Source organism: Notechis scutatus, chromosome 3, assembly GCF_049901735.1.
Source record: "Notechis scutatus isolate UNSWTSFEM ecotype Mainland chromosome 3, rNotScu1.2, whole genome shotgun sequence".
Classification (NCBI taxonomy): Eukaryota; Metazoa; Chordata; class Lepidosauria; order Squamata; family Elapidae; genus Notechis; species Notechis scutatus.
The window spans coordinates 11,831,435-11,975,613 of record NC_142011.1 but is presented as its reverse complement, the minus strand read 5'-3'; the positions used below and the strand labels follow the sequence as shown (position 1 = coordinate 11,975,613).

Sequence of the window (144,179 nt, the reverse complement as noted above, 5' to 3'; positions counted from 1 at the left end):
TTATTTAATCTTGGTTTTCATTATTATGCAGGATCCAATCTGGGTCGGTCACCGGGACCAGAGAGTTTTGTCTCCTGAGCATTTGGACTCATGCTGGATCCCATCTTCAGGAAACTCCTCTCTGGCAGAGTGTGTGCTTTGGGCTGTTCTGTGTCTGGTGCCTGTTGTATGTGGCTTTTTAGATACTGATTGGGCTGCCGAGGGCTGGCTATTAAGTCATTGGCTGTTTGCTTGTGCTGCCCAGCCCTCACCTCCTAAATCTATATATATATAGATTTATATATAAGTGAAATACCACTCACGGATCATCACAAAATCTCCAGAAACATAAAGCCTACAACCTTGAAATTTGGCACGTATGTTCCTCTTGGCTTCTAGGTGCTCACTAAAAAAGGATTAGTATTTCGTATATTATTATTATTAACACGCTCTGATGCTAAGGAGTTCTACTCCCCCTCCCCACCTGAAAAGAAAGCTGTTCCAAACGCAAAACACAAGCAGAGGAGAGAAGTTTCAGTTTCAGTTTTAGTTTCACAGGCACCAAGCAGCTTTAGTACAGAACACTTGAGCTAAGCCACACCTAGGCTCCTTGCTGTCTCCTTCTTGCTCACGCAGCATATACTGTTTCATTTTCCAAGCAGCCCTCAACTCTCTCACGCACTGACAGGACGCTACCCAGATGAATACCAATGGATGCTGGTAGGCAGAGGCGGAAATTGTTTTCCTTATTTTCCTCCCCAAAAACTAAGCCCGACCAAATCAGCCCTCCTGTTGACTGATGAGGGGCCTGTTTCCCAGGCTCCAAATACTTCCCTGGCAGTTTTTGTGCCTGCTCGTCCAACAATCTTCGTAACAAAGATCAGGGAAGACAGGGAAAAAAAACTGGTTCCATACAGTTGTATTACATAATCATGGTGATGATGCATTGCCGCCCAACCCTAAATCCCATGTACCCCTTCCCAAAAAATTAAAGGAAGCTATCAAATCACTATCTGCTTCTGCTAGAAAACATCGATATTAGACTAATTTAGTTTGTTTTATGGTGTATCTCATAATCTCTTGGCATCACCCCTGATAGTTTCCCCTATTTGTGCATTTCCAGGATTCTGTTGTGGTTCGCTGGCAGCAGTTTGGACGGCTGAGGTCTTGAAGAGCGAGGATTCAGATGAGGGGCCTGCGTGTGATGCAGGGATGGGGCCAGGACCATCAGGGAATGGAATGCTGCCTTCGGAGATTGTGGAGGTTGGCAGCAGTGATGAAGAGGTCCCCGAGGAGCCTGTGCCCGGTGCGCATGCGTGCAGGGCTGCTTGAAGGAAAGAGCAGCTGCAGCAGCACGGGTGACTCGGGAGTAAGGCTGCAAAGTAATGGCCCTCCCTTAAGAGATAAAAGCCAGCTGAGAAACTGGAGTTCTTTGCAGGAAGCAAAGAAGTTTTTGCACTCAGGCCTTGTGGACATTCGGAGTATCTTGGTGGTGTTTGGAGACTCTTTGTGTTTGAAATATTTCTTAGTAACTTGATCTAGTATTCTTGGCAGCCTTGCACCACCTTGGCAAGGCTCATTCTTATCAGAGACAATTAGTTTGAAACAGCCTCTTAACCATGAAGGAACGGGATTCGTAAAGAATCATTAAAAGGTTTTGCTGTTACCTCTGTTTTGTGTTTGCTTCCTTGGAACAAGGTTTGGGTTAAACAGATTCTCTATTCTATGCAGCACCTCAAAGATCAAGATATAAATTAAAGTAGATGCTCTTCCACAACTGAAGTACATTTTTAGAGAAGACCGTTCTTATTATTGTCTCATGTCACATTCCTGTAGAATGCTTCACCCATAATTTCTAGGTAAACTTCAAATTATAGGATAGGATCATAATGAACTCACTTGAAATGTCCCATTGACCTAAAAATATTGGCACTAAATCTGTTCCAATCCTTCCTATTTAAACACACTGCAATATCTTTGGCCTTCCATAAATTTGATGCAGGAGCCAGACATGGTGGTACATTGCACATTTTTCAAGCTAGGAGAAGCAGAGAAATTTCCCCTGCCCATATTCAGTCATTCAGCCCAACATCTTACTTTAAATTGGGCTGCTTTATGCAGCCAGTAGCAAGTCCAATTTCTCCTTGAAAATGAGCTCCACATTCTGCTGTGAAATCCAGAGAAGAGATGAAACAAAAACATCTGTCTTGTTGGGATTGCCAGGCCAGATCTGACATTATGGATAGGAATCAGAGCTAACACTTAGAAACAATTTCTTCTACTGACAGGCAGCCTAGGCCAGTGAGGGTGGACCTTTTCGGCATTGAGTGCCCAAACCGAAATGTGTGTGCATGCCCACGCATCTGCGCATGCCAGAGCGCCAGAAAACCGAAAACCAGCTGGTCATTGCGTGCATGCCTGTTTGGGGGGCATTTCTGGGACCTTTTTAGGCCATTTTTCGGTATGTTTTCAGGCCATTTCAGAAATGGCCTGAAAACACCTCAGAAAATGCCCGAAAAACGGCTTGAAAAATGGCCCGGAAAATGGCCTCTTTTTGGAGACCATCTGGCCAGCGTGCCTGTGCATGTCAGAAACCAGAAGAGCAGCTGGCAACAGCGCACATGCCCACTGAGAGCCATAGGTTCACCATTGTTAGGGATAACATGGTTACCTAACTTAATTTGGGTAATAATAATATATATAAACTATGTTAGTGAGTTTAAGTGTATGTATCACTTTAAACTGTAAACCAAGTATTTTGGGTGCGGTTGTAAAATCACCATAAGAGGGAGCAAGAGAGCTCACTGTTTGCCTGGCTTATACTGGAATGCTGACAATGATGGATTGATGGTGATAACTGCGTGTTTGCTGAGAGAAGAAAAGGGGTTTGATTTTTCTTCATATCTCTGACTGCAAAAGAGATATATCACTGGACTGATTGATTGTAAGTTTAATTGAACTCTTTTTCGACACTGGACTTTGCAAACTGATTAACCCCCGGACTGACTGAACTTAGTGTATGACATATGGACTGTTTGACTATGCTATAACTCTTGCTGGAATAAAAACTATTTAACTTGCACAGTGTATCTGTCTTACTGAGTGTAAGCTGCTACAAAGTTTTGTCTCACATATCTGCCTGCCTGCTAGACTGCCGTTGCACGTTCTGCTAGGGTGTATATCCCTAACAACCATCACGGGCCTAGGCTAACCAAAAAGAGAGAGCCAGTTTGGTCTAGTGCAGGCGTGTCAAACTCAATGTCGTTGAGGGCTGCATCAGAGTTTTCTTTGACCTTGGGGGGGCCATAGTGGGCGTGGCCATGGTGGGCCTGCTCCACATCACTCATGTTGGGGATGCCTGTGGTGGCCCGAGCGCTCTGCCTGGCATAACAGGCTCCCAAGTTCTGTTTTTGGCTGCGACAGCCTTCTGCAATCCGCTGCCAGCAAAAACAGAACTCGGGAGGTCCTCATGCTGAGGGCCAAGTTCTGTTTTTGCTGGCAGAGGCACCGCAGGCTGGTCCTTCGGTGTTTCCAGGATGGTCCTATGGGCCAGATCTAAGCACCCCTCGGGCCAGATGTGACACTTGAGTTTGACACCCCTGGTCTAGTGGTTAAGTCTAGAAACTGGGAGAAAGCCAGGAGTTCAAATCCAGCCTTAGCCATGAAAGCCAGCTGCGTGAATTTGAGCCAATCACCAGGAGACTGGGAGTTCTAGTCCCACCTTAGGCATGAAAGCTGACTGGATGACTTTGGGCCAATTACTAGGAGACTATGAGTTCTAGTTCCGCCTTAGTCTTGAAAGCCAGCTGGTCCAATCAGGAGGAGATTGTGTTCTAGTCCTTCCTTAGGCATGAAAGCTGGCTGGGTAACCTGGGGCCAGTTCCCCTCTCTCAGCCCAACCCAACTCACAGAACTGCCACTGTGGAGAAAATAGGAGGAAGATGTATTATAGTTGTTGGTTTATAAAAATAATAAATGTGGGATATGAATTAATTAAATTAATTAGATGGTGATGATGATTAAAGCACATAACCAGGAAGGACTAGGGGTGACATGATAGCAGTGTCCCATTTTCAAAGGGGTTGACACAAAGACGAGAGGGTCAAGCTATTCTCCAAAGCCCCTGAGGGCAGGACAAGAAGAAACGGGTGGAAACTAATCAAGGAGAGAAGCAACTTAGAACTAAGGAGGAATTTCCTGACAGTTAGAACAATTAATCAGTGGAACAACTTGCCTCCAGAAGTTTTAAATGCTCCAACACTGGAAGTTTTTAAGAAGAGATTGGACAACCATTTGTCCTTCTTGAGCAGGGGGTTGGACCAGAAGACCTCCAAGGACCCTTCCAATTCTGTTATTCTGTTAAATCCACATTAAAAACACATTTCCATCTATAAACAGTCTGGTATACAGCATCTCCCTTCATGACATTAAGGAAACAGCCAGCCTCATTTCAACTGGGATCCTGCCATTCCAAAGAATGAGTTTAGCACACACACCCCACCTCACTCCACAGAAGTGGAATACTGTAAGCAGTTTCTTTTATACGTTGGCTGGATCAATTCCCAATGACATCTTAATTGTGATGCCCTGGTTCATGCAACATGCTAAGATCCTGGCTGGATTCCCACAACATACTGAATAAGGAACTGCTCGGCCTTATTTTTAGGCCAGGAGACATAAGAAAGTCAAAGCTATGGAAGGTTTTTCGATTTAGAAGTTATACTATGTTGTATCATAGCAACAGAACTTCCATCTGCAAATAGATCTATCAAGCAAAATTTGCATTCAGCCAATAACCTCTGCTGGATATATACCGAAACATGTTTACATCTGCTGGCTACTCATGCCCTCTTCTTGATTTCTTTCCTTTTAGTCAGCTGCTGTTTCCTTCAGTCCTCACTAACATAGTCTAGTCAGTAAATACTGCAGAATGCACAAGAGGTATTATCGCTTTAGAATGTCCAGCTGTCCTTTTACTTGGCACCAGCCAAATCTAATTCAGGAGATAATGTCCATGAAATAGGGCCTTATCAAGGGCTCATGATATCTCCTGCTGTCCTATAAATGCAGAAGTGCTTATTTTCAAGAGCAGGAGAAATTGATCTTGTGACATTTCTCTCTCCCAGATGCAATTCTTGTCCAATGCCTTGCAGATGACACACAGCTCTGTCACTTGCCAAATGATCAAAGGAGAAGGCTACTGTTTTGGCTGGCAACTGTTGACAATTGTCAAACTCAGGATGCAAATTATAATCTACCTGTCCATATCCACATGTACCCAGCTGATACCTCCAGAAGTGTTACACTTCCAACGGTTCAGAATTCCCAGTCAACACTAAATTGGAATTCTGAATGCTGTCATCAGAAAGGCATCAAACTGTGGGGGAAATAATAGTATGTAACAATAACAATGTTACTTCCTTGAATACACAGATAAACAAAACAGTGCCATCTGTTCATCAGGAGAAAGCTTTAGGATTGTGGTGCTCCAACTTAATAGAAGCGTTTTGTAGAAAGACAGAAGGGAAATATTAAGATTGTAGTCACAATGTACAAGTCTTACATTTCTTGAAAAGCACAGGTAGTTGCCACTTACGGCAGTTTGCTTAATGACCGTTACAATGGCACTGAAAAAAGTTACCATCCTTTTTCACACGCTGGTTGCAGCATCTCCCTTGTCACCCGATCAAAATTCAGATGCTTGACAACTGGCATTTTTTGTGATGATTGCAGTGCCCAGGGATCATATGATCACTCCTGGTGATCCTTGTGGCCTTCTGACATGCAAAGCCAGTGGGGAAAGCCAGATTCACTTAACAACCGTGTTACTAACTTAACAACTGCAGTGATTCACTTCACAATTGTGACAAGAAATGTCCTAAAATGGATGCAAAACTCACTCAACAACTGTCCTCTCTTACCAACAGAAATTTTGGGGTCAACTGTGGTCGTAAGTCAAAGACGACCCATAGCTTCTTTCCAAAAGATGGATCTCATCCAAAGTTGTCAAAGATCAAGAAATTGAAATGAGATGTGACATTTTCTTTTCGGGGTACAATTCACCATTCTCCTTTTTTCCTTCTAAATTCCTTCAGGGTTTACATACGGTATGTTTTGTCATTCCCTACATTATTTTTTAAGAGTTAACCTTGAAAAGATTTATAATATTTAAAAAAAAATCTTGATGGATCCAAAATATCAAAGTATTCTCCTTTCAACAAGATTTTTTCTAGCAATCAGAAGCAGACGAAGAAAAAATTGGCCTGTGTTTGTGCATAGGAAGATGTGTTGTGCTGCAAGATAGCAATAGCATTTAGACTTATGTATCACTTTATAGTGCTTTACAGCCCTCTCTAAGCGGTTTACAGAGTCAGCATATTGCCCCCAACAATTTGATCCTCATTTTACCCACCTCAGAAGGATGGAAGGCTGAGTCAACCTTGAGCCTGTTGGGATTTGAACTGCCAAATTGTAGACAGCTGGCTGCAGAAGTAGTTTGCAGTACTGCATTCTAACCACGGTGCCACAGAGGCTCATCAATGCTATCAATTCAATTAGAATAGTATTTTCTGGGCAAATGTGAGCTTGGGAATTGTGTGGCTTCAATCTCAATATATCAGAAAGTAACTCTTCAATGAATACTTTGCTATACTATATATAGGCTAGTTAGCATGACAGTTAATTGGATCCATAGCTGGCTTGCAAATTGTACTCAAATAATGTTCAATAGATCCTCATCAAATTGTAAACATCCAGTTTACAATTGCCACAGCAATCGATTCTGAGTCCTTTCCTCTTCAATATTTTCATTAAGGATCAGATGGAGGGAAAGCTCTTCATCTCTGTAACTGATACAAAATTGGGCAGAAATGCTAACACTCTAGAAAATATAAATAAAATTCAAAACAATGTTGATAGATTAGAGTCAAGGACTTAACGTAACAAAATGAAATTATTAAAAATGAAGGCAAAGCTTTCGCTTAGAAGACCAAAAAAATAATAATGCCTGGGAATAGAACAAAGAACACCTGAGTTAGTAAAGCTATTAATAATGGGAGAAGTAATGGTTGCAAACCGACAATGAGCCAATAGTATGCAGAGGTTGCAAAATAAGACAATGTGTGTTTAGGTCACATGTACAGAAGTATAGTTTCTAAATTATGGTAAGAAACCATTCTACTTTATTCTGCTTTGGTCAAACTGCACCTTGAGTGTCTAATCATATCTAGTCTGGCCAGTGGTGGGATTCAATTTTTTTTACTACCGGATCTGTGGGCATGGCTTGGTGGGCATGGCAGGGGAAGGATACCGTAAAATCTCCAGTCAGAGGTGGTATTTTCTGGTTCTCTGAACTACTCAAAATTTCCGCTACCAGTTCTCCAGAATTGGTCAGAACCTGCTGAATACCACCTCTGAGTCTGGCATTAAATTATACCGTAAAATAAAGGTAAAGGAATCCCTGTGTTTTTTACTCCAGTTGTCATTGTCAACTTTAGGGGGCAGTGCTCAACTCCACTTCGAGGCCACTGAGTCAGCACTGTCCAAAGACATTTCCATGGCCATGTGGTCAGCATAATGTCACAGAGCACTGTTACCTTCCCACCAAAGTGATACCTATTTATCTACTTGCATTTGCATTTTTTCCAGCTCACCCCGTCTTGTGGGACTCAGGTCTTGAACTCAGGCTGCCAGCTTTCCAGCTGACAAGCCCAGTGTCTTAATCGTTGAGCCATTGTGCCGCCCCATCACACTATAGAAGGGCTCGGAGAAATTGGTCCAGAGAACAATGGAGATTATTGGAAGACTAGAAACTAAGAAAGTGACAAAGCTGCAATTGTTAGTATCTGGAGAAAAATAACAAGTTAAAAGGGAATATGACAGTATTCTTCAGTTACATGAATGGTTGTCATACAGAAGAAGTTTATATCTGGTTTTTTTGTTTGTTTCTTTGTTTCACAATTCAGGAGCAGGAATGATGCATTTAAGTCACAGAAAAGATATGATGAGCCTGAAAGTCAGAAAGAAAAGAAAATACCTTCCTAAGAATAAGATAAAGTTTGCAGTGGAACCAATGACCCAGAATGGTGGTTAATTTCCTTCCATTGGATGTTGTGAAATTTAGTATTTAGTATTTATTTGATTTGTCAATCGCTTGCAAGATACAGGTATAAGAATGAACATAATTTTGAATACATGAGATAGATACTTATAAGAAAAATAAAAAGAAACAATAGGACAGAAAGTTTCCGTAATTCTATTAACTGGGCTGGCTATTCATGACCACCAGCTGTATACGAGTTGAGTCTTATATTTCATCATAGATTATTTATCTCAATGAGGGAACCACATGGGACTTATTCCAAACTATTCTCCTGATATTATTTCCCCTGTAATTTCCTTAGAACAGACTAGCTATTCTAATGATTTAAACCAACTTTGGCTTGTGGTACTGGATGTATGAGGGTGTCACTTAGCGAAATCTTGCTAAGGGAAATTGCACATTTGGTATGGCAAAGGTGATTAAGAACTTTCCACAAAATTGATATTTGAAGTTTTACATTTATCAAATCAACGACACAGTAGACTATCTGCTAACAGACAGTCAGCTTGGTCTAGTGCAGTAATGACCAACCTTTTCGTCGTTGCATGCCAAAAGTGTGTGTGTACACACGCAAGCATGCCTGCATCCATAATGCAATGCATGCATGACCCCCCCACCCCCCGTGCATGCACACACAGGCCCCTGCATACAGCATACTTCTACACATGCACGTGCAAACCCCCCTGTGCATGCCCCATGGCTGTGCACATGCACCTGCATCTCCTATGCACATACCGCCCCCCCCTGCGCATGCATGGCAGATACCTGACAATCAGCTGGCTGGCAGGAGATGCACATGCATGCACAGTGGACCTGATTTGGGGCAATGGCTCGCATGCCAGCAGAGATGGATGCCACTTCCGGCACACATGCCATAGATTCGCCATCACGGGTCTAGTGGCTACGGCACCAGGCTACACACTGGGATGTCAGCCTTGGAAGGCATATTATATTTGGAAGCTTCAAGGCTGCCACATTTAATGCCTGGGAATTTGGGAGGGGGGATTTCTTAGTGAGCAGAAGATTAGACTCAACTATATTCTTTCTCAGAGAGTCAAGGACATGTTGCCCTGCACCTGAAGGGGAGTGACTGGAGGGATGTCTTCAGTTGGGACAAAGATTTGATTGGACCACGTGATGGACTGATGGGTACAGGGGGTGGGTCTTTGAATTTCTTTTGGGGAAGGGAAAACCTGGAACTCTCAGATTCGGGTTTTTCAGATGTGCCAATATGACAACTCTACTAAAATGTAACTTTGAGGAAATGCCTTTCTTGGAGTTTATTGAATTGGAGTTTGTTAGTTGGAACGCTGACACTGGGAGATGGTGAGTTCTAGTTCTAACTTAGGCATGAAAGCCAGCTGAGTGACTTTGCCCAATCACTGTAAGTTCTAGTTCTACCTTAGGTGTGAAAACTGATTGGTTGACTTTGGGTCAATCATCAGGAGATTGTGATTTCCAGTTTCTTAGGCATGAAAGCCTAGCCAACTGACAAGAGAGAAACAGTTTGGTCAACTAGTTAAGGCTAGAAACTGGGAGTCCAGGAGTTCAAGTCTGGTCTTAGCCATGAAAGCCAACTGGGTGACTTTGGGCCAGTTTCCAGGAGACTGAGAGTTCTAATCCTGTCTTAGGCACGAAAGCCAGCTGACTGAGCTTGGGCAGTCCTTCTCTCCCAGCCCAATCCACCTCATAGAATTGTTGTTGTGAGTAGATAAGAGGAAAAAGAAATATTTGCTACATTGGTTGCCTTGAGTTATGTATAAAGATAATAAAGGTAGGATACAAGTAAATAAATAAGCCAAGTAAGCAAGTAAGTAAGCAAGCAAGCAATTAATTAAGTCAGTCAGTCAGTAAGTAAAGATTAAAAAAAGAGAGAACTCTACTCTCCCATTGCTTGAGGGCTGATGATATGGGAAATAATTCTAGTAAAGAAATAAATCCACTTCAAATATGCAGGCCTAGAACAAAGCAGGTTGAACTCCAGCCTGTTTGCAAAAGTTAGTTATTCCATTGAGCTGTCACGAATTCAGCTGATGGCTCTACCCATTGCAAACGTTGACATGATAATGAGTTGCGTTGTTTCACTGGCATGTTGATGTAGCGCTGAGGAGCTTAGCGTGGCACCAAAGCTATCCCACAGTGCACCACAGGAGAGACTGACAGTCAGAAAGAGACTGGTGTGCATGGAAAACATTGCCAGCACATCCTCGGATTCCAGACACTAATTCCCAGCAGGCCTCCTGGTGAGAAAAATATATCCTCTGCCAGGCTGAATCTCAGAATTGTTGAGAAGTTTCTTCTGCCAGGTCTTAAGGCATCTAATGTCACTACAAGAAACTTCTTTTTCTTTTTAAAAAAAATATTTTATTGAACATTTTCCTTTATTATACATCGTATTTCCAGTTTGCAACGTCAGTGTACTGGCTATATCAAGTCCTCTTTTAGATATACATCATATTATACACCCTGATTATAACCATCATTCTCATAGTCATAGTGTAGTCTCTTTTAAGCACATAACATTGTATGTCATAATTATAACTATTGTTTTCATAGTTGTACATAACACTTTATACGTTTATCACTCTATATGTTTTAATCTATGGTCATGTACAGTCCGATAGTGATATTGCTTACAGTATATATTCTTGCATATATCTATATATCTGAATTTACTTCTATTTTGTTAACCTTTTGTTATAAGGTTGCTAACCTCTGCATCTGTTATTTAACCATTTGTACAATATGTCCCATGTTGAGGAATATTCTCAACAGTCACCACTCTTGGTCACCACATTATAAAAAAGATGTTGAGACTCTAGAAAAACTGCAGAGAAGAGCAACCAAGATGATTAGGGGACTGGAGACTAAAACCTATGAAGAATGGTTACAGGAACTGGGCATGGCTAGTCTAGTGAAGAGAAGGGCCATGGGGGAGACAGGATAGCAGTCTTCCAATATTTGAGAGGCTGCCACAGAGAGGAGGAAGGGGTCAAGCTATTTTCTAAAGCACTTGTAGGCCAGACAAGGAATAATGGATGGAAACTGAACAAGGAGAGATTCAACCTGGAAATAAGGAGAACCTTTCTGACAGTGAGAACAATCAACCAATGGAATAACTTGCCATTGGAAGTTGTGGAAGCTTCATTACTTGAGACTTTCAAGAAGAGATTGAACTGCCATTTGTCAGAAATTGTGTAGGGTCTCCAGCTTGGGCAGGGGGTTGGACTAGATGACCTATAAGGTCCCTTCCAACTCTGATTATCTGTTATCTGTTAAAAATCTAAAACAGTGTTCTGTATTCAGCTCAATGGCCCAAAATGATCACTGAAATCAAAAATGAGGGGTGAAAAGTGGGGGGGAGAGGATGGGGAATGAGTGGGAGGTTAAAAAAAATCATCATCTCTGTCTGTTGCTTCTTGAATCTTCTAGCGCTTTGGTTGTGGTAGAAGAAAGATAACGGGAAGTCTAATCAGCACATTTTTATGATCCTGTTGAACAGCTCTGACAAGTTGCTTGTGAGATATTTTTTTTGCCACAGTAACTTCAAACTCCATCGCAAAGCTGAGACATCTGTTGAAGCAAAGGCACCAAAGGGAAAAACAAAAAAAAGAAAATGGGGCCATTGCAACCAGAATCGAGAAAGAACAGGTCCAATTTTATGTGGCACTTTCCAGGAAGTGGAGAGTTGAAGAAGAGTCCACATCTCTGTTGGGAAGGGGTCGGAAAAGAGAAACCAAAAAGCAAATGTAGTGAGCTTTTTTAAAGCTTTCCTATTCCAGGGGCATCAGAAATGGATAAAAGTTACTCCAGTTGATCTTTTTTCTTCCTGTGATGCAGCTCAAACTTAATTTTGCCCAGTTTCTGTCCTTTTGCACTTCAATGTAATTTTAAGTTTAATGATGAGCACTGTTTTTGTGTACCCATTTTGAGATGGAAAAATATTTTAACTTACTGCATCTCTGTATCAGGGGTGGGATTGTACCAGTTCGCACCTATTTGGTATGACTGGTTGTTAACATTCTAAGCAGTTTGGAGAACCGGTTCTTAGAAGAAATTACTGGCCTAATCCTGTAAGGAAGGCAGGAAGGAAACATTCTGGTGTTGCTTACAGAAACTGCCTCTCTGTTAACCCTTATTACTTTCTTGGCAGGACTAGACTTCCTGTCTCAGGAACTTTGCTGGTACTTTGCTTGTGTGGAGTGACCATTCAAAGTTACAACGGCACTGAAAAAAGTGACTTATGATCATTTTTCACACTTACGACTGTTGCAGCATCCCCACAGTCATGAGAGGCCAGGCGAGGAGATGCGTGCCTCGATGTCAGTGATATTGAATTGGCCATGCCCAGCCAATAACATGACCATCAAGTCATACCCACCCAGTCACATGACCACCAAGCCACGCCCACCACCTAAGCCACGCCCACAGAACCGATTGTTAAAAATTTTGAATCCCACCCCTGCTATATGGTTTGCCAATAGCACAGTGGCAGTTAGGAGAGCGCTCCAGAGGGTTAACGTCATTGCCCAGAAGATCATTGGTTGCCCTCTCCCCTCTTTGGAAGAGCTTTATAGCTCCTGCTGCCTTAAGAAAGTTCAAAACATTCTCAAAGATCCATCTCATCCTGGGAACCCTTTTTTTGGAACTATTACCATCTGGCAGATGGTACAGGATAATAAAAACAAGGACAAATAGGCTGAAAAACAGCTTCTATCCCAGGGCAGTAGCTCTTTTGAATTCTGCTGTATAGTGTAATACTAATGCAGTATCAGGAGTTTTCAATTCAATGTGTGGAGTGTGAAGGATGTGTGTTTGTGTTTATTTTCATGGTCATAATGTGCACTGAAGATGGTGTTTGATTTTGTTGTACGTGGTGCAATGACAATAAAGTAAACTAAACTAAACTTTACAGTGCTTTACAGCCCTCTCTAAGCAGTTTACAGAGTCAGCAGGGGGTTGGATTAGAAGACTTCCAAGGTCCCTTCCAACTTTGTTATTCTACTCTATTTTATTCTACTAACTGCAGATTCCACTAAATCTGCAAAAGATTGGACCATGTTCTTGATAGAGTGTTTGAACTCTACAATTTTATGATTCTATGATTAGAAGCAAACGGTTAATGCATTGATGCCTTACAGAAAGCCCTCTGTTCTTTCCAGATATTTCTGAATTACCAGACCAGTTTCTTTTTCATTAGTCAGGCTGGCTGAAGAGACCAAGAATGATGCTTTTTAGCAACAGTTGGAGCCTAAGATCTACCATAAATCTTTGAGGGCCTGGATTAGCTAAGTGATTACAAAAAGGGAGACGTTATATATCTTCCTTATACATTCTTCTCTTGTCAAGGCAATGGGAGAAGAGACTCCAAATCTATCATAGCTAAATCTCTGCCCCTACCAATTATCCAGGTGGGTCTCTTTCCCAATAGACATTCCAACTCATTTTCCTTCAACACAATGTATATATTTCTCCTGCTTCTCAATTCTTATGCTCTGCATAGCTAATGCATTTTTCTTGCTGGGAAAAAACTAATCCAGGAAGGAATCCTATGTAATAAACTTAGTGAAAAGAGGATTCTGAATTTTTTTTTTAAAGCATGGCCCTATCTGAAAAATATTTCCATGGGATCCCAAAGGTGATTTTTTTTTTCAAAAAGGAACTGGACTTCCTGGTTTTTCTTTGAAGACGTTTCACTTCTCATTCAAGAATCTTCTTCAGCTCTGACTTCAGCTCTGAATGGAGGATGGGGAGAGCTGAAGAAGCTTATTGGATGAGAAGTGAAACGTCTTCAAAGAAAAACCAGAAAGTCCAGTTGTCACTTGAAAAAAAGCACCTTTGGGACAACCCTGACCTGGATGACTGAGAATCTCCATAGACATTTCTATGGGATCTTCTGGTAATGAGCATACCTGAAGGACCTTTCTATCCAACGGCATTCTTGGGTCAACCGTGCAATAGAAGATTCCAGCCAATGGAAGATTGACCTTTTTATTGCACACCATTGCCTAGTCAAAAGCAAGTCATTGCTCCATGGGTATACCATGACAATGATATTTGCATTTTCTTTTTTCCTTCTGGGCTAAAAGCACAATTGTAATATAGGAGCACCATAATTAAAATCCAAATCACCATGGGATGATAGCACAAAGTCTATCTTTGAGTTTCTTGTCTCACTTTGCTACCCTTGACTCCTTTTCACTCATGAGAAAACCACAAGACTTGCATTCTGTGGTCTCCTCAGGAGGAACCGTAGTCCAGAGTGCAGGTAGGCAATCTCTCAGTCTCTCCTTTATCCAGAAAGATTTCACCACCAGAAATCACTGCTGGCCACAATTCACTATCACCGTGCTATCTTGCTTCTTTGGAGAGGTCTAGTTTGTCATAGAACAAGGGTCTTCAAACTTGGCAAGTATAAGATTTGTGGACTTCAACTCCCAGAATTCCTGAGCTAACATGACTGAAAGAGGAATTCTTGGAGTTGAAGTCCACAAGTCTTAAAGCTGTCAAGTTTGAAGACCCCTGTGACATAGAACTTCACCCAGAATAGCTCCCATGGGTCTTTTTAAAGATTGGTGTCACCATGATTGACACAGGGGAATTCAGAGATGCTATTGAAAAGTTCACTCTCTGAGAGCAATTTGGGGGGGAAAATTGTCCAATTACACCACCTGTAAATTTGCTGAACAGTTTGAAATACTACCTGTGGTCAACTCTAATTAAAATGTTTAAGAAACAAGCTACTTTGATTTAAATTTAATCAAGGCTTACCCAATTTGACTCAAAAGACCAAGTCAGATTTGGACATCCAAAGCTTTGCACTCCCACTAATCAACATTGAGTTCCTTTCCTTTCTTGTCTTTTCCTCTTTCCTTTCCTTCCTTTCCTTTCCTTTTATTTGATTTCCTTCTCTCTTTCCTCATTCCTTTCCTCTTTCTTTTCCTTTCTTTCCTCCTTTCCTTTCTCCTTTCCTTTCCTTTCCTTTCCTTTCCTTCCCTCTTTCATTTCCTCTTTCCTTTTCTTTCTCCTTTCCTGTTCTTTCCTTTCCTTCCTTTCATTTCATTTCTTTTCCATTTGTTTCCTTCCCTCTTTAATGTCCTCTTTCCTTTTTCTTCCCTACTTTCTTCCCTTCCTTTCCTTCTTCTTTATTTCCTTCCCTTCCCCTCTTCTTTCTGTCCTCTCCTCTCCTTTCCTATACCATACCATACAACACCTTACCACCTATGGTCAACTCTAATTCAAATATTTAAGGAACACACTGCTTTGATTTAAATTTAATCAAGGCTTATCCAATTAGACTCAAAAGACTGAGACAGATTTGGACATCAAAAGCTTTGAGCTCCTACTAATCAACATTGAGTTCATTTCCTTTATCCTTTCTTTTCCTTTCCTTTCCTTCCCTCTTTCCTCATTCTTTTCCTCTTTCTTTTCCTTTCCTTTCTCCTTTCCTTTTTCTTTCTTTTCTTTTCCTCTTTCCTTTCTTTTCTCCTTAACTTTCCTTTCCTTTTGCTTCCTTCCCTTCTTTCTCTCCCTCTTTCCTTTCCTTTCCCCTTTCCTTTCCTCTTTTTTACCTTTCCTTTTTCTTCCCTATTTCCTTCCCTCCCTTTTCCTTCCTTTCCTTCTTCTTTATTACTTTTCCTTCCCCTCTTTTTTCTATCCTCTCCTCTCCTCTACCAAACCACACCACACCGCACCATACCATACTATGACAGATAGTAAAGTCTGCCCTGCCTGAAAAAAAAAAAAAAAAACAGGTATAGAAGTCTTTTGAATTAGCATCCTTTAACTTATTTTAAAGAAAAGAAAGAAATGTCTATACCAGTTTTATTTTGTTTCATTTTTTTTAGATCACATTTACCCTGAGGTGAGGAAGTCCCTTGATTCGTTTTAAAAATAACAGAAGATGCTGTGCGCAATGGAAGCATTTAAAGATTTGGGAGGAGACAACGGAGAATTGTTAAACCTTTGTATTAAGCCTTGCTATTTGGGATTATGAAAACAGCAGAAATCTTAGATGCTTGCCTTTGTAAGAGACCTGCCTTATTACCAATGAATATGTGTAGGCTTTTTTTAAAAAAGTGGAAGTGTGTTTTTTTAAGGGAAAAATGCCTCTTAGGGGTGTTCAATGGCTAGTTGAAAGCCCAGGAATGTTAAGATTACTCTCCCAAACCACTGTGATCAGATGGACTATAATGAACTGCTTCCCACAATTAGATATTTGACCTGTCAATCACTTTCCGCATCGTTTCTTCTTTCTAGCCACACTCTATTAATTTCCTGTAAAATGGAAATGGAAATGTAGCAGTTGTTACAGATATTGGATCTGTCTTTCTGCCGTAAAGCCTTATGACAGCTCGGATTCAGTCGGAAGAACTGAAGGCATGCAATTTCCTGTGATGAAGCCCTAGAAATGGCCTAAACAACCTGTTTGGTTCAGGGATTTAACTGGATCTGATCACACACACACACACACACACACACAGAGGGGTGGGTTTTTACCGGTTCTGTCCACCTCTGTAGAACTGGTAGCTCTGAAGAGCAGCAGACATAGAACCGGTTCTATGTGTGCTGATGTTTTTGCCCACCCGGGCTCTTACCTGATCTTTATTTCCTGATTTTTCAACATCAGCTGCTGAACGAGGCACAGCTGCAGTTAAAAAAACAAGAAAAGAGGGCTGTTTCAAAGGCTGCTTCTGGGCAGCAGTGTGCTAATGACGATTGATAGGCGTGGGACTCACAGCGGGCAGGGAAGCTCGTAAATCCCGAACTGGTAGTTAACCCTGTCGTATCCCACCCCCGCACGCACGCACGCACACACACACACACTATTCAGCAGTCGGGTTGCAGTTCTATGCAGGGGTGGGATTCTACCAGTTTGGCCCGGTTTGGCCGAACTGGTAGCTCTGACGATCATCTGATAGAGAACCAGTTTGCTCCAACGATCAGCTGCTGGGCTCACCTGCCTGCCCGGGCTCCATACTGACCTTTATTTCCTGGTTTTCAACCTCAGCTGCATCGCACGGCGCAGCAGATTGCCCTGTGTCAGCTGTTGAAGACCCAGGGAGAGTGCAGGAGTGCAGGAGAAGGTCAGTAGGAGAGCCTCTGCATGCGTGCAAAGGGTGTGTTTGCCACGCATGTGTGCAAGGCGCGTATGTGCACGCAAAGCATGCCCCCCCCCCAAGCCATGCCCACCAAACCGGTGGTAGAACAATTTGAATCCCACCACTGGTTCTATGCCTGTTCACTTGAGTATAAATCTCACCAAACTATCGGCCTTGTGAGGTGGTCGAGACAAGAAATACTACCTCTAAATTTATTGTAAGTTTACATTCAGGCTGGAAGTCTGAAAATATTAAGCTGTTCAAAGATTCGTGCTTGACTTTGCCATCAAAAGCTCTAAGTTGGAAAGATGAGGTTCTATCCTGAAGTCATTTTCTGTAAACCAGAATACAGGCACTCCTCAACTTGCAACAGTTCATAAAGTGACCCTTCACACGTTACAATGGAATTGAAAAAATAATTTATGACCATTTTTCACACGACCGTTGCAGCATCCCCACGGCCACGTGATTTACATGCAGCTGTTTGACAACTGACTTGCATTTATGATGGTTGCAGTGTCTGGTGATCCTGTGGTCGTCTTTTGCGACCTTCTGACAAGCAAAGTCAGTGGGGAAACCAGATTCATTGTGAGTAATTTAACAACTGCTGTGATTCACTTCACAAACGTGGCCAGAAAAATCATAAAATGGAGCAAAATTGAGTTAACAAATTTCTCAAACATAAATTTTGGGCTCGGTTGTAGTTTTAAGTTGAGGCCTACCTACATTTGCCAGTATTATGATTTCTGGTCAGATACCTGTGAATAAAATAAAATGTTCTTTTTTTTCCCCATGGAGCAAATGGTTTAATACCTGATTTCATCAGTGTCCTTATTACACAATAGTAAGGTCTGATGGTTAGGGGTAGTGACAATTTAAATATGCATGAATCATATTCTCATCCTTTGTCTGCTAGCTTCCCCATGTACTTAGAGGGGAAAGCAGAAAATAATTGGCACCTGTTTCATTCATGTATTATTCAACATTTCCACCCCATGTGTATTTTGTTCCCAAGTAGGAGCTCCAGAGGATAGAAAATTGTGAGCGAAGCCAACCTTTGGTCAGGCAGGGCTGTAGAAATATATTCAGGAGTTGTCGATGGGAAAAGTTGAACAATAACCCTTGTCTTTGAATCAAATGATGTTCTGATGTTTGACTGCATCAAATAGTCAGTTCACGGGATTGGCCAAGTGTTCTTCTCGCTGAAACTCAGGTAGAGGTAGAAAACATGTCAACATTTCCCTCTAGAGCAGTAGCTGTTTTTGAGACAAGACATGCTTCCTTGTGGTGCTCCAATCCATAATATGCAAGCACCAATTGGGCTAAATATTTACAGCTATGAAGAGATGACCAGGCATAGGGCCAAGGGTAGTCCAGAAGTTTGTGTGTTCAGGTGGCAATTCAAGTTGCGAAACATTTGAAGAACATGAGCACAAAGCTGTATCTGTATCAATGCATTTCTTGGAACAAAAGAACAACATATTTTCTACTTCTTCTCTTCTCAGCTTGGTCAATTGCTGTGTTGTTCTTTATGCATTTTTGCCCTTAGGTCATTAGTAAGATCTATAATACAGAGCATTTTTGCAAAGATTATATAAATCTGCAGTAAACTTACTGATGCATCAAGCTTTGCCCTCGAGTCTTCTGTTAAGTATGGATGTATCTGCATTCCAGAGAGAGTCAGATTGCTACTGTCTGGAAGCTTCTAATGGAGACATTGTAAGCAGGGGTGGGATTCAAATTTCTTAACAACTGGTTCTGTGGGCATGGCCTAATTTATGGGTCTGGCTTAGTAGTCATGTGACTGGCTGGGTGTGGTTTGTATGTAAATATTCGAAATATTTATGTAAATATTGATTTTTTTATTTAAAAAAGAGCAACTTTTACCCAAAATCAGGCAAAGCAGGGAGGCAGATTGAGTTGCTCACAGAATCACAGATTCACTTAGAGATCTATGATTCTGCAATCTGCTACCTAAGTCTGCACTGAAAAATAGAAGCTTCAGTCCTAAGGAAGGTTCAGCTCTGCTTTCAGATTAGCTAGAAAGCAAGAAATCCAACGATTTCCTGCTTTCTAGCTAATCTAAGTCTCCTGGCCCAGCAGAACAGATGATGGTCGGTGGGAAAAAAAGGAACAATAGCAACTTACCAAATGCAGGCAAGTTTGATGTCCTGCATGCCAGGTAAAGAGTGAGTGGGTGGGAAGGAGAGGGGCCAGCCAGTGGTGCAATTTGCCGGTTCTCCAAACTGGGCAGAATCATAACAACCGGTTCTATAGAACTGGATGGACCAGGTAGAATCCCACCCCTGATTGTAAGCTACATCAGGAAGGTCTCCTCTCAATTCACGCCATGTCTTCTCCTATAGTTGCTCTATTACTGGGAAATGTGATGGGCAGTTAAGCTGATGACCATCCATCAAAATTCACTTTTCCTTCTCCATCACACTAAAGAGGAAACATATGGTTCAGAGGATTGGGGGAGGCCCACAGAGAGCAAATGATGAAAGCCGTGTTGCGTCATCGCAATCCAGGCTTCATTCCATTTGCATGAGCATGATGATGTCACATGGACATATGAAAGAGGCAGAGCTTGTCACCACACAGTGCTGTTTTCCTAATTCTGATGAACTAGAAGAAGTCCTGGAGTTGCTTCAAAGGCGAGAGGGTCAATCCATTTTCCAAAGTACCTGAAGGCAGGATAAGAAGCAATGGATGGAAAGTAATCAAGACAAGAACCAGGCTAGAGATAAGGAGAAATTTCATGACAGTGAGGACAATGAATCAGTGGAATGACTTGCCTCCAAAAGTTGTGGGTGCTGGAGGTTTTTAAGAAGAGATTGGAAGACCTCCAGGTTCGCTTCCAAGTCTGTTATTCTTTTATTCTTGGACACCTCTAGATATGGCCTCCCCAAACAGGCCTCTAGGAAGACACTTGATTTAAACAAGGCATAAAGGTGCTCCAGTACTCTGCCATTTCTTATTTATTTTCTTCTTATGCTCTTTGCTCACCCTTTAATCAAAACTGCAGTAGAACTTTATCGGTTTTCTTCTGCTTAACCCTGACTAAAGCTCTTTCATATACCACCATACAGATCTAGAAGACAATGCACCTTTGGCAATAAGGGTTTAGAAATAACAAAGCAATGGATAATGGAGGAATTCTGACTACCGCCTAGTGATACTTTACAGTGGTTTGTAAGTACAGAGGGCACTGGCATCTGCTAATTTGAAGAGAACTCGCAGTTTCTGGCATTTAGACTCTCGTCATTGTGATAAAAGTCTATTTATGTTCTGATGGTTTTCTGGGTCACAAAGCGTTGCCAGAGGGAAACATCTAACCAAGAGTTTTTGGCAACGAGATACTCGTTCTGCTGGTTAACGTGGGGGCCAAAACCAGCTCTCTTAGTAGCGTTTTGCTGAGTGGTGACCTTAATTAGACTGTCAAATGAGGAGTGTTAATAATAGGAAACATGACACGTCCAGAGATGGTGATGAATATCGGGTATTGATTCTGCAAACACAGATAGAAAGTTAGTCTGTGTTCAAAAGTGGCTGGTGGATAAATTTAGCTCTGTGCTACAGAGACGTTCTCCAAGTTTCTCGACAATTTTCTGGCATTCGTGCAGCCTAGCACAATGTATGAGCTACCATGCCTGATCCAATCCCAATGCAGTGACTTAGAATTCAGAAGATCCTGTTGGGAGCCCAGCCTCTTAATATCTCATTTCTACAACATCTACAGCAGTTGTAAAGTCTGCTTAACCTGGTTAGTCTGTGTTTTGAATGGTCAGTACAACGTATCAACTCGGAAAACTAATTAATTTGGTAAATAAGTGAAGCATAAGAACACGGCCCATGTCAAACAGTAATAAACAAAGAAGGACTGAGCTCCTGGTGGATGTATGGACACACAATTATGCAGTTTTGTTGGAAATGTCTTATTGTATTGATTACATTGTATACCTCCCAGAGTCCATCTGAGAGGGAGATGGGCAGTGAAAAAGTTTATGATAGATAGATGGATGGATGGATGGATGGATGGATGATAAGTAGATGTAGATGATGGATGTAGATAGATGTAGATGAGAGAGAATGACAGATGATAGAAGATAGGTAGATAGATAGACAGATAGACAGACAGACAGACAGACAGACAGACAGACAGACAGACAGACAGACAGACAGATGTAGATGATAGATATAGATAGATGTAGATGAGAGAGAATGATAGATGATAGAAGATAGGTAGATAGATAGACAGATAGATAGACAGACAGACAGACAGACAGACAGACAGACAAATGTAGATGATAGATATAGATAGATGTAGATGAGAGAGAATGACAGATGATAGATAGATAGATAGATAGATAGACAGAGAGACAGACAGACAGACAGACAGACAGACAGATGTAGATGATAGATATAGATAGATGTAGATGAGAGAGAATGACAGATGATAGAAGATAGGTAGATAGATAGACAGATAGATAGACAGACAGACAGACAGACAGACAGACAGACAGACAGACAGACAGACAGACAGATGTAGATGATAGATATAGATAGATGTAGATGAGAGAGAATGACAGATGATAGAAGATAGGTAGATAGATAGACAGATAGATAGACAGACAGACAGACAGACAGACAGACAGATGTAGATGATAGATATAGATAGATGTAGATGAGAGAGAATGATAGATGATAGAGGATAGATAGATAGATAGATAGATAGATAGATAGATAGACCAAAAGACAGAAAGATAGATAGGTGATAGATAGATAGATAGATAGATAGATAGATAGATAGATAGATAGATAGACAGACAGACAGACAGATAGATAGATATAGATGATAGAAAGAGAGGGAGAGGGAGAAGGAGAGAGGGATGATAGATTAGATAATGGATGGATGGTTAGATAGATAAATAGACAGACAGACAGTTGATATATAGATGGATGATAAATAGGGAGAGGGAGAGGGAGAGGGAAAGAGAGAGAGAAAGAATTGATTTAAGTCCTTTTTCAGTAGAGTCAAGACCTTTGTTCCAATGCTCTTGAATTATGGGTTAGTTATTTCTTATTCCTATTTCTTATTCACCAACTAGCTAGAAAGTCTTGCAAGTCTCTGTCACAGTAACTTTTTTAAAAAGTATAAAACCTGGTCGTTTTGAAGAGGGCTGGAACACCAGAGGGAAAGAGGTACATAAACACACACTTGAAACAATGCAGAAGAAGTACTCAGCTCAGAAATTCATCAGTGTGCCAAAGCGCACGGAGATTTGGGTCAGCGGGATGACTGTCAAACTGCACTAAGAAGCCCCACTTGAATTTCTAACAGACGGTTTGTGGTTTGGGTAGCCAGACTGCTTCTTCAGAGAAGTGATCCCAAAGCTGTGCCAAGCAGCCTAGCACTTAATATCCATCTTCCAAAGAGCCACGGGATGCTTGCTTCTCTCCCCTTCTCTTGCTAGCTCTTCTAACTGCGTCAAGCCAGCCAATTCTGCTTGTGTTGACAAGTGTACTGAAAATCGCTCCTGCCCCTAGAAATCACTGGAGGGGCTTGAAAAGAAACAACTCCCGTGTATATATATATATATATATATCTGGGAAAGAATCCTTGTTTGGATCCAGAGATGGTGGGAGCTGCACCAGAAAGCAAAATAACAGAGCTGGAAGGGATCTTGGAGGTCTTCTAGTCCAACCCCCTGGTCAAGCAGGAAATTCTGCTTGAGGGGTGTCAAACACAATTTCATTGAGGGTCACATCAGGGTTGTGTCTGACCTCAGAGGGCCAGAGTGGGGGGAGGCATGTATGGGTATGGCCATGGTGGTCATGGCCAACTCAACATCACTCGTGTCAGGGGGCACCTGTTGTGCCAAGTGCTAAGGTAACACTTCCCTGAGACCCTCCCTCCCTCTCATTATAATCCTCTTCCTTCCTTCCTTCCTTCCTTCCTTCCTTCCTTCCTTCCTTCCTTCCTTCCCTCCCTCCCTCCCTCCCTCCCTCCCTCCCTCCCTTCTTCTTCTTTTTCCTTCCCTCTTCATTCTCTTCTTCTTTCTTCCTTCCCCTCTTTCCTTCTTTCTCCTTCCTTGCTCTCTTCCCATCCTCCCTTCTTTTTCTATCCTCTTTCCCTTTCTCCTTTCCTGTCCGTTCTTGCATCCTCAAATGTAAAAGGGGAAACATTTCTCCCTTGGTTTTGTTTTTAGTTTGTTTTGATAGCCCTTGGCCAGTGAAAATGGAGCGGGGGGGGGCACGTGCAGCCTCCCTGCACCCTGTCTTCAGCTACGACAGCCTCCTGTAGTCCTCTGCCAGTGAAATGGAGCTTGGGGGGGACCGCTCCCGGGCCCCAGAGCTCCATTTTTGCTGACAGAGGCACCATGGGCCCAATCCTTTGCTCTTTTCAGGCCGACCCTACAGGGAAGATCTAAGCATCCCGTGGGCCAGTTTTGGCCCATAGGCCTTGAGTTTGACACCCCTGCCCTGTACCACTTTAGACAAATGGTTCTCCAATCTCTTATTAAAAACCTCCAGTGTTGGAGCACACACAACTTCTGGAGGCAAGTTGTTCCACTGATGAATTGTTGTTCTCACTGTCAGGAAATTTTTTCTTCTTCTTAGCTCTAAATTCCACCCATGCGTTGGCAAAATGAAACAGATTCGAAATCCAATCCTCATTCTGGCTTTGTATAAAATCTGATTCTTGAAAGAAGGCAAAGGTTCCTTATAACAAGGATGGGCCCGTGGTTCTGTTTTTATTATCTCGTTTATTGTCTCGTTTTCATCCCCAAAATGATCATGAAGCCTGATTTCGTATAAAAAATGATAAATGTTCCCTCTTCCCAATCACTTCTCTGCCTTTTTAGTGATTATCATTTGGGAGAAGTTGGAAGTCTCTGGAGAGAGAGAGAGAGAGAGAGAAAAAAATGTGAAGGATGATCCTTCCATATACTTCTTATGACGAGCAAGTTTTATGATTATAATGAGGCAATAATAAAATAACATTTGCCAGATGTAGCTGCCTTGTTAATTGAGATTCTTTCTTTCAGAGACCCCCCTGTCCCTTACATATTGGAGTTTGTTTTTTTTATCATGTGTGTATCTTACTTTGAATGTAATAAACAAAGAAATGCAATATATTGCATTATGGTGAGGTATGCTGGCTTGACAGCCATGGATAGAAAGACACTACAGAGGGTGATGAGCACAGCACAAAATATTGTGGCCTGTTCGCTGATACCACTAGGTGACCTCGCTGGGGCTCGCTGTCTTAGAAGAGTGTGAGGAAATTTCTCAGGTACAACTCACACCCCGGTCAGCACTTCTTCACTCTCCTATCATTGGGTAGGAGATATAAAGGCATAGCCAGCCGCACCAACAGGCTGAAGAACAGTTTCTACCGTGGGCTGTCATACTCCTGAATGGAAAATAACTTGATGTCAACATAGTATGACAGACTTGAGTGGCCAGTGCATTGTGCAACAAGGTCACATAGTGTAATAAGATTGGTTCATTGCAGGAAGAAATTATTAAGAAAATATTGGAATGTGCTGAAATGAGTAGATTGACATTTGAAATAAGAGAACAAGAGGATAAACAATTCTATAAAATTTGGGACCTTTTCTATCAATGGTTCTATCAATTTTATCAATGATAAAATACAATAATAGAATATTTAGAATTTTAGATAATAATGAATATATAAAGAGATATTTTTTTCTTTCTTTTTTATTTGATATCATATTTATAAAATGTCTTCAGGATAGATTTGGTATGATTATATGATTTGTTATAAAGTAAACTAAGTAAATTATAGTTATCTCGCAAAGTATGAATGAATAAAATCATAGTCAAATGATTGTTTAATAGTGATACTAGGGTATATAATTTCTGATTGATAATATGAGTTATTATGTAATGTAACTGTAATTGAGACTACGAAATGGATGCACAAAAATTGGTAAACCAACCGACACACTATTTGTATATTTATGGAAGAACCTGGATGTTTTTATGTTTTGTTTGTTTTGTTTGTCTCTAAAAATTAATAAAATTGTTTTCAAAAAAAAAAAAAAAGATTGGGACTGGGTTAGGGACTTCTGTCCTCACTATGAGTTGTGTTGGGGGGTGCACGAAGGGAGGCTCAGCCAATCTCAATGTACACATGTTGTACTCTGACAATAAAGGTAATAATAATAAATTCTTTCTAATTTATTGGTGGAAAGGCAGACGTTGGGGACAAAATGTGATTTATTCCTATGTCCTATTTTAGCAAAGTTTTCGTTTATGCTTGAAGGTGGGAATAAGGAACTTATGGCCATTATTTTGTTTAAAGCTCCCTTCGCCCTAAGAGGCTCACTCCATCTTTTCTTCGGCAAAACGAGAAAACCAGCGGGAGAAATTAATATGCTGCAGGCTACAGGGTCCAAACCAATAATTGACCTCCCTTAACACCATCATATCTGCATATCAGATTATTAGAGAGCCTTTTTTTAAAAAAAAAAATTATCCCTCCCGCCCACCTTTCCCGTGGTTGCGCTAAAGAAGGCGGCCTGCTGTTAACAGCATTTATGAGAATCAACACAAGATCTCCCTGTAACGTCTAGCAGGCTTCAGTTCTCATCCCACAGACTCTGCAAACTGCTAATTAACTCTCCATTATGAGTTTCTCCTCTCTCTCCCACCCTCCCTTATCAAAGCAAAGCAAGATGACATGATTCCATTAAAATGACAAGAAGAAAGGGTTGGAGGACAGCCATTTCATCCGAGGCTTTTGGTCTCCTTTTTTTTTAAGTCTTTCTCCTAGATGCAATAAATGAAGTACCTGCCTCCAGGTTTGCAGTGACAGAGAAATATAAAACACTAATCACCACTGCCGTTCCACCAACATCGCTTTTTCGCTCTGGTTCTGGGTTTTAGATCATATCCTTCCAAAACAGTGGTGGGATTAAAAACATTTTTACTACCGGTTCTGTGGGCGTGGCTTGGTGGGCATAGTGTGGCTTGGTGGGCATAGTGTGGCTTGGTGGTCGTGGCAGGGGAAGGATACTGCAAAATCCCCATTCCCTCCCCACCCCACTAACCTGATTTCCAGCTCCATTCTCCTGTTCAGGGCAACAAAAGAAGACCCAGCCAATCAGATGGGACTCAGGAGGCAGAGAATAGATGGGGTTGGTGGGGCCAGTCAGAGGTGGGATTTGCTGGTTCTCCGAACTACTCAAAATTTCCACTACCAGAACTGGTCAGAACTTGCTGAATACCACCTCTGTTCCCAAAAACCTTTAATTTCTCCCTGAGGAGAACTTTGGTATTAAAACAACTCATTCTCTATGTCACCCAGGGCAAAGATGCAAGACTAGAAGATAGAAAGGAAGAATGTTAAGGGACAAGGTGAAAAGAGCAGAGGGAGACGGAAAGCCGAACGTGTTCCACCTCATATCATGATTTCTTGTTTTCTCATGAAGGAAAAAAAAAACCAAGTGGATTCCAAGGCCTGTTTTTCCTGAATGGTTCTCGTGATTAGATTTGTATCGTCTTGTTTTCAACCTTCCCCAAATCCAAGGATGTAATTTGAACATTAGGGACAAGCAATTTAATTTTCTCCACTAAGAGTTCATCATGGTGTTATTTTGTTCTAATCTCGTTTTTTTTTTCTTGGAAGACTTCCAGGGGATTATACTGGAAGGGAGCTGTTACCTTATGTAATTGCCACAATTTTCTGAATTACCGTATTTGCCGGCGTATAAGACGACTTTTTTGCCCTGAAAAACATGCCTCAATTGGGGGTCGTCTTATACGCCGGGTCATCTTATACACGCCCGGCAAATAGTAATTGGGAAGCATGCTGTGCACTTTTGCGCACCGTGGAAGCGAATCCCGTGAAGCCGAAAGGAGCAGCCAGCCTTCTCCCAGCTCCCAAGGAAAGCGAGGCTCACACCGCCCGAGCTCCGCTGAGGTATCCGGCTGGGGCTATCAGGAGTTGTTACCGCTGGCGCGGCTCCGCGCAGCTCCAGTCCCGCATTGCCTCGGGAAGGGAAAGGCAAAACCAGGAGCCGCTGCTGCCATTGCAAAGCGCCGCCGCGGCTCTTCCTTTTGCCTTTCCCTTCCCGAGGCAACGCGGGACTGGAGCCACGCAGAGCTGCGCCAGCGGTAACAACTCCTGACAGCCCCAGCCGGATACCTCAGCGGAGCTCGGGCGGTGCGAGCCTCGCTTCCTTGGGAGCTGGGAGAAGGCTGGCTGCTCCTTCGGCTTCACGGGATTCGCTTCCACGGTGCACAAAAGTGCCTCAAAAAAAAAAAGTGCAAAAGTTGAAGGCGTGCGGAAGAGGGGGAGTATATAACAAACTATATTTTGAGTGGAAATGTTGGGGGTCATCTTATACGCCAGGTCGCCTTATACGCCGGCATATACGGTAGGTTAGGCTGAATGAACTGACTAGATCAGGGGCATCCAACCTTGGCAATTTTAAGACACGTGGACTTCAACTCCCAGAATTCCCCAGCCAGACATGCTAGCTGGGGAATTCTGGGAGTTGAAGGCCACATGTCTTAAAGTTGCCAAGGCTCGACACCCTTGAACTAGACTCACACCCTAAGTGAACTGAAAAAGCTGAACAAGCATTTCTCCTAAATTTAAGCCCAGCTCACTATGCCATTAAGTCACACTGTGTTTCTTTTTAAGGCTGAACCATTGGGGGTTATCTTAGTGATGTGATCCAGTTCAGGCAGATTTTTGTTGTTGTCATTGTTATATCTCATCATTTCCTTTTTTCCCCTCGCTGTAAGAACAGAATCAAACAGATCAAACACACTCAGATAATTAGGGAATAAGGAAGGAAGAAAAGGCAATGAATGGAAAGATTGAACTTTCACACATTCAATACTTGGCTGGAGATAGGAACTGGAGAAACTTGTGTGTCTGGAAGTAGGTTTTGGAGCATGGGAGAGTAGGAAGAAATACCTCAGGAATATATATATATATATACTGCCTGGTATTCATCCAAGTAAACCCATTCTGTTTTGTTGGTAAACGCCAGATCTGACCACTGGTCTTTCTATAACCTAGTCTTTTTTTATGCTGTTTTGAGAAAGAAGAAGAAAAAAGAAAGGAAGCATTCAAGGTTGAACCAACCTCTACAATGTCAGGAGAAGCCAAATGAGAAACCAGTTGTGAAAACCTTGCTAAGAAAACTATAGGGACTTGTTTATGCATTTGCGAGGAGTCAACAATGATTGAAGGCACAAATACCAAAAAAAAAAAAAAAAAACCACGCCAAAACCACAAGAGCCCGAGGGCTCACCCACATGTTGTCCTTGCTCTGGTGTGAAGATGTCCACCATTTTCTGAAGACCATCTCAAGATATTCAAGTAGGGAAGTAGGGTTTCCACGTATAACAGAATATCACAGTTGGACGGGACCTTGGAGGTCTTCTGATGCAATCATCTGCTCTAGTAGGAGACCTTATATCATTCCAGACAAGTGGTTGTCCAGTCTCTTCTTAAAAGCCTCCATTGATGGAGCAGCCACAACTTCTGAGGTATCATGGTAAACCATCTCTCACCCGAACAATCCAAGGAGAAGGAAAAGGAGCTTCTGGAGATTAGTGATCTGCTGGGCTCCAGCTGGACCACCAGGTCTTCTATGGGGTCATCTCTCTCATCCAGCTGCTAGACTCTATGGATCAATGACCATTTGTTATGGGACCATAGATATCTTAGGCGTGTCTCCTGCACAGTGTTTCCTCTTTTTAATCTCTGTGTCAGGGTTGCAAGTAATAGATCCATATCAAGCAAAACTCCAAGGAAATATCATATTAGCACATATCTGATGAAAGCCAACTCTGAAAACTCCCACAGTTTTCATCTAATTAAAAGTAAAAGATTTTCTTCTTTCTCAAAACAATCAGTCACATGGTCCAATCACGGTGCAGTCTGGCAACCGGGTAACATCACTCCGCCTTCCTCCGACCAAGTGTGAGAATGTCCTTGGTTTCCAGGAGAAAATATTTTGTTTTGGCTACAGAATCCCCTCTATCTCAAATCCCCTCTCCCTATCCCACAGCTCCAGTGTGGCAATACTGAAGCAGTCAAAAAATGGCTTCGATCAGATCAACTTCAGGATTGACACAAAGTTGACATTCTTCAGTTTTGGTCACCACACTATAAAAAAGATGTTGAGGCTCTAGAAAAAGTACAGAGAAGAACAACCAAGATGATTAGGGGACTGAAGACTAAAACATATGAAGAACGGTTACAGGAACTGGGCTTGGCTAGTCTAGTAAAGAGAAGGACCAAGGGAGACATGATAGCAGGGTTCCAATATTTGAGGGGCTGCCACAGAGAGGAGGAGGGAGTCAAGCTATTCTCCAAAGCACCTGAAGGCCAGACAAGGAATAATGGATGGAAACTGACCAAGGAGAGATTTAACCTGGAAATAAGGAGAAACTTTCTGACAGTGAGAACAATCAACCCATGGAACAGAAGTTGCCCTCAGAACTTGTGGGAGCTTCATCACTTGAGACTTTCAAGAAGAGATTGGACTCCCATCTGTCAGAAATGGTGTAGGGTCTCCTGCTTGGGCAGGGGATTGGACTAGATGACCTACAAGGTCCCTGTTATCTGTTATGGTTTAAGATGGAAATGACAACCTCATATAAAAGAAATATACTCTAAAGCTGATACTCTACCCTGAAGCTGATATTCATATTTGGTAATTTTGTTTTCCTGCTCTTCCTGCTTCAATTATTGATCTGGAAAGTCATCCACTGATCCTTGAGTCAGGGGAGAATTATCCCAGGATGAAATTTCTTGCACATTACTGATTTCTACCCTGCATCTACTGCCTTTTTTCTCTGCTATTTGCCAGGAAACAAAAAGTGGTAATAAACTCTGCAGCCTTATCGCTGATCTTGAACTCTGTCAGAATATAGCCAATGAGTAAAGATCGCTTTAACACCAGTATAGCTAAGGATGACCTTACTGATGAGCTGGGGCTGAAATGAAAGCTGCATCATGAGGATCAAGCAGAAAAACACAGGTTGTGCCAGGTTGCAAATGTGTGCCATGGCAGGTGAAGAAAATTCTTAGTGTCTGCTGGAACTCCATAACTCTTTCTTAAATTCTACTAGCAGTATTTCAGCAATAACGAACTAGAACTGTTACAATCTGAGGAATTTTACTGAAGAAAAGGACAACAGAATACAATGTGTACCATTCAGATTTATTGTATTAGGCTAACAAACAGCTCTACGTATAAATACTTTGCGGAATGGGACCCCAAGTATTTCAGGGAGTAAAGGAGCACTGGGATCCATTAAGTAAGATAACCATTTTATAAGGAATATAAACCTTTGAGCTTCAAAACAGAATCCAGGCTCTAACTGTTGAGGTCAAGAGAAAACATCTCCCTTGGGCACATTAGCATGTAATTGTTTTTTTCCAGAATGTTACACTTCCCTTCCGAAGGAGCAAATGGACAAGCCTTTGTGGGGGGAAAAGATCCTACTACCAACTTACACTCAGACTGACCCTTGTGAAAACATCCAGCATGAACTAGATTTGGTCGAAATGGGATGAGAAGTAAGAGGCAGATGATGGGAGGGGGAGTAGAACTTAGTGATTTTGGCGCACGAATCTCCATTCTGGCTTTGCATTACTGGAATACACTTGATCTCTAATAAAACTATATCTTTCCCAACAAATGGAACCAAGGATCGGTTTTACTCAGAGGTTTTTGCTGTGGCAGATCTGACAGAGCAGAGGTGGTATTCAGCAGGTTCTGACCAGTTCTGGAGAACCGGTAGCAGAAATTTTGAACAGTTTGGAGAACCAGCAAATACCACCTCTGACTGGCCCCACCCCCATCTATTCTCTGTCTCCCAAGTCCCAGCTGATCAGCTCGATCTTCTTTTGTTGCCCTGCACAGGAGAACGGAGCTGGAAAGCAGGTTAGTGGAATGGGGAGGGAAGGGGATTTTGCAGTAATTTTCCCCCAGGAGTGGGGAAAGAATGGAGATTTTGCAGTATCCTCCCCCTTCCATGCCCACCATGCCACTCCCACAGAATCGGTAGTAAAAAAATTTGAATCCCACCACTGTGACAGAGACATTCAACCTGGAACTAACAAGAAACTTCCTGACAGTGAGAACAATTAATCAACACAAAAGTTGCCTCCTGGAATTGTGGGTGCTCCATTGCTAGAGGTTTTCAAGAAAAGATTGGACAACCATTTGTCCAGATGATATAAAGTCATCTGCCTTGGACAGGAGGTTAGACTAGAAGTCCTCCAAGAAGTCCTTCCAGCCCTATTATTCTATGATTCTACTTCACATTTAGGCTTTGCAAGATCTTTAATGTCTATGCATGCCTCCCACGCACCCACCCATAATGATTCCATAATGGCGTCTCTCAAATTGGAAAAGGGAAGGGGAAAGTAATAGGGGTAAATATTCAACAAAGGCCAACTTTTCTTCCAACTTCTCACCGCTCATTTATTCTCCCTGCAAAAATAAAATCAAATGCCGCTGGAGGCTTTTCTGGAAGGAAGCGGTGCTCAGCACTTCAGTTACAAGCTGCTGCTTTCTTTGTCTCCTTGTCACTTCCCGACTTGTAGGACAAAATCCACATTTCAAAAGCGGCTAGATTCAGAGTGACATTTTGACAAAGCTGCCACTCTTAATCAGAGTAACGTCAGGATGTCAAGTCCGCCACAATTTACCTAACTTTTCAAGACTTATTGCTGACCAGGCAAGGGAGCTTGGGATTAAAAATAAAACTGCTTCACTGCTTTCTCTTGTTTCTTAAATCTGATGATGCTGAACCAGGCTCATATTTAATGTTTTTCTTGTATCCTGGACTTTTCCATAAGAAAATCGTGCATGAGTTTCTATCTCACGAAAAGTTACTGTTTTGCAAGAGAAGTTATGAAATCTCAAGCATAAAATTGGTGCCATGTTGTGAGACAACAGTATTTGTTTTTTTCCTGTTTCAGTTTGTATGTATTCTTTGTTCAGCATCTGTCACTGGTATTAACTGCATTAATGGGTTTATTTAAGAAATCATTTTCACCCTGGCATTTTAAGGGCCTGCCGTGAACACACAACATTCTCAGCCAGCAGTGAACGCAGAGTTTGGTAGAGTAACTTTTGTAAAATCTGCCACCGTGTCCTCAACTCCCCTCCATTTTAGCTGTATTTGTTTATTTAAAACACTTTGGTTCATTTTTAGACAAGGTAGATGTGAGAGACAGACAGAGAGGCAGAGACTGTAAATGTGCTAGGATTTAAGCTGTGATTTAAATATGACTCTGAACAAACAGTACAATACAATGTTCTAGAAAAAGTAGAGTGTGTAGGACTTGGAAAGGGTCAGAAGAATAATTTGGAGTTCCAACTTGAGCCAGGGCTGTGCAAGAATAAATAAAAATGAGGTCCAGACAGTTGTGGGGAGGAGAATATATTTATTCTTAAAAGCAAAACATTTGATTTTAGGGTCAGGCTGCAGAAAAATGGGGTACAGTGGCAAACTTTTATAGGGGAAGCTTCAGTGGTGGGATTCAGTTGCTTTGAACCAGTTCAAATGAACTGGTTGTTAAATCCCACTGGGATTCTGGGTGCTGCGCTGCACTACAATGGAAAAATGGGAAATGGAGCAGCCGGCATAAGGGAAGGCCTCTTTCTCTCTCTTTTCTCCTGTTCCTCCTCCTTCCCTCATGCCAGCTGCTCCATTTCCAGAATCCACTTTGATAATAGGAGGAGTAATTTAACAACCGTGTTGTGGTTCGCTGGCAACCTGTGCAGATGGCACTGGAATTGGACAGTGGGGAAGAATGGGGACCAATCACAGAGTCTGGGGAGGACTCGGATGAGTCTCCTGTGTCCAATAAAGAGATGGGGCCAGGACCATCTGGGACTTATGTGCTGACTCCAGAGGCTTCAGAATCTGGCGGCAGCGAGGCAGAGGAGCAAGGGGAGCCTGTTCCCAGTGCACACGTGCGCAGAGCTGCCAGAAGGCAAGAGCAGCTGAGACAAAAGAGGCGACTTGGAAGTAAGGCTGGGAGGTGATTGCCCCTCCCATAAGGTATGAAGATCAGGCAAAGATAATGAGACCTTTGCAGGAAGCAAAGTCATTTGTTCTGTTCGGATTAATCCTTAAAGCTCTGTATGGACTTTGTACTTCGGTTGGGTTTTTATAGTTCGTTTGGCACTTTTGTTGCTGGCAGCAATTCAAAGGAGAGAAAGGTGGGTGCTTATCTTGAGGGACTGTTTGGGACTCATTACAGACTGGGAATAAACATAATTCACAGCGCTGAAATAAAACAAGAGTTGTTTTAACTAAGCATGTGCTTAATTACAATCTTGGAAGCCTTGGTCAGAACACACCGATTCACCCAAGGTCAGGTTGGCTGTCGCAGGAGGCTCGTCCCGCATGGTGCGGCAGAGCTGGAGGATGGGAATGAGCCATCAAGATTAAAAGGGCGAAGCAGGAGCTTCAGAATGCTAAGCAGCTGTATGCTCCTCTGGGAGACTCAACTGGATCGCCAAAGTCAGGTTTTCAAGCATTTACGAAAGGCCAGGAGAGAGCAGGGCCGCCTCACCTCTGGTGGGACAAAATTCCAAACGGTGGAGGCAACAGGTTCTCTTCCTGGACCCCGCCAGTCAAAATTCTTTAATTGACAAGATCTATAGTACACCTTCCCTGCCAGACCAGGTGAGATGGGCCAATGTAACCCAGAGAAAGTAGTTCCTATAAGAGAAAGATAACAGAATAACAGAGTTGAAAGGGAACGTGGAGATTTTCTAGTCCAACTCCTGCTCGAGCAAGAGACCTTATACCTGTGATGGTGAACCTATGGCACTCATGCCGGAAGTGGCATATAGAGCCATCTACATGAAAGGTTGCCCGGAAGAGCCCCACTGCGCATGCGCACGTGCCCCTTACCAGCCAGATGATTGTCGGGTAGCTGTCATGCATGTCGAGCAGGGGGCACATGAGAGACGCATGTATATGTGCAGAAAGTCACAGGGCACACAGGGGGTTGCACACATGTACGAAGGTTGCGGAAGAGCCCTGCGCATGCACACGTGTGCCTTACCAGCCAGATGATTGTCGGGTAGCTGTCATGCATGTCGAGGCAGGGGGCACATGAGAGGCGCATGTATATGTGCAGAAAGTCTGGGGCACACAGGGGTTGCACATGTATGTGCAGAAATGCACAACATGCATGGGTTGTCATGCGTGAATGCGCAGAGATGCACGGGATGTGTGCGGGGGTCATGCATGCATGCGCAGGGGGCGTGGGGGCATGCATTGCCTTATGGGTTTTGGCACGCGCACGCACTTTTGGCACACATAGAGGAATCAGCCTGGAGTCATTACATTCTCACAAGCAGTCTCAATCCAACCCCTCTTCAATTCCATCAACTCTTATCTGGGTCCAATTTAGTGCTGAGCATTAGTTGACTAGATTCTTTTGTATGGCATGAGTAATAAAACAGTTTAACTAGAACTTGATGTGAGGTCCTGATACTTTATGCCTGACACTAACCTAGCACCATGCCATGTAGGGCTTTAACGGTCATAACCATTTGAAATTAGACCTTGAAATAAACCAGCAAATAATGCAGCTGTCAGGATTCCAGCAGTTACCCCCATTTAAATCACGAGTCTCGAACCAAACTTCCAAAACTCAAAAATGATTTATTGGGAATAAAACTGTCCGGCATTGCCTGGGTGTAGCCGATTCTGAGACACATAATTCATTATCACCCTTGACCCTGGTTTTCCCCACCCCTGGGTGTATCATAATTCATATTATCCAATGGGACACATTCATAGCCAAGAGTCATCAATCATGCTCTCCAGTTACAATTTTGCACAGCAGAAACTTCAGTCACCTCATTACTATCTTTGAAAACATTTATGGAATGCAGTTTTGGTTTGCAAGCTGCTGTACTGCTCCCCGCTCCCTTTCTGTTGGCAACTCTAAAAAGACCATAGAGATATTTTATGAGTTGATAGCAGCTCCATTTGAAAATGAAGATAAAAATGAAACCAGAACGTCTTCTTTTGGGTTTATTGGAAAAAGAACTAGGTAAAAAATTTGGAACTTTATTATTATATATGTAGACAGCAGCAAGACTATTGTATGAACAAAAATGGAAGGACAGTTTGATTCCTACTATGGACGAACGGCTGCAGAAGTTGATGGAGTTGGCGGAAATGGCAAAACTCACCACTTTGATTAAAGAAAAGAACATAAGTACTTTTGTTTCCACATGGAAACCACTTCTGAACTTTGTGCTTGATATGGAGAAGAATGAAACTCTGACTTTAGGTTTTACCGATTAGACTGATAGATTTTTATAGAAATGGCTTGTCCATATTATGATGAAAAAGCAAAAAGTTACGATTTGATGTGAATGCCTTATTTTACTAACAGAGAGAGTGGGAAGTCAATGTTTCTTTTTCTTTTCTTTTTCTTATCTTTCCTTATGTCTCCTGCTCCTTTCCCTCCCCACTGCTTTCCTATTTATTTTGTATTTTACAATACTTTATAACTCAATAAAAATGTTAATGGAGAACAAAGCCTCAGTTCTGGCTTTGTTTTATTGTAACCACTGCGCTTTTAATAAAAGTATTCTTTTTGCTATAAATGGACTCAAGAATCTTACTTTCCCTGGAGACCAGGCAGGGCAGACACCAATGGAATAGTTTTCCTCCAGAAGTTGTGGGTTTCCTCCATCAGTAGAGGTTTTAAAAAAGAGACTAGACAGCCATTGGTCTGTCTACAGAGTCTCCTGCATAAACAAGTGGTTGGACTTGAAGACCTCCAAGATCCCTTCAAACTCTATCATTCTACAGTATGTACTATGGCCTCAGATAAAGGCATCCTTCTCTTCCTCCTTCCAGAGAAAAATATCAGGTTTCCTACTTCATAGAAATGATTTATGTATGCCGATGGCAATGCTCCTTTATTTACCATTTCCCTGAAAATACAACCTACCCTGAAAGTAAGTCCTAATTTGATTTTTACACATGCACCCAAAATAAGCCCTAATTCAAAATAGAATGCATGGGTAAAAATTAAGCTAGGGTGGTGATGGGGGCGGTGGAGCTGCCCTGCTACTTACTTTTGGACAGTTGTAGCCAGGCTTTGCACATCCTGACACCTGCCTTGCTGGCCCATTTCTTCTGCAGCCAGCAAAGCTGGCAAGGCTTTCCTGAAGGCTTCTCTAGCGGATAACAAAGCTCCGGATCGATCCAGAGCTCTGTTAGCAGCTGCAGAGGCCTTCAGAAGAAGTTCCTGCAGGCTTCTGACAGTGAAAAGGAGTCCAGGGGCAACGCGTGCAAGTGAGGTTAGTCAGTAGATGACTTCCCCCCAAAATAAGACCTGGTACCTCTTTTGGTGGCAAAAAAAGTATAAGACAAGGTCTTATTTTGGGAGAAGCACAGTACTTCCCATATGGTTCCTTGTCCTATTTAACACCCTTCCTCTCTTCAACAAGGTAGGTGATCAGCCAGCCTAATAAACCTCTTTCCCACTGTCAGACTCCATAAAACCTCTGCTTGTTTTCCCTATTAGCAGACAGAAATTAGCATTCAGTTAATTAATACCTTTCCATTTCAAAAGCTGTCTCCTACTTTAGAGCAGGTTACACTTTTTCAGCATTGTGAAATAATATTTAATGGTTTTTTGTCCCCCTCTAGCAGTAAGCAGGCCCATTGTATTCCAAATAGATTAACTTTCAAAGGAACTCTCTGAACAAAAGATAGCATAACAATGAAAAGATGATTGTTCCATTACTTTCCTTCGTGCTAGACAAGTGTTCCAATCTATTGATTATATGGAGTCTCGAGGATTCTTATTTAGTGTGGTCTTTTATTCCCTAGAGAGCAAAAAGGTTGCAGGTGGGTTATTTCTTATGTTTCTCGATAAAACAAGGTATCACGGCAACAAAGAATCATACAAGAATGGAAGAAGAAAACAATGGAATGTTTCACTGCTTTAAAGTAGGTTGTAGTTCATTAAGAATATGAGAAGATTCAGCTGGTGGACATCTATCCTAATCTGAGTTTTGTGCTTTCTGCCTTGTGAGAGAGAATGTGGCTTGGAGGGATATTTCCTTTTCATCAATTTAACGATAACAGTATAACGGAGTTGGAAGGGATCTTGAAGATTTTCTCGTCCAACCCCTTGCTAAAACTGAAGCTCTGATACCATTCTGGACAAATGGGTGTACAATCTCTTCTTGAAAACCTCCAGTGCAGGGGTGGGATTCTACCAGTTTACACCTATTTGCTAGAACCGGTTGTTAATATTCTAAGCAGTTCAGAGAACCGGTTGTTAGAAGAAATGACTGGCCTAATCCTGTAAGGAAGGCAGGAAGGAAACATTCTGGTGTTGCTTACAGAAACTGCCTCTCTGTTAACCCTTATTACATTCTTGACAGGACTAGACTTCCTGTCTCAGGAACATCTCTGGAGTTATTTTTCCCTCCTTTGTTGGTACTTTGCTTGTGTGGAGTGACCATTCAAAGTTACAATGGCACTGAAAAAAATGACTTATGACCATTTTTCACACTTACGACTGTTGCAGCATCCCCACAGTCATGAGAGGCTAGGCGAGGAGATGCGTGCCTCGATGTGAGTGGTATTGAGTTGGCTACTCCCAGCCGATAACATGACCACCAAGCCATGTGCACCCAGTCACATGACTATCAAGCCATGCCCACCACCTAAGCCACACCCACAGAACCAGTTGTTAAAAATTTGAATCCCACCCTTGCTCCAGTGATATATGAATGTGACAGACCCTGTACTTGAGGATGTATTGTAGAGTTGTAATTGCAGGAATGTCATTATCTTGATGGCAAACCTCAGGTAATGAAGGTTCCAAAGCAAATACAACTCAGGCAAACAAAGTCACTAATGTAAAGGAGGATTAGAGAGAGGAAGTAAACATATGTTAGACTTTAACTAGAGATAATTAATTGTGTTAATTACTATGCTAAACAGTAACGAAAGTTTAGCAATAACCAAAGTTAACCAATGTTAGAGGATTACTAAAAATGTGTATAAATGTAAGACTAGACTCCAATAAAGTTCATCATGATTCCTTTGATCATGATCAAACACCTCGACTGCCTCGTCATTACAACAATGTATTTGTTTGTTTGTTTGTCAAACATGTACAAGATAGCAAGTAAAGATATGAACATAAACAGGAACAAAGGAAGTAAATGCAGATAAACGGGGGCGGTACGACAGGGACGGTAGGCACGCTGGTGTGCTTATGCATGCCCCCTTTAAAGACCTCTTAAGAATGGGGAGAGGTCCACGGTAGACAGTTTGAGATTGAAGCTGTGAGGGTTTGAGGCTGTTAGGGAAGTTATTAAACTGCTTCAAACTCAATTGCAGAAAATTGACTTTAGCAACAGAGTGGTCAACACCTAGAATGCTCTACCCAACTCCATTGATTTGTCACAGAGAAGGGATTAATCTATTCTCCAAAGCATCTGAGGCAGGGATGGGATGCTACCGGTTCCTCCCAGCTCTATAGAACCGGTAGCTCTGAAGAGCAGCAGACACTGAACCGGTTCTGTGTCTGCTGTTGTTTGGCCCACCCACCGGCCCAGGCTCTTACCTGTCTTTTATTTCCTGCTTTTTCAACCTCAGCTGCTTTGTGCGGCACAGCTGAGGTTGAAAAAGCAGGGGGAAAAGAGGCTTTTCAAACGCTGCATACCCGCGTGCAGCACTTTTCAGCTGTCCGGGTGGCACAGCTGATTTTTTTTTTTTTACACACACACGCGCAGTGTGTAAAACGTAGTCACTGAACCTCTAGTAACACCGGTTCGAATCCCACCCCTGACCTGAGGGAAGGACAAGAAGTAATGGGTGGAAGATCATTAAAGAGAGATCCAACCTAGAAATAAGGAGAAATTTCCTATCCGTGAGAACAATTAATCATCAGAACTGCTTGACTCCAGAGGTTGTGGGTGTTCCATCACTGGAGGTTTTCAAGAAGAGATTGGACAGTCATTTGTCCCACCTGGTATAGGGTTCCCTGCATGAGCAGGGTGGGTTGGACTCAGTGGTGGGATTCAAAGATTTTTACCACTGGTTCGGTGGGCGCGCTTTGCACCCGTGCACACACTTTGCATGTGCGCATGTGCCAAACGCGTGCTTTGCACAGGCGCAGAGGCCTTTGCGCAGGCGCAGAGGTGTTCCAACTCACCTCTTGCAAGCCTGCACTCTCCCTGTCGCTTCAGCAGCTGCCGCATGGCACTTTGCTGTGCTACGCAAAGCAGCTGCACTTCAAAAGCAAGGAATAAAGGTGAGTATGAGAGCCCGGGCAGGCAGGTGGGCCCAACAACAGAGTGGTGGAGAGAACCAGTTTGGTCTCCGCGGCTCATCGGCGCTACCGGCTCGGCCAAACCAGGCCGAACCAGTAGAATACCACCACTGATTGGACTAGAAGACCTATAAAGTCTCTTCCAACCCTATTATTCTATGTTCTAAATCTAAACCTCCAGAGGATACCAGGTTAATAAAGGGTGAACTAGCAGATGGATGATTTCCCCTTAAATTACAATTTTATGTGCACCCAGATGGGAGAAAAGATTTGCGTAGGCCAATCCATGGCTGGATGTAGACAACATGCTTAACTGTTTTAGGAAAAGATCTCGCAGCTGCTTTTGCTACACAAATTAACCTTGGGTGTTTATTTTATGGCTTAGCCTGATGTGTAAACTTTGATAGCTTGAAGATTCAAACCATTATGCAAATTATTAATTTGGTAACCAAGTCAAACATGTTGGGAAAATACAATCCTTGTCTTTAAAAAAAAAAAAAAAAAGCCCTTTCCTTCCAAACAAGCTGACATTTACTTAATTACATTTCCCCCCAAAACATGCAAAGAAATTTCATCTGAACCCTCACCTTGTTTTGAATATATATTTATTAATACATGTTGATATTCTGTTCTCCAACTCCCCAGAATGTCTTGCCTTTAAAAAGTTAATAAAAGCTCACAGTAAATAGTAACAATGCCTTTTTATTTTAAAATCTTTCCTTTTTCTAGAAAAAGGGGGAGATGCAGAAGAAATACTGCAGAAATTTCAAAAATAATCTAAAGCTCTATATCAATAAAGTTTGTGATTATCTCATTTTAAATTGCCTGTCTTTATTGTGAAGCATATGAAGAAAAATATGAAAACATATGAAGAACGGAGGCAGGCATTGGTTATGTCTAGCCTCAAGAAAAAAAATTGGGGGATGATATCAATATTCCAGTATTTGAGAAGCTGCCACAAAGAAGAGGGAGTCAATTTATTCTCCAAAGCACCAGAGGCAATGCACAAGAAACAATGGATGGAAACTAATCTAGGAGAGAAGGAACCTAGAATTAAGGAGAAACTTTCTAACAGTGAGGACAATTAACCAGTGGAACAGCTTGACTTGTGGGAGGTTGTGGGTACTTCATCACTGGAGGTTTTTAAGAATAGACTGGACAGCCACTTGCCTGAAATGATATAGGGTCTCTTGCTTGAGCAGGGGGTTGGACTAGAAGACCTCCAAGGTCCCTTCCAGCTCTATTCTGATTGACTACTGTATATCATACACATAGCTTCAGCAGAACTTATAGACCCGGCTTGAGTTGCACAGTGAAAAAGGATAGGAAGGGGAAAGGTAGGAGAAAAACAACTGCACCAGTCAGAGATTCTCAACAATAATTATTCTTATATTGATGGCCAAATGGAAGCAATTCAGGGAAATGAGGAGGTTGATGGAAATCACCCTTGTTGAGGTAATTCCCCATTAGGAGAATGAGTACATACAGGGAGACTTATTTGAGAGGAGTGTTTGAATAATACACATACAGCACACAGATACACTGTACAGTAAATGTAGGTTTTTACTTCCAGAAAGGTTTAAGCAATGTTCAAGATAAGCAGTCCAAAAGTCATTCACAGGTAAATCAGTCAGTTTTTCAATCCAGGGATAATCCAAATATCAAAGTCCAGTGTGAAAAAACAGTTCAGTATCAGACTTACATTAAATCCAGTAATATCAGTCAATTAGGGAAAATGGAGGAACGGCAATACTTTCCAACAGAAGGAAACAGAGATACACTCACACTCTCTTCTGAGACTCAGACTAAGACTAAAACAACCCAGGTTTCTGGCTCCATCTTATGGCCATTTGAGTAACCACACCCAACTGCAGTTTTTAGCATGCTCTTAAAGAGACAGTATTAAAATGTCTATCCTGGTTTATATATTTCTAACCCAAATAGCTGACTTATATTCCTAGGTGACTTATATTCCTAACAACCCTTCACCATACCTGGAGCAAAGTTTTTTTCTCACCCTCTGCATCAGTTAAGCCTGTAACGATATACAAATAAAGTAAGAGTCTTGTTTGATGAAGGCACTGTTTCTCAGCCTTGGGAATTTTAATACTGTGGACTCTGGGAGGTGAAGCTCAAACAACTTAACGTTGCTAAGGTTGGGAAACCTTGCAATAAGGTCTTCTAAAAGAGAAGATCATCGGAGTTTTTCTTTCCAACCTAGAAGGAAGGACACATTTCCTAACAGAACAATCAACCAGGAGAACAGCTTACCTTCAGAAGTTATGGATGCTCCATCACTGGAGGTTTTCAAAGAGAGACTGGACGGCTATTTGTCTGGAACAGTACAGGGTCTGCTGCTTGGGCAAGGGGCTGGACTAGAAGACCTCCAAGGTCCTTTCCAACTGTGTTATTTTGTATTCTTTCAGGATCCTCCTCACAAAAACCTTTCCCTTACAAGGTTACTTAATCTACCCAATTGCTAATCACCATAAAGGGCCCAAATCCCCGTTTCTTGCCATTTTGTGGTGGAAATTCACCAGTTCTCAGATAAACTTAGTACCATTAAAAAAAAAAAAAGTTTAGACATAGCTTCCCAGGTTCTCCAACTCAGAAAAGGAAGAGCTGGAAAATTAGAGGCCCAGTTGTGTGTTTGTGATGGCCTCGGCCATTTTGCCTTACATCCCATCATCTGTAGCACTTCACAGGTCTTAAATATAGCCTCTGTTGGAAGAAATGTCCTTCTGGGTTCACTTCCAAGTGAGGAAAAAGACACTGGAATCATGGAAGTTGCTTGGAAAGAAGGTTTAATGGTGGACAGGATCACATGCCTTGGAGCTCTTGGGCGAAGAAAAAAGGGAAGAGATGCTCAGAGTCGCTGAGTTTTATACCCTCTCTGGTTTTGAACTTCCTGGGGCACAGGAAGAGTATCCTGATTGGTTGCTATCAGAAGTCATAGCTAGCTTTGTAGGTTGTCTCTGTGCTAAGTTTGGTTGAAACTTGTTGGGTGATGCAATAAAAGGCAACTGAATGGCAATTGAATGGCTTGAAGGAGGTAGATCTTTGTTATGTAGAATAGACTGGCTCAGGCTTTCATGGCCCATTGACAAAAGTAGTGAGGGGCTGAGTTTCCGCCTCTCTGAGTTTCTACTTCTCTTTTAGGGGAAATATTCTTCCTTTTTAATATATCCTAAAATATTTTATTTTTCTAGGAGAGGAGTGGGTGCTAACTTCCTACAATCTCCCCTTTTCCCCCCTAAAACATGTGAGTGGGACACACACGTGTTTTGTCAAAAGATTTTTAAATACGATCAGATCAGAGAGACTTGATGGGTGCTTTTAATTTTTCTGATGCAAAGGGGAAGGCGTTGATAGAGGCAGCAGGAGGAGGATTCCTTCAGTGGCTCCACAAAGGAGAGCTTTCAACCATGAAGGTCTGGGCAGCCGGGGCAAAAGTTCTGGAAAGCAATTTACAGTATCCATTTTTCTATGCCAATTAATTTCAGGTGTCAGACATCATCTTCTGTGAGCTTCCAGTCAGGTTTTAGGGGAAATATTCTGCCTTTTTAATCTATCCTAAGATATTTCATTTTTCTAGAAGAGGGGTGGGGTGCTAACTTCCTACACCTGCAAATGCCACAAGTTTGGTGATCCCTTCCCTATAGGAATAAATTGGGGGTTCTTTTCCTTCCAGCACAACTTTCTCTCCGGTTTTTGAAAAGCTGTAGCTTATTCAACAATACAAATTCTTGCAAAGGCATTTGGAGCATCGGTGCTTTTGATAATTGGGCTAACAGTACCACCTATTGGCAAAGTAAAGAACTACAGGCATAAATATGAAGTGCCGTAAATATATATTTATATTGATTGTTTATTTATATATACATGTATTAAAAATGCAAAGCCCTCCCTTAGGGGGTGGGGGATAGCGGCTACATTCATGCAAAGTGAAGATTCTGTTTATTTGTTTGTAATTTTGTGGTTCAATACCACTAAAGTTATCTAAAGCCGGGTCCTTTTCCTGGTTTCATGTACTGTTATGGTTGAGTAATTTAATAACCAGTAAAATGGTTACAGCCACAGTAACTAGAAATTACTAGTAATTAACCCCGGATAATTCTTGATATGTAATTGACCAGTGATTGATTTGCTTTTGAGGATCAGCCTGTATTTGAGAATATTCCCTAGAGCAGGGATTTCCAACCTTGGCAACTTTAAGACTTGTGGACTTCAACTCCCAGAGTTCTTTGCAAAGCTGGCTGAGGAACACTGGGAATTGAAGTCCACAAGTCTTAAAGTTGCCAAGGTTGGAGACCCCTGCCATAGAGTACAAGACAAAATAAAAGAGTTGGAAGGGACCTTAGAGGTCTTCTAGTCCAACCCCCTGCTCAAGCAGGAGACTTTTCCATTTTAGACAAATGGCTGTCCAGTTTCTTCTTAAAATCCTCCAATGGTGGAGCACCCACAACTTCTCAAGACAAGTTGTTCCACTACTAGTTGATCATTCTTACTGTCAGGAAATTTCTCCTTAGTTCTAGGTTGCTTCTTTCTTGGCTCAGTTTCCACCCGTTGCTTTTTGTCTTGCCTTCTGGTGCCTCAGAAAATAGGTTGACCCAGTCTTCTTTGTGGCAGCCCCTCAAATATTGGAACACTGCTATCATGTCGCTCCTAGTTCTTCTTTTCACTAGACAATGCTTCTCAACCTCAGCAGCTTGAAGATATGTGGACTTTAACTCCCAGAATTCCCATGCAGGCTGTGGAATTCTGGGAGTTGAAGTCCACATATCTTCAAGCTGCTGAGCTTGAGAAACACTGGCCTAAGAACTCAAACCTGCAATCAGTCTTGGTCATCACCCTCATTTAGCTTCTTGATTGATATCTAGACGTGGGTTTCAAAAGTCTGTACAGCCCTAATTCTCTAGGGCTGTCTTATTTCATCTTCCTGGCAAAGAATTTTTTTTTACTCTTCACTACTGTCATATCTGTTGGAAGAATTATCCATCTGGTTCAGTTCCCAGCCGGGAGAAAGACACTGGAAACATGGAAGCTGATTGGAAAGAAGGTTTAATGATGAAGCAGAACCACATGTGGCTCTGAGCAGGTGACCACGTGTAGTTGAGAGTGAGAGGGAGGTTATACCTTCTCTTGGGCTTTGCACTTGAGCTTCCTGTTCCTGTGCAAGAACATGTATTCTATTAGCTGTTGTAGGGGTTATGTAGGGGTCATAGCTGGCTCTATAGGTTGTCTGAGCTCCCAGGTTTGGTTGAAGTTTGCTGGGAGGTGATGCAATGAAGGAAATACCCTTAGGAGATTGTGCCATGTAGTGAGCTCTGTGTCTTTGGCTAAATGGTAGTAGGTTTATTTATAGGTCTATTATGTCCTGAAGGATAATCCCATCATCATGGAGCTGAAGGTCTTTTGTTTTGTAAATAGGCTGGCCCAGTCTTTCTTAATGGGCACAAAATATCTGCTGGCAGCGGGGAGCTGGAGTTCTAAGTTTGTTTCTCCCTTAAGATTTGTTTATTTCTCTTTTAGGGGAAATATTTTATCTTGCCTTTTTAAATATTTCTCAAAATATTTCATTCTTCCAGGAGAGCGTGGCTTCCCACATATCTATGTCTATTTTATGGGGCTAATTGAACTGTTTTCATCCCAGCTGGTTGTGTTTAGGAATTGCTCCTTAAAAACAAACACCTGAGTTTGCCTCTACTGTCCCAACAACCTTTCCTTCAATGCTGTGTCTGTATAGAACAATCTATATGATTGTCCGTTTTAAGTCTTTAATAGGGCATCTTTTCTAGTGATGTCACAGAGATATGCAACATCAGAAGAAAGGAAAGGAAAGGAAAGGAAAGGAAAGGAAAGGAAAGGAAAGGAAAGGAAAGGAAAGGAAAGGAAGGGAAAGAGAGAGAGTGAGAGAAAGAAGGAAGGAAGGAAGGAAGGAAGGAAGGAAGGAAGGAAGGAAGGAAAAAGAAAGAAAGAAAGAAAGAAAGAAAGAAAGAAAGAAAGAAAGAAAGAAAGAAAGAAAGAAAGAAGAGGGAGGGAGGGAGGGAGGAGAGAGGGGGAGAGAGGAAGGAAGGAAAGAAGGAAGGCCTGCTGTTGCATAACAATAAAAAAAGAAAAAGGGGAGAGAAAAAAGTACAAGAAGACAGAAAGAGAAACAAAAGTCAAGAAATAAATTACTTCTGAACTTCTTTTCGATAGATTTTTATACTTTTTATTTTTCCTGGCTTCTTGGATGGTCCATAAATCCGTTCAACCCCTTTATTTAATCCACTTCTTTTCCAATCTTCAGATCCATAAATCAGTGTTTCATTTGTTTCTTCCTTCAGCAAAAAGTTCATGAAAGGTTTCCAGACTTTCAAAGAAATGGAAGATAAAATCCTCTTTCCAATGACCTGACTTTATTTCATTTTAATTGTGTAAGATACAGGTCTTAAAGAGAAAGCCGTAAATCCACTTCTGTTCCAAGTTAAACTGTGTTCTGCTGGCTTCACCGAAGCATCACTGCAATTTTCATGTCAGAAGTTTCTGATTTAGCCCATTGAACATAGGTCTCTCTCATTGTTGCTATTTTGAGCCAGGTACCATCTATTCTAAACCTGCACATATACCTCTTTACGTTGAACTCTACAGCAGTTTTATTTAATTAATTGCTTCATTAAATGTATCTTTTATAGGTTTAATGTTCTATATGGCATTTTGGCCAGGTGGGCGCCCCAGGAGTTTAATAATTATTATATTAATAATCACTAATAATCATAAGTAAATAAATTTCCTTATATTTTTGAAGCATAACATCGGCTGGTATGCAAGATGAAGTTGGAAATCTGTAATGGCTCTTTTGTATATTGGTATTATCTCTTCTAGCAATTCCAGGAAGGATCTCTGGAGTTAAGATGACTGTCAGAGAAGAACAAAGAAAGATGAATTAGGGGACTGGAGACTAAAACATATGAAGAATAGTTGCAGGGATTGGATAAGTCTAGTTTGATGAAAAGGAGGACTAGGGGTGACTCGACAGCAATATTCCAATATTTAAGGGGCTGCCACAAAGCGTCAACTTATTCTCCAAAGCACCTGAAGGCAGGACTGGTTGGCAGGATTGGTTCCATGGACTGGAACCAATCAAGGAGACCCAACCAGGAACCAAGGAGAAATTTCCTGACATTGAAAACGATCAGTGAAACTGCTTGCCTCTAGAAGTTGTGGGAGCTCCGTCCCTGGAGGTTTTTAAGAAGAGATTGGACAACGATTTGTCTGAAATGGTTATAGGGTCTCCTGATGGAGCAAGGGCTTAGATTAGAAGACGTCTCAGGTCCATTTCCACTCTGTTATTCTTTCTGCATATCCCCCAACTGAAATTCTTGTGAGACACCAATCAAGTTTTCTGCTTCTGCAGAACAATAATTCCTAAAAACCATTTAATGCCACATGTGCAACTCAACAACCACTTCATCAGCAGCTGGCGTTTTTTTTTTTAAAAAATGAGCAAGGTGAGAAGAGCTTTGCAAGCATCTTTTCCCTGGAAGACATTTCAAGAGATAGGTTGGTTCACATTTCAGCTTTCTGGTTGTTTCTAACAAGCAACCCAAAATACTATCTCACCTTCCCACTAGAATCTCTTCTGGGCACATTTTAGATGTGACATTGGTGAATTGTAACACAGCTAGATGACCGCAAGTAAGATCATCAGAGGGCTGGAAGGAAGATCTGATGAAGAATAGAAACATTATATAAATATTTATCCAGTTTTGGTCTTCACAATATAAAAAAGATGTTGAGACATTAGAAAGAATCCAGAGAAGAGCAACTAAGATTATTAGGGGACTGGAGATTAAAACATATAGAGAATGACTGCTGGAATTGGATATGTCTTGTTAGGATGAAAAGGACTAGGGGGGGTGACATGATAGCAGTGCTCCAAATATCTCAGGGAATGCCACAGAGAAGAGGGAATCAAGCTATTCTCCAAAGCACCTGAGGGCAGGACAAGAAGCAATGGGTGGAAACTAATCAACAGTTAATCAGTGGAACAACTTGCCTCCAGAAGTTGTAAATGCTCCAACACTGAGTATTTAGTGCTTAAAAACATTTGAGTTTTTAAGAAGAGATTGGACAATCATGTCTGAAATGGTACAGGGTTTCCTGCCTGGGCCTCTCTCACTGTTGACAGAATAAGAGAGTTGGAAGGGACCTTGGAGGTCTTCTAGTCCAACCCACCCCTCTTCAAGCATTTCAGACAGATGGTTGTCCAATCTCTTCTTAAAAACATCCAGTGTTGGTCAAATTGTTCCCACTGTCAGGAAATTTTTCCTTAGTTCTAGATTTGTTCTAATCAAGGACATTTCCTGACAGTGAGAGCAATTAGATCCAACACTGGATGGTTTTAAGAAGAGATTGGACAACCACCTGTCTGAAATTAATTAGCTCCAACTTCTCTCCTTGCTTAGCTTCCATCAGTTGCTTCTTGTCCAGGTGCTTTGGAAAATACCCTGTTTCTCCAACAATACGGCCTCCCCCAATAGGAAGTCCCAGCATGTTTTATAGGCATGAAATGAAATTAAGCCCCTCCCCCCAAATTAAGGCCTATATTAAAACATGCAAAATGGGGGGGAAATGGCGGGGGGGGCTTGCTGTTAGGAAGTACTTTTGTTGCACACCCGGATTTGGTGCTGCCTGTGTTGACCCCGATACGAAGTGCCCCACCAACGCTGAGGTCAACATCCAAGCCGTCGCCGCCCGCCCTAAGATGCAAGGGGGGAAATTAAGTCACCCCCGAAAAGACGGCCTAGCCATTTTTTCGGGGCACAAAAAAAAATAAGACCCGGCCTTATTATATGAGAAACACGGTAGGTTGAACCCGTCTTCTTTGTGGCAGACCCTCAAATATCAGAAGACTGCTATCATGTCAGCCCGTCTTTATTTTCATTAACTAGACATAATTCCTGCAACCATTTTTCATGTTTTAGCCTCCACTCCCCTAGTCATCTTTGTTGCTGCACTCTTTCTAGTCTCAACATCTTTTATTACATCGTGGCGACCAAAACTGAATGCAGTATTTCTAGTCTTACCAAGGCATTATAAAGTGGTATTAACACTTCACGTGATCTTGATTCCATCCCTCTATTAATTAATGAAGCCTAGGAATGTGCTGGCTTTTTTTGGCAGCTGCAGCACACCACTGGCTCTTATTTACTAGGAGTCCGAGATCCCTCATGCAATTACTACTGTTGAGCCAGGTACTACCTATTCTATACTTGTGCATTTGATTTTTCTTGCCTAAATATATAACCTTCTCTACACTTAATTTGGTTAGATATTGAAATATAGGAAAATAAGTTCAAGATGTTAAAATCCAGGGATGTTATTGCCAAGGTGTTTTTCTAGTGTAGCGTTTGTAATCCCGTAAAAACCAAACTCTTTCTATTCCAATTTTTTAAAATAAATCTTACTGAAGTAAGTAAAAGTCCAAAAAACTATTAAAATATGGATTTTTTTTAATATTTATATCCTGCCTTTTTTTTTACAAATAACTTAAGGCAGCAAGCATACCTTCCTTCTCCCATTTTCTCCACAACCACCACTCTGTGAGATGTTGATTGAGAGAATGACTGCACAAGGTCACTCAATTGGCTTTCATAACTAAGGTGGGATTAGAACTCACGGTCTCCCAGATTTTAGCTTGCCGCATTAACCATTAGATCTATAGACCTGGGTCCGTATAATATCAAACTGGATATTAGGTATTTATCCTGTTCTACAAGTTTACAGAGGTTGACATGATACTTATCTATCCTCTGATGAGTTTGAGTGAGGAACAATTGTTCATAGCAATTCATTCATTTAAGAATGAATCAGAATTGTAACCCAACCAAATTCACTAATTGCAATGGGCGAGAAAGAAAGAGAGAGAGAGGAAGGGAGGGAGGGAGGGAGGGAGGGAGGGAGGGAGGGAGGAAGGAAGGAAGGAAGGAAGGAAGGAAGGAAGGAAGGAAAGAAAGAAAGAAAGAAAGAAAGAAAGAAAGAAAGAAAGAAAGAAAGAAAGAAAGAAAGAAAGAAAGAAAGAAAGAAAGAAAGAAAGAAAGAAAGAAAGAAAGAATCTCAACACAGAACTCTGTGAAATAAGCCTAACATTCTGATCCAGAAATTTCTTGGACTGGGGTACTCTATTCTCCCACACTTTGATTTTTCCAAATTTCTACAGACTGTCAACATATTATGTACTATTAGTAATGTCCAAGGGCATTGAAAACTCAAGAGCAATCATTTGGAATGCTGTCAACCATGTTCTAACCACTAAGTCATGCTGCCTGAAGCATAGATGCAAAAGGAACTGGGCGAAGTACATGTTGGGCCTGAGAAAATTTTAGTGGCCCGCAGAGAAATCTCACCCCCAGAGCACCCCCACAAAGCAATTAATCCAGGCTGCACAGAAACACAAGGCTGTGCTGCCCACATGACCCGTGGGAACCCCCTCTGCCCACTCACTCCTTACCCAGCAAACTTGCCTGCTAAGTTGCTATTTTTCCTTTTTCTGACCATCATCTGTTCTGCACTGCCGGGAGATTTAGATTAGCTAGGAAGCAGGAAATGGTTGGATTTCTTGCTTTCTAGCTAAGCACAGCCGAACCTCCCTTAGGACTGAAGGTTTGCTTGCAAGCAAATTCAATGCAGACTCAGGGCAAGCAAATTTGAGAGACTGAGCTAGCTGATGGCAGATAGATAGATCACTGAATGATTCTGTGAGCAACTCAATCTGCCTGCTTTGCCTGATTTTGGATAAAAGTTGCTTTTTTAATTAAAAAAAATCAATATTTACATACATACGTGAGTTAATTTTATGAGTTTGCTTGCAAGCAAATTTTATGTGACAGACTGAGCTAGCCAATGGCAGATAGATAGATTTCTGAATGAATCTGTGATTCTGTGAGCAACTCAATCTGCCTTCCTGCGTTGCCTGATTTTGGGTAAAAGTTGCTCTTTTTTATAAAAAATTAAATATTTATATAAATATTTATAATATTTACATACAAGCCATACCCAGCCAGTCACATGACCAAGCCACACCCACAAATTAGGCCACGCCCACAGAACCAGTTAGTGGTCCCTGGGGTCTAAAATTATGAGTTTGGTGGTCCCCGAGGTCCAAACGGTTGGTGACCCCTGGTTTACACAACTGGTAAAAAAATTTATCCCACGTGCAGATGTTTCCTCAGTGCAGTTTGCATTTGTATTTAGGCGCAGGGCTGGCTCTCAAGCTGTGCTTTTTATATACTGCTCAAAAAAAGTAGTGGTGTTCTTCTAGATATTTGTGTAGTGATGAAAAAAAAAAGGTAGGTTTTAAATAAATCCAGAGATGAAAAATAGTTTATAGATCAAAAATACATAGTCAGATACAGATAAATTTGTTTTTAATAAAGGAGTTAATTTTCTTTCAATCCTATATAAAACAATAGCAATTAAAAACTTCATTTTTGAAAGTAAAATATTTACATATGAACAAGGGGCTGTGCAAAATTTACATAAAAAAAATGGAAAGACAGGATTTCTCTTTTTTTTCCTAAAAGACAAATAAAAAGGTGTAACAGTTTGTTGGATGTTGATAAAAAATACTGATCAGCATTCAGTTCTACACACACACACACACACACACTCACACACTCACACACACAAAGAATAAAAGGTTCAAATGCACTGGAAACTCTCCTTGCACAAGGCTCTGTTTAAATCAATGCCAGTTCGTGCACAGCAAACCTTCATTCCAATAGGATTTGCACAAGAAGAGTTCCCAGTCGCCTCTGCCCTTGAAAGCCTAACATGAGAGTTCACACAAAGAAAACCGACATATTTACAGTCATAAAAGTACTATCAATAGACAATTTAATACAATAACCTCTGAAAATATAAAGAACCAATTAGTATATTTGTAATAAAAAAATAGGTAGAAACAGGGGAATTTTGCTCTGGACATCTTTAAAGTAAGCCCATAAGCTTTGCATACAGTCTTTTAGCAAAATAATTATAGTTTACATAGCCATTTTTTTAATGTTATGTGCCAAAAATTATGTACAATTACTGACAAAATACACCAACCATTTTTTTTCAACACTTGATTTCACACTGAGAAAACTGCCTTTTTTGATGATTCCTCTCAACTCTGATTTTTTTAATTATTTAATCTAAGCTTTCACTTTCGCTAAAAAACACAGTGCAAGTAAAATATATTTATGCTGAAAAGGTATTTTTTTTCTTTTTTCTTTTTTTGTTTTAAACTTTACAGCTTTACAAACTATAGCAAATAAATGCATTTCTTTTTTTCCTTTTTTAATTTTTTTTTTTTACAGATGCTGATAAAAACATTCAGAAGAAACTCCCCTTTGTTGAGTCTTCAGAGTTGGGGTAAGGGTGCCTCTAATAAGCGAAAAATAACAAGATTAAAAAAGGAATTTTGAGGTTACGCTTAAAAATTAAATGCCGTGTAGAATTTGAACCATCTCGGGCAGGAAGGAAAAGATAAATATTTATTAAAATCAATTTATTTCACTAACTGACTTCCTTTAAAAGCTAAAGTAAAATGAGGTCACCTGCGGTAGGCATATGCACACATATATGCCTAGATGATTTGAGTTAAAGTACAATTGAAATAAAATGCACAATTAATGTTGAATTGCTACAGGATCGTCTGACACAGAGTAGCTGGTTATTTGCTAATGGTTCCCTCAGTCTCTATAATATGGCTTGTTTGACAAGAAGGCCACTCAAAGAGATGAGTTAAACTTTCAACTGTCCGCATATTGTCTCCTTTAGGCCTTTCCACGTCTCCTGACTGTCAGAGAAAGGGATCTCTTTCACACACACATCAAAAGGGTTAATGATCAATGGGAATAGAAAACGGCTCCTTGCCAAGAATTGGCTGTCTCAGGGCGGTGGTGGCTGTTGATGGGGGTGTGTGTGTTCTGATTTGGATTTAAAACAATATCCCATAGGCTTGTTACAAAAAAGGCGTAATCTGCAAATATATATAAAAAGTATCCCCAGGGTCTTCTTTTTGCCAAAAAATACCTTGATCTTCTCCTCCGCTTCTATTTAAGGAATGCTTTATAGAGCAATAATGAATGGCTTGTCTCTCGCTCGTTTTCTAAACAAAATATCAGGTCCCTGAGGTTCACCCGCGTTATCCTTTGCCGTGTAAACTGTCTGGTTGATCCGATTCCGGAGCATCCTGGTACTGCTACACTCGGACTGGATCCCTGAGGGGTGGGGAAAAAGAGAGAGAGAGAGAGAAAAGGATGTTTTTAAATCCTTCAAGCAGAATCCTCTTGGCAAAGTTGAGTACAGGCAGTCCTTGACTTACAACAGTTCACTTAGGGTTCCATTCGAAGTTACGACGGCCCTGGAGAAAAAGTGATCGACGACCAGTTTTTTTCACACTTATGACAACCGACTTGACAACTCATAAAATATTTCCATGGTCTTTTTAGAGTTGCCAACAGAAAGGGAGCAGTGAGGCAGCTTGCAAACCGAAACTGCATTCCATAAATGTTTTCAAAGATAGTAACTAGGTGACTGAAGTTTCTGCCATGCAAAATTCTAACTTGGAGAACATGTTTGATGACTCTTGGCTATGGATGTGTCCCATTGGAGAATATGAATTACAATATACCCAGAGGGTGAGGGAAAATCAGGGTCAAGGGTGATAATGAATTATGTGACTCAGAGTGGGCTACACCCAGGCAGTGCCGGACATTTTAACTCCCAATAAATCCTTTTGAAGTTTTGAAAATTTGGCTCGAGACTCATGATTTAAATGGGGGTAACTGCTGGAATCCTGACACAACTCATATTTATGAGGATTGGAGTTGGCAACCCTGAAGTTGGCCTGGCTGAGGCCATTTGGAGACTTCAGTGCTGACACACTAGAGGGATAGGGAGGAGGGGGGATACAGATAGGTAGGGTGTTGTAGTCAAAACAAAATACTTTCTCTTGGGAACCAAGGACATTCCTGCAGTTGCTCGGAAGGAGGGGACTAAAGTCACCTAGCAACTGGACAGCAACCCGATTGGACCATGGGACTGATTGTTTTGAGAAAGTGAAAAATTTTTACTGTTAATTCGGTGAAAAAACCACAGGAATAATCAGAATCGGTTTTCACCAGCCTCTGCCAATATAACATATCCAATAAACTTATTCTTTGAGGAATCTACCTGGCTCAGAGTTTTGTTTGCAACGGGTGTGTTACTTGGAACCCTGACAGGGGTGTCCCAGTGTCATGTGATCCCCTTTGGTGACCTTCTGAAAAGGCATATTTACTTAACAACCGTGTTACGAACTTATCAACTGCGGCAATTTACTTAACCACTGTGGCAAGAAAGTTCGCAAAACGGGGCAAAACTGACTTAAGGGCTATCTCGCTTAGCAATGGAAATTTGGGGCTCGATTGTGATAGTAAGTCGAGGGCTACTTGAGGTCCTCAATGAAGATGGAAATCTGCCCCTTTACCATTCTTGCTGCCCTGCAAAAGGGGCATTTAAAAGCATGCTGCCCCCAACCTGGAGTCACTTTGAATCTTCACGGACACAGACTTCAGAGGATAATTAGGACTGCAGAAAAAACAATTACTAACAACCTGCCTTCCATTGAGGCCCTGTATACTGCACAAGTCAAAAAGAGGGCTGTGAAAATATTTACAGACCCCTCACATCCCAGACCTAAACTGCTTCAACTCCTTCCCTCAAAACGACGCTATAGAGCACTGCACACCAGAACAACTAGACACAAGGAGTTTTTTCCCGAAAGCCATCACTCTGCTAAACAAATAATTCCCTCAACACTGTCCAACTAGTTACTAAGTCTGCACTACTATTACTATTAATCTTCTCATCACTCCTTATCCCCATCCCCTCCCACTTGTGACTGTATGACCGTAACTTTGTCGCTGGTATCCTTACGATTTATATTGACTGTTTCCTAGTATGATTTGATTGCTTATTGTACCCTATGACTATCATTAAGTGTTGTACCTTATGATTCTTGACTCTTGACGAATGTATCTTTTCTTTTATGTCTACTGAGAGCATTTGCACCAAGACAAATTCCTTGTGTGTCCAACCACACTTGGCCAATAAAACTTCTATTCTGTTCTGTTCTGTTCTGTTCTGTTCTATTCTATTCTATTCTATTCTAATTCTAATTCTATTCTATTCTATTGTTATTCCATATATTCTATTCTATTCTATTCTATTCTATTCTATTCTATTCTATTCTATTCTATTCTATTCAATAGCCTTGGCTGAGCTGTATGCTGTCGGTTTATTCCATCTCCTTTTTGCCATCCAAGTTAGCAGTCCTCACTACAGCTTACAGTTATGGGCTTCCATGGGTCAATTGTGTGCTGCATGAATAATTCCCTTCTTTTAATATTGAATAAGCCCTGCTCTTGATTTTCTTCCTTATGCACCTTATTTATTTATTTACCAAATTTAGACGCAGCTCTTCTCACTCACAGCTTTCTCCAAGTCACCTATGATTTTATACACCTTGATTATGTAATTCCTCACCTTTCCACCTACAGGTCGTCCTCGACTTACAACAGTTCATTTAGTGGCCATTCAAAGTTACAGCAGCACTGAGAAAAAAGTGATTTGTGACCTTTTTTTGCACAGTGACAACCTTTGCAGCATCCCCGGGGTCACCTGATCAGATTTCAGGCGCTTGGCAACTGGTTTATGTTTATGGTGGTTGTAGTGTCCAAAGGTCATGTCATTCCCCTTTTGCGACCTTATGACAAGCAAAATCAATGGGGAAGCCAGATTCACTTAACAACTGGGTTACTAACTGATCCACTGCAATGTTTCACTTAACACCTGTGGTAAGAAAGGTCGTAAAATGGGCAAAACTCACTTAACAAATTATTTACTTAGCAACAGAAATTTTAGACTCAACTGGGGTCGTAAGTTGAGGTCTGCCTGGATAAGAATCCAAAATTTTCTGGCTTTTCCTCATAGGGAATGCTTTTTAAGCATCACGATTTTTTTCAGTTATCTGTTTACTCTAGACCAGGGATCCCCAACCTTTTCGACGCCGCGGCCCGGTTCCGGCATCAGCTGGCGCCGCGGCCCGGTACGCGGCGTCAACTGGGCGCCGCCATCTTTTATGACGAAAAGGCGCTTCCGGTGGCGTCACGAAGCGCTGTTTCATCAAAAAGATGGCGGTAGCGCTCGTGAGCTTTTTCGGGTAGAAATGGCTTTCTACCGGAAAAGCTCACCGAAAGCGCTTGGCGCCGCCATCTTTTATGACGAAACAGCGCTTCCGGTGAGCTTTCTACCGGAAAAGCTCACCAGAAGCGCTTTTTACCAAAAAGATGGCGGCACCCACAACCAGCGGCCGGTAAGGCTTGTTCCGCGGCCCGGTACCGGTCCGCGGACCGGCGGTTGGGGACCCCTGCTCTAGACCATCTGGATTTAATCTACTTCCATTTCATTAATCATATAGTGTTCTTTACATGTATCTGCACAGTACAGGTGGTCCTTGACTTACGACCACAATTCAGGCAAAACTTTTGGTTGCTAAGTGAGGCAGCTGTCCCTTGAAAAAACACCTTTGGGACAACCATGACCTGGATGACTGAGAATCTCCATAGACGAGGGAATCAGTTAAGTGAGTTGTACCTCATTTTATGACCTTCTTGGCACAGTTGTTAAATGAATCATACAGTTGTTAAGTAAACATTGTAAACATACAAGTAAACAATGTAAACATTGACTTTGTTCATTGGAAATCAGCTGGGATGGTTAGAAATGGTGATTACATGACTTCAGGACACTGTATAAATCCGTGGTGGGATTCAAATAATTTAACAACTGGTTCTCTGCCCTAATGATTTCTTCCAACAGCCAGTTCACCAAACTGAACGCAGTACTCTAGGTGTGGTCTTACTAAGTTAACAACCAGTTCTCCCAAACTGGTGTGAACTGGCTGAATCCCACCACTGGTATAAATGCCAGTTGCCAAGTACCTGAGTTTTGATCAGATGACTGTGAGAATGTTGCAATGGTTGTAAGCATGAAAACCTGTCATAGGTCATTTTTTTGAGTGATGTTGTAATTTCAAACAGTCACTAAACAAATGATTGTAAGTCAAGGACTACCTGTATAGACTTCTACAATTACATTACTTTAAAAAGTATCTTTACTAATCTCTGATTACTAATCTGCAATGTTTCACCACGGCATGTTTTTATTCTGGTGAGCATTCATACATCTACATATAGTATTTTATTACATCTACACATAGTATTTTATTAAAACACAGATACCATATAAAGAACAGTACTCTCTCATATTCAAGCGTGGCAAAGTTCCTAAAGTTTGCTATTACAGACACCTGAAAGTGCCTTTGTATATTAACTTTCTGTATAATAAAAGACAAAGGAAAGTGGGGTTCGTATAATAATTTCACAGATATAGAAGTCCTAGCTTTACATCCTAATCAAGTCAGTTCAGGTTACATTTTTGATTTAACTCTGTTGAGATATTGGCTTTTCTGGAATCAGACTTGTAACAATTCAGAAATTGCCCAGTTAAATGTTTGTCACTGCACCAAAGCAAAAGAAACAACAACAACAAAAAAACATTCCTCAAGGATAGGAGTGACTTATTAAGAGAAAATAAAAAGAGGATGGCAGAGTTTCTTCATTCCTATGAAAATATATGGAGACAGTAAATATCTGTAACCAGAAGGTGGCACATAAAAACCAGAAAACTAATTTATATTATGACTTTTAAAAAGCATGGGAGCTAAAGATACTTAGGAGTAAAAACTTTTGATAGTCTACGCATTGTGCAAATACTAGGCCTCTCAAAATATCCAGTAAAAATCAGGAGGAACAAGGCTAAAAAAAACTAGGACTGATATGACTTGTGGACTTCAACTCCCGTGCTGGCTTAGGAATTCTGGGAGTTGAAGTCCACAAGTCATAAAGGGGCCATAGTTCCCATTCCCTGGACTAGTGAAACTGAGAACTGGTGGGACATTTCTCTTGTCTGGAATAGAAGTGAAAGGAACAGCATGTTCTAAATGAACACAAGCAATAAAAATCGGGATGGGCTTACACTGCCTTTTTAAGAATAAACACATCTCCACAGAAATCCAAAGGAGTGACCTGGGTGATACTGTTGAGAGACGATCTGTTTAAAATAAGGGCAAGATGAAATTAAAAGCAGTCTGTAAACTATTATTGCTTTTGCCACCGACCATCCAAGCAAGAAGGTGAGATTGGCTTTCTTAAAAGCAATCTACATATCTTTTCAAAATGGTATGATGCAACGAAGATGGGAAACTGTGGGGCTTAGTTGTTTAGCTCAACTAAATAATATCATCGGTATGAAGGTAAAGTAGGATTTAATCTCCGTTTATCTATTTACAATGAAACAGAAAACAGTACCCTAATGAAGGAGCTACCAAGAAGAAAGCCACATCCCTACCAAAACTACCAATGCCAGGTGCTGTATATAAACAGAAAGCAAACCCTACACTCACTCACACTGATGATGTTACCTAGTTGCAAGCTCAAGAAGCATCAAGGACTCCCTAGTTCAACCCTGAGCTACAGATATTCTATTTGATTGGAATGATGGGAAACTCTAGTTAACCCAACATATATTGGGGTAAAAACCCTACCAAGTATATCCTCCTATGACATTCCTAACTTGTTTTCATTGCCACTTTTTCCTTCTTAAAGTAGAAGACAGAAGGGGATCAATTATTCTAATTTAGGTTTAACCATAGAGATGCCTTACTAGATTAAGTGGAAGAACCAAATGTGCTTTTTCAAAAGGCAACTGGACTTTCTTGGTTTTTCCTTGAAGATGTTTCAGATTGAAGGAGCTTCTGGGATGATTAGCAAAACATCTTCAGCAAAAAACAAAGTAACTCCAGTTGCCTCTTGAAAAAGCACCTTTGAGACAACCATAACCCGGATGGCTGAAAATCTCCACAGACACTAAATGGAAGGAATACTGAAGAAGTGACTGTATAATGCTGGAATTCTGGATTTCACAAGAAAGTATAAGATCATACTTTGGACTTTTTTTAAAAAAAAATGCCAGTTTTTTAATAAATTCAGAGCAACGATTAGCAGGATGCAATGGCAGGAAAAACTAACGGAATGAATTAAATATTGGTGGAATTTCCAAAACTGCAAACCTTTTTAATAAAGAAAAATGCAGACACAGAGAAGAAGCCAACATCCTTGCATAAGTACTTTAGTGACCATCACAAAGAATATGTGGCAGGAAGAAACAGGTAACTAAGAGAGATTACATATGGGTGGATTTCTTGTGCAGAGCTGTGTTAACGGGAAAGATTCAAGATTGCTTTAGCAAAGGATGCTAAGAACCTTTGCTTTAAAAAAAAACTAGATTTGTTCAGAACAAAAATCACTAAATCAACTGCTCAGTAAGCATGGCTAAAGGATGGATGATCAAGAAAAGACAGGTAACCTTCAACTTACAACCATTTGGGTTAATTTATGGTCATAAGTCAAGGACTACTTGCATTCACTCCTATTGTAGCTTGGTCTTCTCTGAGAACATAACTCTTTCACTTAGTAATTATTCTTCACCATCCATTCTTTTCCCCTTCTAAATCCATGTTTCTTTGATCTGTGTTAGAGGTGTCATCTTAGCTTCCTTGCTTCTAATGCTGGACTAGAATTGATATAATTCCACCTCATTTTTCCCTGAACTGACCTCCAAGTAGCAATAACTATAAAATCCCGTTCAGTCATCCTTTACCTGCAGTTATCTACCTCATGCCAAGACTTACCTCCTGCAGACAACAATCACATTGAGAAAACCACAATCTGCAGGAACCTGGTAGCATCTGAGGGATATCAGCAGGAATGAGTTTTATCCAGAGCAGTTGAATGGTTCAGAGAACACCTAGATGTGGCTAAGTTTTTTCCTAAACCTGTTTCGGGGGGATTCTGAAAAAAAACTTGTGCTTCAAGTTACTTCACCTTACTGCCTTTCAAAAAAATATCTTTCCTAGCCTGTCTTCAGTTATCGGTTAATTTTCAACCAGCAAAGGACAGATTGGTGGACAGATTTATTTATTTTTAGAAAATTTTATACCTCAATTTTAAAACAGAAAGAGAAAAGTAAATGGAAGGCAATCTGTTAAAAATAAAGCAGAAAATCTTTGAGAAACTTGGGTAAGCCTTGAGATATGTAGACCAAAATATCTCAAGGCTTAACCAGATTTACCCTGCTTAGCAGGAAATTTTGGGCTCAGTTAAAAAAAAAAAAATGGCAGATTTTGCGCCTGGAATGAATCTGAGAACAGCCATGCTGGATTAGGCCAAAGTTCAATTTAAACCTGCACTTTTGATGGGCTACCACAGAGAGGAAGGGTCAAGCTATTTTCTAAAGCAGCGGTCGTCAACCGGTGGGCCACGGCCCACTAGTGGGTCATGAGAAAATTTTGGAGGGCCGCAGAGAAATCTCACCCCCAGGACATCCCCCCCAAAGCAATTAATCCAGGCTGTGCAGAAACACAAGGCTGCACCACCCACATGGCCCGTGGGAACCCTCCCTGGCCACTCACTCCTTACCCGACAAACTTGCCTGCTAAATTGCTATTTTTCCTTTTTCCGACCATCATCTGTTCTGCTGTACTGGGAGATTTAGATTAGTTAGGAAGTAGGCAATGGTTGGATTTCTTGCTTTCTAGCTAGTCTTTAGATCTTCGGCTCAGCACAGCTGAACCTCCCTTAGGACTGAAGGTTTGTTTGCAAGCAAATTCAGTGCAAACTCACGGCAAGCAAATTTGAGAGACTGAGCTAGCCGGTGGCAGATAGATAGATCACTGAATGACTCTGTGAGCGACTCAATCTGCCAGCTTTGCCTGATTTGGGGTAAAAGTTGCTCTTTTTTTACAAAAAAATCAATATTTACATGCATGGTGTGTTGTGAGTTAATTTTGTGAGTTTGCTTCCTAGCAAATTTTATGAGTTTGCTTGCAAGCAAATTTTATGTAACAGATTGAGCTAGCCAATGGCAGATAGATAGATCTCTGAATGAATCTGTGATTCTGTGAGCAATTCAATCTGCCTGCCTACTTTGCCTGATTTGGGGTAAAAGTGCTCTTTTTTAAAATAAAAAATTCAATATTGATATAAATATTTATAGTATTTACATACAAGCCATGCCCAGCCAGTCACATGACCACCAAGCCACACCCACAAATTAGGCCACGCCCACAGAACCGGTTAGTGGTCCCTGGGATCTAAAATTATGAGTTTGGTGGTCCCTGACGTCCAAAAGGTTGGCGACCCCTGTTCTAAAGCACCTGAAGGCCAAACGAGGAATAATGGATGGATACTGAACAAGGAGAGATTTAACCTGGAAATAAGGAGAAATTTTCTGACAGTGAGAACAAACAACTGATGGAACAGAAGTTGCCTTCAGAAGTTGTGGGAGCTTCATCACTTGAGGAGAGATTGGACTGCCATCTGTCAGAAATGGTGTAGGGCAGGGGTGGGCAAACTACGGCCTGCGGGCCACATCCGGCCCGTTGGTCTGTCCAATCCGGCCCGCCCCTGAAAAAAAATCGCTGGGCGTGGCGTATTGCCCTGTGCCGCATGGCCCCAAAGCTGCAAAACAGTGCGGAGCGCTCTCGGGGGTAGGAAAGAAAGAAGAACTTTGCAAAGGCCTCGGCTGGGAGTTTGAAATCACCTTCGAGTGCGACCTCTCCGAAGGTGAGTCCCCGCCGATCCCTTTTTTTCCGGGCTTCAGGCTTAAACTTTGCAAAGGCAAAGTTTGCAGGCGGGAGCGTCTTCCGGCCGAGGAGCGGGAAGGTTCCGCCCAGCGGGCGGGCGGGCTGCTTGGAGCCACCTAAAGCTAGGCCGCTGCTGGTGGAGCCTTGCCCTGCCTTGGTGCCCCATTTCCCGGCTTGGCGGTCCTGCTCGGGCGGCATTTTAAAAGCCTGCTCCCAGCACCGAGCAACTTCCCAGCAACTTGCGGCTTCCTTTTTCCTCGCGGGCGTCGTGCCTGGCCCGAGCTGCGCGGCGGAGGGAAGCCCGGCGGGCGGGCGGGCTGCTTGAGGCGACCGGCGGTGCTCCGGCAGCAGCAACAGGCAGTTCCGCCCGGGCTCCACTCAGGTGTCCGGCTGGGGCTGTCAGGAGTTGCTACCGCCAGCGCAGCTCCGCTCCCGTGTTGCCTTGGGAAGGAAAAGGCAAAACCAGGAGCCGCTGAGCCTGAGCCTCTGGTGCCGCTGCTGCCGTTGCAAAGCACTGCCGCGGCTCTTCCTTTTGCCTTTCCCTTCCCGAGGCAACGCAGGATTGGAGCCGCGGAGCTGCGTCGGCGGTAGCAACTCCTGACTCAGGGGCCTCCGAGGGGAGGAAGGAGGAGAAGAGGGGGGAAAGGGTGGGGGGCGATTCCCAAAAAATCTTGTGCTGACCCGGCCCGTCTGTCAAATTTTAAAAGTCAATGCGTCCCCGAGCCAAAGTTTGCCCACCCCTGGTGTAGGGTCTCCTACTTGGGCAGGGGGTTGGCCTAGATGACCTACAAGGTCCCTTCCAAGTCTGTTAATATGAGCCAAGCAAAGATGCCTGAAGTACAGATAGTCCTCAACTTAACAACAGTTCATTTAGTGACTGTTCGAAGTTACAATGGCACTGAAAAAAGTGAGTTTTGACCTTTTTTCGCATTATGTCCATTACAGCATCTCCATGGACTGATGAACAAAATTCAGACGCTTGGCAACTGACTCATATGCACAATGGCTGCTGAGTCCTGAGGTCATGTGATCCCCTTTTGCCACCTTCTGACAAGCAAAATCAATGGGGAAGATAGATCCACTTAAGAACCCTGTTACTAAGTTAATGACTGAAGTAATTCACTTAACAAACCTGGCAATAAAGGTCATAAAATGAGGCAAAATTTATTTCACAAATTTCTCACTTAGCAAAAGAAATTTTGGGCTCGATTGCAGTTGTAAGTCAAGGACTACCTGTATAAATACAAGGTTTACACAAGATGAATACAAGATAGGGAATTGGAGAATCTAGCTTGCATAGAACAGTTTGAACGTGCCTGAGGTAAAACTTGACCTAAAATGTGTCAAAACCTATCAATATTGCCTTTACTGTCTGCAGGGAATGTCACATATGATGTGGGCATACTAAGGTAGTAATATAAACTACAGGTAGTCTTCAATTTATGACCACAACGGAGCCCAAAATTTCTGTTACTAAGTGAACCATTTGTTAAATGAATTTTGTCTCCATTTGACAACTTTTCTGGCCACAGTGGTTAAATATGAGCCAGACATCAAGTGTCCGAATTTCAATCACGTGACTATGTGGATGTTGCAATGGTCATAAGTGTGAAAAACAGTCAGAGGTCAGTAAATGAACTTTGAACAATCACTAAATGAAGGATTGTAAGTCAAGGACCACCTGTACATCTCTCTAGAAAAATGTTATGGGAAAGCTTTTATTGGCCAGAGCTATGACGGGTGGCAGAGATCTATATCAATGTGCTCATCAGGGGACAATTATGCTGCATGGAAGCCTACAATTTGGAATGCAGAAGGAGTAATTATCACTAAATTAATGAGTGGAAAAAAAGACCAGAATCTGAGATTGGCTTTTTAGTTTAGTACAATCAATTACATACACTAAAGTAAAAGTAGAACGGGTGTAGGAAGAGAAAATAGAAACCCAGCATGAGAGAAAATTAACTAATCAGCCAACAGAATGAACCGAGCACGAACATGTTGCTTGGATCAAAGGATTACATTACAAAATGTAAAAGAAGTGTGTAGAGTTGCACTAATGGGGAGTAAGAAGAAGAAAAAGAGTGTTTCAGAGAAGGCATAGACTAAGTGGAAATAGTAGGACATTGGGGAAGTGATTGTGAAATGCTGGTGTTCTGGATTTCATAAGAAACTATAACGATGGCTATAATAATTATTGCAAGTTATACAGAAATTATAAAAATATTAGATTAAATACATGAATTTGCATACCTATGTAGAATACTTATTAAAGATAGCAATAGCAATAGCACTTAGACTTATATACCGCTTCCCAGTGCTTTCCAGACCCCTCTAAGCAGTTTACAGAGCCAGCATGTTGCCCCCAACAATCTGGGTCCTCATTTTACTGACTTCGGAAGGATGGAAGGCTGAGTCAACCTTGAGCCGGTGAGACTCGAACTGCTGGCGGTTGGCAGAGTTAGCCTGCAATACTGCATTCTAACCAGGGGTGGGACTCTCCCGGTTCAGACGAACCCCTAGCACCGATGATCAGCTGGCTCTGAACTTGTTCGCTCCAATGATCATGTGGGCCCACCTGCCCTCTTCTGCACTGTACTCACCTATATCTGCTCAGCGGATTCGCGCAGCAGAGCAAATTGCCATGCCTCCGCTGTGTTACTTCCCCGAAGTAACATCGAAGGTAAGTAATTTCAGAAGCTGTATACACACACATGCGCGCAAAGCACACGATTAGCAAACCAGTTGTTCCACCGGCAGCATCCCACCGCTGATTCTAACCACTGCACCACCCCAGCTCATAGTGTGGTGAGCCATGGGAAAAGATGGGAAAACAACATTTTAAAATGTTGGCAGATGCTGGCAGAGAGACAGTGGATAGCATATTTTGGTCTCCATGATATAAAAAAGATGTTGAGATTCTAGAAAGAGCACAGGGAAGAGCAACAAAGATGATTGGGCGAGTGTGCATGCGAAAACATATGAAGAATGGTTGCAGGAATTGGGTATGTCTAGTTTCATGAAAAGAAGGCCCAGGGGTGACATGACAGCAGTGTTCCAATATTTGAGGGGTTACCACAGAGAAGAGGGAGTCAACCTATTCTCTAAAGCATTTGAAGACAGGACAAGTAGCAATGGGTGGAAACTAATCAAGAAGAGATCCAACTTAGAACTAAGGAGAAATTTCCTGACAGTTAGAACAATTAACCCATGGAATGTCTTGCCTCCAGAAGCTATGCATGCTCCAACACTGGAGATTTTAAAGAAGAGATTGGAAAATCACTTGTCCAAAATGATATAGAGTTTTCTGCCTGAGCAAGGGGTTGGACTAGAAGACCTCCAAGGTCCTATCCAATTGTTACTCTGTTATAAAATCAGTGGGCATTTACATAAATAATTCTGCCCACTTTGATATATGTGACAGCAGTATATGCCAAGTCTGTAGAGATTCTCAGTCACCCAGGTCATGGTCGTCCCAAAGGTACTTTTTCAGGGGGCAATTGGACTTTCCTTTTTTTTCTTTGAAGATGTTTCGCCTTTCATCAGAGAAGCTTCTTCAACTCTTTTGGGTTTTAGGGTGGGGGTTTTATATGTAACAGAAAGAATAAAAAGGAATCTTCTAGCGCAGTGGTCGCCAACCAGTGGGCTGCGAGAAAATTTTGGTGGACCGCAGAGAAATGTCACCCCCAGAGCAGCCCCCCAAAGAAATTAACCCAGGCTGCACAGAAACACAAGGCTGCCTCGCCCACATGGCCTGCGGGAACCCTCCCCGCCCACTCACTCCTTACCCGGCAAACTTGCCTGCTAAATAGCTATTTTACCGACCATCAGCTGTTCTGCTGTGCCGGGAGATTTAGATTAACTAGGAAGCAGGAAATGGTTGGATTTCTTGCTTTCTAGCTAGTCTTTAGATCTTTGGCTCTGCTTTTAAGCACAGCCGATCCTCCCTTAGGATTGAAGGTTCTATTATTCAGTGCAGACTCACCGCAAGCCAATTTTATGTGACAGACTCAGGTAGCCAATGGCAGATAGATAGATTCTGTGAGCAACTCAATCTGCCTGCCTGCTTTGCCTGATTTTGGGTAAAAGTTGCTTTTTAAATAAAAATGCAATATTTACATACATGGTGTGTTGTGAGTTAATTTTGTGAGTTTGCTTGTTAGCAAATGTTATGAGTTTGCTTGCAAGAAAATTTTATGTGACAGACTGAGCTAGCTGATGGCTGATAGATCTCTGAATGAATCTGTAATTCTATGAGCAACTCAATCTGCCTACCTACTTTGCCTAATTTTGGATAAAAGTTGCTCTTTTTTTATAAAATATTCAATATTTATATAAATATTTATAATATTTACATACAAACCATGTCCAGCCAGTCACATGACCACCAAGCCACACCCACAAATTAGGCCACACCTACAGAACCAGTTAGTGATCCCTGGGATTTAAAATTATGAGTTTGGTGGTCCCTGAAGTCCAAAAGGTTGGTGACTCCTGTTCTAGCATGACATAAAATCCTATTATAAAAGAGTAACTTATAATACTTTTCTCTCACTCTGACAGGATAGTGGGGGTGAGAAGTCAAACATCTTCCAAGAAAAAACAAGACAGTCCAGTTGCCTCCTGAAAAAGCACCTTTGGGACACTATATGCCAAAAGACAAAAGAAATATAATGACAATGGAAGACACAAGGTTCAGAACAATTCAGTACTACATGAAGATTAAGTACAAAAGTGAGTGATCAGTATGAAAAGAGTATATTGTGGTGCTTTTTCAGAAACGGAAGAAGTGAATAAAATATATGTGGAAGAGCGAATGGGCCAAGAAGGGAAATATTGAGAAAGTTGGCATCGGATGGTGGTAAGATCCTCACTATGAGTGATGAAAATTAAAGGCAATGAATGTATGGAGCAAAACTCCTCCACAATATAGAAAGGTATGAAAGGGAATACTGAACAGTGTTGCTTTTATATATTGTTCTGTTCTTTTTCAAAAAAAAATATTTATTTTATTAAATTTATTTGAAGACTCTGGGTGGCTTATAAAATTAAAACATTGAATTCTTCTTCTTATTGCGTGTCTTCTTGTGTGTGTTTGTCAACTTTCTACAGTAAGAGCAAGGAATTATTTTGCCAAGATAGAAAAATCAGTATTTCATATTCCTTCTGGTATTTGAAGTCTTGCCAATTTGTTAATTGTGTTAATAAAATGGATTCTCTCTTTCATGGCTGATTGGTAGGGATTCATTTAGTAGCTAAATAGATCCTGAACGGCCCTGCTTAAAGGTGATTTGTATATTCTTAACATTCTTTGGACATTAGCAAACCACTGGCAATACGCTTTCTCTTCAAACAAAAAAACAAGAAACAAAAATGCACGGGCCCATTAAGATAGACAAGGGAAGCTCAGTGTGCAACAGCAGCCAGACAGCTGTGAGTTCATTAGAGCCAAAGCAGCTGGTTCTTAATTAAACAAACAAAAGCTTCAATTCAGGCAGCCTGCACTTCATTTGGCTATCCGGGGGAACTGATTAATTTAAAGAAACTCAATTAATCAGTTTGTTGAAGTGCAAGCAAGACTTTTTTGGGGGGGGCGTGTTTCAAAACCAGTTTTGGAGCTTTTAAAAATGTGATTTTAAACTTAAAACGTCCATGCACAGACTTGCATAGGGTTGCATCCAAACTGAGCGGCACTCTGAACAAACCCTAATATTTGAAACCAGCCAGATAAATAAGAACTTATTCTCTGCTGAAAGGACAGCTATCTTCAGGCATGGCTTAAGGGCAGGTCAGTGCAAGTTAAAACTTTTCCTCTGGAAAGAAACAATGATCAAACAATGATCTGGAACAGTGTATATCGAAGTGAGCCATATACCAAAAGAGCTCTCCCAAGATATGCTCCTGGTGGTACCAGGGAGCATAGGGATATTATTTCTAATACTCCAACTCCGTCTTTAGAACAGATACAAATTGCAAACTTCAATGGATTTAATGGGAAAGAACTGCTCCTTCTCCCATCTAACAATTGTTTTTGTTATTCAGTTGCTAAGTCATGTCTGACTCTTTAAAAAAAAAAAAAACCACGGACGGCCCCACCTAACCGCCACTATTTCCCGGAGTTTGCCCAAATCCATGTTCACTGTGTCAAAGACATTAATCATCTCCTCTTCTGCCGTCCCCTTCTCCTTTTGCCTTCAATCTTTCCCAACATCAGGGTATTTCCCAAGGAGCCCTCTCGCCTCATTAGGTGGCCAAATTATTCTAGGTTCTGCTTCAGTAGCTGTCCTTCTAACGATGGGTGGCTCAAATTTCAGGAATAGAGGAAAACAAATCCTCTCTATGAAAATGGGACAAAAACTAGTTTATTAGACAGGGAGATGGGAATTAAACAGGGATAGTGGATGGCCTTCTTGCCTAGGGCGCTGAAGGGAAGGTTAAATGGAAGGGGCAAGGGAACTGGCCCCATGTTTAATTCAAGTCTCACACACATACACGCACATAAGCACTGCAGGAGTAACACTGAGCAAACGTAACTCCAAACTTCGTTTCCTGTTACATTTTTTTTTTTTTTTTAAAAGCTGGAAACTGCCAAAGGAATACAAAAGAAGAAGCCATCCCAACGCTGATACACCTTGAAATGATAAAGCCAGCTTTCTTTGAAGAACCTTCAAAAAAAAAAAAAAAAAAACCTTAAAAGCTAAGCTTCTGCCTGTCAAAACTTAAACCCACAACTGCTGAAAAGGAAACCGCCAGCCCTTAAAAGCCTGTAATAAATTAATTTTGCTGGGGATAAAATGGAGTTTTCTCTTCAACTGAAGGTAGGAAGATGTACTTAAACTCCTGAAAAGTAGGATTTGGAAAAGCGCAGGTGTTTGCAAAGAGAATTCTTCTCCCATACCTCTGTCCCTGATCCAGACCCTGGAGAATCCAGTTTCCTTTTCCTTCTGGGTCCTATTGCAGCCAATGCAGTCAAGTTAGCATCCCTCTGTCGCATTTGTGCTAGTTCCTGTTGTTGCATCTGAGTTTGGTAAAACATAATTATCATTATTTCCTTGCAGTTTTTATTCCCACTTATATGCTTTTTTTTTATAAATACAATCACTCTTTCATAGTTGAATGTATATGTTCTGATTCCAAAATGGTAAATATAGCTTAAACATACCTCCTTGGCCTTTTGTTTCAATCTAAGCTGCTCCGGATCTTCTTGTCTAGATCGAGACTGTGTTGATTTTAAAAAAATGGAGGAGAGAAGAGGGGAGAGGGAGGAAAGAAAGAGAGTCTTTTAAAATTACGTTTTAAAATGATGTTTAAAGAAATAGTATATTTTTAAACAACATCCACTCACATCGTTACAAGGAATCCTCAACTTATAACTGTAATTGAGCCCAGAACTGCAATCATTAAGCTGCTGTAGTCGTAAGTTGAAATATCACATGGCCAGATTTGAAGTTACAACTGTATTTTATGATGGTCATTAAGCCATTGTGGTAATCATTAAGTGAATGGAATGGTTGTTAAATAAATTCATTTTCCCCAATGGGCAATTTATGCCACAAGCCAGAAGTAAATGCCAGAAAACAGCAAAAAAAATGTTGCAAATCACGGCGACATGTCCCAAGACATTGCTAACGGCAATAAAAGTGAGTCAGTTGCCAACCACTCAAAATATAATCAGGTGACCATCGGGGAAGATATTTGCAACAATCATAACTCAAAAACAGGTTGTAAGTAACCCTGGGGTATTTGGTTATAACTTCAGTCATTAAGTGACCAGCGGTAAGTTGAGGATTACTTTAAATGAAGTAGGACATCAATGGATGGACACTAATCAAGGAGAGAAACAATTTAGGACTAAGGATAAATTTCCTGACAGTTAGAACCATTAATCAGTAGAACAACTTCCCTCCAGAAGGTGTGAATGCTCCAACACTGGAAGTTTTAAAGAAGATGCTGGATAACCATTTGTCTGAAGTGGTATAGGGTTTCCTGCCTAGGCAGGGGGTTGGACTAGAAACCTTCAAGATCCCTTCCAACTCTGTTATTCTATTCTATACCTTGAGCTTTAAGAATAGATTAATGGGCCATTTAAAAACAATTATGTCATGTATGGCTAATCAGAAGAAGAAAATTTGGATCCAGTTGATTCAGATCCAGCCATTCACCAACCCAGTCATACTTTGCCTCTTCTTCCTCCTCTTCTTTCCCTAATTAGCCCATATAAAAATCATTCCTTTTCTGCCATTCAGAACGCTTCCGAGTTCCATTCAACAAAAAATTGTACTATTTCTTTTCCCCAAACACATTTTAGAATGAATGTGACTCAGTTCTGCCCAGTGCTGAAGGAGGGGAACAGGTGCTACCGAGTCCACCAAATTCCTTTCCTGTCCTTCCAGCTAGGCAGGTTTAGGAAGGCCAGTCGATTTTCTGCAACAAGTCAATGGAACAGGCTAGGCTCAGACACAAAAACTGGAAGGAGGCCTTTGTGGGATCCAATCACAGTGGGGGAAAAAAATATTTAAAGGGGGAGGGGGAGGAGGAAAGATTTTGCACGTATTTTACATGGTGAGAACTGGAGATGAACTGAAGTCCTACTATTTTCAGGTTTTAGAAAGCAAGCATTAGGAAAGAGAAGGAATATATTTTTCTAGGAGCATGAAATCAGTAAGGAGAGCTGTATGTATGTATGTATGTATGTATGTATGTATGTATGTATGTGTGTGTGTGTGTGTGTATGTATGTATACACACACACACACATTTCTCCTCTGTAATAGATGGCTTACAATTTAAATAAACCAGTCTGAAATATCAGACGATTGAAAAAAGGAAAAAAATTAAATGCTAACCAATCATTAACATTGTTGTGGTTCGCCGGCAGCAGGTGCGGACAGCTGAGGTCTCAGAAAGTGAGGACTCAGATGAGGAGCCTGCGTGTGATGGGGCCAGGGCCACCAGGGAGTGGAGTGCTGCCTTCGGAGATTGTGGAGGCTGGCAGCAGTGATGAAGAGGACCCCGAGGAGCCTGTGCCCCAGCGCGTGTGCACGCAGGGCTGCTCGAAGGAAAGAGCAGCTGCTGCATTATGGGCGACTCGGGAGTAAGGCTGCAAGGTAATGGCCCCTCTCTTAAGAGATAATAAGCCAGCCTGAGAGACCAGGATTCTTTGCAGGAAGCAAAGAAGTTCTTGCACTTCAAGTCTTGTGGAAGTTCGGAGTATCTTGGTTGGTGTTTGGAGACTCTTTGTGTTTGAAATATTTCTTAGTAACTTGATCTAGTGTTCTTGGCAGCCTTGCACCACCTTGGCAAGGTTCATTCTTATCAGAGACAATTAGTTTGAAACAGCCTTTTAACCGTGAAGGAACGGAATTCGTAAAGAATCATTAAAAGGTTTTGCTGTTACCTCTGTTTCGTGTTTGTTTCCTTGGAACAAGGTTTGGGTCAGAACAAACATTAGCATTTTTGTCATGATATTAAACTGAATAGGGTAGAAAGATGAAACTTTCCTGCAAGATAGATTGTGAATAAAAGATGTCTAGTGTACTAGTATATCTAAATAAAAACAATATTGCAATACTTTTATTATGCTTATCCATGTTTAATAAGAACCTTCAGACTGAATTTTAGGTTAAACAAAGAGATAGTAGAGTATATATAGCAGAATGCCTACAGCGTGGGCTTCATTGCAAAGTGTAGAGAATTTAAATTCAGAATTACGATAGGAATTTATGTTAATCCTGATTTGTGAGACTATATAATCCTAATCTTTTTAGTTGTCTGAATTTTCAACTTTGATTTTTTTACTTGTAAGTTTAACTTGTTCTTAAATTTGTTTTTAATCTGTGCTTTCATTCAGGTGCTTATATTGTTTTAATATGTTGTAATAAACCGCCCAGTGTCACTTAAATGGCAGATGGGTGGTGTAGAAATTTAATAAATAAATATAGATGGAATGGGACCAGTTTCAAGATTTTAGGAGGCCCCAACAGCCCACCATGTACCTGTACCTTGTTTGTATCTGTCTCCCTTTGTTCTCATTAAATAAGATAGAAGGCAACATATGAAATATAATTCCATACCCCTGTCAAAGTATATAAAAGGTAAAGGTTCCCCTCGCACATACGTGCTAGTTGTTTCCGGCTCTAGGGGGCAGTGCTCATCTCCGTTACAAAGCCAAAGAGCCAGGGCTGTCTGAAGACGTCTCCATGGTCCTGTGGCCGGCATGACTAAATGTCGAAGGTGCACGGAACGTTGTTACCTTTCCACCAAAGTGGTCCCTATTTTTCTACTTGCATTTTTACATGCTTTCAAACTGCTAGGTTGGCAGTAGCTGGGACAAGTAATGGGAGCTCACTCCGTAATGCGGTGCTAGGGATTCGAACCGTCAAATTGCCGACCTTTCTGATTGACAAGCTCAGTGTCTTAACCACTGAGCCATCGCATCCCTTGTCAAAGTATATACAAACACTTAAATCCACCAGAGTGAATAAGAGCCAGTTTGGTCTAATAGTTAGGACACCAGGCTAGAAAATGGGAGACTGTGAATTCCAATCCTGCCTTAGCTATGAAAGCCAGCTGAGATACCTTAGACCAATCACCAAGAGGCCATTAGTTCTAGTCCCACCTTAGACATGAAAGCTGGCTAGTGACTTTGGGCCAATCAACAGGAGACTGTGAATTACATGCTGCTGAAAGCAGTTTTCAAAACATTTGGAAATAATTTCCAGACTATCCAACAGCACAGATAGTCCCAATTTATGACTGTAATCGAGCCCAGAATTACAATTGTAAGTCATGCCAGTCATTAAGTAAGTCACCATGTTATCACGCCTGAGTTTTCGATCTTAATGCTAAGCGATCAGTCATAAATCGAGGACTTTTGTTCTCCTTATGGAACTCTTTCATGACATCGAATTGCAGCCAGCACCTCAACAGCAACATGCACCGGTATCCAAGTTTGAAACAAAGCTTCCTTGCTCTTTTTTTCACATTCAGTACCAAAGAAGGACCTCTACTCTTCCAATGACAAATGTGACACTTGTTTCATCTATTAAGAATAACACCCAGGAGCACTTGCCTTTGCTGCGCGCATTAATATTTCCCTTTCTTGTTCGTCTTTCCGTTGTTTTTCTATTTGATCAAGTTGTTCAAAGAACTTGAGTTGTGCCCGCACGTCGCTTGCCTGTTCGTATCTTTCATCATCCTAAAAACAAGGTTATTTGCAAAAAATAAAAATAAAAGATGGGCAAGAGAAATCATAAAACTCCATTTCAAATTGCAGTTGGAAAAGAATGGAAGTTCTTCAATGACTGTGAATTCCCATTCTTCTCCAAGGTTGAGCCTAACCAGCTGGGAATGCCCTGTCTTTAGATAAAGATGATGTAGGCCCCTAGGTATTCCTAGGGAAGATGTCCTTGGAACACCAGTGCAAACTTTCAACCATTATGCTTATCCATGGTGACCTGCTATGGCTGGAAGAGCCATCCCCTATCATTGTGTGACTAGCAGATGGAACTCATAATTATAGATTCAACTGCCCCAAGTGGAATATTTAGAGGAATCCTTCCCCAGGAAATAGCTTTTATAGATCAGTGTGCCTATTCGACCACTGCAGCTCAAAATAAACAGAAATGCATGGTTTTCAAGGATACAAATAGTGAACACAGTCCTGTCTGAATGGCCTCATTCTATAAGTCTGAATTTTAAGGTCCAACAACCATCTGCCACTCCTACTCTCTAGGAGAAGGTGGAACACATAGAAGTTATTATTAGTTCATGGTCCTTGCAGAATCTGGAATTCACTCTTAGGATGAGGGGCAGATCTGGGCTAAATATCATCTTGTTCTTGAAAGCAAAAAGCTTTTTTCCATGGATAGGACCCCTAACTTAAAACACTTTCGAAGACAGAATTCTGTTAGAAGTTAACCCCTTGAAAGAAGCCATCCCCAAACACTTCATGCTATCTAGGAAAGCTAAGAGAGGTGCAGTACAGATCAGGAGGATGTGCCCAGGGGGAGGGGACATTCCAGACGAGTGTGCAACAGCGCACAAGTGGCCAGAGCTATGTGAAAGATTTAACTTCATAACAGATTTCAACAATCCAAGGAAGCAAACTCCCTGTTTGTTTGTGAAACAGATATACACATTTTACATGCGTGAAAATTCCTGACATATTAATTAAAAAATAATAATTCTTGTGGGTCAGGCTTTTTAAAAAAAATTGCTAGCCAAGTTACTTTGAGATATATTACATATTAAGGACATTTATTGGTAATAAAAGTTTCTAAAACAGACACTTTGGGCCCAGGTTGCATTTAAAACCATTAGTCAGAATGTTTCCGTTGTTGTTAAGGCATTGCCAATACCTTCACAATAAAGAACACACCAGTTACCTTGTAAGAAATATTCCTTTGCTGGGCGGTCTCTGATACTTTCTCCACCAGGTTTTGTAACCTTTGTTGCGTCGCATGCGATACGTAACTAACGACGTCAGGATGGATTTCCGTTATTCCATGCTTTTTACCTGAGTTTCCAAGGAAAAAAAATGGTAATATACATAAGCCCGCACTGATGAATTACAGCTAGCTTCTTTATCAGTGGCTGCATGAACTGGCTTTTCTTTCTATGAGTTGCAGGTGAACAGGTGTGCTGCTACTCCCCAAATACACTGCCTTTAATGCGGATATTCTATTTGGGATGATTGATAGAAGAACTATGGAGGAAATTAAAGCAGAGGTCGTACATCAATGCAATGGCAAATGATGCAAAGAAAGTTTCTTCCAAACATCTAAGTTAGGGGTGTCAAACTGGATTTCTTCGAGGGACGGATCAGCACTGTAGTTCTCCTCCACAGGCCAGACTGGGGGGGTGGGAGGGAGGTGGGATAAACACCTCCTGCAACATCCTGCCGGCCAAAACGGGGCACAAGGGAGCTACGCATGGCCCCCATGCACCCCGTTTTTCTCCTGGACGGCCTCTTGCAGCACTCTGCTGGCCAAAATGGGGCACGGGGGGGCTGCACATGCCCCCGTACCCAGTTTTGGCTGGCAGTGTGCTGCAGGCCCAAAACAGGGCGCGGGGGCCACACATGGTCCCTCCACACCCCATTTTGGCTGCCAGAGGCACCGTGGGCCAGTCCTTTGCTATTTCCAGGCCGGCCCCACAGGCAAGATTTAAGCACCCCAAGTTTGACACTCCTGATCTAAGTGTATCAGAAGAATTTACTGTGCAGGTGCAGAACCCCATATCTGTGATGCCCAGCGACCACTGAGAGTAAGTGACATATGAGAGCTTATTTTATTCACTGAAATACATGAAATACACAGCCCAGAAACCCTCTCTGAGGGAGATGAGTGGTTACGAAGTGTGAAATATAAACATAAAATATTTAATGCCTGAATAAATACATGCAGGAATGGGAAAACTATTCTAATCTCATTCACACCACAGTAGATTCCATTCTTTGGTCCTTTCTGCTACCCACACTTTTCTTGAGTCTATTAACCTGATGGCTTCCTGCCTGTGGAACATCATCCTTGTGCAAGTAAGATTGGCCTCCAGCTTGAGACCTTTTCAAAAGGCCCTGGAGATACGGTTTTGCCTGTCAGCCTAGAGATCCCAGGGTGATATGGAGTCCATCAAGTGGTTGTTATGATTGTTGTTGTGAGGGGTGCAGAGATTTATTGGGTTTTATTTCTGTAAGCTATCTAGGATCACCATGAGTGAGTTGGGCAACTATGTATAAATGTATACATGATGTATACATTTTCTTAATTAATACATCAATAAAAAAAATAATGTTCACAGTTGTTTCCCAAAGCATTATGACATGCAATCATAACTAGGATAAAATTCTAGATTGGGGTCTCCAGCCTTGGCAACTGTCGACTTCAACTCCCAGAATTCCTCAGCCAGCTGGGAATTGAAACCCAAAAGTCTTTAAAGTTGCCAAGATTGGAGGTCCCTGTTCTAGATCATTCAAATCTTCATTTGGGTCCACATGTTGGTAGAAATATTTGCAACTTCAAAACAAGTCATTTATTTGAAGACATGGTGCTTTATAATCAGTACAAGCTATGGAATCATATTATCCAGGGAAGGAGATGCCCACTTTATCAGGTCTGTTGTTAATTCAACCTGCTTTCTTTCGAATAATTTCGAAGGCATCATAAAATTTTAAAAATTCTTGTTCCAATTGAAAAACAACCAATTAAAGAGATGTCAATGTCTGGAGCCATGAGTTATACTCACCAGACAGTACAGGTAGTCCTCAACTTATGGCCACAATTGACCCCAAAATTTCTCTGGTTAAGTGACACATTTGCTAAGTGAGGTTTTTTCCCCATTTTACAACCTTTCTTGCCATAGTTGATAAGTAAAGCACTGCAGTAGATAAGTTAGAAGCCCCGTTGTTAAGTGGATCTGGATTCCCCATTGACTTTGCTTGTCAGATGATCGAAAAAGGTGATCACATGACTCTGGGAAACAGCAACGGTCATAAGTATGAACCAGTTGCCAAGCATCTGGATTTTGATCACATGACCATGAGGATGCTGCAACAGTTGTAAGTGTGAAAAACGGTCATGTCGCTTTTTTCAATGCCGGTGTAACTTTGAACAGTCACTAAATGAACTGTTGTAAGTCGAGGACTACCTGCAATTTCTAAGGCATCATACCTTTTCAAAATTCTTGTTCGATTGAAAAACAACTAGTTAAAGAGATTTTAATGTCTGGAGCCTTGAGTTATACTCATCAGACAGTAAAGACTGACTTCAGCTTCTTAGCAAGGAAGTCCGTTGTCAAAATCATGTTTAGGGGTAATACGTGGAACAGCCTTCCAAGTCAATAAACTATGCAGTGCTAAACACATTTCCTGTTAAAAGCACCGATTGCTACAAACTATTACATCACGCTTCTGGCGGAAACCCACCTATTTCTAATATTCTTCTTTGCAAGGGTGTTGAGAGAAGAAAAGTTTCGTCTTTACACGACCTTGTTAAAGTGCCCACCAATTCAGAATTGGTGGCCAATATACGTGCGCTCTCTTCCGATAGATTGACTCCTGCCATCGAGGCAACGTCGTTAATATCATCGTCATCCCTTCAGGAAAAAAAAAAAAACCCATCTTATTAACATTTGTAATAAAAAAAAAAGAATGCTATCCACAGACCAAGAATTGATAAATAGTTTGGCGAGACAATAAACTAAAATAAAAGGCCTTTTCTAAGGACACAAAGTGAAAAGTACTCCTGGTACAGAATTCACAGGACCTCTCCTCTGGCTGGAACGACACTTGTCAAAGTGTCTGGCGTGTGGGAAATGGTGAGCTGTGGTCCAAGGCAGAAAAGAAAGGAGAAGGAAATTCAGCTCACTAAAGTATTCAATGGCCAGCAAGGGGTGCTATTTCCTAACAGGAAAAGTAAAAAATAAAAGAGAAATTATGTGGCCCCCTTTCTAGTAATTGGCAATAGTAATAGACTTATATACCACTTCATTTACAGCACTCTCTAAGCCAGTGTCTCTCAAACTTGGCAAGTTTAAGATGGGTGGACTTCAGCTCCTAGAATTCCCCTAGCTAGCTGGGAGTTGAAGTCCACCCATTTTCAAACTTTCCAAGGTTGAGAAACACTGCTCTAAGTGGTTTACAGAGTCAGCATATTGCCCCACAACAATCTGGGTCTTCATTTTACCAACCTCAGAAGGAAGATTGAAGGCTGAGTCAACCTTGAGCAGGTCAAGATCGAAGTCTTGGCAGTAGAATGCAAAGTTAGCCGGCAAGACTGCATTCTAACCACTGCATTGATTAGTATTTGTTTATTACGTATTCATTTGTTAAGTTTATCTCGCTATGTAGCTACAAGTATGATCTTTACCTCTTCCTTTCCCTTCCCACTGGCAAAAACCATCAAATATACTCCGGTGGACTATCCTGTAGCCAAAATATGTAAATTTTATTTCAAGTGAAAGTGACAAGGGAGGTTTTTATGAATGGAAGAGAAGACAAGAGAGAAAGCAGCTGTTTGCTACCAGTGGCCGGGGGTGGGAAATGTTTCCCAGGTTTTGTCATATTTATACAAAAATGAATAAATGAGATAAAAATTAAGGACAAGAATTCCTTGGTATAACAGTAGCCCAGATTCATTACACATCCTGAACAGTATAACAGTCTTGATCTCCCTCAGCTTGGAGAACCCTTGCTAAAAGTATGTAAAAAGAGACCGCTTGATATATGACTTTTTCCTACTCTCCTTCCCAGTTACTCAATTTTAAAATTATTTCTAAAATCAGAAACAGCATTTAGGCAACATCACCAAAAATCCCTCCCTGTCTTTTGTTTTAGTAAACATACTCATGCCCACATATATTGATGTTCTCCCTCCAACTATCCCTTAAATGTCTTGCAGAAGTGGGAATAGAAGATTTAGCCTTCTTTTGCTCTAATCTCCAAGCCCTTATGTATAATCACAGATAGCATGAATTGACCTAGCTTTTTCCATTAACCTGGCACTTTCCAAGTACATTGGACTCAGGGGTGGGATGCTACCGGTTCTGCCCAGCTCTGTAGAACTGGTAGCTCTGGGAGAGCAGCTGACACAAAACCGCGCAAAACATAAGTACCAAACCGGTAGTAACACTGGTTGAATCCCACCCCTGATTGGACTAGAACTTCCATAATTACCAATCAACATAGCCAGTTTATGGCCATGGGAAAATAACAGAATTATACAATTGGAAGGGACCTTGGGAGGTCTTCTAATCCAACCCTCTGCTCAAATAAGTGACCTTATTCTATTTCAGACAAATGGCTATCCAATTTCTTCTTTAAAAATCTCCAGTGTTGGAGCTCTCGCAACTTCTGGAGGCATGCTCTTTCAGTGATTAATTATTCAAACTGTGAGGAAATTTCTCTTTGGTTCTAGGTTGTTCTACTTTGTTGACAATAGCCCCAATTCCACACAATAAGAGGAAGAGAAGTTAAATTAAATGTTGAAGAATGGAGCTGAACCTAAGTATAGAGTAACCTTATCTTTTTATGAGAAGTCTCCACAGAGTCCAGAATTTACTCCCTTGTGTTAAAAACTCTCTTTTGCTGAGGAAGCAAAATAAATCAGGGAAAGGGGATACATGTCGAAGTTTTTCTTCAAGAACAAATAAGATCGCTTACCGAAAAGAGCCTCCCCCAGGTTCTTTGAGTTTATTTTTTTGAGCAATTGCAGCTTGGGTTGAAAGAGTAGAAAGAGCTTTGGTTCCTGGTAATACTGTTTGCTTTACCACGGGGACTGTAAGAAAAGGAAACCAGCATGGGTTGCTCCATAGGCGAGATTAACACACCAAAAACGGCAGAAAAATCTATGTAAATTAAAGGTGAGGCACGTAAGTTTGCTTATTACTCGTGATTTTAGCTGGTTCATAAACCCAAGCTTGCTTTGGGGAAGAATCAAGAAAAGGGAAAATATAGCTCTGATTTCATTATTCTTTGTATTTGCTCCATCACCATTTCTGTACAGAAATGTGATGTGAAATTTATTCTGTACAGAACAAATACAAAGAATAATAAAGTCAGAGCTATAAGCAGAGCTTACAATGATCCTACTTCTAAGTTTATTCAAGGGAGGGGAGGGTGGGGAGGGGAAAAGAAGGGAGAGGAAGGGGAGAGGAGAGGGAGGAGGAGGAGAGAAGTGGATTAAAATACGCAATTCAGAATATGATCTGCTCAGTTAAACAAGCAGATCATTCATTCTATTCATCGATAGCCCAGACCACCTCTCTCAGCAGCATATTTTGATTTATTCCAGGCCAAAAAAATTAATCCTAAAAGGGACTTATTAGAGAAGATGAATAGGCTAAGCCCAAGGGCAAGGTTAAATGCATCAGAAGTTTGGAGTCATTATGCTCCCAAGAGACCCAGCTCCAGCCTGCTCAACCCTCCATGAATTCTGATGACCCTTATGTAGCACCCATTTGGCTTGACCGATAGAAGATCAGATTGTCGTGTATAGATAAGGGTGTCATAAATTCCTAGTGCTCTGAACTCAACTCTCGTTCCTGTTTACTTGCGCCTGACATTTGGTGAACCAAACACTATTTCCAGGCGCAGTTTTACCAGCGAACACCAGATGTCACACCGAGAACGCCAAACTCTTACCTGTCTGAAGTGCATTCAGTTGAATTTGTTGGGGAGCAGTCAGCATAATACGGTTGTGGGGTGGCCGCAAAGCCACCATGGGCGTCTGGGTCAACGTCACCTGCGGGGGCCTAATTAATGTACCTTGTTTTTGAGACTGCTGAATAACCTGAAAAAAGTTTTGGAGAAACAACAACAGTATTATTACATTATAGGAGGACAATTTTGCTTCTCAAAAAAATTCAATGAATTGCTGTTCCTCCACTGGCTTCCTTGAGAAAAGCTGCAGTTGACTAAGGCTGGCACTAATCAGGGTGGTGGTGGTGGTGGTTTGTTTTTAGCTTTTCCGTCAAGAAGCTAGATTCTCAAGTAAAAGCAGACAACTTGTCATGCCCCTGTTGGAGTCTGACTCCAGGGAGCGAAAATGTGGCTCTGGAGGTTGTGGAGGAAACTGGGGAAGGGCACAGGCCGGCTGGACATTCAGAAGAAGACCCAGGCCCATCCCCTCTTCATCCTAGGGCACGCAGGGAGGAGCGGATAAGGGAGAAACGTGGATGGTGTGGTCTATGGGGGAGGAAAGGGCCCTGATCCCCTTCATGGGCTACAGCTGTGAGGACTGTTTAAAAGAACAAACTGCGCATGGCCCAGTGCTGGAAGCAAAGCATGAAATAATTCTATTTTTTCAGTTTTTATCTGAGTTCTGGCGTCCTTCCGAGTGTGTGTATTTCGATATCTGTGGACGTCTTCAAGCCCTTATCCTGCCTTGTCTCATTAATTGCTTCAGTGTGATTTGTGTTGTTTTTCTATTTATAATTTATATGTATTTTGAGTTTGAACAGTATTTCTTTCTTTTCGCAACTGTTTGTGGGGGAGTTTTTTCTCCAGTCAATGATAATTGGAGCTTTGAAGCCAAGTTGAAGGAATTAAAGGGACTTCACCTGTTTTTGTGGCTTTGTTGCTTTTGTATCCCACCCGGGGTCATCACACAACTGTAGAAATGCAGTTTAAATCAAGGCAAAAGAAATATACAAATGGCATAGATATTCCTTATGTGATTAGCAGAACATTGGTACGGGTCTAAGACACATATTAGGGAATGATTGGATATATATATAGTAGAGACTTAAGTATTAAAAGGATTTTGAAATGATTTGGTCATATGGTAAAGAAGTCCCTGAGGATTTTACTCTGCTAGTTGTTGCCGAATTTAGGGGGTGGTGCTCATCTCCATTTCAAGAACATTGACCCAGCACTGTCTGAAGATGTTTCCATGGTAATGTGGCCAGCATGATGTCATGGAGTGATGTTACCTTCCCACTGAAGTGGTACCTATTTATCTACTTGCATTTGCATGCTTTCAACTGCTAGTTTGGCAGGAGCTGGGGGCAAGGACGGGAGCTCACCCCATCATGTGGCACTCGGGTCTCGAACCTGGGCTGCCAGCTTAATGGCTGAGCCACCGTGCTGCACTTGTTTATATGGAGCAAAGTGTAAAAGAAATATAGAGTGAATGGAAGATCAGTCGATGGAGCTGATGAAATCTTTTAAAATGAAAACAGTACAGATTTTAAAGAAGCAGCAGCAATGTAGGAACTGGTATCCAGAAACAAGAATGATCGGCAAAGTCACACACTTGTGAAGAAATACAGTGAGCAATGTTCAGCTATAATTATTCTTTTTTTCCTTTTCTTTTCTTTCCTGACATGTTTCATTCATTTGGCTTGCTTTCACTTATGCCTTTTCTGCCTCTACATAATGATGCAGGGACCTATTATGGCGTTCCCTCCCAGCTCAAGGGAATGGAATAATAGGTCTGTATGAATGAATGGACCACTCTTTTCCCTTTATTGGTGAGCGTCTACAACACAGCCAGGATGACTTTTTTCAGCAAAAATACGGCAGGTGCGAAGAGATTAAAATGTGTGTCGTTTGCATCTTCGCTGACGATGCGCTTTGCCAGTTGTTTTTTTTTAAGCGGGGGGGAATCTAAGCAGGACCCCAGCCAGAAGAATGAAACATCCATCATGTCTAATTTGGCACTAAACGTGTAGAATACAGGAATGTGTTGCTTTCACGCTGTATATAAATTGTTGTTTATATATGCGTCCCTGGCTAGGTTTGGGGAAGGAAACGGCTGGTATGTGCTGAGAGACCAAAAGAGAGAGACAGGAATCCAGTTCGGTTTACACACCACCTGTGTAGGCTGCGCCTGCTTGCCAACTCCCACTTGGGTTGGCTGCGTTAGGCTGATGACCGGCTGCTGCAAGGTACTCGTGACCGTGGCAGTGGTCTTTCCCGCCGTACGTTGGACCGAGCTGCCCAACATCAGAGTGGTGGCGGGCTGCGTCAGGGGCTGCTGATGCTGGCTTTGCTGAATGAAAGCGGCTGAGTCGGGAGTCAGGTGTCTCAAGGCAGGTAAGCTCCGCTGTAAGAGAGACGGATGCAATAGCTCTTAAAGCAACTTAAGAGAACCATTCAAATCACAACCCACCCCAAAAGAAGAGAACAGAAGAGAATTCTTTATTGGCCAAGTGGGATTGGACACACAAGGGATTTGTCTTTGGTGCATATGCTCTCGGGATACATAAAAGAAAAAAAATAAAATACATTCACCAAGAATCATAAGATACAACACGCAGTGATAGTCATAGGTTGCTAATAAGCAATCAAATCATACTAGGGAACAAATAAAACAATATAAATTGTAAAGAATTTCCCCCTTTTGCCTTGTTTATCCCAACTGACAGTGGAGCTACCTAAAAGAGTAGTCCTCGACTTACAACAGTTCATTTAATGACCGTTCAAAGTTACAACGGCCCTTGTGAGTTTTGACTGTTTTCCACACCTAAGACCGTTGCAGTCAAACCCATGCTCGTGTGCTCAAAATTCATACACTTGGCAACTGACTCATTTTTATGACGGTTGCAGTGTCCACGGGTGATATGAGCACTTTTTGCGACCTTCTGATGAGCAAAGTCAACGGGGAAGACAGATTCACTTAACGACTGCAGTGATTCACTTAACAATTGTGGCAAGGAAGGAGGGAAAATGGGGCAAAACTCGCTTAGCAAATTGTTCACTCAGCAACAGAAATTTTGGGCTCAATTGTGGGTATAAGTCAAGGACTACTTGTAGATTCAAATTACAAAAGCGTACATAACTGGCACTTTGATGCAATGTATTGTTATGCAGGGAATATGAAGTTTGCTGTACGCAGGTGGCCCTCGACTGATGACGAAAATCAAACCTGGAATTTTGGTTGATTGGTGAGAGGTTGCAATCGTTAAGCTGTTCACCACATGCCCTGAATTGATTTTTATGATTACAAGGGTCATAAGTCACTGCAGCTGTTGAGTGAAACATGTGGTCATATCCAATTAACTTATTTTTTGCCATTTTTCTACCAGGAAGAAAAAAAGTCACAAATTGTGGTCCCAGATCACGGGATGCTGCAATCAGACATAAATGCATGCCAGTTGCCATGCGCCCGAATGCAAACACATGATAGTGGGATGAAGGAGGCAGATTAAATTTTGAGGATGCATTGTAAGTAGCTTTTTTGAAATCCGATGTAACCGACCAGTAATTTAAGTGAAGGGTCATAAATTGAGAATTTTACCTGTAATCAGGAACCAGAAGTCAATTTTAGGTTGTTATTGCGGGGGGGTAGTGAAGAAAAAGAACTGTCATATAAATGAACAAATAATAGATTCCTTCCTGAACTGAATAATTCATAGGGTAGACAATCCTCACATTACAATTAAGACTTAGACTTAGAATAACTTTATTGTCACTTTAAATGTACACCAGTCGGCATACTTTAAAAATGAAATTTCATTGCATACAACTCTCAAAGGGTCACCGCCTCCAATATACACTACATAAACATACATACATACATACATACATACATACATACATACATACATACATATATACATACATACATACATACATACATACATACATCATATGTAGACCCCCATATATTATATGACACAGAGAAACAACACAGTCTAGTTTGGATGTATACATGTACATGGCAAGAAAAACAATTTTGCAAGTTTACAAGACTGATGGCATACGGAACAAAGCTGTTACAGAATCTGGTAGTCTTGCTAGAAATACTTCGAAATCTCCTCCCAGAGGTGAGCAAGAGATTACAAATGAGAGCAGAATTTCCATCATAAGTCTTTGTGGTCGTAAGTTCTTATGACAATTTTAAGATGTGTTAAACAAATAACCAAGATCAATGCACCAAGACAAATACCTTGTGTGTCTGATCACACTTGGGCAATAAAGAATTCTATTCTATTCTGTAAGCAAATCTACCTTCCCAATGCACAGGGTTGGTTTGTTTGCTTGTTTTTGGCTTGAGATCAGTAAAAAAGGTTGAAATCATCACCACAAGACTGCAGGATGATGCAACCGGTCACAAATGCAAGCTGGTTGCTAATGCCCAAATTGTAACCACGTGGCAGAGAGGGTGGTACATTGGCCATAAGTATTATTAGTAGAAGTGGGAAGTCACTTCCCAAGCCATTGTAACTTTGAACTACCATTAAACAAAGGTTGTAAGTCGAGGACTACCCGTAGAATTTTTCTCTAGAGCATGGGTGTCAAACTTGCCACATCACGTTGCCATCACATGACCTTTCACAATGTTTTCCCCATTCGTGGAGCTGGGGTGGGTGTGGCCTGTGTGTGACACATCCACCCCGCGGGCTGCCAGTTTGATACCCCTGCTCTAGAGAATATATAAAGGGAATGAGTAAATAAACTCTTTTAGACTGAAACTACAACCTGGCTGCAATTTGTCCCTTGCTTGTGCCTATGTTATTTTTCAATTCATTTCAACCAGAGATTTATTCAATAGTCCCCTATAAAGAAATATCAGAAGCCATGCACTCAAGAAAAACAGCCAATTATCGATTGAACTGATCATTGCTAATTAACAGAAAATACCTGGAAAATAAGGTATCCCATTCACAACATGTAATTGATTTCCTATCTGTGTATTACCAACATTCAACAGGCATAATCCTCCCTCAAGCCATGTTTTTAGCAGCAGCACCTTCAGTCCTCAACTAAACTATTTTCAATAGCTCATTTATTCAACAACTTAAAAAAAAACCCTCTCCTCCATAATGAACTTTCTCCTGCTTTTGACTTAGCCATGGTCTCTGAACCACAATGTGTAGACTCAGAGATCACACTAAGTCAAAGTAAAAAAAGGAAGCTCATTTCAGCAGTAATCTCCAATAGCGTGATTTATTTATTTTTTAACGGGGAAGAAGTTCAATCAGGTGAGTTCTATCTCAGGGACCCAGAAATAATTTTTCTTCTATGGCAAGAACCAGATCAGAATCACACATTCATTAACCCCACCTACCAATCAAAAGCACATACTAATTTTAGCACCCATTCCACTGTAAGCATCACAAGAAGCATTTCATTTCGAATAGGTTTCCGAATGCAAAGTCCTATTTATCCGGACAAAGAGGGGATACTGTGCAAAGATTAATTAAGGGATAAATGCAACTCGGAAGGCCAGCGTGTCAGCTGTGCTGTTCAAAGTTCCACTTATTCAAAATTGTCAGAACAGAAAGTCTTTTGCTAGTCACCAAGAGACAGCTCAACTATTTTCCCCCAATGATACAAGGTAGAGTCATAATCACTGTTCCTCACTTCTCTGGAGTCCTGCAATGGGTGTTATTCAGATATTAAATAGATTGATTGTATATGGCTGCTCAAACTCAGCAACAATCAATAAAATGATCACAACCAGTTAAAACCAAAAGGAGCATTGCATACATGCAGCAATACACAACTGTCAGTAAACTGAAGAGGCTTACCCAATACTCAGGCCCAAAGCCCAAGAGAAGAACCTATTCTTTAATGCCTTAAATAGCTGGCACAATCAGGGCCATCAGAATCTTATTGTTGCACCACTGGGCAGGTGCCATAACAGAGAAGGCAACCTTGAGGGTCCAATTAACTGACAGTGCTTGACAGAAGGGACCTAGAATACGCCCATCCTGCCAGATCTCGTGAGACAAGCAGACAATTGAAGACAGACTGTCCTGCAATTAACCTGGCTTACAGGGGCTTTATAGGTGATAACCAACACTCTGAATGGCACCTGGAAATCCACTAAGAACCAATAAAACTTGCAAAGTAAATGCGGCTACATAGGTGAAATGAAATATAGTCATGATTATCTGCACTGCTGTGTTCTGCTGTGTTCTAGACCTCATCATAACCACAATCTAAAGTCCTTAACCAGAAAAGTACAAACATTTAAACAAGTACCAGAATAGATTAATACCATGACTCATTAGTGGAAAACCTTTATTTATTAAACGAAGCATTTGCCGCCATAAAATATTTCATTTTTTCTCATTACATGTTTGCACAAATTACTAGTCCCACAAAAGCACTCGCTGATGGTTGTTAAAGGGATTGCTCATAACATTAAAATATTTATATTTTTTCCATCTACTAGGGCCATTTATGCTATGGGGAATTTTAGAAATAACAAAATTAAAAACCAGAACAAAATTAGTATATGTCCACAGTTTTTAAATCGTTTTTATTTTTTTATTTTCTGAATCTTTCTGCACGTTTTTCAGTATTCCCAGTGCAAAAACTGGTGTATGGAAATCAAAAAGAAACTAAAAAAAAGCCATTCTTGAAAGGGTGAGCTGGATTGGAGAGATTCTGACACATATAGAGCCAGAAATGCTTAAGATCTCCAACTTCTCACAAGGAATGGCTTCTGAACATAAGCACTGGTGCTCCAATGTTATCTTCTTAAAGAATGTCTGGAAATACTATGGATTTTATTACAATATTAGAGGGATTCAAATTAAAATAGAAACCTATACTGCACTGTAATTTGAGCCTTTATCTTACTGCCCTAGGAACAATTCACAAAATTGCTCTACCAATGTCCTAAGTTTATATTGCTCTAAATTAGAGCCATGGTGACATGCAATATTGCAGACTAATTCTGCTGATTGCCAGCAGTTTGATCCTGACAGGCTCAAAGTTGACTCAGCCTTCCATCCTTCAAAGGTGGGTAAAATGAGGACCCAGATATGCTAACTCTGTAAACTGCTTATATAGGGCTGTAAAGCACTATGAAGCGGTATATAAGTCTGACTGTTATTGCTATATCAAACTTGTATAGTATATATTATACCAGGGGTGTCCAAACATGGCAACTTTTAACACTTGTGGGCTTCAACGCCCAGCATGCTTGACTGGGGAATTCTGGGAGTTGAAGTCTACAAGTCTTAAAGTTGACAAAGTTAGATACCCCTGCATTATACAGTTTGAAAACTTTAGCTCTTAGACACATGTTCACACTATGCCATGCACACCAGTTTTTTTTTTAATGAAGTATAAGTACACATTATGTACATATAAGGTTGACTCAGCCTTCCATCCTTCTGAGGTGGGTAAAATGAGGAGCCAAATTGTTGGGCATATGCTGACTCTGTAAAACAGCTTAGAGAGGGCTGTAAAGCACTGTAAAGCGATATATAAGTCTGTTATTGCTATGCAATAAGCACTATGCCAGTTACTTTATAGGCTTGTTACCTTATCCAGCATGCGACACTTCCAAATGGTCAGCATATGAACTCCACCTTAGTTTAATATTCTGCTTACTACTATTTCTGAACTCAGTAGTTTTCCTATATCATCAAATCTTCCTATGAGTTCTCTACAATCTTGTCAAGGAAGAGAGGAATAATTATTCATACGATCATCATTCAGCCATTTTCATTACTCTTTTCCGATTTCTTTGTTTGCAATATCTTTCCTATGGACCAAGTTTATTGTTGCAGAAAATACAAAACTAATGAAAAAAATAGTATTACCTTCAAGAAAGGCACAAGGTATGGTTGAGGTGAAGAATTAAGCTCCCGGTACAACCTACTGGTGAAGTCTTCTGCTTCAATTTTTCCATCCTGTGTGAAACACATGTGAAACATACTTTTCAGGGGAATAAATTACAAAAATAAATCTTCATATGTTTAAGCTCACAAGTGAAGAAACTGTAATGTGGTAATTCACAGCAATATTACAGAACTTTCTTTCATTAATTAAATTAAACAGTCTTTTTATTAATTCAAATAAATATCTGTTTGTTTAAGGGTGACACCTTATGAACTTTACTAAAATGAAAAAGGGAATGCTAGATAAGTCAAAAGTTGGGGAGAGAGAAAGAGAAACCCGCTACAATTATTTTTTAATCCACAGATCAGCACCATAACCTAAGCAAATCTCTCAAAGTAACCCATAAAACTTTCAATATTTGGCTCTTCCAAGAAACTATATTTAGGGTTAGGTTTAGGGTTAGGTTTAAAAAAATGTAACCTTTAAACAATATTGTGATGTATTTTTTAAAGATGTTCTTGTAGCCACAATATCGCTTAAGATCACATGATCTAAACCATGGTTGCAATAATGATTTAACAGATCCTCTTACCAGCAAGTTCTGGACTAGCTCTTTCACATTAGCTGCAGTTTCTGTCGACTGCTTTCCAGAAGACGCCAGTTTTATTAGCGTTGAGAGAAAATTCTTGCATTTCTTCACATTTTCCATGGTTTCCTATTAAAACAAACAAGATAAAACAGGTCAGCTTTATTTAAAAAAAAAAAATTCAAGATAGGAAAAAAAAACAGGCTCTGAGATCTAAAAGGGTCACTGAATAATCAACTTAAGGAAATGGGCATAGCTGCGTGCAGCTCTTTGACCCTCAAACCATTTGTAAAGGTTTGAAGTGAGTAAATTTAATAGTAAACAAAACAAAACAAAACCTCCACGAGCATTTAAAATAGGCAATGTATTTCTTTTATAAAATTATCAATTGTAGATTTTGCTTATACACATGGTAAGTCATTTTAATGAAGAATTCAGCGCTGAAGTAACATTTACATTCGCTCCCATTGGCATTTATAGCATCACAACATTCAGCTGGCTCTTGAATTACAACTGATCGTTTAATGTCCTTTCAAAGTTGCAGCGGCGCTGAATGATGACTTATAACTTGGTCCTCATGCTTCTAATTATTGCAGCATCCACAGGGTCAGTGATCAAAATTTGGATGCTTACCAACCAGCATGTATCTACAATAATTGCACTGTTACATGATTGCCATTTGCCAGTCAATTTCCAACAAACACAGTCAATGGCGGAAGCAGGATTCACTTAATGGCTACACGATTCACTTAACAACCACAATGATTCACTTAACCACCGTGGGAAAACAGGTCATAGAATCGGGAATGACTCACTTAATAACCTCTTGCTTAGCAATGAAACTTCGTTTCCCAATTGTGGTTATAAGGACTACCTGACTTAGGGACTGTAGTTTCATACTTCTAAGGTATGTCATAGTCTATAATTATAGTTTTATAGTTATAGTTTACTTTATTGTCCTTGAAGCTCATACAATGAAATGCTATCTTCAGTGTACATCATACGTAAGAAAACTATAAAAATAAAACAAAAACAGACATTGAAAACTCCTGATACATTAGTATTATACTATACAGTAAAATTCAATATAGTTACTGCTCTGGGAGAGCAGCTGTTTTTCAACCTATTTGTCCTTGTTTTTATTGTCCTGTATGGTCTGCCAGATGGTAATAGTTCAAAAAAAGGGTGCCCAAGATGAGATGGATCTTTAAGAATGTTTTGAACTTTCTTAAGACAGCAGGAGATATAAAGCTGTTCCAAAGAGGGGAGAGGGCAACCAATGATCCTCTGGGCAATGAAGTTAATCCCCTGGAGCGCTGTCCTATCTGCGCCATGTCCTATCTGCACCGTGCAATTGGCAAACCATACACAGGTGCAATAAGTTAAAAGTTAACCATAACCATAACTGTGCAAACCATACACAGGTGCAGTAAGTTAACCATACTCTCTATGGTGCAGCGGTAGAAGGTGACCAGCAGTTTTTCATTCAGTTGTTGTTTCCTGAGAAGTCTTAGGTAGTATAATAGCAGTGGCCCCCAACTTTTTGGGAACCAGAGACCGGTCCTGTGAAGAGAGGTTTTTCCGTGGACTGGAGGAGGCATGGCTTCACATGCTGCCTGCAACCCACAGATGGGGCTTCTCTTGTTTGCACAGCCCAGTTTCTGGCAAGCCGCGGACTGGTATCGGTCCATGGACCAGGGGTTGAAGACTCTTGGTCTATAGGACTCTACCAATAATCTCATGTTCCATATTGAACATTTATTTGATGAGAGAGTCTGTTGTTGGTAAGCTAACAAGATCAGTCTTTTTGGCTTGCAGCAAATAGCAATCAGCATCTTACTGTGGCCGCAGTGGAGGTTGCTGTGGCTCCTTGCACCGTCCTTTGAGGGGTTCCAGTCTGCACAGCAGTCGCAGTTCCTAATGCCGTTGTTTGTGCAGGACTACCCAGAACAATCTGAGGCTGCAACACAAAGATATTAGATTGGAGGTGGGGAGGGAGAAGAGGAAGGAAGAGAAATAACAGCGAATTCATTACGATCAGATTGTCTTCCGTGGTCAATCTCCCAAAATAGATACTGCTTTTAGATACTGTTTAATGCTGTTTAAAAGAAGGACCGCCAGGTGGCACAAAATCCTATGCATTCAACTGAAAACCCTGGAAGCATATTTTAAAAAGCGCTGCTTAAAAAAAGGAGAAGGTGGTAGAATTTGCACACAGAAATGTGTAAGCCATTGGATGCAGCTCAATGCTAGAACCAACAAACTTGTTTCGCTTTTGCTTCTTGAGAATTGCCCCCAATTGTGGGTATGCCGGGCAAACAAATACCTACGAGACATTAATCATGGACGGGGAAGGTGGGTGGTAGGTGGGAATGTTTGCTGCCATGTCCCAACAGTAGCCTAAAAGGGTAACTTTAAACCACAATTTACGAAGGGAGGCACAAAAATGTATTGGGTAGTTTAAAAGATATTATTTGAGGGAAGAGCTGAAACATATTTCCAGCTTCCTTTGACTCTTCAATGGGTTTACTGCCTGGAACTATCAAAAGTCCAAGTATCAGGAAATAACTAATTTACAAGCATTAATCTAAACCAGGGGTCTTCAAACTTGACAGCTTTAAGACTTGTGGACTTCAACTCCCAGAATTCCTCCTCCAGTCATGTTAGTTCAGGAATTCTGGGAGTTGAAGTCCACAAGTCTTAAAGCTGTCAAGTGTGAAGACCCTTGATCTAAAACATTTGCAACATTAGATACTTTAAATAAATTTTAAAAGGGAGGCACCTGCTTAGGCAGACTGCTATAGAGGATGGATAAATACAAGTGATAAACATGCAGTCACAATAATGCCTTTATTAACCAGACACAGACAGACAAATCAAAGTGTGTTATTTCTCCCAAAGGTTTTCAAACTTGCAATCTATCAGGAATATTTTCTGCTGAGCTTTATCTATTGAGAACAATATCCAAATGTATGAACTTACGCTATCGAAATCACAGGACTTAGTGATTTACAGTAATCTAAAAGCAAATATCTAAGAGGGGTTTCTGGAATATAACTTTTAATGTGTATGGAATTCCAGCTATAAGAAGATAATCTCACAAATCTGAGATTACATTCCAATAAAGTGCCCAACAATCCTGATCCCAGTCTTTAGAGAAGACGATCAAGGAACTTTATGAAGTTTCCAATGAATCTCCTTGTTCAGGATCCACTACTATTTCAAGAAGTCAGCAGCAATCCTTTGCATATGGCTTAATGGTAAATCCATTTTGTACAGTAGGACTCACCCATCTATTTGGGAGAAGGACTGCTAATCTCACCAAGGCGTCTTAGCAGACATAGAATCCTCTCTAAGAGATTCTCGGTCATCCAGGTCATGGTTGTGTCAAAGGTGCTTTTTCAAAAGGCAACTGGACTTTGTTTTTTCCTTGAGGAAGAAGATGTTTCGCTTCTCACCTAAGAAGCCTCAACAGTTGTGGGGATGACCTACCTTCCATTGCCCCCCACCATCCAGTCACAACGTATGACATTTCTTGGATAAGAAGCGAAATGTCTTCTTCCTCCTCCTCCTCTAGGAAAACACAGGCCAGTTGCCTTTTGGAAAAGCATACACACATGGCATGGCATGGCATGGCATGGCATGGCATGGCATGGCATGGCATAGCATAGCATAGCATAGCATAGCATAGCATAGAATAGAATAGAATAGAATAGAATAGAATAGAATAGAATAGAATAGAATAGAATAGAATAGAATTCTTTATTGAGCAAGTGTGATCGGACAAACAAGGAATTTGTCCCGGGTGCATAAACTCACAGTATACATATAAACAGCAAATAATAGGTGATAGGTCATAATCACAGTTACAATCATTAATCATACATTACAAACAGTGGATTAATCATAAGAAACCAATAGGAGTAGGAATATATATATTATTATTATGATAGTATTGGAAGAAATATCAGCTGGGTTTAAAAACAAAAATAAAACCGCTCACCTGGACTACAGGCGGCCTTTGTAACGTTGTTGTGGGTTGTACAGTTGTCTGTGCCTGAGACACTTGTTTGATTATAGTGGTTGGTGCTACCTGCCGAGCAATTATAGGAGTTCCCGGTGCCTGGAAAAGGTACATTCATCAAAAAGCAGTTAAATATAATTAAATAAAGGAGGAGTCACAAAATAATTTAGCAGAAGGAAGGGCGGGGAGAACGGTGTTTTGCAAAACTTGACATAAAATAACTTATGCGCTTTCTTCATCTGCTTCTCCTTCAAAGTATTCTTGCATATAAAAATCTGTCTATGACTACACAATCATATAGAGCATTACAATTTTGCAAGCTAATTTTCCCCCCTACTGGGATTCTAGAGGTCACTGAATAAATACTTTTCATGTTAAATACAATTAATATAATAAGAATGCTAAGAACAGAGAACCACTACATTCAAAAGTGTGTTAAGTGTTATTGAGGTGATGAAGATAAAGTGGCTTGTGACAGATTTTTGTTAAATTGTGATGATGTCACAAATGGGCTCTTAGAAAGGATCTAGAAAAAGAGGATTAGAAGAATATAAAGCCATCAGGAAGAATTTCAGCCCACCAGGAAAAGTACAACAAAAAGTAAACAGAGAAGAAAAAGTATACTATGGCCAGTTATTACTAGCAGACTTGTAGTATAATTCTCCTGTGACGGTTGTACGCTGCCCAAAGTCACATCTGTCATCTTTATAAAAATGCTAGTTTGTTTAAACAAGTGAATATAGGTAGTTCTCGACTTACAACCACAATTTGAATTGGAACTTCCATCACTAAGTGTGATGGTCATTTAAGTGAGTTGTGCCTGATTTTATGTCCTTCTTTGCTTTGGTCATTAAGTGAATCCAGCTTCTCCCATCAACATTACTTATTGGAAGCCCCTTAGAAAGGTTGAAATACAATCAAGTGACTTGGGATACTTCAACCGCCATAAATGCATGTGGGTTGCCCAAATTTTGATCAGGTGACTGTGAGGATGTATACACTATAAAGATTGGTCATAAGTCATTCTTTTTACTTCTGTCATAATTTTGAATGGCCGTTAAACAAGTGATTGTTAAGTCGAGGATTGCCTGTATATAAAAATAATCCTAACCCCAAAACTGAAATGGCAAGTTGCAAAGAGACCCAAGAAGGTAATCAAAATCAAGCCGTAATTGGGAATAAAATTTGAATGAGGTAATGTGCATGATTGCTGGAATATTTCAACATTCAATTCTGCAAAATCAAATCACAAAACCTCTGTCTTGTAAGGCCAAAGCAGATTTCATTTCAGAGATGCTACCTTGATTCTGAGACCCTAAAGCTGTCAATTTTCAGCTTGATGGACACAAAGCACCTTTCCAGGCTGCAAGAAGTGTGATGGCCTTAATATTAAGTAAGGATGCTATTATTTTATATCAATAATATAAAAGCTATATATACTCAAAGTGAAAACAGCTCAGGCACAACTGGGAAACAGAATATAATTAATTATTAAACGCAAAACTCTCAGCTAGGTACTTGATCTGCCCTAGCTTCCACTCTCATCTCAAATGCTTTCAACTGCTTGTATCCCTGTGATATAGGGCCAAATACCCCCAGATCTTTAAAAACTTAAATGCATGGATTTAAAAAAAAAAACAAAACAAAGCATGCAAAGTTTTTTTCTTTTATATTTTGTGGACATTTGAGGAAACTGTATTTACTTAAAGAAACTTGGACTGTTAAAAGCAAAGGAAAAGATACAAATCAAAAATTAGTCAAGAAACCCAAAAAGCCAGGGAATACACACTCAAACTTTGCAATGTTTGCCTCGGAATTAGAAAATTATCAGCGCCAACTAAGTGCAAACAGGTTGCCTCAAACTGGCTCTTCTGATAATTAATTACTATTAATTATTATTCAATATTATCATTATCGCTGAAAAGCAATTACAAGATAAATGGGATTGAAGCTTTGGTATTCAGTAATCACAGGCTTTCCCTAAGCAGGTACCAAAAGAAAATCAAAATAATCTTCAAAAATAATTAGAAAATAAAACCTTCAGTCTACAGAAAGAAGTAGCGCATTCTTTTCCCTAGCCCGGAAATTTTTAACTCTTTCATGCCACAATTTTTTTTCGAGTCAGAACTATATGCATATATCATAAACTGAATTTTTCATCTGTTTAGAAGATATACAGTTCATACCCTGCAAACAATCCCCCCCTCTCGGGGGGGGGGAGAGAGAGAGGGGGGGGAGAGAGGGAGAGGGAGAGAGAGGGAGAGAGAGAGAAATGAATTATCAGGGGAGCAATTCTAAAGAGAGAGACAGTAAAGTAAAATAGAGGAACTACAGTATTTATTATTCCTTTTAACTTCCCAGGGTTCCTTCCCACTTATTTAAAATTGGAAGCAAAACAATTAAAACCAGGGATTATCAATATATTATTTTACTTGATAATATATAAGGTAGTGCATCCTTAAAGACTGATGACAAGAGTGATCAACTTGGAATTTGTTTGACTTCTTTCTAAAAATTATCAACATGCATTAACAAAAACCTTTAAAAGACCTCAATTCTAATGGGAGTAAGGAAAGACATATGGACAATTTCTATGTCAAAATCAAAACAGATACAGAGTGATAGCCATAAATATAATCTGCTGGAAATTTCACATGGTGAAAAAGGTAGGATTTCTCATATAATTACAATCGATATCAGCATTTATTCTCACACATAAAGTTTTTAGACATTTTGTAGTCTCTCGCTTATAAGAGAAATGGAAGATTCAGTTTGATAATAATACTATGCATGCACATAAAATTTGCCACACATTTGGGCATTTCTGTTTTGAGACTGAGGCTTTGCTGTTTTTCTTAATACTGTGTGGGCGGTTAGATTTTGAAGCAGAATTGCTTCTGGCAGGATTTTGCAGAAGGAACTTAGGTAGATTCCAGCAATCAAACTGCTTGCTTTCAAGGATAACATCTTGTAATCCACATTTATGAAAACACTGGAAATCTAAGATTTGATTCCTGAAGGACAAGAAGAAGAGTCCTTGAATGTTATCGGGCAGGACCATATCTGGCTAGCGTGGCAAATACTTTCAGGGGATCCTAGGACAAAAATAAGGTATAGGGCAGGAGATCCTAGGCAGAGCACCAGAGTGAAAACAGCCAACTCTTATTAATGTCAACCTCCTTCCAAGTAGACCAGATTGGAAACATGACAAGATGAGCAAATTCTACTTTATTATAGAATCTTGAAAGTCTGAAAGTACAAATCTCCTGCCATCTCTTTTTACCTCCTGATTAGTTAGGGCGGATCCTTTCTAAGTTTCTTTCTCCAACCATTATTTAACTATGGCTTCTTCCCCCTTTTATATGACCATTCCCTAGGCAGCCTCTCTTCTCCCCATTTTCCAAGGTCATTCTCGCATTCCATTACAGATACCTTCAACATAAGAAAGAATTTAAGGTGTTATTTTACTTACATTTCTCAGGGAACTGACCTGCACAGTCGAGAGCTGGACCGGAGAAGCACTGGTAGATGTGGCAGGGCGAGGAGTCATGGTAGTTTGAGACTGGGACTGTGCATGGGCTTGGGCCTGCATTTGTGCCAAAGCATGTTGAGGGATCATCAGTAGCTGGCCACTCTCACTACGTACAATGACCATGCCTAACAGAAAACAGAGAAAGCAGCCATCAGAATTGGTTTGAGAAAGAAAATCAACCCCAGCTGAGAAGGGAGGAAGATGCAACAAACATCACTGAAGAGGCTAAGAGAAACATCAGTTGGGTTTCGATTAAGAGGCGAAAAGGGGTTACTTGCCCTTTAAATGTTATACTTCACCTCATAATTTGCAAGAAAATGGCATTAATGTAGAAAGCCAGCATACAAAATTTATTTTGACCCAGTTTCAACAAAGATTAAAAGCTGCTGGACAGCTCTTAAAACAAAAACAGAAATTTCCTTCAACAAAGCTTCCGTTGATGCATTCTGAGTTTCAGCGAGCGGCAATACTGCTCTACAACCCTCTCAATCACTTCTCTCCTGTCTTTAGCAAAATAAATTCTACAACCATTTAAAAAGCAAAATACATGTATGAACACCTAAAAGTCTGCAAAGAAATGGTTACTGGAGAGGTCTTTTTGTCTTGGAAAATTGCATTTTAAATAAGATTCTTCCTTCAAGATGCCCAACCTAATACACATGTGGATCAGCCCTATTAACTGCATAATAACTACACAAGATAGCGTTAAGTTGAGGAGTGGTTGAAAAGTCTTAATGAAGGACAACTTATCTGTTAGTACAGTAGATTTAAATTCCATTCTACCATCCACTATACAGCTCACTATATTTTTCTGGTTTCACACAAATGTAAAATTGTTTATCTTGGAATGCTGGTCCCACTTTTCCAACACTTTACTCACTTCTGAAAAGAGCAACTGGAGGAAAAACCTGACAGTGAGCATGGTTTTATTCAACCAGCCTTAAAAGCCATCAGCCAATTAAATGCAAGTTTCAGAAATAGAAACACAAATTGTCTAACTTCTAAATTAATTTTCCATAACAGTTTTAGTCACAAAAGTAGTTATAAAAACCAAAACTGCCCTCCAGTGCATCTGTAACAGACGGTGGAGCACTGAATTATATCCCCAAAGAAAAATTAAAGTCTTCCATTCTCTGTTCAGCTTCATAGATCTACAGACTTAGCTTACTATAACAGTTATGGGCAGGGAGAAGATTGAAAAACCTAAAAAGTCCATGCAGTGGCTCCAAATCCTAGGAGCAACAAAATTAATATCGTTAATCCATTTAAATGGAAATAATTTAAATTGCATATTTATTAGCATGGGTATAAAACAGTATTACGGGCTGATTTTTTTTATTTCTTCAAAGCATAATGTATTTCACATATTCTACACAGAAATAAATGAAGCATAATAAATTAAAGCATACCAATCTACGTACAAACAACAGTCTAGAAATCTTCAAGCAATTGAGAAACTATTCATCTCATGCAGATAACAGTGATAACAAAATTGGCACCATAAGGACACCTGCTTTCATTTGGAAAATAAAAATATTTTAGAATGTAAAAGTTTAGTAAGAGAAATAGCTGAATGTTTGCTAATTTTCTTTTTAAAGTGTGTTTACTGATAAGATCTTCCTAGAGAAGGGGAGGGGCTGAAGAGATCAAGTCTTCTGAATTGAAATTGGGTTGTTCTAATTTTTTTTTTTTTTTTTGAAAATTTTATTTGGGTTTTCACCAAAAAAAAAAAACATAATACAAATAAAACATCTTTTTTGAAAATAGCAGGGTCCCGGGTTACACTTCTTCATACAGACACAAACTCAATTTCATGCTCATTTTTATGCTCTATTCCATATCTTATTACTGTTTTACATTTTCTACATAGTTTTTCTCCTCTTTTAATTTTCTCAATTTTATTTTGATTATCTCACCTCAATTCAAATTATTATATTTATACTTTTTTCTGTCCTGTTTCAATTTCATATTATCTTTTCTCGTTAAACAAATTTTCTCCTGTAGTTGCTAATTGGAGTATGACACCTTTATATCTTTTGATTTTATCCATTCAACTCTTATTTAAGCTTCAATGTATACCTTAAGGTTATAACATTCAATATAATACATAACTTCCAACTTCCTGGGTTGTTCTAACTTCTGACAATGCTCCAAGATCAAAACAGCCTCACTGAAATCTCAACTTGTTGAAAACACAACGGTCCGTTTTAAGCTTTATAGAGTCATATACAGGTGATCCTTGCAACGGTTGCTGAACAAGGAGTGATTATGACTGGTCCTCTGAATTCTGCCCATTGTAGCAACCCCCATGCTCACATGGTTATGACGTATGGCCTTCTTCGCCAGCTCTCCACAAACAAAGTCAGTGGGAAGGCCAGGAGGAAGACAGAACTCACGCACACATGAAGTCTTCACTTAATAACCTGTGCAGTCCACACAACAACCCAGGACTGCTGGAATTGCTGTCACTAAGAGGCATGGTCCTGTGATGTCACGCTTTATGACAATCCTGGTCCCAGTTGCCATTGTTAACCAAGGATTAGCTATAATATAAGGGCTGGAAGGAACTTTTGAGATCTTCTAATGCCTCAATTCACTATCACAGCCATCCAGCTTCTAGTTAAGCAACACTAACAGGCTGTTCGTTAGTAAACAACTTTTACTGTTAGGAATTGTTCTCTGGTATCCAACAGAACTGTTTGATTCCCTTGAAAATTATTTGTTTATTTATTTATAAGGTTCCATTTCTACGGCTGCCCAGTTAAACATGGGCTGTTATTTCTTCCCCTGCTTTCTGAAACAACTAAAGAATCCATCACGATCGCCCTTCAAATTCTTATCTAATATTGCATTTCCATTTTCATCTTCTGCACAGGTAAACCTGCATTTCACAAGTAGCCTTTTTTTTTTTCTCCTCTAGCCACACTCCTTCTTGCTTAATCTTTCCCTCAGCACGCTCCTGCCACTTCATTATAACTGTGGATAGATATATTTTTTTTGTAATGAATAATGGAAAGTTTGCTTTGTAAATTGCTTAACTGCAATTCTCTCATCTATCTTTTTTAAATACCTGATTAATTCCTCTGATCATTTACCTCTGTATTTTGTGTATATTCACCAGCCCTACATATGTAGCGGGTCTATAGATGTATGCGCACATTTTTAGAAACTTTCTTCCACACATTCAAGAACTGAAAAATATGCCAGCTAAAAAAGACTGGATTGTGAAAGGGAGCTCGAGGGAGAGGGGGAGGGGAGAAGGGAAGGGAAAGGAAGGGGAGGGGAGAGGAGGGAGAGGAGAGGAGAGGAGAGGAGAGGGAGGAGGGAGGGGAGGGGAGGGGAGAGGAGAGGAGAAGAGAAGAGAAGAGAAGAGAAGAGAAGAGAAGAGAAGAGAAGAGAAGAGAAGAGAAGAGAAGAGAAGCACATGGAAAGGAGAGGAGTGAGGAGGGGGGGAGGGGAGAGGAGAGGAGAAGAGAAGAGAGAGGAAAATAGAAGCACATGGAAAGGAGAGGAGTGAGGAGAGGAGAGGAGAGGAGTGAGGAGGGAGAGGGAGGGGAGGGGAGGGGGAGGGAGGAGAGGAGGGGAGAGGAGGGGAGAGGAGAGGAGAGGAGAGATTTGTTTATGGGAAAGGAAAAGTACCATGTTTATTATTTTTTGAAAACAGGTGCTTTGTAGGGTAGGACCTGCCACAGCAGCAGGGCAAAATTTAATTTGCACAAAGGGACTGCATATGGCCAGAAATATTGTCTATACATTGAACCAGACTCCTTAATTCTGTTACAGGATAAGCTGATGCTCGCCAAGTGCAAAGGGAAAGCATCTTGCAGGAGTGAGAAGCCACTTTAATGCAGACTGCACTTTTGATGGCCATTGGAACTAAATCTTGCCTAACAAAAAAATAGTCAATACTTAAAAATATGCATCTAAATCTCCTACTCTTAAAACTGAAGAAATCTTGAAGAGATTAGTAAAGCTGAAATACTGGTATACCACATTCAGAATTTTCCATTTTGCTACATTTCAGATCCGCAGCTACTTATTTATTAAAACAGTGATTCACCAGCAAGAAGAGGACACGCCAGTGATTAGTGATTAGAAAAGTGGACCAAACACGATAGCAGAGTTAAAAGCCTGCACTTTTACTCTTGCAAAACATTACCAGCATCATTGAAACATTGTAACAGCAATACAGTTAGTGCTCCTTTAGCAACCATAATTGGGACAGGCAATTTGCTAAGCAAACCTGTTGTTAAGTAAACGTGAAACTGTGTTTATGAAGCTACAATTCAGGTTTCCTTAGCTTTACGGACCTGCAAAGTTTGTAAACATGAGGATTGGTTGTAAACTTACTATTTCATCATTGAACAGTCACTAAACAAGGCAGACACTAAATGAAGACTTTATGTATCCACTCACTTTCCAAGAAGATACAGTCCATCAGTGCTCCACTGCTCCACTCCAAACTGGCTAATCTATGCATGAAAGAATAGATGAGCACGAATCTCATATAAAATATGGCGATATCCCAGAAACATCTCTACCTTCTACATCCAATTTTCCTCTGACTTCACAAATTACTGTCACCACCACAATTATCCATTCATAAATATGTGTGTGTGTGTGTGTGTGTGTGTATACATGCACACTTGACAAAAGGTCACACATTTGGCAGTATATGAAAGCTTATACTATTAGCCTTATACAAACCACTGAAAGAATTCAGTGACAGTTGATATGATAACTATAATACGGACACACATGCACACACACACATATTATGTCATCTTCAAACTAACAGGATTTTTTTGTTTGTTCCAATCCACCAGAAAAAATTTACTAATTTTCCTGGAGACAATCACTAGAGTGATTACAGGTAGTCCTCGACTTATGACCACAATTGAGCCCAAAATTTATGTTGCTAAGTGAAACATATGTTAACTGAGTTTTACCCCATTTTACGACTTTTCTTGCCACAGTCGTTAAGTGAATCATTGCATTTGTTAAGTTAGTAATGTGGTTGTTAAGTGAGTCTGGCTTCCCTATTGACTTTGCTTGTCTGAAGTTTGCGAAAGCTGATCACATGACCCCAGGACACTGCAACCGTCATAAGTATGAACCACTTTCCAAGCATCTGAACTCTGACCTTGGGAATGCTAATGGTCGTAAGTGTGAAAAATGGTTGTAAGTCACTTTTTTCAGTGCCATTGTAATATTGAACAGTTACTAAATGAATTGCTGTTAGTCAAAGATCATCTGTACTTTTTTTTCGAATGCTGACAGAATAACATACACTATGATTAGCCTACTGGAAACCTCAGGGGAAAAAATAAAAACCAAAGATTAAAAAAAAAATCAGTTTAGGAATCATATTTTTAAATTGCATGTTGATTTATATCACAACTTTCAGTAACAGTATAAACAACAACAAATAACAATTTCAAACATGATACAAACTGTGTCATAACATCACTGCACATGTTATGTAAAAGCCATCGTCCGTGAAATAACATTATTACACAAATTGATATTAATAGGTCTGAGGGAAAACTGGACTGCTTTGTGCCAAGTCCATTGCATCAGAGTGTGGTAAACTGAGATTTTGATGTCTCACAAATAGCACTGGAAGCAAAAAACACTCATGGGTAAATGTTCCCATTCCAGATTTTGAGGCAGAAGTAACTTTACTGTGCTAGATTTATGCTTATCAGGCACAAACTAGTTGAGAGCTACTGTAAACCCATGTTTCTTGACCTTGACAACTTGGCTAGCTGGGGAATTCTAAGAATTGAAATCCACACATCTTAAAGAGTTCCTAAGGTTGTGAAACACTGCCATAAACATTTAAGAGCCTCTCATTTCAAAACCTGGCATCTTTATTCTCGTGTGCATATAAAATTGCAAGGTTACTTTCTGCCCATTTTTATGTTGCATCTCTATTCTGAAACAGAAAGGGGAAACCTGCACTTAAGAACAATATATCGAGTGCCACTTTTAAATATTGGTCACCAATGCAGAGGTTTGAGAGAGAAATGAGGAATATTTTTTCCAAAGGAAGGCATAAATGTCTCCCATGAGATACAACACAGGTAGTCTGGCCTCCCACGCGGTTCAATCCAATCTTCCTTCTGTCCCGATGTTTTGCCTCTTCTGCCATCCTTGAAGCTTTATGCACTGCGCAGTTATGCACTAATACATTTTTCTCCTGCTCCAAAATCAACGGTTCTGCGTTGGGCAAATGCTTTTAGCTGTGAAGTATAGGTAGTCCTTGACTTACAGCCACAATTTGAGGCCAGAACTTATGTTGCTAAATGAGAAATTTAGAGAAATAAGTCACTTTTTTCAGTGTCGTAACTTCAAATGGCCACTAATTGAACTATTTTAAGTTGAGGACTACCTGTATTTGATCAGCCTCGTGTGTGTGTGTGTGTGTGTGTGTGTGTGTGTGTGTGTGTGTTATGAACCTATTTTCCAAAACACCAGAAGGCAAGGTGAGAAATTATGGATGGAAACTAATTAAGGAGAGAAGCAATCGAGAAGTCAGGAGAAATTTCCTGACAGTGAAAGCAATTAACCAGTGCTCCATCACTGGGGGCTTTTAAGGAAAGACCGGACAGCCATTGGTCTGAAATGAGGGTCTCCTGCTTGATCAGGGGGTTGGTCTAGATGACCTCCAAGGTCCTTTTCCTTCCACATTTATCACTTATTCTTTATAGCCAAATTTCAACATGAGTTTTTTTAGTTCAAATCTGATATTCTATATTCCTAGTCCCAACTAGATGGCTTCAAAACCATTTATTATTACAAAGCCGAGATAGCTTCTAAAATCAACAGCAACAAAAAAAAAAACAGAACAAAACCCAACTCACTCATTTGATCCCACAATCTTTTGACTTTAGCACCCATTTCACAACGGACCAACTTTAGGAAAACAAATTATCTTGATCAAAACCCAACACACGCAGACGTCAAGTCCGAGTTCCAAATATCAGCCGCACATAAGTGACTCCATCCTTCCGAGGTCGGTAAAATGAGGAGCCAGATTGTTGGGGGACAATATGCCGACATTGCAGACTGCCCGGAGAGTGCTGTAAAGCACTATGGGGCGGTATATACAAGTAGGCCTCAACTTATGACCACAATTGAGTCCAAAATCTATGTTGCTAAGTGAGAAATTCGTTAAGTGAGTCTTGCCTCCTTTTACGACTTTTTGTGCCACATTGGTTAAGTGAATAGCTGCAGTTGTTAAATTAGTAACATGGATGTTAAGGGAATCTGCTTTCCCCGTTGTCAGAAGGTCGTAAAAGGGGGCCACATGACACACACACCTCGGGATACTGCAACCATCACAAATGTGAATCAGTTGTCAAGCATCCGAATGTAAATCACGTGACCACTGGGATGCTGCATCAGCCATAAGTGTGAAAAATGGTCATGAGTAACTTTTTTCAATGCCGTTGTAGCTTCAAACGGTCACTAAGCGAACTGTTGTAAGTCAAGGACTACCTTTAAATCTAAGTGCTGTTGCTATAAGTATCCAACATAGCATAACAGGACACCATCACCAGAAACCTGTTAATGCTCAGAAAAAAGGTACGCAGACTAGCTAAAAAAAAGCAAAACAGTTAAAACAGGCAAAGCACATATCGCTGCCAGCGACTACCAGCCTACATTTTGGGTCTTGTTCATTTCTGAGGTTTCTTGCTGGTTGGGCTTCAGAACAAACTGCGGAGCTGAGGTCAGCTATCACTGTAATTTATCTTCATCTATAAAAAGGTACTCTTAGCAGAGGAAAGATGCTGCTAGAGCCTGGAATTTACTGCATACCAGCCTCTCTCATATTTTTATTGCTTTTTTAATGTAATAATTTCAAATCTTAATCAAAAGAATGGGGGGAACAGAAATAAGCGAGGTAGCAAAGCAGACACATTGGTGTCTACATGCTGGAAACTCAAAACGTAACACACACAGAAATACATATTTTCATGAAATGAATAAGTAGCATTTAAAGTACTGTCTTTCAATCACCAATTAAAGGTAGAATCCAATAGCAAAGCAATAACACTGACCCTGCTCACCTTTCAAAAGAACGAAAACATGATTTGGACAATGGGCTCAGAGACAAGGGAATGTGGTAGAGCTGGCACAGTGGTTGCACTGAGTGTTATTGCTATATGTGACTACCACAGCCATGAATTTTACGAATTTTTAAGGATATTTTTAAGACGCTTTTGTATTTTTTTAATCGCATTGCCCTTTTCTGTTGTTTTTATATTTGTTTTCAAGTCTTATACCTATGATAGACAGCTATATACATTTCATAAATAAATTTAAAAGCCTGAAAAAAATCTGTTCAAAGACTAGTCTGGTTCAGTTTTCAAAATTTCATTTGTGAAATTTGTCACGCCTGCATTGTACCAAGAGAGCATCTTTCTCATTTTACTTTCCCAACAATCGTTTAACATTATATTGAGCTGAGAAGAACAAATGTTAAATTTAAAATGAGTCCTCATAGACTCTGCCATTGCAGTCATGTGGGGTGCATGGTTTTGACATGGCACTGAGTTGCATTCACATGATCACAATTTATGATATTTCCTGTTGGCTTTCCACAAGCAAAATCAACAGGGAAGTTGCAACCATATGAGATCCTCGCTTAACAACATGTTCAGTCCTCAACCACATCATGTTTCATGACTCTGTTGCTTAGCGATGACAATTCCGGTTCCAATTTTTGTCATTAGTCAGGGATTCCCTGTATCACAAATGGAAATAAAGTTCCAGGTTATACATGTGGCTATAGAATGCGTTGGTTGCCTCTAGTAAGTTTTCTTTCTCAGCCTCAAGCTTGGAATATTACATGATAAGAATACCACCTGCTGGTCAGGAAATGCAAACTCCAAACCTTCTTGGACACTCAGAATTAAAGTAAAATTTCAATTTGTCAAACATCCATTTAACAGAGGTCAGTTGTACTTGGCAACACTTTAGGTGGGACTTCACTCTGAAAGAAGGGACAGAACCTGCTGTTTCAAGAGCAGTCTGGAAAACTGGTATAACTTAACATCATTTGCATCACCGTATCATTGACAATTTTATGTCAACTGCATCCATTTACATAATTGACAATTAAATATAAATTTAATGGAGACCCCTTTCAAACGGTCCATTAAATTGACGTTTTACTGTAGTGCGATTTGGTGGGTAATGGGAGGGAGGGGGTAATCTTGAACATATCAAAAAAGAAAAGAAAAGAAAAGAAAAGAAAGAATAAAGGTTTACAGGTATAAGTACAAGTGTAAATTCTTCCGCTTCCTTTCCACTTCGGTGTCTGTGTGTCCCTGAAATGCTATGGAAACACTCGAACAAGCAAGGGAAGCCCACCAACATCCCTGGGTTGCAGCTCTTTCTGCAAGGAGGAATGTGCTGAAATTCCTTCAAGCTGATATGCAGGGCTGATCAAGGTTTACCAGAAATGTTTAGAATCATAGAATTGTGGGGCTAGAAGGGACCTTGGAGGTCTTCTAGTCCGACTCCCTGCCCAGGGAATGAGCCTTGAACCATTCCAGACAAATGGTTGTCCAATCTTTTCTTGAAAACCTCCAGCGATGGAGCAACTACAATTCCAGGAGGCAAGCTATTCCATTTATTATTTGTTTTGCCAGGAAATTCCTCCTTAGTTCCAGGTTGGATCTCCCTCCGATGAGCTTCAAAGCCACTTCTTTTTGTCCTGCGCTCAGATGCTCTGGGGAACAAATCAGTCCCCTTTTTCTAGTGACAGCCCTTCAAGGGAAGATTGCTGTCAGGCCTCCTCTAAACCTTCTCTTCATTAGACTAAACATACTTAGTTTCCTTAGCCGTTCATATGGTTTAGCCTCTGGACCCCTTATCATCTTTGCTGCTCTTCTCTGCACTCTTTCTAGGGCAGGGGTGTCAAAGTGGATTTCTTCGAAGGCCAGATCAGCATTGTTTTTCTCCTCCGTGGGCTGGCCAGGGGGGAGGGGGAGGGAGACGGGATGGTCGCCTCCTGAATCACCCTGCTGGCCAAAACAGGGCACAGAGGGGGGGCTCGTGTGTCCCCCCATGTGGCCCATTTTCAGCCTCCTGTGGCACTCTGCCAGCTGAAAATGAGCTGGGGGGGCTCATGAAGCCCCCACGGTGCCCCGTTTTGGCCGGCAGAGGCACCACGGGCCGGTCCTTTGGTATTTCCAGGCTGGCCCCATGGGCCATACTTAAGCACTCGGCAGGCCAGATCCGGCCCGCGGGCCTTGAGTTTGACACCCCTGTTCTAGGGTCTGAGCATCTTTTCTATATCGTAATGTCCAGAACCGAACAAAGTATTCCAAGCGTGGTCTCACCAGTGTAGTAAAGAGCACTATTATCACTTCTTGTGGTCTTGACCCTCTGTTGAAGCAACCTAAGACTGCATCGGTTTTTTTGGCAGCTGCAGCACACTGCAGGCTTATACTTTAAGTGGTAATCCACCAGGACACCTAGACACCTCTCACAGTTACTACTGTTGAGCCTGATACTGCCTATTCTGTACCTGTGCATTTGGTTTTCCTACCTAAATGCAGGACCTCGCTTTCTCATCGCTGAACTGCATCTTGTTGGGTAGAGCAATTAGTTGAGTCATGCAATTAATTAATTGCACTTATTGATATCCATGAAGGGCACACCAAAGCAATGATCCACACATCTTTGTCATATGCAAATATGTAGCTTTGGATCATTTTTCTCAATAAATCTATGAACAATTTAATCTTTTTGAGTCATTCATTTAACTGAGTTCTGTTTATTTATTTTAAGGACTTGTTTGGAGAACAGAGTATGTTTGGGGGCATATTTCTGCAAAAATATTGAAAATTCAGAAGGGTTCGCAAACTTTTTAAGCATCACAGTGTACATGTTTGTTTGCACTGTCTGACTATTGCAACCAGCAATCTGTGTGGCTTATCTTAGATCAGAATAAATGTAAGATATTAACACTGAATAATACCAAAGAATAAATACGATAAAGATTTAAATTATGTACAGTTGAAAAGTTCATATGATGAGAGAAATGAGAACTGTTAAGAAACTAAATATCTAACCATTTAATGCAAAAATATTGCAACGACAGAATATGCAAATACTAAATGTGATTTCTTTTTTAAAACTGTTTATAAATCCAGTAATGCACACACCATTGATTTTGTATCCTGATCGTTTCTATCAACTCATGTAAAACATATTTGTTTTATATCTCTCTATATTTTGAGTAATCAATGTTCTGCATCCCTGAACAGAGTTCCATGGAAACATCTGAAGAGCAATGAGAAAGCTTCAGAGAGTGTATTTTGTTGTTTTCCAGTACACCTATTCTGATTATACAGAGTTCTGTAGTTCATTTTAAAACAGTATACAGATAGTCCTTGACTTACAACAGTTCATTCAGTGACCTGTGCGAAGTTACTGAAAAAAGTGACCCATGAACATTTTTCACACTTATGGCCATTGCAGCATCTCCATGGTCATGGAATTTACATTCAGAAATTTGATAACCAACTCACATTTATGACGGGTGCAGTGTCCCGGGGTCATGTGATCCCCTTTTGCGACCTTCTGATAAGCAAAATCAATGGGGAAACCAGGTTCACTTAACAACCGGGTTGCTAATTTAAGAACTGAAGTAATTCACTTAACAAATATGGCGAGAAAAGTCATGAAATTGGAGGAAAACTCACTTAACAAATTTCTCACTTAACAACAGAAATTTCAGGTCAATTATGGTCCTAAGTTTGAGGACTACCTGTATTACACAGCATGGTAAGCATAGCCACTATTACAATTCCTTAAAGCAGCTGCATCCTTTCTTGGGATTGCAGGGGTGTTTTAAATAGCTGCACACATGTGCTGTGCTTGTGCTCTAAAGCAGTGGACTTCAACTCCCAGAATCCCCCAGCCGGTTGAAGTCCTCATGACTTAAAGGGGCTGAGGTTGAAAAACTCTGCTCTAAAGTGTTGTTGTTCTTGTTTTTAAAAAGTCAATCTGAAGCACTGCACAGCCCAAACTTCTATTGCATGTTTATCATGCCAAGGTTTTAAAATAGATTTTCTTCTTCTTTTATCCTCATAAGGCTCAAGTTTATTACTTATTTTTTAATAGCCAAATTTCAATATGAGTCTTTTCAGTTCAACTGTGGTATTCTATCATTCTGGTCCCAACGAGATGCCTTCAAAACCATTTATTATTATTTATCAAATTTGTACATGCCAATCCATTTCAGTTTAATAAATAAAATACCCATGGAATAAGGGATGCTTAAAACAGATAATTAAAACATCTGTGATAAGAATGTAACAATAAAACATGCATTGTGGGCAGTATGGCACTAAAACTTTCATAAAAAGCAACATGAATAACATTTAAATCAACGTGAGCTATGATTTTGTGCCATCAAGTCAGTATTTTTTAAAGATCACACAGATACATCTTCTCCAGATCATCATTAGCTGCAAAAAAATTCCAATAAAATCCACGCAGAACAATCTTATAATTGCATGCAATATGATAACTCAGTTTACATCCTGCTGGAAAAATGCAGGTTTTCATGCTTTCTGGAAAACTGTCACCAATTTCTTACCTTACCAGCCTTTACTTAAAACTAACTATTTTCTAACACCAAAATCTAGGGCAAAAAGCTGTGGTTTTAAATGCAATTGATCGCAGAGAAATCATTGTACCTAATAATCTGACAATCTGTAGAACACTCCTAATATTCTATTGCTCAACAGGATTTGAACAGTTGGCTGATTATGGCCTAGTTAAGGCGACCACCTTAGTGCAAAATTGCCTGATGCACCACACTTATGCATATGTTTCTGGGATCCAAGGGAGAGTCTATGCTCCAAGTTATCCACAGGTTTTCAGTTCACACTCTGTGCAAAATTTATAGCTTTGATGCCAAGATCAATCCTCCATTTCCTCCTGTACCATCAAATTTTTTAAAAGCAATTTAAACATACTGGTTATGGTTCATGAAAAAAGAAAGAAAGAAAAAGAAAAATGACTAAGCTCTTCACTTTTGACTTAGCAGTTGTTTCTCTTCTGTTCCATATGTTTACAGTAGCAAACCTTTTTGTCTTTTCCACCTCTATTTATAATCTAAAACCAAGTGTCCCTTTCAGTTTTATAGTGGGGGGGAAATAATGAATAGGCACATTTGCTATGATTACATTTTGTGCAGTTGGGCTACCCTGCTACTTCATCATCCTTTGCTTAAAATCTCTATTTATTTGTGGTACCAATAATGTCAGTGTTTTAGTGGTTTGTATTATTGTAGCGAAGAAGAAAGCAAACAGAATTAAGAGATGGTTGGCAATTTGTAAGGAGGATGAGAGGACTTAAATATACTTGTCGCTCTTTTGAAAGAATGTAAAGAAAATGTTTTTTTCATTTTCTAAATAAAGCAATTAAATCAGAGGTTTTGGGGGGCTTTCACCTGGTCACCATAAGTAATTTGGAATTTTGTTTGAGAGCGTAAGCTTTCCAGAAGAAGCATAATTCTTTTGAACCATCTGCTGACAGCCTGTTGCATTTCTTTGAATCTAAAGGAGGATTTTTTTGCTCCATTCATGGCAGAAGCCAAATCAGTTGCTGGAAGTTAACTACATTTCCTATATAGGACATGCAGAAGCAGTTTTCTATGTGTTTAGCACAGAAATGCAGCAATCAGATGAAGAAGAGATCGACTGCTCCATTGAGAGTTAAACAAGATATGCAGCAGGTGAAGCTCTGTATATCTAGCACAGAATGCTGCACACCAAAAGTAAACAGGATTCTGCAGGAGGAATCTCTTAACATAAGACACAGAACAATTGGTTTAATGTCTAACTTGAGAAAAGCCTCTATAATATCAAATAATGATTTAGGCTTGTATAACAGCAACAGAGTGGTACCTGTGTGATGGAGATCCTTTTGAGAGGCGCTTGAGCTCAGGGCTTGTAACATTCACATGTTCTAACTTCATTAATAAAAAAGTTACTGCTTTTGCTCTTTATTTTATTCTTATCCCAACTGAGGCTATTGTAAAAATAAAAGCACGCCAGAGTGAAATCTGGAATGACAGCTACACAGATTCTATACAAATCTGTATAGCTACACTGATTCATCTATATTATTAACTTTACAACAACATGCAAGTCATTGTTGTCCCTTTGCCTATAAATGTACAGATCCGTCACACTATTCTCTCTTTTGTGATAAACAATTTAATACAAAATTGAAGAGTAAGAAAATGGTAAACTGAAGAAATTAAAAGTATGAGATAAAGAAACTAAATCTAAATCTAGTTTACACTAGATACATGCTTTGCCTCTGATCTGAAGATAAAAAAGATCCTTTGTAGCAAAAAAGAAAAAAGAAAGCAAGGTATATGCATAATGGTTATCTTTTGAGAGCTGAATGCAATGAAATTTCATTTTAATGTATGCTGATTAGTTAACATTTAAAGTGACAATAAACTTCCATTCCATTCTCCTCCCTGAGGGTCAGCATGGTCATCTCCTACACAGTCGCTTTTTAGCACTCCTTATCTCATTTCTACCTATCCACTTAGGTAAAGGTAAAGATTCCCCTCGCACTTCTGGCTCTAGGGGGCAGTGTTCATCTCTGCTACAAAGCTGAAGAGCCAGCACTGTCCGAAGACATCTCTGTGGTCATGTGGCCGGCATGACTAAATGCCGAAAGCGCATGGAACACTGTTACCTCCCCACCAAAGGGGTCCCTATTTTTCTACTTGCATTTTTACACGCTTTCGAGCTGCTAGGTTGGCAGAAGCTGGGACAAGTAACGGGAGCTCACTCCGTTACGCAGCGCTTAGGGATTCAAACCACTGAACTGCCAACCTTTCTGATCGACAAGCTCAGTGTCTTAGCCACTGAGCCACTGCGTCCTTTATGTCAACCAAGTTTTCCCCTGGATCACATTAATTCAGAATCTTGTACTTTGCTTGCCAGAAGGTCACAAAAGGTGATCACATGACCCCAATCATCATAAATATGAGCTGGTTGCCAAGTGTCTAAATTTTGATCAAGGGGATGCTGCAATGTTTGTAAGTGTGAAAAATGGTCATAAGTCACTTTTTTCAGTGCCACTGTAACTTTGAGCAGCCACTAAACCTATGGTAAACACCAAAGATGTTGATATCAGTAATGTGGTTTTTATAGGTAGCCTATTGGAAGTCACACAAATCAACAGGACTGGGAATTCTATAGAAATGCATATACTTTTTTTTCCTGTCCTTGACTTGTGATTCATTGGGCAATATGTTTATATTATGCACATTTTATCTTCGTGTCTCTTTTCTGTACACTTCATAGTTTTATAAACCTACATGATTCCTAGATTCGCTCACCGCTACCTCCACCCCAAAATTTCCAACTGCACTGTATTTAGCTTATTTTGCATGGCTAAAAGGCATACAATATAACCTCTTCATTTTACTTTCTCTTTTCAAGATTACTACAATCTGTTTAAGATGAAGCAATCGGGGCTATTTGGAATAGTTGCTGTTTTTTTTCTTGTCCTTTCCTCTGTTCAACTCAATTGCATCACATCTATGTTCAAGTTATTGGGCCAGCAATTTTATTTCCAATCCCTTTCTCCCATAATGCTTAGCACTGAGTTATCTAATTAAAACCTTATGAAATAAGGACTTTAAGCCCCATCATTTCAGACTTGTACTTTGATTGGGTCACCCGTATGAAATCTTAAACCCATTGTTTAAGATTATTTCTGGTCCAGATACCCCAGTTTCTAATGGTAGGCAGAAAACAATTACATATTTTTTTTCTATGATGCAACAGTTTCTCCGGAGGCATATAGTTTGTATATAGCCAATATTATGTTTCTGTTGCTACCAGATAAAAACATGTTTATTCTGCATGAAGAAAAAATATCTATTCTGATTATACCCTTAAACAGATACAGTAAGGATACTAGATCCATTTAAATCATTGTTTGCTTGTAGTGGACTTTCCCTGAACAGGTAGTCCTCAACTTACAACAGTTCATTTAGTGACTGTTCAAAAAGTTACAACGGCACTGAAAAAAGTGACTTATGACCGTTTTTCACAGTTACAACCTTTGCAGCATCCCCCCCCCATGGTCATGTGATCAAAATTCGGATGCTTGGCAACTAGTTCATACTTATGACCGTTGCAACATCCTGGGGGTCATGCCCTTTTGCGAACTTCTGACAAGCAAAGTCAATGGGGAAGCTGGATAACTTAGCAACTGGGTTACTAGCTTAACAACTGCAATGATTCACTTAACAACCGCGGAAAGAAAAGTCATAAAATGGATCAAAACTCACTTCACAAAGTCTCACTTAGCAACAGAAATGGCATTAACAGGTTTTGTTCTTTCATGACGGAAAGTAATATATATGTCTGTGGATTTCATAGCAAAGTAAACATGTTTTTCTAAGAGGCTTGCTCCTTTTATTTGGTTCGTCTTCCTATTATTAAAACATTTTATCTTTTTGACTTCTACGGGAGGAATTGAAGTGTGGAACATCATCCCTGCAGAAACAATAAGGTTGCCCCCAACCTCCTTGGCATTATTTCAAAAGGCAGGAAGACGTGGTTTTGCTAGCAGGCCTCAGACCCCAGGGTACTACGGAGCCCACCAAGTGGTTGGTCAGACTGCCGTCGTCAGGGGTGAGGTTTATTATCTTTTGTATTGGGGGTTTTATTTTTGTAAGTTCCCCAGAGACACCGTGAGTTGGGCGGCCATATAAATGTTCTTAATAAGTATGGGCATTTCAACTCCGTTTAAGGCAGCAATTAACAAGCAGCACGTACACACCACTTAAGCCAGCTCAAAGCTAACAGTCCTGGGATGTATTAAGCAGGGGGGACTTCAAAATTTTTAGCAAGAGGTTCTATGTCCAGTTGCTGGGTAGGTGTGGCCATGGTGGGCGTGGCCTAGTTGGTCTCCTGCACCATGACCAGTGTGGGGGGGGTGTCTTTGCCCTCCCTGGGCTCCAGAGGCTTTCCTTGAGCCTCCGGGAGGATGAAAACGGCCTCCCAAGGCGCTCTGGAAGCTGGAAAAAAGGCCCATTTCTGGCCTTCCTGAACTTCTGGGAGGCCCATTTTTCGCCCTTCCTGTGCCACCATGCGCGCCCTGCGCTTACCTGCATCCAAAACAGGCCACGTGGGGACTCCTGGGAGGGGCGGGTGGGCAGGGTCAGCCAGGAGTGGAATTTGGGGGTTCTCCGAAATGTGCAAAATCTTAGCTAGAGGATCTCCCGAACCGCTGCAAACCCCCAGCAGCCCAGCCCTGGTATTAAGCTTTGCCTTACCAAAGTCAATTTCACTCATCCAAGACCCTCTTGATAGGCTCCTGACACTAGGACAAGATGGCAGGCATTTTGTCTAGCAGGCTCTGTATTATGGGAAAAATATATTTTCCCCCAGAAAGATACAGATAATCAGAATTGGAAGGGACCTTGTAGGTCATCTAGTCCAACCCCCCGCCCAAGCGGGAGACCCTACACCATTTCTAACAAATGGCAGTCCAATCTCTTCTTGAAAGTCTCAACTGATGGTGCTCCCACAACTTCCGAGGGCAACCCAAAGAAGTTCTTCTAATGTTTTGCAAATGTGTTAAAATGTTCTTATTTCATTGAGTGCACAGCTCCTTTTGAGTGGCTGAGGCAACTGATGAATTGCATCTGTATATTTATGTAATTAAGCATTTGTACAATTTATTATGTAGAAATGGTTCTAATTGCTGTCTTTTTACTTCATTTTTACTCTGCTGGGTACCACCCTAAATCATTTGAAATCATAAATACATAAATAAATCTTGTACAGGGATTTAGCTACACATCATGTTATGGCTTTGCTTAACTTGTGGTTAAGGCACCAGGCCAGACACCAGGAGATTGTGAGTTCTAGTCTCGCTTTAGGCTTAAAAGCGGCTGGGTGATTTTTGATCAATCAGCAAGACATATGAGTTCTAGTCCCACCTTAGGCATTAAAGATGACTGGGTGACTTTGGGCCAATGATGATGTCTCAGCCCAACTCACCTCACAGAGTTGTTCTTATGAGGAAAATAGGAGGAGGAAAGATTAGTTACTGCCTTGAGTTACTTATAAAAATAATAAAGACAGTAATTTAATAATTTAAATCTAACTGGACAAATAAATCTAAAATTAAATTCATTTTTCCATTTACAGACAACAAATTCAAGGAACAAAACCCTCTGTAGATTTTTTTAAACTCTAGTGATATCTTATAACTTCCCCCAGTCCACCTGTTTCATATATTATTTAATCTTATTGTAAAAACTTTATGACGAACTGCCCAAACAATACATATTGTGAGCAGCCAAGCCAATACCAAACAGTTTTTCAACTAGTGAAACAAAAGACTTTGATTCCATGTGGCACCACTTTGTCCAAGAAAGACCAACCATTCCAAACCACTCAATGAGATCCTTTTGCACCTACATAATACAGGTAGTCCTCCACTTATAACTAAAATGGAGCCCAAAATTTCTGTTCTTAAGTGAGACATTTGTTAAGTGAGCCTTGCCCCATTTTACGACCTTTCTTGTCTCAGTTGTTAAGTGAATCACTGCAGTTGATAAGTTAGTAACCTGGTTGTTATGTGAATCTGGCTTCCTGATTGACTTTGCTTGTCAGAAAGTCACAAAATGCGGCAAAGGTCGTAACTCTGAAAAATGATCGTAAGTCACATTTTTCAGTGCCGCTATAACTTTGAACGGTCACTAAATGAACTGTTGTAAGTTGAGGGTTACCTGTATTCACTGCTCCCTAAAAAGGTTTTCCTGGTCAGGCTTAATCAGTGGTCTTAATTACTAGAAGATCTACCAGGTTAGATGATGGTTTTTTACTATGCTTAGAAGCAAATTTAACAATCTACCCTGAATATGCCCTTATACCAACATATTTTTATTTGTTCATCCTAGTTGCTTAATTCACGGAATTCAGTAACTGAGACAACAGACAACAGCCTTTCTTTGATAACATAATAGGGATATTAATATCCTATTCTCCTACTCCCCATCTAGTAAAGAAAGAGCAAGAACTCACACACATCCAGACATTCATCTGGTGCTGAATAAAATGCTCTTACCCAATAGCCACAGAAATTTCCACTAACTAACACTATATGAAAATCAACCTTTTAGAAATGAAGCCAACTCTGTCACTTTGCTCAATTGGGCCCAATTCAGAGAAAGACTATTCAATATAGAGGACGCTTTTGCTCATTTTCAAGCAATTTTGAATTGTCCCAGCCACACTAAAAGCAATGATTTCCAATCCCTTGAAAGAAATTCCTATAATTGAAAGGACTCTATGTTATACAAGTGGGAAATGAAAAAAAGGCTTGCTACAGTATGCGGTTTAACACAGGTACGAGAATCTTACTGGATTAAGACTACTTGTTTCGTCTCTATTAAGAACTTGGCATACAATTCCTAAAATTGCCAATTGTAATACAGTTATTTATAACCAAATAGGGAGATACATTGGAGGTCTTCTATTAACCCTATACCATTTCAGACAAGTGACTGTCCAATCTCTTCTTAAAAACCTCTAGTGATGTTACACCCAGAACTTTTGGAGGCAAGATTCCACTGATTAATTGTTCTAACAGTCAAGAAACTCCTCCTTATTTCTAGGTTGGATCTCTCCTTGATTAGCTTCCATCCATTGCTTCTTGTCCTACTTTCAGGTGTTTTGGAGAATAGTTTGACTCCCTCATGGATTCATGAGATCTCACATACATCATAGCATCGTCACTGTGAAGTAGATTTAAGGAAAGAGTTATGTGTCTAAGAGCACACAGTAAACTTCACAGATGATTTGAACCTAAGTCTCAAAGCTGTGTGCATTGTACCTTGTATAAAGGGAAAGGTTCCCCTCGCACATACGTGCTAGTTGTTTCAGTGGCTAAGACACTGAGCTTGTCGGTTCGAATCCCTAGCACCATTACTTGTCCCAACTTCTGCCTTGTATGCATGGGTATAACTCTCAAACAGGTTTTGCTATGGCCTTTTATTCATATTTTAATATTTTTTTAAATAGACCACCTTGTTAGAAGGGACAATGAAATTTGGTACACGTGAATATTCAAGTAAAGGGTATGAAAGTGAACTGCTTTTAGTCTGAACTAAAAGAAAAAAACCCTCCCAAATTTCTCAGACGCACAAGTATGGTAGCAGTAACCAAGAGCAGAAGAAAAGGGGGGAAAACACTCAACAGAAATGAACATATCAACTTACAAATTCATCAATAGTATAAATGTAGTGCACTTTCAAATATAGTGTTCCACTTATGTTTTTGCATTCTATTTCTATCTCAAAATAACACATTTGTAGATACTTAGGCCAATGGCTAACCTTTCAAAGGCACCCACTATACAGAGCACTCAAAAGGAAAATTTCTAAGGAAAACAGTTTATTTTGATATATGGAGAGGAGAGAGCAACCTAGGCTACAAGAATTCCTGCTGTTAAATATTAGTACAATTTAAAAATTTGAAATAAATTTAGCACAGGTTCTATATTCCCCCCTTTATCAGTTTAGGAATATTGTGGAAAACCCATTTTCTTTTCTCCTCCATCAGGTAGCATTATGCTTTGTCAGCCATTAAAGATAGGCAAGGACTTTTGACTACACAGGTAGTCCTCACGGCCATTCGAAGTTACAACAGTGCTCAATAAGGAGACTTATGGCCGATTCTTGAAGTTGTGGCTGTCGCAGTGTCCCCACATTCACAGGATTCATGTCTGGGACACTTGACAACCGGGACACAATTACAGTGGTCACAGATTCCCACGGTCACATAATCACTACTTGTAATCTTCACTGCCAGCTTCCAATAAGTCAAGTCAACGAGGAAACCAGCCATTACGTGACGTCATGCTTACTGACCGCACGTGATTCCTTAACAATCACAACTTGAACTCTCCTTTTGTAAGTCGGCATGGTCACATGGTTGTTCACCTTGCAGTCACATTGCTTAGCACAGGGAAGGGCAATTCATTTTCCCCAGAGGCCAACATGATAAACTGGGACTGTTTTGAAGGGTTGTCACCACCCCACTTCATCACCACTGCCACCACTCTACCACCGATGCTGCTGACGATGCCCCCCGTCCTGCACCAGAGATCCACCAATGTCCTGCCCACCAATAATGCCCCATCCCCCCCATTGCTGCCCTGCCCCTCACCCCCACTGCTGCCAATGCCACGGACCACACCACCACACACACACACACACACCGGCGGGCTGGATGTGGCCCAAGGGATGAAAAATGCTAAGGTCTATCTCAGCAAGTTCTCAGTCCCAAATATGATCATTAACTGGGGGACTACCTCCATTTGTTCATAGTGTACTTTTATGGAAACAAAGCTGCAGTCACTCTTATATTTTCCCTCATTCTCCAATGGCCATTACAGACTGGCAGACAAAGCAGATATTACCATATCATATCATAGAAATTACTAATTATTTGACAGAAGACAACAGTGACTAAAAAAAATGCAAATTTCTGAGGGTTGGGACCAGTGGTACGTTTCAATAAAGTTTACCACCAGTTCGGTGGGTGTGGCTTGGTGGGCGCGCTTTGCGCGCGTGTGCACCAAATGTGCACTTTGCGCAGGTGAAGAAGCTTTCTGTCTCACTTCTTGCACTCCTGCACTCTCCCTGCCGCTTCAGCAGCTGACTCACGGCAATCTGCTGTGCCCCGCAAAGCAGCTGCGCTTCAAAAGCAGGGAATAAAGGCCAGTATGGGGGCCCGGGTGGGTGGGTGGGCCTAACAGCAGAGTGGCTGAGAGAACCAGTTCCATCTCTGCTGCTCTTCAGCGCTACCAGTACACCAGAACCGGGCTGAACCGGTAGAATACCACCACTGGTTGGGACCATGGTTGGTTGGATTAATTTTAATTCATGGTTTAAAATAGGAGGTAATAATAATCTGATGTATAGATGCCAAGAACGTTGTTGATACCATAATGTTTTACGATGTAAAAAAAGAAAATTAATAAAAATATATTAAAATAATAATAATAATAATAACCTAAGAAGGAAAGAATTGAGATACCTCAATAGTTAAAAAAAAGTCTCCTTGCAAAAAACACCAGGCAATGCTTAAAAAAATATATCCTGGAAACCTTGGAGAGCAGATAATTTGCAATCAACAGTAGCTCTGATTCAGTGACTCAGGTCACAAATCAGACTAACCACCATATGTTTGCTTGATATTGCTTTAAAGTGTTGTATGATCCCAACTACTCTCATTGGTTAACAATCACTTCTGGTTTGGTGTTGCTTATACTAATCCAACCAATTCTTTATTCAATAAGCCATAAATACCCCTCCAAAAAAAATAAGTTTGGTTCGATGTGTAAAGTATTTTTTCAATCAGAACCACAACAAATTCCTGCCGTACAGAAATTCTTCCATTCTGACCCATACCTAGTTGTATCTTCTAGGATAGCCCACTCAATTCCCACATTTTTCATGTCAGTCAGTGTTGCAGGGTCACTGAGTATATTCAGATATTTTTGCCCTCTTGGAATAGTTTTCAACAAATAAGTTGTGTTTCTCCAAATTCTAACATTCTTTAAACATATGGAATGCTTCCCTGTATGCATCAACTGCAATGCTTCAACCATGACACAATTTGCCTAAATCTGCTTTGCTTCTGAGGGGGGAAATGGGGTAGCTATAGGTCAGAAGTAAAAAAAGAATATGATCATGGGGATGCTGCAAAAGTCATAACTGTGAAAAATGGCCACAAGTCGCATTTTTCAGTACTGTTGCAACTTTAAATGGTCACTAATGAATTGCTGTAAGTTGAGGACTATCTGTAGTAACAAATACACTATATAATTGAGCATTTCAATAACTGTTCCTGCAATAGCCTCCAAGGCCATCCTCCAACACAATAACCAGAATAACTTTCAGTTTCAACCTAGGGAATGCACTATTCACCTCCTTGACATTTAGAGAAAATGTCACCTTCTTGCACAGCAATTAGATTGATGTGCCCCTTAGTCAAGGCCCACACCTCGTTTTTAAGCCACACCTCATTTTAACACTTCGGAATGGACTTTAAGGAGACCAGGACAAGAATTTAAATTAATTTCATTTACAATTAAGTTGAAACACTATGATTACATTCTAATCATGTATTTAACAATTTTCTTCTATCACTTGGTTTCATTGTTCTGGAAGTCTTCAAGAGGCCTCAGGGGTTCAGGTTTAGCCTACTGTATGGGTAGTCCTTGACTTACAACCATACGTTTACAACAGGACTGAAAAAGTGGTTTAAAACTAGTCCTCAGACTTATGGCCATCACAGCCTTCCCATGGTCACATGATCAAAGTGGAAGCACTTGGCAACCGGCATGTACACTGCTCAAAAAAAGTAAAGGGAACACAAAAATAAGACATCCTAGATCTGAATGAATGAAATATTCTTATTAAATATATTGTTCATTACATAGTTGAATGTGCTGACAACAAAATCACACAAAAATTATCAATAGAAATCAAATTTAGCAACCCATGAAGGTCTGGATTTGGAGTTACACTCAAAATTAAAGTGGAAAAAAACACTACAGGCTGATCCAACTTTGATGTAATGTCTTTAAAACAAGTCAAAATGAGGCACAATAGTGTGTGTGGCCTCCACATGCCTGTATGACCTCCCTACAACACCTGGGCATGCTCCTGAAGAGGTGGTGGATGGTCTCCTGAAGGATCTCCTCCCACACCTGGACTAAAGCATCCCCCAACTCCTGGACAGTCTGTGGTGCAATGTGGCATTCATGGATGGAGCGAGACATGATGTGCCAGCTGTGCTCAATTGGATTCAGGTCTGGGGAACGGGCGGGCCAGTCCATAGCATCAATGCCTTCGTCTTGCAGGAACTGCTGACACACTCCAGCCACATGAGGTCTAGCATCATCTTGCATTAGGAGGAACCCAGGGCCAACCGCACCAGCATATGGTCTCACAAGGGGTCTGAGGATCTCATCTCGGTATCTAATGGCAGTCAGGCTACCTCTGGTGAGCACATGGAGCGCTGTGCAGCCCCCTAAAGAAATGCCACTCCACACCATTACAGACCCACTGCCAAACCGGTCATGCTGGAGGATGTTGCAGGCAGCAGAACGTTCTCCACGGCGTCTCCAGACCCTGTCACGTCTGTCACATGTGCTCAGTGTGAACCTGCTTTCATCTGTGAAGAGCACAGGGAGCCAGTGGCGAATTTGTCAATCTTGGTGTTCTCTGGCAAATGCCAAACGTCCTGCACAGTGTTGGGCTGTAAGCACAACCCCCACCTGTGGATGTCGAGCCCTCATACCACCCTCATGGAGTCTGTTTCTGACCATTTGAACAGCCACATGCACATTTGTGGCCCGCTGGAGATCATTTTGTAGGGCTCTGGCAGTGCTCCTCCTGTCCCTCCTTGCACAAAGGCGGAGGTAGTGGTCCTGATGCTGGGTTGTTGCCCTTCTATGGCCTCCTCCACATCTCCTGATGTACTGACCTGTCTCCTGGTAGCGCCTCCATGCTCTGACAGACTACGCTGACAAACACAGCAAACTTTCTTGCCACAGCTCGCATTGATGTGCCATCTTGGATGAGCTGCACTACCTGAGTCACTTGTGTGGGTTGTAGACTCCGTCTTATGCTACCACTAGAGTGAAAGCACTGCCAGCATTCAAAAGTAACCAAACCATCAGCCAGAAAGCATAGGAACTGAGAAGTGGTCTGTGGTCCCCACCTGCAGAACCACTCCTTTATCGGGGATGTCTTGCTAACTGCCTCTGCTTTCCACCTGTTGTCTATTCCATTTGCACAACAGCATGTGAAATTGATTGTCAGTCAGTGTTGCTACCTAAGCGGAGAGTTTGATTTCACAGAAGTGTGATTGACTTGGAGTTACATTGTGTTGTTTAAGTGTTCCCTTTATTTTTTTAAGCAGTGGCTGTAGCATCCTGGTCATCATTTGTGACCTTCCCAGCCAATTTCCAACAAGTCAATGTGGGGGAAATGGATTCACTTAATGACCATGCAAAAAAAAAGGTCATAAAATCAGCCCTGACTCACCTTGCTTAGCAATAGAAATTCTGGTCCCAATTGTGATCATAAGTCAAGCACTACCTGTGTATTTAAGTATGTTTAATTAAACCAACTACAATTGGCTGTGTCTGCATAACAAACTAACAACAGCTACCAACTCAAAACCGCCAGGATCATGCAACGGTACAACACTTTAATCCAAATCCAAATATCCCAAAATACTGTATAACTGGAGGTGAATGGATGAATCCAACAATGTCTCCTCAGGGATGTTGCTGGCTTTTCCCCTCCCTCCATTTAGATACTTCTTCACAACATGAGCTGCACCACGGTTATATTTTCTGCAGTCTGTTCCAAGTGACATATTTCTCTAGCATGTTTCAAAGTACAGTGGTTTTAAAAAAATGTTTGTAAAAAATAGTGCAGAATCATTCTGTGAAGCATGGCCAGTTGTGGTGGAGAGTTTTATTGAACACTGCAAATGAACAAGGTTCTGGTATCCCTTTGCTCCATTTAATTATCTAAACGGATCAAACACCGAGAACACAACACAACACAATCTGCTCTTCTCATACACTTTAAAGCGCTCTGTAAGATTGCTCATGTTATGCCTGCTATATTGAATCCACTTGAAATCCATTCATGTACAAGTAGTCCTTGACGTACAGTAATTCATTTAGTGACTGTATGAAGTTACAACAGCACGTTGTATAAGGGCATAAGTATAGGTTGTATAAGTGCATAAGTGCACCATCGTGCTTACCGTCCCTGTCCTATTGTCCCCATTTATTTGTACCTATTTCCTGTAATCTTACTCATGTTTATATTTATACCTCTTATCTTGTAAGTGATTGACAAATCAAATCAATCAATCAATCAATAAAGTGACTTATGACCATTTTCCGCACGACCACTGCAGCATCCTCCTGGTCACGCGACCAAAATTTGGACTCTTGACAGTAAGCTCATATTTAGGATGCTTGCAGAGTCCTGGGTCATGTGATCACCTTTTGCGACCTTTTGACAAGCAAAGACAACGGGGAAGCCAGATTCACAACAACCATGTTACTAATTTAATAACTGCAGTGAATCTCTTAAAGACTGTGGCAAGAAAGGTCACAAAATGGGGCAAAACTCACTTAACAAATATCTCATTCAGCAACAGAATTCTTGGGCTGAATTTTGCTCCTAAGTTGAGAATCACCTGTAGAATGAAAAGTGAAATGAAAAGTCATTATGAATCTTTCTCTCTCTCTCTCTCGGGTTCTTATACACATAGAAACCTCCCTTTCATTAGAGATCATCATTCTACTTTGCTCTCCTTCCTGTTTAGGATTCAATTTGAAACCACAGATTAAAATATTAGCAGGATATTCAGAAACCAACAGTAGCAATATATTACCAGCCAATAAGTCTTAAAATTACATTTGGCAAATACTCAAATTGCCACCCTTTCATTAAGGTAGGATTCTAACAAGCCTGGATGCTCAAATGTCTACCTATGGCATTTAAATAGAAAATTATAAGAGCAGGAAGATGGTTGCATTGGTTGAAGACCTTTCTATTGGATACGTCAATTTTCCTAGTCCCTACTGCGGGTCAATATTGTAATGATTCTTAAGGCTTGTTTTTAAATACCCAGCATTTCAGCAGCTCACTGCAAGAATGAATGTCACACCGGTAATCTGGACACCCGTTCCAAATTCAATTCCTTTAGAAACACAATGGAAACTTGTCATAGAAGTTTAATAAAATAGTTTAATAAAATAGTTCAGTATTTCTCAACCTTGGAAGATATGTGTACTTCAATTCCCAGAACTTCCCAGTCAGCCAAGCTGGCTGGGAGAGATGGCTGGCTGGAGAATTCTGGGAATTGAAGTCCACACATCTTCAAATTGCCAAGGTTGAAAAATACTGGAATAGTTAATGTACAAACGATATGAAGGACATTCTCTTTTCAACTGCTTATTCAAGGAAATGTAGGTTAATAGATTTATAACTTTACACATATCCTGGCCTCTGGCAACAGTAATTTAAGGCCTCAATTTCCTTTTTATAAGGTTTTCTAGAGAGTATGATTAGTGCAGTTAAGTGCATGTATACAACTTTGCAAAATCTCACTAGCTTTAATAATGCATGTCAACAAACAATTCTGCCTATTTTTACAGTTATTTTATTTCTTCAGTCTATCCCACCTTTTGTCCTGGAGCTCACAGTGGTTCATATAGAGCTCTTTTGTCCAGTTTTGTCAGCAAGGGTTGTTTAATTCAGCCACCTACCATGGCTGAAATAAACTTGATTCAGAGTCTCTGAGGCATTGGTGCAACACCTTAACACTGTGTTATACTGGTTGTCTGCTCCATACTTCGTATTAAGACTATACAGCAGGGGTTCCCAAACCCCTGTTGGTAGACTGACACCGGGTTGTGGCATGCCAGAAACTGGGCTGCGCAAACAAGTGAAGCCCCATCTGTGGGATGCAGGCAGCATGTGAAAAACCACACCCGCTGTGGTCCACGGGAAAATCTCTCCCCACGGAACCGATCCCTGATGCCCCAAAGGTTTGGAGCCACTGCTACACAACCCTTCCTTGTTTGATTTCCAAAAGATGCTTTGGAGTATGCAGAAGCCCAAACGTATCTGTAGTTATATAACATCTTAAGAGTAACCATGTGTAATATTTCTCAAAGTATAGGTCAGTTATTTACAAAAGCACACCACCGTCCTGGCTACCAAACATCTGTGCATGTTACATAAAATGCTTTCTCACGAGACAACCAGTGTGGCAAAGACACCAAGCTAGGTTTGGACAGAAGACATTCCAACTCTTTTTTATTATTATTAATGGGACATACCAACTGCTATGCACGATAGGCATATATTGCAGAATCAGTTACTGGCTGGATCATCTCACCTTAACTGTAGTTTACTCTAAAACGTAATGTGCTCAGCAAACCCTAGCGTCTTGTTCCATGTGTAACACATAAAGGCAGCAGATATTGACCTACTGGTTAAAGGACTAGGCTAGAAATCAGAAGACTGTGAGTTCAAGACCCACCTTAGTCCTGAAAGCCATCTGGGTGACTTTGGGCCCGTCACTTGCTCTCAGCCCAACCCACCTCACAGGGTTGTTGTTGTGAGGAAAATAGGAGGAGGAAGGTATGTTGGATATGTTTGTTGCCTTGAGTTATTTGTAAAAATAACAAAGGCGAGATACACATAAATAAAATAAACCATAACTTATGCAGTAAACACAATACCTGGGTTTAAAAACTACAGCTAAACTGAAAAAATTAGCACAGTCACTGCCAGAATATTTGTTTACAGAATCATAAGAGTTGGGAATGACCAAGTCAGCTATGGGGTTGAGTCTCTCATTTAGTACATGAATGCAAACTAAAGCACTCCAGATGGACAACTGTGTAGCCTCCTCTTGACCATTTCCACTGAAAAAGAACCACCCCTCTAAGAGTCAATGATCCCATTGCTAAACTGCTCTAAGTGTTAGGGTCACACTACTGATGGGTCTGTACTAGGCTAAATCTTCTCTTTTCCCCTCCAGTTTTTGGGGGAAAGGATGATCTGAAATATCAATAGATGCTGTTCTAAAAGCAAATACACTTGTTTAAAACCGTCTGCATTGGCTCTCAAAGAAGATAAGAAGATTCAAAGAATTTCTACTAACTTTTTATCACTTGACCAAGATATTTTTTTTTAGTGTTCAGCAGTAAGAAATCACTGTGCATCTGAATGGAAGTGTTCTATTTGATCTGACAGCTCATTCCAAGACAATAATATGCATCGTAGGAATAATCTGAAACCCAATATGATACACTTTAAAAATGAACTACAGCCAGTTATTCTGGATATCAATGAATTGTATTCCAAAACAAATCTTGCTGCTATCCATATTATTCTTTTTTGATTCGTGCCTTGGTGTTAAAGGAAATCTATCACAGAGCTACCTGCAGAAAGACTCCATATAGAAACCATTTGTCCAGCATTAACTACAATACCTGGGTGATATTAATCTGACCTCAGGAGTATTTTCTGCCTAACCTTAATTAAATTAGAAGCGGGTCTCTCTTAACCTATAAATTCTCATTTCCCTCTGTCACTAATATGAAACAGGGTTCCTGCAATCAAGGAACAGGAACAAGATGACTTTTATGCACCTTTTATGGATTACTGTGTTTGCTTCCAAGCAGATCCTAATACTGTATATTAAAGTAGGTTGCCCCTTGGTAATCAGCCATTCAGGAAGAAAGAGAAAGAAAGAAAGAAAGAAAGAAAGAAAGAAAGAAAGAAAGAAAGAAAGAAAGAAAGAAAGAAAGAAAGAAAGAAAGAAAGAAAAGAAAGAAAGAAAGAAAAGAAAGAAAGAAAGAAAAGAAAGAAAGAAAAGAAAGAGAGAGAGAGAGAGAGAGAGAGAGAGAGAGAGAGATTTTCTCATTAAATGGGATTGCAGGTATCTAGGTATCACTGTGACAAATATGAATTTCAAAATAACTATGTTAAGACATAGAATGATGTTTAAAAAGATAAGTTAAGATGGGAGAAACTACAAGGGTCATTGCTGGAAAAATGTCTAACTTGCCTAGAATGATGGTTTTCTTTCAGACAATATCTGTTTTGACAACTGATGCACCATTTCAACAGTGGCAGAAGGATATATCTAAATTTGTGTGGCGGGGGAAACTTTTATTTTAAGTTAAATTTAAGGTGTTGCAAGTTGCAAAGGAAAAAAGGAGGATTGGGTTTCCCAGATTTGAAATTATATTTCACAACTTGCTGTTTTGTTTGGATGAAAGGATGGGTGTTGGTGAGAAATAGAAAAGGCTTTGGGAGTTAGAAGGACGTGACCTGAGATTTGGGTGGCACAATCAAAGTTAATGTGCATTTTTAAAATCATTAGGTTAGACATTCCATATTGAGACTGTGGAATAATGGAAACCCAAGTTATGCCTGAAAACACCTTTATGGCTCTCACCACATGATTTGTGCCCAAAAACACCTTTATGGCTAACTTATCACGTGATACTAGAATTTTGTCAAGGTAATGTAAAATAAAAGCAAGAGAAGAACTAATGGCACAGGGAGAGTTGTCAACAGTTTTCTTATTTATAATTATTAGGATTTAAAGTAGGCAAAATAATTCATGTTTTTATGCATAGTAAGACTGAGTCTGAAATAGAATTGTGAATAAGAATGTGTAATTACCAAAATGTATACACTTTTATTGAAATTTGAAGAACAAGTGAAAGTATTATGATAGTGTGGACTAAACATTTTTGTTATAATATACAAATGGAGCAATGGGAAAATACGTGGGTGAAAGGATTGACATTAACACTATCTTATAATCTTAAATAGAATATTTATAAAATACCATTTGCATATGTTATCAGAGAAATGTACAAAATGTATAAAGACACTTCAAATTTACATTGCAAATGTGAATAACAAGAAGGGATATTTTATCATGTTTGATAGTGTATAAAAAGCAAGAAAATTCAGGATTCAAATACAAACACAGATTCAGAGGATTTTAAAAGTTAATATACTGTTGTAACTAGCAGTTTTCCTGATGGATGAACAGTTGGGAAAAGTTGTGGAACTTTGCTTCTCTACATGATAACTGCAAAGAGTGGGTTGAAAATGATGCAACTTTCTGAGATTACCAAATTGTCTTCTTTGATCCGAGAAAATATTTACAGTTACTGCAGAGAGGAAACCTCTCATAGACTTTTTCCATGAAAGAGAAAAAATAAACTTATGATTTATGGATCTGACTATTAGACTGGATAGATTATAGAAAGAAGAGACTTATGTTGTAACCATAGAATAAGAAGTAAATATACAATTCCACTGATTAATTATTCTAACTCTTCTTGCGCCTTTAGCTTTCTCTTTGATTTTGATACTTTTCTTTTTCTTACTTTATATTAGTTTATATTCATTTTTAATCTTTTTAAAACATCTTTAATAAAAATAGTATCTAAAAGAAAATGAGATACGGGAGACAATAGTTAACATGATGGTGTTGGCTTGTACAGCAACCTAGAAATAATAGGTAACACTAAATCCTCTCTAGACTTAAATGTCAAACTGTGGAACAATTTCATACATCTACTGTATAACTGCCTATAAGTTTTTGAACATTTTAGGCCTTCTTTGCTTAAGACAAAAAGGAGACTACAATATAAGTCATCAATAACATATGAAAGTATTTATTCAATTCCTCAGGAAAATACCGGAACTGCAGTGAGAATGTAAAAATAACCACAATGCAAAATAAAAAACCACACAAACACAAAACGGATTGACCTTTTAAAACCTTGTTCATGTCACAACACCACCTACATAAAATTATCACAAGTTCTTGATTGTAACAAAAGAGAGAATATCTACCCAAGTTCCTGTGGTATCATATATAGCTTTTCTTGCCATTTCTAGAATCTGCCGATTTAGAAAAAAACCTTGGAGATCTGATTTGATAATTTAACTGTGTTAGTAATGACGGACAGAAAGGGGGTGCTGTCAAAATATCTGCATAATCTAACTGAAAAGTCTACACCTTGGTTAACATGTCTTATGTTGTAAACACAGTCACAATAATGGACAGTACTTTTTATTTTTCTCCCCAAAGATGGAAGATTCACAATCATCCTTTCTTTAGAACTGAAAGATATTTGCAATATCTAGGAGTCATTCATGTTTTTAGAAACCAAACGTTTTCTGACTTACCCACTAGACTACTAGAAGCTTATGAGACCAGGCATCTAATCTCTTTGGAGATCTTGGCTTGATAACAAAATAAAAAGGTAAATAAAAAATAACAAGATGGGGGGGAGGGTTGTTAACAAACAAACTTTTCTTTTTAGAAGAAAAATATGAACTTTTTAACCTATATGTTAAAAATACACTCATAGTTAGGATCATTTAAGTAATGTTTACAAAATATTTACAAAAATATTTAAGAAAAAAAAATACAGTTGAACAAGCAGCTCTTGAATGAAATGTTAGCAACAAAATGAGCAAAGAACAAAAGGAAGGGAAGGTCAAAAAAATGAATGCAAGAAATGAATGCACACAATGGCAATGACAGTGAAGCATACAATTTACTTAGAATTCTAAAAATCTGGAGTTAGGAAGGATCTCAGAGGTCTTCTAGTCCAGGGGTCCCCAACCACCGGGCCGCGGACCGGTACCGGTCCGTGGAACATTTCCTACCGGGCCGCCGGTTTGCTGGGCGCCGCCATCTTGTTTGACGAGAAAGTGCTTCCGGGTGAGCTTTTCCGGTTGGAAAGCGGCGTTTGGGTCCTGAAGGAATCCTCACGCCTTAGTTTCATCGAAGGGGGGGCTTCGAACGAAACTAAGGTGCGAGGATTCTTTCAGCACCCAAGGCAAGGCGAGCCAAGCAACCGTCCCGAAGCCGTCCCGAAGCGAAGCCCATCGACAAAGGTACAAAGGAGGAGTTGAAGGTGGTGTGGAGAAGCGGGGGACGGCTGGCTGGCCGGTCGCTCGGCGCACCTTGCCTTGTCATGCGTGCTGATGCCGGTACCAGGCCGCGGATCATTTTGTGATGCCCGTACCGGGCCGCAGCACAAAAAAGGTTGGGGGCCACTGTTCTAGTCCAACCCTCTGCCCAAGCAGGATCAAGGGTGACAGTGAATTATGTATCTCAAAGTTGGCTACGCCCAGGTAAATGCCGGACGTAGAATGTTACCTTCAAATAAATCTTTTTTAGTTTTGGGAGTGTGGCTTGGGGCTCATGATTTAATTGGAGTAACTGCCGGAATCCTGACACACTTAATCATTATTTTTTATTAAGCCACTTGTAGTTGATTTCACCTATGCCAACCACAATGATTGGGGTTAGCAGAATAAGAGAACAGAAAGGGACCTTGAAGGTCTTCTAGTCCAACCCCCTGTTCAAGTAGGAAGCCCTATGCCATTTCAGACAAATGACTGTCCAATCTCTTCTTAAAAACTCCCAGTGACGCAGCACCCACAGCTTCTGGAGGCAAGTTGTTCCATAGATTAATTGTTCTAACTCTCAGGAAATTTCTCCTTAGTTCTAGGTTGCTTCTGTCTTTGAATAGTTTCCATCCATTGCTTCTTGTCCTGCCTTTGGGTGCTTTGGAGAATAGGTTGACTCTCTATTCTTTGTGGCAGCCCCTCAAATATTGGAGCACTGCTATCATGCCAGCCCTAGTCCTTCTTTTCATTAAACTAAACATATCCAGGTGACTGCAACTTCGTTTTTATATGTCTTTAGCCTCTGCTGTCACCCATAAGTCGATTTTTGTTGCTCTTCTTTGGGCCATTAGATTTCTCACTTTTTTTGTATAGAACAAAACTGGATGGAAGATTAAGTATTGGCTTACCAAGCGTTGGTAAAGCTGTTGAACGTAAAGGTTTATCTAACAAACTAAACCACAACCAACCAAACCAGTCTTCAGGCTTGGCAAGCTAGTAAGATGTTTTGGTTGGTTGTGGCTTAGGCGCCATGTTAACCTTACGTTCTCAGCACTTCCAACGCCTTGTCATTCAAGCCAATCTTCTTCCATCCATACAGTTTTTTTAACACAAGAGAAATCTATGGCCCAAATAAGAACTCATACTTCCACCTATGGGTGAACACTGCACAGGAACCTGAAGACCTAATATAAATATGAAGTCAGTCACCTGTTTTTCCTTCAGGTGTATCATTAAATTAGGCCGGAGGATGGCAGCATTGGAAAATACCAGGGAATAGTAAGGAATAAAGATTGAATGTTTTAAACCCTACTTTCATGAACATATTAATAAATGCCATAAATGTCTAAGATCAGAGGTGAACCAAAAAGTGAACCAGGTAAATGCAGCATTCTATTAACATCACTATCCCTGAATAAAGAACAGGTAGTCTCAACTTAACAACAGTTCATTTAGTGATCGTTTGATGTTACAATGGCATTGAAAAAAGTGACTTATGACTATTTTTCACACTTATGTCCATTGCAGCGTCCTTGTGGTCACATGAACAAAATTCAGCCGCTTGGCAACTGGCATGTATTTATGACGGCTGCAGTGTCCCATGGTCATGGGATCACCTATTGCTAACTTCTGACAAGCAAAATCAATGGGGAAGCCAGATTCGTTTAACAAGTATGTTACTAACTGAACAACTGCAGGGATTCACTTTAACAACTATGGCAAGAAAGGTCGTTAAATGGGGCAAAACTCACATGACTGTTGCATTTAACAACAGAAATGTTGGGCTCAACTGTAGTCGTAAATCGAGGACCACCTGTATTCTAATGCTTCAGAGCCCAATCCTTCAGGATTTCTACTATAAGAAGAAATGCTTTTCCTTTGGAGAACACACAACTTTCGGTAGTTCAATTAATGAGCTAAAGTCCCAAACCTTATTGTACAAAATAGAATGAAGATATCATACAAGGATATTTAATCACATATCGAAAAGTAATGGATAAGGCAGGGGTGTCAAACTCACAGCATCACGGCAGCATCGTGTGATGTATTGGGACTTTTTTTCCCTGTTGCTAAACTGGGCAGGGGTGGGGCCAGCACGTGGTGCATCTGGCCCATGGGCCGTGAGTTTGGCACCCCTGGGATAAGGCATTTTTGTGGAAACGGAATGGGAATGCTGCTGTGTAGAAATGTATGAATATGCTCTCCACAACTGAGGAATTAAGACAACAAATCCTGAGATTTACAGTTTCATTTGCTGCCCTCAAATATCCTGCAGCTTTGCATTTACCAAAACTTAAAGAATCACCAACTTACTTCCTACAAAGAAACAGAATTATGTAAGCCTTAAACAAGGCAGGCAATGCAGCAGCCCCAAACACATTTATTCATATCCTCCCCAATAAAGGATGCTATAGGAGGAGAGGAAAACAGACCAATGCCAGAATCTGACAAATGAAATGCAAACTGTCTGAAACAATTCACTTAACCTCCATGCTATGAAAAAAGATATCAAAAGACAAAAAGACAGGTAGTCTGTTAAGCTGGATTCCACAAAAAACAAAATTCACCATTAATCATTTCCAAGATATTATCAGCTGCTTCCATCAGCACATTACCTTTCACTGTTTTTGCTTTAAGGTGAAGGATATTCATGTCAAAAATATTTTGAGGATGAACCTGGACAAAGTAGGACAAGGTGGCCAGAATTTTTAAATTAAATTATTTTTATTAAAAAACTAGCTGCATAGATAGGTAGGTAGGTAGATATAGATTAAAAACTATGTCCTTTTTTAATTTAATAAGTACTTTCAATGGTATTTTATTTGCATTTTAGATTTATCCTTTATCTTAGATTACAATAGAATCATTTCAAGATGGGCGACAAACAAATGCAATAAACAAATAAATAAAAATCAAGATAACTATGTAATACATTAAAATGCAATAAATGCAATAAAATTCCATCAAAGAATTCAATCATAAGATTAACCCAGAGTCAGTTTGAAATTGGGTGGCATCTACTGTAAATTGAATTAAATAAATTACTTAGGGGATCTGGTATGACATAGTCAAGTATCTAAAAAAAATGTGTTTTATTGTTGATGGGCTATTATTCTAGAAACCTACTTATTCTCTGAAGGAGGATAATTCCAGATGCATCACAAAAAAGACTTCCTCCACATAAATGAACAAGTAAATCGCTGCATAATATGCAAAACATCTGCCACAGACTGTTAAAAATCTAACTAGATAGTAAACTAGTCCACTAGTTTGTTTAGCTATGGTTCAACAAGATGCAATTTACCACAGGCGCATGTTAGAAATGTAAACCATGGTGATTAAACCACCAAGACGGCACACGCACAATATATTTAAAGTTAGACTGAGCAAGCCACATTAGTGCACTGAGTGAACACAGTCTAGATAACCAAGCCATAAACTATTTAGGGTCTTATAAACCAATAATAACATAGGAAAATGGCACTGAGGTAAAAGCTTGGCTATAGACCCATCATACATATGGTAAGGAGCCCTACTGAGCAACTTAACTGCAGCATTCTGCACTAATTACAGATAGTTAGCTAGCAGTAATTTGGGAAGGAAGGAGGTACGAAGTTCCAATCACAGTCACACATTTTTCTTAAATCCCAATAAATCTCCAGGGTTGAATAAATCTTGAATCTTGATTTTGAAACCTGGCAATTCTCAGTAACATCCTTTCTAATCTCTTCATTTTTAGGTTCTTGCACCATTTGGGGCATGAAAGCTTTTCCTCCAATGAGGGAGGATGCAGTTTGTCTTGGTAAGATTAGCTGTATAGCCCGTCTGTTAAACTACAGGTAGTCCTCGACTTACAACAGTTCATTTAGTGACTGTTCAAAGTTACAACGGCACTGAAAAAAGTGACTTGGGACCATTTTTCACACTTACAACTGTTGCAGCATCCCTGTGGTCATGTGATCAAAATTCAGAGGCTTTGCAACTGACTCGTATTTATGATGTGTCCCAGGGTTACGTGATTACCTTTTGTAACCTTCTGATATGCAAAGTCAATGGGGAAGCCAGATTCGCTTAACAACTGTTACTAACTTAATAACTGCAGTGATTCACTTAACAACTGTGAAAAGAAAGGCCATAAAATGGGGCAAAAACTCACTTAACGAATGTTTCACTTAGCAACAGAAATGTTGGGCGTCATTGTGGTCATACATCGAGGGCTACCTGTATACAAAAGAGCTGAAAAGCATTCTGCAATCCGCCTCACGTTCCTCTCTTCATCCGGATTTTCTAATTCCATAGTGGAGACACTTCACATTGTAAAACTCAATAGCAATTAATGTCTTCACTATAACATGCATATTAGCTCAGTGAGGAGGCCTAAAGAAACATTTCTGTTAAGAATTCAGGCTTGCTAAACTGCTATACATCCTCCAACAGTGAAGGTTCTTATGCAGGTGTAACTTAGAACAGCCTCTTAATGCTGAAACATCTATTAATATATATATTTTCAATTTTTCCTAAATGATATCATTTCTTTTCAGGTGACAAAACATGAAGGTATATTCCTCTGTATTGTACCCCAAATAACCCTCAAACTGACCTCTTTACAATTCCTAGTTCTTTCAGTTATATCCACTTAAGACAGAATCAGGTGCTCTAATATTGTACTCCCCAAATTGAGGGGGGGGGGGGTTGTGGCTCTTGTTCAGAGTTGATCTGGCGAGTTATTAAAAAGCATTGGCACATTGATATTATCTGGTTTTTATCCCCAATATTGCAACTTTCTGTTAGTGTTATTCTTTTACAAACTTAAACCTCATGTTTAAAAGACGTTATGTGTTACATTGAGCATTTTTCACAAAGTGCTGTTTAAATATAATATTTAAGCAATGAAGCTGATGGCCTACATGTGCAAAAGGAGTGCACAAAAATATTTCTGGTATAAAATCATGCCTTCTCTATGCACTACAAGAGATGCAAAACCCAATTCTCTGCATGTTTACTGAAGTGAGTACAACAGAGCTTCCTGTAATGTATGGACCTTCATTTTATTCTTAAGGCTTTTTTGGTATCTTGCCATGATCACAAGTCCAAATATTCTATACCGGCATTCCCCATTCTTTTTGGCACCAGGGACTGGTTTCGTGGAAACAATTTTTCTACAGACTGGGGGTGTGGGGAGAGGAAGGAAAGCATGCAACCTAGATCCCACACATGTGCAGTTTTGCTCACTCTCCGCTCAGCTCCAGCTGTGCAGTCCAGCTCCTTACAGGGGTTGGGGACCCCTGTTCTGGTTAGTAAACCACCCATTGGGTGGTTCAAGGTACATGTTTTAAAGCTAGCAACTTTTTAAATGAAAAAAATAATTCCTTCATTTTACAAAAAGGGTACTAGTGGTCCTATGTTTCTTCAAGAAGACCAAACTCACTGGAGCGTCATTTTTGTGTTTCAATAGACAACATGCTGTGCAGGAAGATTTTAACAATGGAAGTGTCCAAAACTTTCTGAATGTGTAAAAACCTAGATAGGTAACTGGCTACAATCTGCAAGGTAAAGATTATCAGACACTGCATACAAAATACTGCTGCTTTATAAGACTATAGCAAAAGCAATGTAAAATCCTTATTTCTTATGCGATATGCCTATCGGTATAAGCATTTTGCAGGGTATATAGATCAAGTCAAATACTATTTTTGCTATTTAAAGACCCTTCAAAGAAGCACATTAAAACATACGTGTCACACACACACACTGATCACCTTGCAAATAAAACATCTTACTTTCAACTACTCCACAGACACCCAACCACATTAACACTAGCTGGTTTAAGGATCTGGGAAAACATTCAGATCCTTGCCCTCTTTTTTCTAGAATTAAAAAGATACTTCTCAAAATGTGAGAAAGTTGCCTATATAACACTCAGTAAGGACATGTGCTTAGAAATTCATGCTAAGTTAATTTTAAAAAAAAGTCTCAAACTGGTTAGTAAATCTGAACTTTAGATATATTTCCTTTATGATCACATGGAAGCAATGAAATTTATGCAATCCAATTAGGTTTAGACTTCAAAAACTCCCCCTCCTAATGTTATCCTGGTCTTCAAACATGATCTTAGTGACTGCATGTGCTACAGCATTACACAAAATGAGGTGAGGTGAGGACAGAATGTAATTGGAATGTTACTGTAGATATGTCATATAGTCTCTGATAATTTTCAACTGACAGAAATTTTTCAAGAGTAGCAAATTGTACTTTCTCTTTGCTGCTTCTGAGGCAACAGTGGCAAGCTAAAAGAGAGAAGTATGAAGACCTAGACATATCCTAGGACAGCTCATTTTCCCTGAATATATAAGCATAACATTTCATTTTATAGTAGGTTTGCTACTTTGATCACCCATGGAAAAAAATCTATCATGCCATGCATTAGCTTAAAAGATTTAAGTCAACGTGCACTTGAAACCCTGAATTCTGTAGATATCATGCGCTACTCTGAAAATATATGATTTACAGTTGTGGGGCTAATAGGTACTGTTAGAACCTGGATAATCTCAGCTTTGACTTCTTAACAAAGTTGCGTTTCTAGTCCTCATGCATGCTTACACACGTAAAGGGAAAATCAACAGACTAAAAGTACTAGACAAGAGCTCCGCATCTAGTCTCTTTCTTCAAAAATAATCTAAGAACAGCATCCAATTAAAATGCTGTGAAATCAATACAAGATCTCCCATTAGTTCTTGCACTACAGGCAGTCCTCGACTTACAACAGTTTATACAGTGACCGTTCAAAGTTACGATGGCACTGAAAAAAGGGACTTAGGGCAATTTTTCACACTTATGGCCGTTGAAGCATCCCTGTGGTCACCAGATTTACATTCGGATGCTTGACAACTGGTTCATATTTATGACGGTTGCAGGGTGTTCTGGGGTCATGTGATTCCCTTTTGCAACCCTCTGACCAATAAAGTTGATGCAGAAGCCAGATTCACTTATCAACCATGTTACTAATTTTAACAACTGCAGTGACTCACTTAACGAATGTGGCAAGAAAGGCCGTAAAATGGGACAAGCTCACTTTACCAATTTCTCATTTAGCAGCATCAATTCTGGGCTCAATCGCAGTCGTGCATCAAGGGCTACCCGTACTATCTACTACCACTAGCTACTACAGAACAAAACGCGGTTCTTCAAGGGCATCTCACCACACAAGCTGTCCAGCCGTGCTGGTAAGCAGAATCCAAAACGCTTTTATTTAACCCAGCCATTCCAATGCACAAGTCTAGAGTAAAAGAGGAATTTTCTCTCTGGCCTTTTCTTACCTGGTGGCAACTGAAAGTTCTGAATATTTGTTGGATTCTGAGAAGGCTGAGGCAGACGAGGTGCTAAAACAGTGGGAGTCAAAGTTGCTCTGATTCCACTTGTGGTTGCGGTTGCAGTCCTGGGCAAGCTCTGCGCCACTGTATTGGCAGCACCCTTAGCCAGACCAGTGGGAGTACCTGGAGGTGCAGGAGGTACTCCACCAGGATTAGGAGCTACGTTGGGCAGGCCAGCTTGCATAGTTTGCCCAATAATCATATTACCCCCTGTAGTACTAGGTTGGCCAGCTGCAGCCAGAGTTTGCTGTTGGGTGACCGCTTGCACGATAGTTTTAGGAGACTCCGCTTTGATGACCTGGGTAGTGGGCGCAGCAGCTGATACTCCAGATCCCGGCTGGCTGTTCACAAGAGAGGTCTGGAGAGATACCCCTGAACCAACCGTGGCGGCAGCAACAGCCGCAGTCGGAAAACCTCCCACATTGATGGTTGAATTGATCACAGTACTGCTCCCATTCTGGGTGGCGGCAGCCAATGAGGGTCCGGCTGTGTGAATGGGTGGCCTTACCAACGCTACTGTTGGCCCCCCGGTCCCGATATTGGGGGGCTGTTGTGACGAGATCACCGTAGGTGAAGGTGAAGAGGCAGAGGATACTCCAGGGCCAAGGAAAGAAGTCTGGATAACAGTATTTGAAGCAGATGGCAAGACTGCATTAACGGTGTTGACTTTTCCAATATTTCCAGGTCCATTGTTCACGAGAGGGGCAACAGCAGGGACCACAGTAGGATTCGCTGTCACAGGAGTGGCCGAGAAAGAAGCGTGCGAATTCATCACCACGTTACTTCCATTCAAAGTCTGCACTGCAGTGGTCCCAATTTTACCATTCCTGGTAGATAAAGCTGTTGCCATGGTACTGATTACCACTGATTTGCCCTGACTGAGGGTCCCTGGGGTAATAGCAGCTTCAGAGCCACCTTGGACAGTTGTAGTGGTGCTGCTGCTAGTTGTAGTGGCCCCATCCAACGTAGAACCCTGGGACCTGGCATTATGATTGATAACACTCCCTTGCACTCCAACGGTTCCTGAAAATAAAACAAAGTTTAATTATAATATAAAAGGTGAGAAAAAAAAAAGATTCTAAGGCTCGATAAGTCCAGCACAAAGTACATTGCCCATGTGTCAATACGTCCCAGTATTAGAACAATATCTGAGAGGTGGGGGGAATCTCAGTGGTGGGATTCAAAAATTGTTGCCACCGGTTCAGTGGGCGTGGTTTGGTGGGTGCACTTTGCACGTGTGCACACACTTAGCGTGCAAATGCGCGCCAAATGCGCTCTTTGCGCAGGTGCAGAGGCATTGGCGCAGACACAGAGGCATTCTAACTCACCTCCTGCAAGCCTGCACGATCCCAGTTGCTTCAGCAGCTGCCGCGCGGTGCTATTTTGTGCCGTGCAAAGCAGCTGCGCTTCAAATTATGCCGATAAAAGTGAGTATGGGAGCCTGGGTGGGCAGGTGGGCCCAACAGTATAGCCAGCAGAGAGAACCGGTTCGGTCTCTGCTGCTCACTGCTCCTACCGTCTCTCCAGAACCGGTCAAATACCACCACTAAGGAATTTTAAGATAGCAACTTTGCTACTGTTCCCTCTACACCGATGGTTATAATACTCGTCCATTAACAGCCAAGTAGTTCCACAAACAAATGCAAATTGTATAGACATGCTGCAAAAAATAAAAGTTTTCCCCTTTTCCCCTCTGTGGATGTTTATAACTCCACATTAAATGACATTTTACTGCAAGTCTGCTCGTGCAACTGTATCAGGTTGTTGAAAAATTGGGGAGGGGGAGGACAGGAAAAAGAAAAGGAAAAAAGGAAAACCCCATGGTCTCTCACCCTTCCGTTTCATCTCCTTATCTTCTGAACAAAAATCCAGAAGCTATTATATTTCTTGACTAATAAAACAACACAGAAAAAAGTGGGGCTGAAGTAGTAGAGAAGTGACATAAGTGAAAAGATTGCAAGGTAGTTTAAGGGATGTCATCCTCCCTCTTAAAATCATTAAATCCTGCTGTTTGATTGCTGTGCTTTCAAAGGAAAACAAATACAAGCAAAAAGGGAGGGATTTTTTTTCCTTGCTGCCCCAGAAAGCAAATATCCCTACCAAAATCTGCCAGTGTCACTTAAATCAGTCCTGTCTCCGCGGGCTCTGCATTTAGTAAACACAAATAGAAGGACTGTAGTCAGAAACACGGGGTCACAAAAATCAGGACTAAGGGAAGGATATTTCTCTGAAACCCCACCCCCTTTCATTAACCTGGTGTTATGACAAGCAACAGCGTCCTTGTAATATTCCAGCAACTGGAAAGCAAAAAAAAAAGGGGGGGGGATTATATACGGAGGAATATAATTGGAATTGTGCTGGGGTAAATGGACCAGCATTACCTTCCCTTTCTTAAAAAGGCCATTTTTGCACTAATGGAAAGACAGGACCCTGAGTTAGCAGACTCCTTCAGAGTGCACCGTCTTTTTACAAGGGGGAAAACATTTACCGATGGACTGTCATTCTTCCAGTCCCACAAGCAGTAGAGGTTGTGCTGTGACTCTCTGCATAGCTCATATTATTTCAAGAAAAGCAAATGGTTCGGGAGGGGGGGGGCATAACCCTCCCCACCGTACCACCCCAGAGGAGAAGTTCAGTGGGTGCTGCATTTGCAAAGAGATCTATTTAAAAGGGGTTCCTGATCCTCAGGTTCCCCCATCACTTCCTCTTCCCAGGGGAAGCTGCTGCTGCTGCTGCTATGATTAATAACATTTCTTCTCTCTCTCTCTCTCTCTCTCTCTCTCTCTCACCCCCCCACCCCCAATGCACTTCAGGCGGGGTGGGGGTGGCAAAGAATTCAAGACAGCCAGGGAATATCGAAATGGATAAGGAGGGCAGGGAGCACCATTCCTCTAATCCCAGCAACGCGGGAGCAAGGTGGCACAGAAGTCCAAAGGTAAGGTCTCTTCCTTCCTCGTCCTCAGGAGCCCCCCCAAAACACTCTTCGCAGACAAGAGATGACAGAATGAAGAGCAAAAAAAAAAGCCAAGGGGAGGAAGGGGAGGGGGATCACCCTAGGAAAGGAAGCTGGTTTCCCCCTTCCCTAAAGGACCCACACACACACAGGCACTACTCTGATCACAACACTCGCCCTCCTCCCCATACACACACACATCTGCTCCTGGCTCGAGGTGCAGCAGAGGCAGGAGGGACACCATCCCGGCCAAAAATAGGGTGCTGGGGAGGAAGGGAGGGGGGTTGGCATGTGAGGAAGGCCTCTCTCTTGGCCGCCTCCCCCTCCCCAACTCCATGCCACCCACCCACCCCTGGCACCCTCCAGTTGCTGCCCCCGCCAGGAAAGGGGGGGCAGGGGAGAAAGAAAGGGAACCCAGAATGGGGGGGGGAAGACCCCCATTCCTGAGGGAGAAGGACAAGAGGAAGAGGAGGCAACCCCCCCCCCTCCGCCCCGGCTTGCCTCGCCGGGTTACCTGGCTTGGTGATCTCCGGGCCACTGAGTCCCATCTTGGCGGCGGCGGCGGCGGCGACGGTGGTGGTGGTGCTGCTGGTACTGCTGCTGCCGGTGGTGCGGCTGCCGGGGCTCTCTGTTTGGACATTAGCATTGCCTCCTACTCCTCCTCCTCCTCCTCCTCCTCCTGGGCTAGGGCTAGGGCTGTTGCTGCTGCTGCTGCCGCTGCTCACAACATGGTTCCCCAGCAGCCCCCCGGCGATCCTGAGGGGCTCCTGCGCCTTATGGTGCGGGTGGTGGTGGCCCGAGGCCGCCAGCTGAGACTCCAGGGAGCCCACCAGGTCGCTCACCACCTTCTCATCCACCTCAGCGTTTAGGAAAACCTCATCCAGCAGATCCGACCCAGCCGCCATCTTTTTTCGGAGGGTTCCTGGCGAGCGGCTCCCTCCCGCCCGCCGGCCCCCCTCCTCTTCACTCCTCCCTCTGCCCTCCTCCTCCTCCGCCCTCCCTCCTGCTCTCCCCCCTTCCTCCCCACCTCACTCACTCATTATACACATACGCTGCGCTCCCCTCCCGCCTCGGCCTCCGCCACCGAGCATGCGCGACGAAAACTCCGCGCGAGCGGGCAGGGAAAGCTGCGGGGGGCGTCGAGGCGTCACCTCAGCAGCCGGAGAGGGATTCCGTCGGTTCCTGATTGGCCGGCGGCCGGCTATAAATATTGAGGCAAATGGCTGCGAGCGCTCAGACAGGGAACGGGCGGCAAGGGCCCGGCTGCGGCCTACTAGCGAGAAGGGACGGCCGCCGAAAGTCGGGCTGGCCGCACGCGCTGGGCGCCGGCCGAGGGGTCGATGAGGGGAAGTGGAGGCGGTGCTATGGGTCGTGGCCGCCGACGCCTCGGGGCTGGCCGCGGCTGTCGCTGTCGTCCTTTGTCTGGCGAAGCCCAAAATGGCTGCATGTTCCGCGGCGGCGGCTGAGTCGCTTCTCGCCAGGGCTCCCTGGCCGGCTCGAGTCTGAAAGACGCCCCGCACCTGTGCCAGCTTATGAAAACAACCCGCCCTTTAAACGGGGAGGCTGGCGCAGAGCGCGGGGCCTGGTGCACGGACAGGCCGGCCGAGTCCTGCCGTCTCGACCGAGCGGGCGTTCCCCGCCGTCCGTCCGTGTCCAGGGGGGCCTCGCCGGAAAAGACCCGCGCCCTCCTAGCTGACCGGCCCCGGGAAGGAGGTCAACGCTCTTGCCGCGCCCTTGAGCCCGGCCTGAGCGCGCCTCCGCGTTGCCTTGGCTGTTTTCCTCCTTCTCGCCTTCACACTTGTGCCAAAGTTTGGGTGGCCGGTTCTGCCGGTCAGTGGCCGGCGCACCCCGAAGCCCCTTTGCTCCCCCACCTCTTTTCACTTCGGCTATGGCCCGTCACCCTCAAAATAACCCCCTTTTCTGTTCCCCACAAAAGAAAAGCTGCTGCCGTCTGGACGGAGCTGCGGGTGTCAAAACAGCGTCCTCTCCCGCCTTTCATTTTCAAGCGCTCAGCTACTTCCTTCTTTTCGTCAAGCATCGCTTACGCGTCCAACCGCCTTTTTTATTTATGGCATTATACATACTTGCACACTTTAACGATTAGTTGCGAGCAGCTGAAAATGCGTAACGCAGCCATGTCTTCCTACCTTCTCTGTCAAAAATAGACTCCGTTGTGCAAAGATAAGATACAGCTGCTTATAGGTTTTCTTTTAGGGAGAAGCCCTGAGAAGCGTCAGCCAAAAGGAAAGGAGGGAGCATCTCTTTCTTTTTTTCCTGCCTATAATTCTTTTTTTTCCCGTCTGAAATTGTTTTACTTTTGCATTTGATTTCCTCAGCTTCTTTGCATATACTCCTTTTCTGATAGTGCCAAGCCAACCTGATTTTTCAGCATTGTACCAAACAATTCTGCAGAAAAATTTTCAGGGATCCCTTTTCATGAACAAAGCCATCTGCAAAAACATTTTTATTTTTAAAAAGGTCAGATTATGTTCTAAAATTGTCTATTCTGGTCCTCGCTGTCCCCTCCCTTCTCTAGACAAACAAGAATGCAAAATCAATACTTCACAATGTCAGATCAATTGAATAATAGATCGTTCAGCACACCCTTTGTATTCCATCCCTTCTTTTCTGTTTTATAAGAATGAAATTGAAAAACATTTTGGGTTTTATAATTGCTATCTCCCTTGCAGAGATACCTTATGTTTCTTTTGCCCTTTATTAATTATTTCTGTCTTTTAACCCGCCTCATCCTGAGGAGTCATATTGGGTGGCAATACTTTATAATTTATGTTTCTAGTCAGGCTTTTAAAATGGTGCAAATTAGAAGGGAAGTAAACATCTATTTAAATGGATGGTTTACTTTAAAAATCAGTGCAAATTGGGTTTTTTTTAAATTTATGGAATATTAAGCTGAATTCAAATGAGTCCCATTGCTAAGACATTATTTTATTCTTAAAAGGTAGTAATAAGATTGGGATTTGCTGTTTGTGACACTGCACAGCAAGGATTGTAAAGGTCTCTAGTTGGGCAACTGGAGAGGTTAGCACTCCTTGCAGGAGATTAATTAACTTGATTTTTTATTAAAAAGTGGCTAAGAATAATGAGCACATTATTATATACAAGGAAGTTGCTCATTGTTATGTTGTATTTTGTCAATTTTGCAGATATTGGGAGCTAGTTATAGTATACAATGCAATACATTTCAGGCAGTATTTCTTATCTTGGGGACTTTAAAATGTGTGGACTTCAACTCCCAGAATTCTCCAGCCAGAGACCAGGAACAGCAACAGAAAGTATGTCTGCCAGGTACCATGAAATGACATTGTTGACTATATGGGATGCAAAGTATACCAACCCTATCAGAACTAACGGGACAGTAGAAATTGCCCTGGAAGAAGACAATGCTGTAAATGTCCTTGCTTTATAAATATTTACCTTCAATTTAAATAGCACCACAAGGCCCACTAGTAACCTGTGTGACTTAAGTAGCAGAGGGGGTTAATGGTGTACCAAGGCTCAATTATAGATAATCCTTGATTTATGACCAAGATTGAGCCCAAAATTTTCTGTTGTTAAGTGAGACATTTGTAAAGTGAGTTTTGCCCCATTTTATGACCTTTGTTGCCACAGTTATTAAGTGAATCTCTGCAGTTGTTAAGTTAGTAAAAGGGTTGTTACATGAATCTGGCTTCCCCATTAACTTCTCTTGTCAGAAGATCACAAAAGGTGATCACAAAACCCCGGGACACTGCAATGTCATGAGTCAGTTGCCAAGCATTTGGATTTTGATCACGTGACCACGGGGGTGCTGCAATGGTCATTAGTATGAAAAACAGTCATATGTCACTTTTTCAGTGTCACCATAACTTAAAATCACTAAACGGTAGTAAGTCAAAGGACTACCTGTAATGCATACATTGCTGCATACTGGACTTGTAGCTTTTGAGTTTTCTTCAAGGGCAACCTCATGCAGAGCATATTATAGTAATTATACACGAATGACTGAGGTATGAATGGGCCATGAGAAGGGCCTCTGATCCAGGAAATGACAACATTGACCCATAAGATTAACCTGTGCAAAGACTTTTCTAACCACACTTGCAATTTGTTCAAGTAGAAGCTGCAAGTCCAGGAGAATCCTCAAACTGAATCAAGCTTGACCCTTCCTGAGTTTATAAGGCGTGTCGATGTAATTTCTTGGAACTTCATGAAGTGGCGGAGAGTGCCACTGACATCTTTCAGGATTTGACTTTGTAATCTAGTCAACACCAAGATTTGCAGGTGGTCTCTCATTCAAATAGTACCAAGGCTAGTTCAGCTTAACTTCTTAGAACAGCCAAGATGGACTAGCTGCTTGGACTTCCTGAAGCCCCAATAAATCGTAGAGAACAATATTAACCCTTCCCAGTGAAGGATAATTAAGCCTTCATATGAAATAGAAAAGGTACCAAATCTAGTTTTGCCCCATTTTATTAACTTTCTTGCCACAATTGCTAAGTGAATCACTGCAGTTGTTAAGTTAGTAACATGGTTGTTAAGTGAATCTGGCTTCCCCGTTGACTTGTCAGAAGCAAAAGAGGATCACGACCTCAGGACACTAACCGTCATAAATACGAGCCAGTTGACAAGCATCTGGATTTTGATCACGTGACCATGGGGGTGCTGCATTGGTCATAAGTGGGAAAAATGGTCACAGGTCACTTTTTTCAGTACTGTTGTAACTTCAAACAGTCACTAAACAGTTGGTTGTAAGTTGGGGAATGTCTACATTGCATACTTATTTACAATCTTAAATATATTCTAATAGAGAGTGTTTCACAGCCTCCATCAGAGATACATGTAGATGCCAACGGAAAAGAAAGATGTTGCGGTCCCAGAAACACAGTAATTGACCATTTTGCAAACTATTCTACATTTGCCCTCATTTTTCCACTTGGATAATTATACATTTTGCTTAGTAACTGCCAAGGTACATTAGTTGAGGTCCTGCTTCAGAAGCATTAAATTAAACCGAATTAAAATATCTATGGTAGACATGCTGTAGTACTGATAAATAGGCAGTACTGTATGCAAATTACCAAAGTCCAGGTTGGCTAGGAACAAGTTACAAGTTGTCAGTCATTCTTTCGTACATAATCATGTACTTCCTTATTTATGCTTTCCTTTACCTTTGTCCTATCTGCTTTTGGTGCAACGCTACTACTAAGCTTCCAAGTTAAAGCATTTTGCCTTTTCTGTCACCTGCTGTGTGTATGGAATAATTAGCAGTTATATTTTTAATCAGTCCTCAGAACAGGAAAACCAAAAGAACATTTACATGATACAAAATACTTTGAAGTAGACTTAACTGTAGCTTATACAGCAGCGAGGATAGGATAACAGGCATGCTTATGATTGCTGCTCAAGGTCCAGTCCATTGTTGAGGAAAGTTATTTCAGATACAAGCATGAGGTGGACCGTTGCCTACATGTGGTCCACTGTCCATTTCCTATATCAAGAAAAAGGAATAGCTTGGGTCCTGGAGATACATTTGGAATATTAAGAGCATGTAGTGGCATTCTTATTGTACAGAATAGAGTACAGTACAGTACAGTAGAGTAGAATTCTTTATTGGCCAAGTGTGATTGGACATACAAGGAATTTGTCTTGGTGAAAATGCTCTCAAGTGTACATAAAAGATAAGGAGGAGCTTGACTACCACAATATAGTATCACTACTGTGATAGTCATTTTTTACCTTTCTGTTCATGTCTGATTGTCAGACAGAGTTTTTAAACAAGTCCCTGC

General features: G+C 40.9%; 1 protein-coding gene across 3 annotated transcripts; it reads right to left on the bottom strand.

The window, feature by feature from the left end:
• Positions 1–50,929: 50,929 nt before the first annotated feature.
• TAF4 (TATA-box binding protein associated factor 4) lies at positions 50,930–139,356 on the bottom strand. 3 transcript variants are annotated; one of them, XM_026664901.2, is made up of 16 exons: positions 138,908–139,356; positions 135,387–136,463; positions 95,418–95,602; positions 91,925–92,044; positions 89,762–89,881; positions 87,928–88,050; positions 87,317–87,406; positions 81,622–81,855; positions 79,452–79,599; positions 78,471–78,585; positions 76,236–76,405; positions 73,699–73,829; positions 72,384–72,509; positions 68,476–68,532; positions 68,212–68,331; positions 50,930–52,785 (listed from the first exon to the last, which is right to left on the bottom strand). In XM_026664901.2, exons 1-16 carry the CDS (start codon positions 139,296–139,298, stop codon positions 52,618–52,620), a joined length of 3,375 nt encoding a protein of 1,124 aa, XP_026520686.1. In that variant the 5' UTR covers positions 139,299–139,356; the 3' UTR covers positions 50,930–52,617. The 3 variants fall into 3 exon arrangements, with proteins under 3 accessions (XP_026520686.1, XP_087815325.1, XP_026520687.1); XM_087959199.1 differs by having other exon boundaries at positions 81,625–81,855; positions 138,908–139,344; XM_026664902.2 differs by having other exon boundaries at positions 95,436–95,602; positions 138,908–139,344.
• Positions 139,357–144,179: the final 4,823 nt, after the last annotated feature.

What these genes read in the sequence shown, in the direction of transcription:
- TAF4 (XM_026664901.2), bottom strand. Translation starts at nt 139,298, where the DNA reads ATGGCGGCTGGGTCGGATCTGCTGGATGAGGTTTTCCTAAACGCTGAG. An exon ending in GAACTTTCAGTTGCCACCAG is followed by an intron (nt 95,603 to 135,386) that starts GTAAGAAAAGGC and finishes GTTTTCTGTTAG; the next exon opens with GCATGGTCATTGTACGTAGT. An exon ending in AGCTAGTCCAGAACTTGCTG is followed by an intron (nt 87,407 to 87,927) that starts GTAAGAGGATCT and finishes TGTTTCACACAG; the next exon opens with GATGGAAAAATTGAAGCAGA.